At 40.7% G+C, this 144,179-nt stretch overlaps 1 protein-coding gene and 1 long non-coding RNA gene across 5 annotated transcripts; one reads left to right on the forward strand and one right to left on the reverse strand.

The window, feature by feature from the left end:
* Window positions 1-7,568: 7,568 nt before the first annotated feature.
* camk2d1 (calcium/calmodulin-dependent protein kinase (CaM kinase) II delta 1) lies at window positions 7,569-108,636 on the forward strand. Of its 4 annotated transcripts, none has more exons than XM_073474557.1 (18): window positions 7,569-7,898; window positions 9,532-9,626; window positions 51,599-51,658; window positions 61,263-61,317; window positions 65,478-65,543; window positions 69,035-69,107; window positions 77,081-77,183; window positions 77,858-77,941; window positions 80,262-80,356; window positions 81,904-82,026; window positions 82,222-82,305; window positions 82,509-82,551; window positions 84,727-84,767; window positions 91,845-91,893; window positions 104,966-105,041; window positions 105,150-105,244; window positions 106,602-106,830; window positions 107,008-108,636. In XM_073474557.1, exons 1-18 carry the CDS (start codon window positions 7,837-7,839, stop codon window positions 107,009-107,011), a joined length of 1,437 nt encoding a protein of 478 aa, XP_073330658.1. In that variant the 5' UTR covers window positions 7,569-7,836; the 3' UTR covers window positions 107,012-108,636. The 4 variants fall into 4 exon arrangements, with proteins under 4 accessions (XP_073330658.1, XP_073330659.1, XP_073330657.1 ...); XM_073474558.1 differs by having other exon boundaries at window positions 7,572-7,898; window positions 84,730-84,767; XM_073474556.1 differs by lacking the exon at window positions 69,035-69,107 and adding an exon at window positions 67,932-68,004 and having other exon boundaries at window positions 7,624-7,898.
* Window positions 67,311-68,189, reverse strand: LOC141003257 (uncharacterized). The gene is made up of 3 exons (XR_012179707.1): window positions 68,052-68,189; window positions 67,873-67,950; window positions 67,311-67,396 (listed from the first exon to the last, which is right to left on the reverse strand). It is a non-coding gene; the product is annotated as an uncharacterized lncRNA (long non-coding RNA).
* Window positions 108,637-144,179: the final 35,543 nt, after the last annotated feature.

The raw sequence follows: 144,179 nt of genomic DNA on the forward strand, positions 1-144,179 counted from the left end.
ATTTCTGTAATCCAGAGTGTGGAACCTAAACATTGTGTTTAAAGAAATCAAAAATATTTCTCATTTTATTGGCCCTCAAAAGCCCATATGTTTCAGACTATGTGTGTTACATAACTACAGTATGTGTGAGTAAGAGCTCACTCTCCTCCAGCCTCCTGGGTCTTCACATTGACCTCCTCTCCGTGCCTCTCCCACCACCAGATGGGAAGGTTGGATCGTCTACATGCTGCCTGCAGCTCACACCAGCACTGAGTGAGAGAGAATGTACAGCTGTATGTTACGATATAAATCTCTGTCTTTGCACATCTGAGTCAGTGTATTTAATGACACCGAGACCACCTGTGAGCCGGGGAGGGCTGGAGGAGAGGAGGATTATGTTTCTAATGTGTCATGTGCTGTGTATACTGTTGTGTCGGATGTATATATAATGTAGTAAATATGTACTCTGTAACTGTATTATTTGCAAATAAACATGTAAAGGATGCTAGGGTTGGGGTAAGGGCTATGAATGTATGATTTGAATGTACATTATGCTGCTGACTGTTAAAGCATCGCTGGTTTAAAGTGATTATACACTGTAATCTTGTTTCAGCTTTTATTCACTGCAAAAAATCCTAATGGCTTATTCATTCTGTCTTTACACCCATTATGTCCATCTCAAATGATGTAACAGTAACCCATACTTCCAATGCTTCCTGTACGTTGGCATGGGTGTTCTACCAATGATAGAAAATTGACAACGAATGTCATTCCAGGTACTTCCAGATGTCCACCTTTGTTTATACTTGTCATATGGTCATCTTACTTGAACTATTGGCTACACTGCCCCTACAGTGACTTTTTTTCTTTGTTTGTTTTGTTTTTCTGGCCTTTTTCATGGCTTTATTAGAGAGGACAGAAAGAGGAGAGGACAGACACATGGGATGAGAGAGGGGGGATGACATGCAGCAAAAGGCAACAGGTCAGATTCAAACCCTGGGGCTGCTGCGTCGAGGACAGCCTCTGTACATGGTCCGTATGCTCTACAACAAAGCAACGAAGCGCACCTAACCCAAGAATTTCTTGTTGTACTGCTCAGTTTTGTCCGTAAGTGTTCACAAATGTGCACAAACGTGGACAAAATGAAAGCAGAGTACAACCAGAGGGCTCTGTCTATATCTGTATCTAACAATAAGCACATGTGAGCTTTTATTGAGTTATTTTTGTATAAACTGAGTCTTAAAACCTTTTTTTCCTAAAGAAAAAGTGAAAAACTCTACCAGTCAATAAGAATATTAAAAGCTGTTTCCAGTGGAAAACTTCAGGCAGCCGCACTATAAAACCTTCCACCAGACAAAAATGATTGATAAAAATTAGATTTTTGAGAGAGAATTTTGGCTGCCTGTCAAATTCATACTCAAAACAAATAGGGGGCAGCATAACTTCAAAGTAATTGTAGCTGTTGTTAGCTAGTTAGCTCAGTTAGCCGTGCAGCTAGTGGTTCGAACAGCTTGGGGACCAGGGAAGTGTTTCCCTGTCAACATAGGATCTTTGGACCAGTACAGACCAGGACAACATACATAGACTTCATAACTTCAGAACTTCTATACTGTTAATAGTTCATTCATTAACGTTTTTGACGTTTGCTCTTCAAATTTCATTGTTTGTTTTTTTAGTTTAATTTAGTGATATATATTCCTACAGTGGTTTTGCATTTCTGGCCCATTTACTATTTACTATGTAAACCTAGAACAATAGCAAAACATTTTTACTGTATAAATAAAGCCTAAACATAAAGCATAGCAAAAGCATTTGTACATTTAATAAATGAAAGAAAAAGAGACCAAGGCCATAAGATTTGACTGGCAGATTTTCCAATGCTTATATGTTTGTTAAATATTTGACTGCTATTTCCAAGGTCAAGAATGAAAAGACATTAGTTAGATCATATAAACTGTTTGGTCCGTTAAGACCAAGTCAGTCGTAGCAGGTTTGCCTCCTACAAAAGAAGCCTTCCTTTTTCTGGAGGACACAACCTGCACATCCTCTGTTGTCTTCAGTATCCACAGATTCAGGTGACACTGTGGCCACACACATCAGGTAAGTTCAAGTGTGTAAGTCAAGTCAGTTTTATTTCTATAGCCTAAAATCACAATGTCTTAGGGGGCTTTACCCTCAATTCAAGGAAAATCTCCTCCCGATAAAAGCCCTTTCAGCAGGGAAGAAAATGGACATCCCACAGAAGAGGACTGACAGACATTACATAGATGTCACGTGTACAGAACAGACCAATAAAATAACAGACTATGCAGATAACAGTGAAAAAATATCTGATACAAGTAGATCATAAAATATACATAAAGGTTGTGGATCTGGAAGAGCACAGGCCAACACTAAGAAACAATTCTGAATGTATACAGATTTTGATGACAGGAGTGCAGATATATAATGTAGATTTTAAAACGTAAGCGAGCAATGATCCATCGTAAGACCATGATTTATACCCTCCCCTGGTGTCCTTGCCTTTTACTCCAGAGGGCAGACATATTGGATGTGTTTTTATTGTTTTTCCACCACGTTTTCTCTCCGACATCATCTGCAATGGCCAAAACTGCAGGGCTTTAGTTTCAGCTGAACTAGAACAACAGCGGCCTCTTCCAGTTATGTGCCATAAAGCAAACCAATCCAGATTTCTAGACAGATCTGTCCATTTAACATTGTAAGTGCACAGTAAAGACGTCTTCTTGGAGACAGTCTGATTTATTAACCACCTAATCTCCTTTCCTAAACCTAACCAGGTCTCCTTCTTAACTAACCCTTACCACCTGTTAAACTTAAAACCATAATTGGATCTATACATAGACACAATTTAATAGTTATTTATTGTTGATATTATACCTCTGATGGTTTATCAGTGGAAAGACCATTTTTGAATGTCAAAGCTTGATTATTAATTAGACATTCTGTGCAGAAAGTTAGTCAGTTAGGGGAACTTTGGATTGTAGTAACATTTTGTATCTTACAATACAATAGGTGCATGCTTTTCGCCCAAGGCCCACTGTGAAGTTTCAGTTTTTGCCCTTCAAGGGAAAAAGTTTGGGCATTGCTCAGGGGTCCCTGGCCTGAAAAATGTTGAAGACCCCTAACAAAAAAAATGTCAAAAATGTTTTCATATGGGAAGACTAAACCTGATCATGTGGTGGTCTTTTAATTGAATGGGCTGTTGCTCTATCAGTAAAAATCAAGGGATTTCCATGACAATGTCTTGTCACTAGAGGGCAGCAGAGGCAGGGGAATTCATGCACTGGACTCACTTCTTCTCCTATAAATAGCACATCATCATCATGGTGATGGGGCTGATGCAGATAGATATAGACAGCTTCAATTTTTTTTTTCTTGAGCAATTCGCAGCCATCCAGTCTTTCCTCACTGAATGAACTGACAAGCAGGATTATTTACATGACAGGTGATCATCTCTCAGTCTCTCACCACACACTCAAATAGGTATTAGCTAGTGATTAAATGATGGTGCAGATGGTGGACACACTTGCACACACACAGACACACCCACCTGATGACCATGTACGATTATACTGGTGGATTAGATCAGATTAGGCATATAGGCTAAATGAGGATCAATGGAGATCCAGTAAACAGTAGTTGTACAAGGTGTACCTGATCGCCTGATTGCTACATTTTGGACCTGGTTCTGTACTGGAAAGACTTCTTGACAGGTTCTTATTAAATTGTACTTTTCAAACGGTATACATTTGATCTACTTCAGTGAGGTTTTTTTGAAGGACATCAAAAATTAAAGCAGCTCTAGAAATACTACGACCTAATTACTTTGATTAGCTATTAGTGTCCTGGTAATGTTTGACCTAATATATTAGTCAGTGACTACTCGTGAATTACTGTGTTGCCTTCAAGGTCTCCATCTGAGCGTGTACAGTCCACAACTCAGGTTAAAGTAAAAGGTGTCGTGAGCTTGAAAGTTCATTCTTGACCTAGGAAACAGTATTTTGACGAATGGATGCAGAAGGAGTCAGTTCAGGTGGACCACCTAAACCCAACATCTACAAGACCAGACTAGAACCAGTGACAGCAAGAGGTCAAAGGTTGTCAACCTGGAGTCAGTGGACAGCAGCACCACTTTTCTAACAAATAGCACCTTTAAAGCAGCATTCAATGAAAAATAAATAATAAATAAATAAAACCAACACTATCAACAGAATGTAAATAAACAACACAGGTCAAGTACACCCCCTCATGGCAATGGCTCTCCACAATGGTCGTGGCCCCAGCAGCAGAACAAGGGATCTGATAGAGAGCTCAAGGTTTCAACCTGGCCTCCAACTTTCCCAGATCGCAATCGGATCGAGCATCTGTTGGACAGAGGGCTTCAAGTAGACATAACTTTTGTATAAGGGATTTTGTAAAGCATTTTGTATGTTTAACATACACTGCCCGGCAAAAAAAAAAAAAAGGTCACAAACGTGTGGGACCACCTTTAGCTATGATTACTGCACGCATTCCCTGTGGCATCGTTTTGATAAGCTTCTGTAATGTCATAACATTTATTTCTGGTGCATTCATTTTCTTTTCATTTCTTGTATCATCAATACAAGGTTGTATTGATGCTGGGAGAGTCGGGCCGCTGCATAAAGTCTTCTCTAGCACATGCCAAAGATTCTCAATGGGGTTAAGGTCTGGAATCTGTGGTGGCCAATCCATGTGTGAAAATGATGTCTCATGCTCCCTGAACACAATTTGAACCCGATGAATCATGCCATTGTCATCTTGGAATATGTCTGTGTCATCAGGGAAGAAAACATCCATTGATGGAAAAAACTGGTCATCTAGTATATTCAGGTAGTCAGCTGACCTCATTTTTTGGGCACATAATGTTGCTGAACCTAGTCCTGACCAACTGAATCAACCCCAGAAGATAACACAGGCTTGTACGGTAGGCACTAGGCATGATGGGTGCATCACTTCATCTGCCTCTCTTCTTACCCTGATGCACTCATCACTGTGGAACAGAGTAAATCTGGACTCATCAGACCACATGACCTTTTTCATTGCTCCAGAGTCCAATCTTTATGCTCCCTAGCAAACTGAGGCCTTTTCTTCAGACTAGCCTCACTGATAAGTGGTTTTCTTAAGGCCACACAGCTGTTTAGTCCCAATCCCTTGAGTTCTCTTCACATTGTGCTTGTGGTGGTTCACCACTATCCTTCCAGGTTTTAATAATGCGTTGGACAGTTCTCAGCCCAATTTTAGTACAAGTTCACAAAAAATCTATTTCATGTCTGTCCATCCTTGGAGAGGGATGCCTCCCTTGTGGCTCTTCCTGAGGTTTCTTCCCTGCTAAAAGGTTTTTTTTTATTATGGGAAGTTTTTACTTTAAATTCACGGTCTAAGGACAGAGGATGTCATTCACTGTACAGATTGTTAAGCCTCGTGGGACAATGTCATTGTGATTTCGGGCTATATAAATGAAACCGATTTTGATGATTTGAGTCTGTGAATTGTTAGCAGAGATGTTTCCCCTCTAAACTAAAAGAAGTTAATATTTCACAGAAAAGAAAAGAAAAATTAAAAAAAGGTAGAAATAAAAAAAAGTTAACACAAATTTTTGTGCATCAGAATTTTCTTTCCTTCTCTTCACCTTGTGAGCCCTCAGATCCACTCTGTGAGGCTTAGAAGGGACCCTGACCTCTAGATTGGGATAACGGCACCGCCAGAATCAACACCATGAAAGTTTCTTGTAGCTGCTTTAAGTGAGATTTTGAATGCAGGACTTTTACTTGTTATGGAGCAAGCTACTTTTACACTGCTGTCTTGGATCTGAGTACTTATTCCACCACTGTCAAACAGACAGGTAATCTTGTATTGTGTTCTGGATACTAATCAGCATAGTTTTAGCAGTTAGCATTCCAAAAATCAGCATACTAACAGAAATTATGAATCAAAATGGTGACTCAGGAATGTGTCTGCCAATGAACTTTAAAAACGCTTGCAGAAAAGATCTTTATGTCCTACTACGACCTGCAATTATTTGTCTTTCCTTCTCACAGCTTGCTGATTTCCTTTCTTTTTCTACTAGCTAAATATCAATAGCAGCTCTGAAGAGCAACCATGCTCTCATAACGTAGTGGTTCTCACACTGAAGGGCAGGCCCCACTTTCTGGGCATATAGCCAGTATAGGGGGAGATTGCCTGAGCAGGAACAAAAAATGATACCAGAACAGCATGTGAAGCCTGATATGGAAAGTCTTTGTTGTTGTTTTTTACGCTGGTGGTAAAAGCTTCAGCCAAAACCAAGATGAGAAAACATATTTTGCTCCCAGTTTTTTTTTGGTAATGACCCAGATGATACTGCACATTCCCTGTTGACTCAGGCAAAAACAATGTGTCGAAGCAAAATATGTTTGTTTTTTCCAATTTTGCTGTATGGTTTGGATCTCATCAACAAAATCTAAAATAGCATAGCTGTGACCAAGTGTTTATGGAAATGTGGTTCTGTGGGTTTTATATTCTGAGTTGCACCAATTCCCCAAAGCAGATGTAAGGCAGTAGGTCAGCCCTGTGGCTAGATGGAGCTCTTGTGTAGTATTTTCAACAAGGAAAAGCTGTGAGAAGCAAGACATGGCATACCAAGGAAAACGGATGTTTAGTTATTTACCTCCAAAATAAAATATAAAAGTTTTGGAGGAAATGTTTGGTACAACATTAGTAGTTCCCAAATAAAGGGGAAAAATGGGAATGTAACATTTAAATATACACAGTAGTGCAAAGTTTAAGGTATATTTTCATGAGACAAAACGAATAATTTAAAGGTGGGTTCCAACATATCTGCTAATCTATCATTCAGTCATCTACTTGATTATACACTTTAAAAATAAAAGTGTTTTTATTATTGCTCTTCAATATTTTTCCTTCTTAAGAGGTGCAAAATAGTTACTTCTAGATATTAGCAGTAGATTATAATTGATTCACTTACCTTCATGGTCAGCCCTTGAAGCCTTGTGATGATACAACTATGGAACAAAATTGCAAAAAAAAAATGTATGTTAGTGATAAATACATCTGTAAATTCCAGGTCCAGGTAAAACAAACAAACAAACAAACAAACAAACAAGAGATGAACTTGAGATACAACTGCAGTTAGATTATATTAAAAACATACCACTCAAAAGTTGAGTCACTGTGCCTGTCAGATGGTCCTGATACTTATCTGTTGGCAAAACATTCCTCTTTTAACTTTTGCTAAATTAATTTTAGACACATATGACTTGCGTAATTGCATAATTTAGATGACAGCATAAGATTAATTACATGGAAGAGACGCCAGGTCTAAATTGGTTTAAAATGACCTAAAACATGACTAAATATTGTGTTGCAAATATTTTCAACAATTAATGTTTTTCCTTTAAAATGATGTAGGCATACATTGCATAAGCAACTACATTAAAAGCAATAGGCCTACAATTTCAATTTATTTGGAGTTTTATTTTGAAAGTCCCCCGCCGGATGTGTGACAGTCTACATTGAGTGTGTCTTGACTGCGGTCAACTGATCCAAGTGTCAGCGTTGAGTCAAGCACAACAGCAGGTTGCGACGTCCCTGTCAACTCCAGGAGTAACCCGGGGTCTGCGAACAGTAACCAGGAGGAGCGAAGACGAGCTTCCAGAGCATCCAGAAGACTTTAATGAATAACTGAAGTCAAAGTCTGCTTTTAATTTTGTCCCCCGAAAGGCGACAAGTGGCACTTTGGGACGCAGAGGGGGGAAAGGATCTGTGGAGAGCACTAAAGCGCGAAGCTGCAAGTCGGTCTCCTCCTCTCACCTTAACATGGCTTCAACGACCTGCACTCGGTTCACCGATGAGTACCAGCTGTACGAGGAGCTGGGAAAGTAAGTTTGCCTCATTTTCGAGTTGTTTTCATCGACAGTTTCAATGAAAGCGACGCTTGACTGCCCGGTGCTTTTACTCCCGCTGTACCGGGAGACCTCCGCTTACCTGTCCCCACCTGACGCGTTCAGTCAGCGCGTGTAGGCAGGGCTGTCTCGCGAACTCAAATTCAAAATTCTGTCGATTTAATGAACTTTGGTTATTGACGAAGAAAGCGAGCGTGAGATAAAACGTGACAGACTCTGTCCCCGAGGTCGTATATTGAATACTTCCCACGCTTTCATTTTTATCTCAACTTTTTCAATCCCTGCTCGGTAACGCCCATTAGCTTGTATTTCTGGGCGACAGTACAGATCCGTACCTTTCGTATCAGTTCAAAAAGTTGGATTTTGTAAAGCACACGCCACTGAGTGCCTTGGAAAGCATGCCGAATGTTTAATTGCTACATCATAATTCGTCAGTCATCGTAAACAGTGATTTTAGGAGCTTGCTCCTCCGGCGACGTGTCAGGCAATTAAAAACTAGCAGAAATTTGAATGGAATTTGGCGACATTGGCGGAGAGGCACCTGTCTTGGAGCTTTAATTAAACGAAGACCTCCGCACACTACTACACCCGTGAGGGCAACAACATGTAGACGAGGATCTGAACATGCCTTTCCTCATTCCACAGTGGTGTACCTGAGAACCGTAACAAACGTATCATATAACTGATAAGTAGTACTATCAACATTATTCATCACATTAACTGACTAAAATACCAGCCATGGCATCAATTACTGCTCCACTCCGCCTTCAGGAATGTCGCTAAAAACAGGTTTGCAGGTCTGGTTTACATGGAAAGAGTTCTCCTGTAGGCTCCCTACAAGGTTTATTCCACATGTATCTGTTAGGAAAAATCTTGTAATGGAGCCATGCACACAGTGATTTGTATTCCTGGTAGTCCAGCTGCATATTTTTTGAATGAGCAACCTATTTTAAGGCTAAAAGGGGGATGTATACATGCACGGTGAATGAGGGACTTCTTAAAAAGTCAATCAGTATGTGGTAGTGAGTGATGAAATCTCTTCACTGTTCGCTCTTTGGAACAGTGCTTTACACAGTCTGCAACAAGACCCCTGCCTTCCTTGGATGTCATGTTACTACTTGTTGGTATCCTTACATACATTCTTGATGCACATACCGGAAATGTGAATGTGAAAGAACTTTTTTACAGTGTACTTTCTTTAGAGTGTTTTTGGAAGATCCCGCTGAGCAATATGATTATTTTATACCCCAACAATTCAAATATAGCTATCAAGCAAATTCTACTAATCCATATTAGCCAAAAAGAGATGTTAAAGCCACCGTCTGCCTGCACAGGTTTTTCCACTATTGTTCCTGATTAGACCTCTTTTAAAGCACTGTGTGGGTGTGCTCAGACTGTGCTTGGTTGACATCTCCCTCAGCCTAAAAGCTCAGGATCAACTTGGTACATCTTTCGTATGAACATTAAAGCACTTTTGTATACATGAAGCAGAGAGGTCACAAAGTGCTTTACAAGATTAAAACAAATATAGTTAGGAAACTGTAATCGATGCAGGGTTAGGGTTAGAAAGTGACCTTGCCATACAGTGACATCTCTAACTCTCCTGTAGGGGTGCTTTCTCTGTGGTGAGACGGTGCATGAAGATCTCCACAGGGCAGGAATACGCCGCCAAAATAATCAATACCAAGAAGTTGTCTGCAAGGGGTGAGTACATGTTCTGTAATGTGGCTTTAACCTAGGCCTGTGCAATATGACCAAAAAGTCTATCATGATAGCAAAATTTCATATTGGCAGATATTGATAATTACTGATCATTTTAAATGACCTGTCTTATTAAGACCAGGCGAAAAAAGGTTGAATTTAACCTCATTATTTTAAATAAAATCATTTAATCAAGGCACACAGGTTATAATTACGTTAACATAATAAAAAAACACACAAGTAAAATCACACAAATGAATAAAAATAGCTGACCTGTCCCTTTTTCATTCACAATTTCCTCTCTGGCAGTACTCATTTTCTCACTAGTGTTAATTGGTTGGTTAGTTGTTCTTTTCTCGCGGATGGTTTGTAAAACAGTCGGCCAGCAACGGAGCTGGTGCTGGCCGACTGATTGTGGGCTGTAGTTGCCCCGGTGGTCGCGCCGAACACCTTGGCTGTCACAGCTGCAGTGTCTCTGCAGGCTGGGTGGCAGAGCAGCGGTGGCCAGAGCCAGCCTGTTTGCTCTATGTAACAAGCCCAGAGACACTCCAGCAGTGAAGAGTGGCTCCATGTGACACCAAGAGGAGCAGCAGAAGACAGGGACAGTGGCCAAAGTGGTTGGTGTGCTTGCTGGCACAGCTACGGCTCATAGGCTGCCGTATCAGACCGCAAGAAAAGCAGACATTAATACTCTGTGAGTTAAGTTTTACAGGCTGGTCTGGTGAGAACTGCGACCCAAAGTAATGCCTCTGACAAGCTCTTCTGTTGTTGTCAGTCACATGGTGATGGTGCAACAGAACTACATACCTGCTAAATGATTTGCTGTTCACGTGTCACACGTAGCATACCTAATCAAGGGATATGATAGGCTGTTTATAAGCCAGGGCCTATTGGCTATGTGCTGTTAAGTTCGTTTGCATTTAATGCATACATGTGAAACAAGGTGTCATCGCAGATATTGCAGTCGTTTTATCGCTCAGGCCTACTTTAACCTCAGAAGAAGCTATTGTCACACTAGATGTTGTTATTCTGTTAACTTTGATGTGTAGAGACACAAGGCTGTGGCACAGGTCGCTCTGGGACAGCACCTCTGTGTGAAACTGTGCCATGTCACCTCTCAAACCAACTTCTTTTGTTTTGACTGTACATGTTTTCTCACACCTTCTCTCAGTCATGTCTGTGTGAGCAGGAGGTGGTCAGATTTCGAGAGCTTGAAATTCCCTTTCACTTTCATGATTTCCATTTATTGTAAGTTCACTCGGCACCAAATGGCACCAACATGAAGGAGCTCCTTTTGTGACTCATTCTCTGATATCAACCACAGCCCCTGATGTCTGATGAGCTGTACGTGACTCACTGCGCTGTCTTTCACAGTGAAACACAAGCCAGTGAAGGCAGCATGCTGGCTGAATCAAGAAAAACTCCTCCTGGTGACCTTTTGGTGTGCTCGCATCTGTAACTGAGTGTTTGTTCAGGAAGTGGAGGCATGGATTCTTTATTTTCCTCTCCTCACCTTTTCTATTCTGCAGCGTGGGCAGAAGCTCCCCCTGTCCGGATTATGCGCTGATTGATCCCTGGGCTGATGTGAAAGTGCACAACACACAAATACACAAACAAAAGGAGATATGCTTGAAAAGGCACACAGTAATGGTGAGCAACAGATGTAGGGTCTCATGAGGGAAGCAGGGGGTTTCCTAACAGCATTAACAGCATCGTGTAGAAAACAGACTGTATTTTCATAGTTTTAGCCGGTAAAACTAACATTGTATTCTGGTCATCTATTGCTCCTGTTCCTTGCCTCTAGATTAAGTCCAGATGAGTCCAAATTGGCTTGAGACTTTTGTAAACTGGATATGTGTGTGCTTTGGACTGTTGATTGGACTAAGCAAGACTTCTGAAGACCTCATCTTGGGCTCTGGGAAAGTGTGACGAGCATATTTTGCCTTTTTTGGGTATTTTTATAGTTGAAACAACAACAACAAAAATATCTGCTGATTGATTATGAAACAAATCATTAGTTGCAACCATATCGAGTTTTATATCATTTCAATCTCTCAGTACAGACCTTTGTTAAAATGTGACAGAAACGGGAAACAATGTACCTAGGCAAATGTGCCTTACAACTCTGAGAATGCAGTATAGATATGTTCAGAATAAACTAGAATGCCACTCAGTAGAGCGCATACCTCCGCCAAGGCACAACCGTCCTCCTAAATTCAATCAAGACTAATTCAATATCAAATAAAACATACTTAAATCAAACTGCATGTCTTAAATATGAATGCTTGGTTATTTAAGGACTAAGTAAGCATTACCTGTATTTTTAAGCCTCTCCAGTCTGCTCCGGGACTAAAGACTGACTTGTGCCTGTGGCCGAGACTGAGACAAGTCCGAAATGATAGCTTTAAATCTTGAGACAGAACCTGAGATGGTATTTTGTTAACTGAGTGCAAAACTTTGAAGATAAAACACAAGTTGTGATATACAAAATTCTATTGTAATTGTATTCTTGACCTGAAATTAATAACAATCCTAATACAAAAAAAAAATCTTCTTTCTTGGACAGATACCCAAACCAATTGTCATTTTGATAAGTTGTCTGACCTGAAAGTGGCCAGATCACTACTTGTATATTTTCACTACATTATTGTTGTTACTACGACCCTCCTTCTCTGTAGTTAATACGTTCAATATGATAACCACATGACCACAACCCAGATCACCATTGGTTATGATGAGAAGCCACAATATGGTTAACAGCATCTCAGAACCCCTGTCACTGAAAGACACTATTCAGGCAAACAGATGGGTTACAGATGATAAAATTTATAACTGTACCTCTGATTTATTTGGTGCTAAAAAAATTGCACATTGCAGCCTCAAATAGTGAAATTCCCCCTAATCCACCTTACAGAGGTTTCACATGACAGCAGTGGTGTTCAGAAGAGATAGAGAGAAAACATTACTGAAGGCACACTGTGCCTTCAGGCAGATAGACAGCAGTGTGCTGTTAGACCGTCTGATAGATATTGAAGCAGGCAGGCTGAAGTGAAGATCACGTTCAATGAGGGGAAACCCCAGAGTCACTGCCAGCGCTGCTGACACTGCTGCTGCGTGAGGAGAAATCTTAAACAGGAAGCTCCATCCCATCGGAGAGGCTTCATGTGGCAGTAAACCTTGGCTTCACACCAAAGGCATTGCTTTCGGAGTGCACTTCCAAGGAATAGTGACGTGATTGTACTGCAGTTGATATCATCATCATAGTGTATTTTCCCAAATGAATACATCAGCATTGAATTTTTAAAATCTATATCGAACCTTAAGCTTTGAATTGTTGTAACCTGTGAGAGCATATTCGTGCCATCAATTGAAGTATACTGACAAGAATATTTTATAGGAAAAGCACAGTGCGAGGTCACTCCTCCACTCAGGGGAATCAGGAAGTGGGTCGTTGATATGTAGGTAGGACACAGCTTGGTTTGAGAGCAGCATTAGTGTGACTCCTTAGGGTGTTGCCTCCACTTTGATTGGATCCTGAGTGTAAAACATGCCAGATCATATCAAGACATTTGAAAGATGCAGTATTCAATAGTTGTTGTGCCTTGTGTCATTTTGTTGATGTTTGAGGTGTCGTTGCCTCTTTTTTTTAAGCTTGAGTGGTCAAGTGGAGCAGCCTGTACATATAAGCCCCTTTTACACAGCCTGTTCAAGTGGGTCTGTTGCATATGAGACCATGGTTGAGGTCATGAATAGCTCTTCTGTTAAAAGTATATTTGAAAAAAATCATTGCCAACATGTGTATACTCTTCAAGTACGTCTTTCTTCCTGTTCTGAATGTTCTTTTACAAGGTCTTATCTACCTGTTTGTTTGTTTGTTTGTTTATTTATTTATTTATTTATTTATTTATTTATTTATTTTAAATTATCTACCTTATTTTTATGAATTTGATCATGGTGGAAGTTCACAAATTTGTTTGTGTATTTATTTGCCCAAACCACTTCCTTCCAAATAAAGCACTCATAGCCCTAATACTGGGACAAGCACAGAACATGTAACGAAAACATTATCCAGATGTACTGAAGTGAAAGCCTGTCTTCTCTGACAGCACTGGCTCGTATGGAGGAAAAACTAGGGCAATGGTTGAACACAGCCCTAGTGATGCTTGGACTCAGCGGAGTGAAAATGATCACTTGACAAACCCACCAGGCTGTGGAAAAGCTAGCCACGGTTCAGGAGCCAGCCATTCTGACGTTTTGCTTCTGGAAAATACCCGAGGCCCCAGCCGCTCACGGTGAACTCTTCATTCCCATGGAAACAAAAGAGATGGAGAGCTAAATATAGTCTGTGGGGTAATATAGGCGTTGGAGTATATGACAGTCTTGGTGCTGTTAATTGTCCAAGTGCATGATGGTGTTTGTTGTATGAATCGCAAAGCTCAGACTCATTCAGTTAAACAAAGAACAATAATCTAATTTACTGAATTTTTATCTAGCTTCATTTTGCAGCAATGAGCCTGTAAGTTCTATGTAAGTCATGTTAACACAGGCCCAAATACTACACAAAAAGCGTAGATTAACAAGCCTGAGCCAGCTGCTTTTTATGTTTAAGGGTGATGACCTGACCCCTCAAAGTGTCTAAATGAAGTGCTCTATCAGAGCATACACCGCTGGTCGGTGTGTGTGCAGTGCCAGAGGTTGGCTTAGCAGCTAATGTCAGAGGCTCACACGCAATTTACACAGTTCCCCCTGCAAAGACTTTTGAGTGTGTCTTGGCATTGTATCCACAGCTCATCCCTCAGGTCCTGGCTGACCCATATGGCCTGTGACTTGGATGGCCAGCGAGCTGTTGACACAAGCATAAGTGATGACTCAGAACGCCCAGAGAGAATGTTCTTGTGTCTCTGTCACTATTTAAATAGTCTGTCACTCATATCTAAAGTGTGTCCATCTCTAAATGGTATGTAAGATTAAATAATTGGCTAAGAATTCTTGTAGACTGGTTAATGTTTGCTATGAAGGATACGAAAATGATATGTTAGCACTTGTTTCCATACCTGGATAGTCGGTGGGATGCTGTTAGAGCAATAGTGCCACATTTTGACAAATTTTGTTATTTGCGTTCTTGACATCTGTTAGTTGAGAAGACCAATACTCCCTCATATCTTTCCAGTAAATCTATGGCTACAGTCAGCAGTTAGTTAGCATAGCTTGGCACAAAGTCTGGAAACTTCCTTGAGCCTTTCCATGATCCTGAGGTTGCCAGGCAACCAGTGGCGACACAAGGAAGACAATGCTCTGGGTAAAAAAAACAAAAACAGCTTTTAATATTTAAATTTAATATTTATATAGATTAAACAAATAAAATATAAAGAGTAATGTTAAGTGAGCTTAAAAGGTGTTGCTAGGCAGAATTTGTTACCTTTGGAAATAAAGTAACTGTTTCCCCATGTTTCCAGTCTTTATGCTCCGCTCAACTAGGAAGGGAATACAAGAATTTCCCAGAATATCAAACTATTCCTTATATCTGGAAAGTGTATGAAAACAGTTATCAGTAATGCTGAAGCAATTGGTAAGTAGTCAGAAAATCAGTTGACAACAGTTTGATTAATATTTTAAATAATTTCTACGGAAGAAATTTCAAACACTTGATTTTCTTGACTTTTGTCAGTTTTTTATCATAGACATTTGACACCTTTCACGCTATTTTGACTTTTTTCTGACATTGAACAGACTAGACAAAATTCAGAAGCATAGCTGATAGATTAATCAATAATGTACTGCAGCACTAAACACTATCTGAACATCAAAGTCATGCACGTCTCCTAGGCAGGTGGTTCAGTTCACCCTAGGCCTGGGCGATATGGCCAAAAGTTTCATATTTGCCAATATTGATAATTATTGATAATTTTTTTAATGACCTGTCATATTTGTATCATTTTTAAAGACCAGGCCAAAAAAGGAATGAATTCAATTGAATTTAACCTCATTATTTTGAATATAACCACTTAATCAAGGCACACGGATTATAATTACGTTAACATAATGAAAAATTAACAAAAATACTGCCATATGGGCAATCTCACCGGTCCTTTTTCAGTCACAATTTCCTCACACAGGCTCACAGGTTATTAATCAATTATTATATGCGCAACTGCAGTGTCTCTTGACTTGTAGGTAGAGCAAACAGGCCGGGAGGCAGAGCAGTTGGGGCCAGAGCTGGCCTGTCTGCTCTACCTAACAAGCCCAGAGACACTCCAACAGTGAAGAGTGGCTCTGCAGAATGTGTGACACCAAGAGGAGCAACAGAGGAGTGGTACCGAGGCCGAAATAGCCAGTGTGTTTGCCAGCACAGCTGCGGCTTGTAGGCGGCAGTATCAGACCGCAACAAAAGCAGACATTAGTACTTGTGAGTTAATAATTTCACAGGCAAAGCATGTCTGGTCTTGTGAGAACTATGGCCCATATTAATGCCTCTGAAACATTCTTCTGTTGTTGTCAGTCACTGGGCGATGGTGCAGCCTAACTACACACATGATGATAAATCATTGGCTGTTCATCAAGGGTAATGATAGGCTGTTTATATGTCAGGGCTTATTGGCTATGTGCTGTCAAGTTTGTTTGCATTTAATGCATACACATGAAACTATTGAGCATTTTATGGAACTATTTCCTTTTAGTATAAAGCCCAGAGGAAATACTCCAGTTCATCAGTATCAAAGAAATTGGATGACACCAATGATAGACAAGTCAGGAGGGGCCTCGGGCTTACCTACTGTAGTCTTGACAAATAATATGAAACGTTAATTAGACCATTTATATGGATGACCTGTCTATCTCTGATACATATTGCTAATGTTTAATCTCCCCTGAACTAGGCGTTCAGCCTCATGCTATCAATTGAGTCCATGGCTATGAAAAAATTAGAACTGGTGAAATCTTTTCACTGTCTTGTCCATTACAAAATATTATATAAAAAAAGCTTCTGGTAACTAGTGTTGGTACAAGTAACTATTCTCTTTGAGTTTTCTGCTAATTATTTTCTTGATTGAGCTCAAGTTGACAAATTGCTTGTGTTTTCTGACCATTTTCATTGACCAAACAACCCAAAATGCAAAGATATTCAATTTACTGTCATTGAAGACTAAAAATACCAGTAAAAGTTCAATTTTGAGAAGTTGGAAACAGTGATTTTTTTTTTTTTTTGGCACAGTATGTCAGAAGCCCCTGTGTCCCCTTTTGACTTTTCTTGATTGTAAACAAATGTGTTGAACATTTCTCCACAACACAGAGTACAAAAATGTGAATCTCAGCAATTCTATTTTCTGTTTTTGATGACATCACTGTGTGTTTAACCAAGTGGATAGCTGTCAACATTCATGTGACTGAAAATTCAGCTTCTGCTAAACAAAACCCCCTTGTTTTCTTTGTCTGCTCTGTGTGTGTTTCACCAGGAGAAAACGGTTAGAGTTTTGTTTTATCTCTTTGTGTTTCTTTTCTTTTTTCCACATAAATCCTCAGTGTGTTGAACCCCCTGTGTTTGATTAAGCTGAGACAAAAGGCCCTGGAGCTCCTAAACTGTCTGCTTTGAACTGGATTTTGAGTCACATATTCATTCGTGTAAAGAAGGAAAGTGTTTCTGGTGCCTTTACAGTTGAAATGCACCAGGAATCTTAACAGTAGTGCAATGACAGGATTGTGTTTGTACATCTGTAATAATTCACCCCAGACTCCCTCTTCTTGTAACTGATGCACAGTTGCTCGCAGCAGGCTAAAAATATCTCTTTAGAACAACGCAAGGGAGCGTGAAAAACAGAAATCAGACTGGCCCGTTATAGGACAACTGTCAGCGGGAGTGGAGGCCTCTCCAGTCCTTGGCATCTGGTATTTTTATCTCTGCCTGCCTAATTTACCCATCAATCAACTGGCAAGGGAAAGAATTATCATCCTAGCTTTTCTGTTTTTAAATGGTAATTAATGTTATTTCCTCCACAACTCTAGCTTACTGTGTTCAGGCTAAAGAAGGGATGAATAAGTGAGAGAATAATGAGCAGTAGAAATGAAAGAATGGAGGACACCAAGTCATTGAAAATTATCAGCATGATGTACGTTTAAGATAAACACAGTCATCCATCAAATGGCAATTTAAAAAAATTAATTAACCATTCAGCAATACAATATACCAGTTCATGACATTCAGCCACACTAACCGTCTTGTTAAGTTTTTTTTGGGATACAATTGTTCAAAATTCTTTGTAGTGCTAAGCTGGCAGGCAGCAGATTGCAGGTATTGACTGTTTGATGATGAAATACACTGGCGGATGCTAGGCTGATTTGTCCGCTATCAGCCACTCAATCAAAGCCTACAGAAGGTGCCTCATCAATACTGATAAGCTGCATTGTCTCTTCTCAAATAAAAACACTGGGGGGATTTCCGTGGATTAGTGTCTCAGTCACTCTGAAGTCGAGCCTTTGTTTGATGAATCAACCAGGGAAAAAAAAGGGCCACTTTTCTGTCTGTTGGTTTTCTTTCAGCTCATATCCGACTGAGAGCAAATAGGTTTTTGAAGGCTAATACTCATAATTTAGTAGAGAAACAATGTAACGATCAGTTTGACAGAAAATCAATGTCAATAACTCAAGTGATTTTATTTATTTAAGTTATTATAAGAAGCCAAATATTCTCTGGTTGCCGCCTTTCAAATGTGACAATTTACTGCCCGTCTCTGTTTCATTTGAATATGTTTAAGTTTTGTACTTTTGGTTGAACCAAACAACCAACTTTTTTCCCCTCTATTTTCAGCCATTTATGGTGGTACAAAGTAAATTGCTGCCCTAAGCCATGATTAACAAGCACTTGGATGTCTTCAAAGTGGTCAACACTAGGGTTGTTCCAATACAGGTACCAGAATCAGCAATGCCTCTGATATTGATTAAAATGTTGGCATCAGTATCCGTGAGTATGTCTATGCACTGATCCCATACCACATAATATATTTTTTGGAAATGGGGCCCTGTGACCCAGCAGTGTCTAATATGCGCGTATGCAACTTAGCTGATTTTTTTTTTCTTTACGCACAAATACCCAATATCCAAAAATGGCATGTGACTTCAGTTAAATCGGTACTTGGTACCAGCTGATATACAAAGTTCAGGTATCAGAATCGGTTTTGTGAAGGAAGTAACTGTATCGGTAGATCTTTGGTTAAAACAAATGTATATGTTTACAAGACAGCAAAACTTGAAATCTAGACTTTATGAGAACCTTCTTAAGGCAGGTTGAGGAGGGTTTTTAGTGGCACGGTGTCTGATTCGGAATTATTAAAACAATCTGAAAACAATAATATCAAGAGATGTAGAACATACACTGCTTAATATGATGAATTTTAGTCGCAAAATCCATCAAACAGATTGTATTCCTCCTCTTTCTCTTTATTGTCACATCGTCACATTGGGGGATGTTGCTTTCTATTTTTAATTTGTTGATTAACTCCTCTTTGTAGATTGCTAGTTTACATGATGCTCGCTAATTAGATCACTCTCATATTGCATTGTTAGCCTGTCTGTCCTTTAATAATCATAACAATCATGGAATTTACAAAGGGAGAGTTAAAATACATAAATAAAATACATGTCTGAAATAAAGCAAAAAACCTTTCATTTATGTAGGAAGATGAGTAGAGATTTAAAAAAAAAATGCAACTGTGATTGCTTTTGAAGCAAATTTGACCTTTGTCTTATCTCAGACAGAGTATTTATGAATGTGTGTTGTGTTTTTGATGCTGAATCATTGGTATTACCCTTCAAAAATGTGATTGAGTTGCCAATCCATCCATATTTCACTGGGTCCAGGTTGTGGTCACGGCAGGTCATGCAAGGCAGTCCAAATCACTTTTTCCCCAGCCTGGTCCTCCAGGTCTTCCTTGAGGATTTCGAGGAGTTCCCTTACCATATGGCATGTGTAATTCCTCCAGCATGTTCTGAGTCCGCCCAGAACACATCCCAGTTGGACATGACTAGAATACATCCACAGGGACTTGTCCATCCTATTCATATACCCCAACCACCTCAGCTGAATCGTTTTGATATGGAGTAGGGGTCAACCAATTACTGGCCTGGCCGATTACAAGAGTAATAGCCAATCAACACTGAAGGCTCAGTGCCACTGACTGGGCAGAGAAAGGTGAGAAGCTTTGGTGAGCTGACAGAGTTGCATTAGGAGGGTAAAGCAGCTGGCCGAAGTTATAAACATCACAATCCTCTACACTGTAGTTCCAAAAATACCACAATCCTATGATTTGTTTCCATTGTGACAAGCATACACAGTTTCCCTAGTTACACCGCTGAAAATGCCCCAATAATGCAATTTGTTGTAATGTAAGTGATAATGTTAGCCTGTCTATAGCCTGTCTGAAACAGTGGCTGGCCCGTATAAGATGGTGATCTGTTAGTGTAGCTGATAATAACGATGCTAATATCGAGCTAATTTGAATGCCACTTTCTTGCTGGCTGTTAGGCCTTGTCAGGGTTGCACATTGTCGCCTATTCTTTTAGTCAATTCCATGGTCAGCATCTAAAGGTGCAGCCAGAATGGGCACAGTGTCTTGCACGGTAGTCACAGGATTGGATATCTGCTTTTTGCAGATTATGTGGTTCTGTTGACTTCATCAGGGACCATTTTGTTAGGGATGAGAGTCAACATCTACAAGTTTTTGGCCAGGGCACTCGATAGAAAATTGTTGCTTGTTCTGTTTATGCTTGGGAAGAGTCAATATCGCAAGTGAAGGAGTTAAAGTATCATAAGACCTTTTACACTGGAGAGAGAAATATAATTATTGTTATATGCATTAGAACTTCTATTAACATTTTGTGTTATTTGTCAAGGCTACAGTAGGTAAGCCTGAGGCCCCTCCTGACTTGTCTTTCATTGGTGTCATCCACTCAGGTGCCGCCTCTTCCCATCTCTTTGAAACTGATAAACTGGAGTATTTCCTCTGGGCTTTATACTAAATCCTCATTTAGCCAAGTAGGGCAGCCACTTGAGGGACAGGCTGCCTGCTTTAATTAGGGCTTCTTTGTCTGTCAGACAGAGACTGGGTGCTCCAATCTAGAGACAGAATCTTCCAGCGGTGCTCTCCTCCGCCTTAATAAACCACTCTGCTGGCTTTGAGAGCACAAGGTCAGTCTCTCTCTGTCCCTCTGAAGCTTTATGGCTCTCTGGTAAAGCAACTCTTTCACTCATTCTCTGTCCTGTTCTCTGCCTTTCCTATTCTTTGTGGCATTAGCGTTTGAACTTTGGATATTTGTGTTCATCACAACAGTAACAGCATGGTGTTATAGTGGTTAGCACTGTTGCCTCAAAAACAGGTTGTACTTTTTACTAATGTCAATCCTTGTCATTTCCACAGAGGTGAAAAGAAAAGAACACGACGGAAAAGAAACATGCAATGAATACAAGGTGAAAACCTTAGTAGTCAAGCTGTGAAACAAAAATATTACTTTGACTGAAAACATCTTTGTACATACTAGGGCTGCAACTAACAACTAATTTGATAATCGATTAATCTGTTGATTATTACTGTCTTTTTATCCGATTAATCGATTATTAATCAGATAAATCTTTCAAACAACTTGCCAAATAAAACAAAGCAAATGTTACAAAAATTGTTTTTTATAAAGTGCACATAACTTACAATTACATTTACATTTTTTCTCAACACAAAAACCTTTTAAAGTCTTCCATTTAAAAAGGAGCCAAATGAATTAAACAAACAAAACATAAAATAAATAATAATAACGATAATAATAATAATTATTATTATTATATCATTATTATTATTATTATTATTATTATACATGTATAAAGTGCACTTCAGTTTGTAGCTGAACGGTTTTTAAGTTATCAACAAAAACACAATATATATAGGTTTTGACAAATTTCACATGGCAGGCCTTTCCATTTGTTCTCAAAACAAAAACCTGTTCAAGTCTTCAGTTTAAAAAGTGGAGGTGATTTAGCTGAAGAACCGTTCAAATAACAAAGAAAAACATAAAACACGAACCAAGTGTTAAACAGGCTTTGCTAAATGGCTCTTCAACAACAGGCCATGGAGGTAGAATTGGAGTATGAAAGAATGGTTCTGCAGGAACACCCTCTCTCTCACTGACTTACAAGAAACTGTGCATTGCAATGCAAAAATGTTAGCATGTCCACATGCTCTGGGCGAAGGGTGGCTCTCTTCTTGGAAGCGATGTTGCCTGCTGCAGAGAAGAGGCGCTCAGATGGTGTTGAGGTGCCAGGAATACATAAGTAGGACTTTGCTAACCTGGCCAAGGTGGGGTATCTATTCTCATTAGCTTTCCACCAATGTAATGTATTTTTTTTTCCTTGGGAAGGGGCTTCTCTCCAAAGTATGTGAGGACCTCGTTCCTCACTTGGCTATTGAGATCCTCACCTTCCCCCTCTCTATGCTCTTCTTCACTGCTGGTTTCAGAATCAAGGAGTGAGTCAAGTAAAGAAACAGGAGTTGTAGGTGCAGGAGCAGCTACAGTAATAGTGGAGGTGACACTGGTTTGCTCATGGACACTATCACACTGCTGCTAATGATCCCTTCTCACTTCGAATGCCTGTGTTTGCACCTTGGCTTGCACCTTAAAGACCTGCTCAGGTGTCAGAAACTTTAGTTTTCTGAATCTCGGGTCCAGGGCGGAGGAGAGGATCACTGTGTATGGTGCTGTGTCAGAGAAAGTAGTCTCCTTCTTCCATCGCTGTTGAAGCTGCTCTGTAGCAGTGACTTGGAAACCTTGCACTGCCGCTGACTCGAAGACAACACTCTGGGTGGACTTCAGTAGCCCCTTCACAAGTGGAGGTACTGCAGAGATAGTCGTGTATTTCTCCCCACTCATAAACACAGTGGCACATTCAAAGGGTTTAAGGGCTGTGGAAAGATCTTCAAGTAGGTTCCACTGGTCGGCTTTTAAGTCAAGGTACCGTTTGCCTCTCTGTGTAACAGTCGAGTTGGACAGCGTGGCAGTTACAGGCCACCTTTGCTCAAGCAGTCGGCTAATCATATAAAATGTGCTGTTCCATCTAGTGCTTACATCCTGAACAAGCTTGTGCTCAGGTGTTCCCATTTGTTGCTGTTTTTGTCTCAGTTTGTTGTAGGGGTGGGTATTGCCAAGGACCTCACGATACAATACGCATCACGATACTTGAGTCACGATACGATACGATATTGTGATATCCAAATTTTGCGATATATTGCGATATTCTACATAGTTCACTGAAAAATGTAAAATGCATTATGCATCTTAAAATCCGAGTTGTATGTACATCAGATGATAGTGATAATTCACAGGACAAACTGAGTCAGGTTACAACATATTTGCATGAACAACACACTGTCTGAAACACATTGAAAAGTGCAGTGTGCATTATTCTTAGTCTCCCTGAGCACAATGACACAAAGTGCATTGTGGGTCAGTGTCCACTAGGGGTGTCACGATTCTCCAAATCCTCGATTCGATTTGATTTTCGATTTTAGGGTCATGATTCGATTCGATTCTCGATTTTTTTCTTTTTCTTACAGCACAGACGCCTATGCTATTTTCAGACTAGTCTAGTCTACGATCATTGGTTTTATTCATCAAATTTTGTACAGTAAATCTTATTTCAAAAGTTGGGCTACATGTAAGTGATGCAATTTCCATAATGTATCACATTAGGCACTAATGGTCAAATTTAAATTATTTATTTGCAATATAAAGGTAACAATCTTGTTTTCAACAACAAAAACAAACAACAATGAGACGCTTCCTTTAGCACTTCTGCCAGATTATCACTTGTGTGTGCTTCATAGATGGGGCGAGTTTGAAGGACTGGACTTTCAATCTCCCAATCTTTATTGACGTAGTGCGCTGTGACGGTGATGTAACTCTCAGTTGCTCTTGAGGTCCAGCCATCTGTTGTTAAGGCAACTAACTCTGCATTGCTCAGACCCCTCACAACTTTTTCTTTAACGTCTTCATACATGGAGGGAACCACTTTTGTTGTAAGATGCGACCTGCTGGGCATACTGTAGCGTGGCTCAAGTACGCTAATTAAATGTTTAAATCCCGTGTTTTCCACCACCGAGTAAGGCTGCAGGTCTGCTGCTATAAATAGCCCTATAGCGCTAGTTATAGCTTTTGCGCGAGCTGAGGTCTGTGGAAGTTTTATTGCAAACGAGGATTGAATAGTTGGCTGGACCAGTGATGGTGCTTTCCCAGCTGTCAAATCTACATCTTTGTGATGCCGGCGAATGTGTCCTGCCATGTTCGTAGTGTTTCCCGTGGCCGGGTATGGTACACGCGCATAGCATATCTTACACACTGTGGTCTTCTTGTCAACAACGCGAACGTCGTCGACATAACTCACCGGGAACGCAAAGTATTTCCATACATGTGATTTAAGAGAAGCAGGAGCTGCTTCAAGCTCCGGTGCCGCGTCTCCTCCTTTATCTGCACTCGCCATCGTGTCATAACCTGCAGGATAGGTAACTAGCGGCGTCGGCTACAATGTGCTGCGTCATTTGCGTAACTGTGCGTAGTGTGCGTAGCTTTGTACACGGGGAGGGGGGGATCGTCGATCCTCTCTTTGACTTCGATGCTCGAGATCGTGACGTAATTTCGATCGATTTCGATAAAAAATCGAAATCGTGACACCCCTAGTGTCCACACACTGAAACTGAAATGAAACCTCAGTGCATCATGTTTCTTCTGAACTTAGATTAAATACTCAAAATAAAATGCAGTGTGTCACACACACTGAAATTAAAAATGCAAAATAAAGTGCAGCTTCTTCCCTTTGACCTTAAATGACAAAATTAAGTTCACACTTGTCCCCCTGGACAAGTACTGTGTCACTGTTTGAACACTTCACTGAATGTATGTAAAAATAAAATATGCCTGCATACATATTGCAAAAGTACTATATGTTACTGAACACACTGAGCTGAAATGTATGAGAAAAATAAAAAGTGTGCATAGTAATTGTATTTAAACAAAACAAAATTTGTAACCAAGATACTCATACATGAATGGTTCTACTTGTACTTGACTTCTTTTGTTTTTAGATTTTTGTGAAGAAAGATAATCTGATCCACATGTTCTGGGGTGAGTGCACTCCTCTGTGCAGTTATGTCACCTGCGGTTGAGAAGATTCTCTCAGCAGAGACACTCGTCCCCAGGATGCACAGATACCTCTTTGCAAGGGTTGACAAGAAAGGATAATCAGTCTCATGCTCCTTCCACCAGTTCAGTGGATTGGCACCCTTTGGCACTGTCCAGTACTGTAGTCTGCTTCGGATCGGCAGGTTTCGGCAGCTGCGGCTCTGCTAATATGTCGGGGTGGTGTTGTGCTAAATGAGTTCGCAAGTTTGTTGTGTTACCGGAATATCTAATGGGAGCGAAACAGCATTTGCAAAGCGCGTACTCTTTGTCCAGCTCATTTGTGTTAGTTTCTTCTTTCCTTTGGAATCCAAAGTACCTCCAAACATCTGCCTTAAAGTTCATGGGCGTCTCTAGTTTAACGTGACCTGCCATGCTTGCTTGTTTTTTTTTTCGGCTCCACTTACTCACTGCAACCGCCGGGGGAAAAAAAAGAGAAGAAGAAGAGTCCAAATGCCTTGCAGTGAGGTAGCAGTACAGCGACGCCTCGTGGAGCGGAGGTGCGGAAGTCGCACTGGATTTACAGTCCGTCTGAAACATGATTTATAATTTGAAAAAAATCGATATTCAAACTTTGAATATCGATATTGAATCGGAAGACAAAGTATCGCGATATATTGCCATATCGATATTTTTGCCCACCCCTAGTTTGTTGCAGGCTAGCTCAGTTTTTCTAAAGTGTTCCACAAGACATCTTGCAGCCCCAACTGCTTTTTCAATGCATGAGTGCTTCAGTGAAGAATTGATCACCAGCTGCAAGGTGTGGCCAGCACAGCAGACTGAGGACCACCCATGCTTCTCCTCTAGTACTTTTGCTGCAGCCACAATATAGGCACCATTGTCATGCACAATAGCAATAATTTTGCTTGGGGGAATTTCGAAAACCTGGCTACTACCTCTTCCAACCATTCTGCAATGTTGGATGCCGTATGTCTTTCCTCTAGTGGCATGGTCGTAAGGCAGATTGACTTCATGTTCCATTTGTCTCCAATGTAATGGCATGTAATGCCAAGGTAAGCTTCCGTGGCTACACTTGTCCACAAATCAGTGGTGAGAGCAATTTTGCTCTGGGTGGCTTTTATGTCACTCTTCACTGCTTGGAATGTCTGCTTGTACTTCCTCTCCATCAGTTTGGTAAAATGGGTCCTCGAGGGAAGAGTGTAACCAGGGTTGAGGACGTTCATTTGTTTGAATCCTTCATCCTCCACCATTGATAGCGGCCTCATGTCAGTTACCAACATATTCAGGATACCATCAGTCAATGCAGCTGCTTGCTGTGGTGTGCAGACCTTCCTTTGAACAAAGTCACTAATGTTGGGTTGTTTCTTTCTGAAATGAGAGAAACCATATAATGAACATACATAGTGATACCTAATGTTAATTGTATTCACTCTGAAATATTGTACTTTGTTTGAAAAATTTCAATAAATATATTGTTCAAAAAAAAAAAAATTTACCCAGGCTATGGATTTATAAAGTTACGTACCGTGAGTTCCCTTCATCCATTGCCCCAACATGTTTCCTCTTCAGGTGCTTCCGCAGTGATGTTGTACTAATGGTAATGGAAGCTCAGGTTGCTTTGATAGTGGCCTTCAGCTTGTCTGTATTGTTGGGTCTGGTGTCTCTCATCTTCCTCTTGACAATACCCCAAACATAGCCGAAGTTTTACCAGCAGCTGTCACTGACTGGAACAGTCCAAGAGGCTTCCTCAGTGAAGAAGGCAACTGGACTTTTCAGTTTCTTGAAGACGTATCACCTCTCATCCACAAGTCAAGTTGCCTATGATACAGCACTTAGAATTACCAGTTTAAGCAATTCCTCATTTAAAAGATTTAACGTTTAACTAGATTATGCAAACTGTGAAAATGTTTTTCCTCACTTGGAGAAAAAATGTCACAGATGTGGTGCACTGACTAATGAATATTTCAAGCAGCAAGACAGTGTGTGCGTTTGGGGTTGACTCAAAAGAAATGTTCATGGTAGTTTAGAAATGTGCTGTCAGCCAGTTCAACAGTGTGGATCATTGATGTGTTTTGAGCTCTATGGAGTGCCCCACTTGCTGAATGGTATCACCATTTTACACATGCAGTAGCTAGTCTATCTGGTTACCATTGTTCAGTCTTTATTGCGCCAATTCACAACAAAAGTCATCTCATGACAACTTTCCAAATTGAGTGTTGCACGTCATACCTGCGTCCTGTCTGCCTCTTCACTGTTGACCGTTCAGTAAAGGCAGAAATGCCATGAATTACCTGTGGGATAGAGAGGTAAACTATAGCAGGCTTTGGATAAGCAGACAATGGTTAATGGTAGGATCAATTCAAGGTTTTTGTCTTTTTAATAGAATTGGCTGGTAATAATATCACTGGAACCTGAAACAATACGCCCCTACCGCTGCAGCCCTTAAAATATGTAATGGTCTTTTTTGTCTTAGCATAATGAAAGGTACTTATAAAATATTTTAAATGCACTGTGCCAAACTCACATGATTTATTTAGCCCATTAAGACTCTTAAGACTCTTGAGGCAGTTAATAATGTCCACAGAGCATTTTTCTTATGATGACACTGTGTTGTTAAAACAGCACCATGGGGCTTCTCCTGAAATAATTAATGGTTGCTACACTAATGGAGTTTCCTCGTGTCTCAGATAAACACTATCTGGACTGTGTCAGTAATACGGCTTCCCTAATGTTTGGACAGCCCACACATATTGTGCACCAACAGCAGAGGTGAAAAGCTGCCAGAACCATGTGAAAGGCGATCCCCCATAGACACTCTTGGCCCAAATCTTGTTTTGTCTCTCTCCTTCCCTCCCTTATGTTTTCTCTCATCCTCAGTGGGTGGAATCAGGGATTACATCATACACTGGAGATGATTTTTAGTTGGTTGTGTTAAAGAAATTGTTGCCAGCTGAAACATATTATGTGGTAATTATTCAATGGAAGGCGCTTACCTTTTTGCTTAGATAAATCCAGGTGGTGACTTTTTTTTGGCCAGGCAGTTTATTTAGAGGATTAATCCAGTGATTTAGTGTTGCATGTAAAGCTGAGCCAGTTAGTTAATTATTTGATTAGTCCATTGAGTCCAACACAATGTGTATAGTGCTAAACAGTTGTCATTTTTTTAAGGCAAAAATACCAAGAACTCTATTTTTCCAGCTTCTCAAATGTGAATATTTGATGGTTCCTTTAGTCTTCGATCAAAATAAAAGCAATGTTTTTGGGTTATGAACTATTAGTTGGATCAATGAAGCAGTTTGAATACATCTACTTCGGCCCTGGAAAATTGATGATGAAAAAATCTGTAGTTTTAACTAGGGTTGCACAATTAATCGATGCATAATGGAAAGGCCAGAAAATTGTGTTGCAAAAATGATCATTCCCACACTGAAGCCAGCCCATAGTTATCAGAAGACGACTGTATAGTTTGACTTTGAAACCAGCTTACTATGAGCCATATTTACGTGTCTTGTTAGGTGGTGACCTGCATGTGTATTAACCAGTTGCAATGGTTTATCTATCCACCAGACGGAACAGTGATGATATAGACTGAAGCATTACTTCAGTGTGAAATCAGCTGTTCTTACTGTATCATAGGCATCCAGTATTTGATGTGTGTGAGTGTGATTCCCGCACAGAGCATATTTAATGATTATTAGACTACCATATCATGAGGTCATCGATATTAGGCTAATTTGCAAATTTTTTCCATATTTCTGCAAATGTGGAAGGCACATAAGAGCAATTTTTGGGGAAGTGATGATATCTAGTCCCTGTTGATTCCGCCTTGAATGCTCCAGAGATCGTGGGATTTATCAAACTGAAAACTTTCCCACACTCATCTAGCCGACATAGGGCTGTTGGATCCACAACAGAGCCGCCATGCACGCTCTCTAAACTCCGATCAAACTGTATAAACCTGGCTGTGCTGATAACACATAAAGCAAGAATCTGTTCTGAATCTACACTGCCTATTCATCCACTAATATGCTATCAGGAACATTTTTCGTGTAGTACTTAGCTAAGATAGAGAAAACTTGTGAACCGGAAGTCCCGCCATTTTGTTTATGTACAATGAAAATGGAGGCTAAAAAACACTCCCACACTGACTGTAAAACAAGTCGGTGTGGGGTGAAATATTTCCACGTCTCCTGGCGGAGAAGCTTGGGAGATGAGGGGAGGGCAAGGTGATTACACGCAGCAAGAGACCGCAGGTTTGGCTCGAACCCTGGGCCTCTGCAGGGTGTCTGTATATGGGACACACGCTCTACTAACTGAGCTACTTAGGTGCTGGGTGGCTTAGCCTACAATAATATAACCTAGATACAACTTTAGATTATTGATATAAAATATAAATAAAGTAAGTATAGTAAAGTAACCAGTAGGGCTAACGCTTACTAAACTAACTAAAACTTTAAGATAAATGTGTAAAAGTGTAATATTTGCTATTGAGATGTAATGGTGTAGAAGAATATGGTTTAGGTGTAAAGGGTAGCTATGCTGTGTATGTTTTTTGTGAGGGAAGCGCCATCTCATGATGACACTCTGCAATTGAATGAGTGGGCGTGTTTACAGCGGAATCTAGACACACCCCCAGGAGGAGGGGGGAGACCGGCTGGCAGCCGAAAGGCAGTCGGATGGGAGGGAAAAATCAAGGTGGCTGTACCTGTAAGGAGGAAATTGCAATTCTTCTTTTTTACAACACCAGATAGATTTTAATGTTGTATTTGGTTGTGAGATAAACTTGCTACTGTGGGAACAGAAATACTATCAATGGTACTAGTCTGTTGAAACCTGATGTTAGATCTGGTGTTTTGCCAGTTTGAATATGGAGCAAAAATTTCTTATCATGATTTACAGTGACTAAATGTGGGCCCTTGCATGTTAGGTTTTCAGCCTGAGCTGATCAAGAACTCTTGGATATTGACTGACCCGATCTATATTTGAGAACAGTACAGCTATTCACTTGATGTCAGTTACAATTCAGCCACATTTGTTGTGAATCTCATTCACACAACACTCACAAACTCATTAAATTTCCCTTTGTGTACTGTCATGCTGAATGTGGCATGGTTTAAAACAAAATAATCCCTCTTTCATCACACCTCATGTCTCTCTCCCTCTTTATAGTTTTGGCTGCATCACCAAACATTTGCTTCCAGCTTCCACAGTTTTTGTCAACTGTTGGCTCTAGAACGTTCTTGGCGATTAGTTTTTCTTACAGTCATGACTAGTGCAGCTAGACTGTGCTTGGAGACCAGGGGAAATCTCCCCAAACAGATGGTCACTTTGCTCGGCGGTGCTGAACTGGGCACACAAGCAGCAGGCTGATGCTGAAGTTCCACTGAAATTCAGGGATTTCGCTGGCACTTCAACTGTGGTGGCTCATGAAAACACATTCTCAACTCCTCACATTTTGGCATTAAACAAACGTAATAAATAATGTCAGTTGTATTTCAGTCTCACGTTTTCAGGCACAGATTCACAGAACAGCGCTGGAAGTGGCTGGTAAATAAAACACACAACAGCGGCTGACTGAGAGTTAAAGACACAAAGCAAAATGTTGGAGATCTTCAGCACTATTAAGACAAATGAAAAACATTTTTGGATCAGGATGAGACTATTGTGCAGCAACTTGGACAATGGCGGGCTGCCAGAGTCTTGTTAATTTATGGGAAACACTGAATGTCCTTTCAAAATAAATGTGATGTGTACAGCATTTATTAATCATATACAATTTGTTTTTGCGACACGTCTTCTGTACAGTTTTGCATAGAAGAGCGTTCTCTACTCCTATTTGTTTATATTAGGAACACATGGATTTCATTGTGGAAGGCAAACAATTCTAGCATACTAGTCTTCTGTCAGGATTTTGAGATACTTCCCAGATGCGGTGCTGGGTGTCGTCCACTATGACACACTAGATGGGATGAAATAATCCATACTCGTACCCAGCGGTGTTCACGACCCTAGCCTATGGGCTATAATTAGACTTCTATAGAGTAGTCTGAACCTGGCATTAGATTGTCCTGACAAGTGTTACGTTTTCTTCTACTAACCATTACCACAGCACTCTGTTAAATGATGTCGGCAGGATGGGCACGTCACTTGCAGCTGATTCGTTTGAGCAAAGCAAAACAAAATTAAAGCGGGCTAAAATGAAAATGATGTCAAGCTAAATTAACATTGGGAACAAATTGGCTATTGAGTTCAGTTGGCTTATTTTAGATTGAAAATAACTGGGAAAACTTTTTTTCCAAATAGAGGGAAAAAGATACACCATCATTGACTTGCAGCTGTCCTTTAAATGAGGCGGAAGACACAAGAACACTAAAAAACACCCCATGAAATTCCATCTCTGCCATATATGCAGTGTCAGTGCAATAGTACTGAGTCTTAGCAATATATACAATATATGTTGTGATGCTACGCCTCAATACACAGCTGCTGCTTTTCATGTAGCCTTTTTAGGATCACCTGAAACAGTGCTTGACTGTCATTTCATTACTGAAATTGTATACCAATAACTGTGCCTGTCAAGTTACTCCAAAGGTAAAAGCTTACTATTCAAATATACCAATGTCAGTGGTCATGTCTTCATACGGAAACACAGAAAAAATAATTTTCTTTCCATTGGATTTAAGCCCAGGAATGATCACAGCAGCTGCAGTGAAAGATAATTGAGGTTGTGTCACACCACTGTCGAGATTAAACGCCTCCACTCGAAGGTGACTCAGTTTTATAAATTGACTCAGTGAGGTACAGAAGAGAATAAAATATGTATGTCTATGTTCTCTAGTGTCTCGTCTGTCTGTGTGCATGAGTTTAACAGTTTTGTGTGTCAGAAAATGTGTTTCACTAGTCTAATTTTACTTAGTTTGAATTCAAGTTGCTGTTCATGAAATGCAAATTGGTGCCACAGGTGACACCATGTTAAACAAATGAAACAATGAAGAGCTATTACAGAGGGACTTGCAGGCTTTAGTGACTTGAATGACTCTATTAAAATACACTTGTCACTCTGACGATAATAAAGGAATAAAGAGATTTGTTCTGAAATGAAAGTTCCACCATTTGAAAAGCTGCTTTCAAATAATCTGGAAGAACAAAATCAGCAAAGCAAAAAGCCTCATTAACTAAATTTGCATTTGTATTATTTGAATGAATCTCTTGCCAAAAATGTGTGATGCACATTATCTGAGGTCTGATATCTTTTATCACTGTTAAGTAGCAGACTATCATTGTCTCATGATGGTCCATAGTTAACCCGCGATTAATTGCAAAATAATCACACATTTTGTATCTTTTCTAAACGTACCTTAAAGGGATATTTTTAAGTTATTAATACTCATCATAACGGGAGTAGACAAATATGCTTGCTTTGTGCAAATGTATGTTTATTATTATTGCAAAAATCCAAAACAATGACTGATACTGTCCAGAATATTCTCCTGAATAACCTCAAAGGTACTGCATGCTCAAAAAATATGCTTAAAGCATAACATGGCAAACTCAAGCCCAACAAGCAACAACAGATGGGCATACTGACCTGATTGTAACTGTCCTCAGTAATACTAACACAATGTAGTGTCCAACTTTACAAGGTTAACTAAACAATGTTAATCGGCCTGCAAGCTGTAGCCACCCATTAGCGATGGAGAGGAGGGCTCTCTGCATCAGTTGTGTGCTTGGCCAGCAAGTGGTATTTGAGACTCGACGTACTCCGGCGGTAGCTCAGTTCACATTGACAGTAAATGCAAATAACTTCTAATCTGGCAGGGCTTTGAAGCTGAACAATCAAAAGACGCTTTTCTTTATCCATTTCCGCTTAATGAGTTTTGTCTCTGCTGCCATCCACTACGTTACTGCTGCATCGTTTCCTGATTCCCCAAACTACAGGGTGGGCCAAGGGTCATAACATGCATGCATTAATTGCGCATCAAAATTTTTTTGTACCTATTTAGATTAAGAAGTGATCCCGCCAGACTTCTGTGATCCACCCGTCTCTTGTTGAGGCGCCTGGCTACATTAACTGCCAGTGGAATAAAACACCCAAATGTAAAGCCCAAACCAAAGGCCATTGAGGTGCATTGTGGGTAATTTAGGTGCCAAGTTGATATGGGAGAAGAATGCTTGAACTAGAATAGATATATCTGGTTCTGCTGTATCAATTTATTATGATTTATTTTTGATTAATGGAGTATATTTTTAAGTGTAAGTGTAGGGCAGAAATAAGAGACTTTTACTCTGGTAATTTTAAAATGGTCAAAAAGATAAATCCTGGACATAGATTACCAGATGTGGTATTTCATTTTATCAGTCCTAGCTGTCATCATGCTTGCCATGTTAATGATATGAAAGAATGACATGTTGAGCCTCTGCACACAGGACGTTTCAGGAGATGAGGGATGGCAGCTCCCGGGCCAAATGCAACAGTGGTTTTGCGTTTTTGTGTGCGTGTGTGTGTGTAATCCAGGGTTTATAATCCTTGTCTTGTGTTCTGTCACTGAATCACAGCCAGTGAATCACACACCTCCTCCACACACTCAACCACTTTGGATTATGTCCTCTCGTGCTTTTGTTTTGTCTTAGTCATACATCTGTCAAAAAGCCCTGCAGGGCAAGAGTGGGGACAAATGACAGCTGGGAGTTAGGCAGAAGAAGTGGTAGTCCCTTACTGAGTGTTTTGATCACAATTCAAACTGTGTGCTATCACTAAAGGTCCTCTACAGGGGCTTCAGATTTTTTCTTTTCATTAATAATGGATAAGATGGATGGGTGTCATCACTACTTTGTCGGCATGGTCCCAGTTCAGATAGGCCCACCTCCCTGACCAAATGTCCATGTTATCAATTATTCATGTCCACAGTTACAGAAAATAAAAAAAAATGTCAATTTTTCTTCACACATATGTTTGACACACATACACACTGGTAATGTGATCACTTTCCACTTTAATCCCATAGACTCAATCAGATTAGAGAGCTGCTCCAATGAAAGTTTGGCATCAGCCCATTCTCTGCTCTGTGTGTGTGTGTGTGTGTGTGTGTGTGTGTGTGTGTGTGTGTGTGTGTGTGTGTGTGTGTGTGTGTGTGTGTGTGTGTGTGTCTCCTCTGCAGCCTCTGTCGAACATGAACACAGACTTGAGGGACATTGCTATAAATTAAGCTCTTGACAGAGCTTAATTTCATTAAGCATCTTTGAAAACTTGTTCTAACTAACTGGAGGGGAGTTGCAGGCTTTGGATTATGTGTAACCCTGACCCTGACACAGGGCCACAAGGATCCTTCAGAAGGCTCAAAACTAGCTACTGAGTGAAAGAGTGCAACAGATTAATTTGACCATCGATGTACTCAATGCTAAGACTGACCAGACATTTGAGGGACTAACATCGCTGCTACCAAGCAAAGTCCTGGAAAATGTCTCCAAGTTTGTTGAGAAGGCACAAGCATCACACACGTAAGGAACAGCAGACACGAAAATTCCAAACATTACAGACACGTCAAAGCAACTCCCATAGAACAGAAGCTCTCATCTGGAGAAATAAGGACATCAACAACACAGCACATTCAGACATACAAGTGAAGTGGCTGAAAAACTTGTCCAACAGAGAGCTCACCCAACCAGAGAAGGATGTCCTTGCCAAAGGACTGAACTTTGAAGTAATTCCAGAACAGATACTGGTAGTAGTTCTCATCACAGCAGAGTCAGCCATCAGAAACAAAAAGTTGGCAGACACAGAGGCAGAACAGCTACGGTTAAAGGTCTCAGCCACTCTTGGAAATCCAAAAGCAACCCCCCCCCAACCTCACTAGCGAGGAAAGGAAGGCCCTGGCATCCCTCAAAAGAGACCAGATCATCACCATCTTGCCGGCAGACAGAGGGAGATGCACTGTAGTGTTAAACACAGCGGACTACCACACCAAAGTCACTGATCCTGACAGATCCTACCAATAGCTACAAAAAGAGGGTTATAGAATATCTGCAAAAGCTGGACTAGGACAAAGCCATTGACAGGCCATTATATTACTGACTGTACCCCAGGGGAGCCATCCCATGTATCTATGAACTCCCCAAGATACACAGTGACCAATCATCAACTCAGTTTCCTATAACATATCTAAGCACTTAGCCAGTATCCTAGATCCTTTGGTTGATAACACTCAACACCACATCAAAAAATCACAGGATTTTTGCCAACAAGGTGAGCGAAATGACACTGGACTCGAGACGAAACAATGGTTTCTTATGATGTCACCTCACTTACATGCATTCCCTCTCCAGAAGCAGTAAAGATGGTGAAGAAACACCTGCTACAGGACAGCACTCTGTCCAGCAGAACCAACTTCATGTAACAATGTTGTCATTCCTTATGTTGGTGGAATATCTGAGAAACTCAGGAGGATCTCCTAAGGACAAAACACCCAGTACTACTAATGTAGTTGATGCTGTTCAATGCAGCCAGGACGGCACAGATTTACACATTGGGGAGACAAAACCACCCCTCCATAAACAAATGGCACAACACAGGAGGGCCAACTCCTCAGGTCAAAACTCTGCTGTCCACTTACATATGAAGGAGAAAAATCATTCCTTTGAGGACAACAATGTAAACATGTTGGCCAGAGAAGATAGATAGTTTGAAAGAGGAGTAAAAGAATACATCTATGTCAAACTGGAATGACCGTCTTTGAACAGAGGAGGTGGCCTACAACATTACTTATCACCCACCTACAATGCAGTACTGAGGTCCCTCCCCAGACAGCTTAACAACCATTCACACCTGGGCTTACCTAGCCCTAGCAACCCACATGATGGTGTGGTGAATGAATCTCAAGTGATTTCTTTACATTCATATAAGAAGATTGTATAATACACATGGCTTGTGTCTTTAAATAGTCAGTAATGACTTGTAAGCCTTGGACAATTACTGCAGGTTAGACAGGAGTTATACTTACTGCAAATAAGTAACAGAGTCCCCATTGTGTGCAGCAGAGAGTTCAAGGCAACAGGTTGACTCATTAAACAAACTGTTTTCCTGGCCAGTGGTGACTCACACCTGAAGCACAACCTCAGCAGCCGATGTGAGACAGATGGTGGTAAAATATGGCCGGTCATACCCTGTTGAAGACACCCATTTTGTGGTGAGATATTGAATCTGATCCTCTGAACCTGCTGCCATCACACTATCACGGTTTGTTTGAAAAGTTCTGCATTAATCCTGCCTGTTGCAGCTACTTGATAATGCAATAAAAGGTGCATAAAACACCCCCATTGCTACATGCAGAGAGAGAGAAACAAGTAAATGTCATGGGTGGTGAGGTAGAGTTTCTGCTAAACAAAAATGTTTCAATTTGGCAATTTAACAACAGGCTTGTCTAAAGATAAAAGTGTGAGGAAGGTGAGGGATAAAGACATTGGAACTTCAACCATTTGGACTGGGAAAATGGAAAGTGTTCACAAAAGAGGAAGGGAGGGAGGCAGGCTACCACTTTAGTGTCATCCAGACAAATGGCTGCAGCTGGAAGTGAAACATCTGTAAAAGGTGTCATTGCTTATGGTGACTAAGAGCCACCAATCAGAGGGAAGCATTCAGATATTTTAATTTTAGCATTATATTATTTTAGCATTTGCATTTGAAATATTTTTCCAGAGAGGGTTTAATTTGCAGTCATGGTTCCATAAAACGAAACAATTCAGCAGAATAATTCTAATTAAATGTAAATTGCCAGTCTGTGGTGCTCTGTTATGCTGGACTGATGATGATACAATATCAGCTATGTAAAAGAATTGAATGCCACTTAAAAGAAATTCGTTCTTAAAGCTGCACTGATCAATATTTTTATATTAACTATGGATCTAATGACAGTGTAATATGCAAAGTGATGATCATATAGTGACAATATTACCAACTCTGCAGTTCCCTTCAGCTCTCTCAGAGGTTTTTAACATCTTTCAGCTCATTGATTTGGTTTTATGACCTGTAAATTTGCTGGTTTGGTTCAGTCTTACTCATGAACCTCTCCAGCAGCAGATGTAGCTGTTTTCAGCTGTGATGAATCCACTGTGCACTACCGGCTCAGCAACAAACGAATGCCCGAATGAATATTAATGTTGCTCTTCTCTTTCTAACACTTTGTTTGGCTGTCTCCTAATAGAAAAATAAAACACAAAAATAAGAATGCAGCTTTAATTTATATCATCACAAGGAAAGGCTGGAAATCAGTAGAAATGGTCAATTAGAGATGCTTGAGTCCTCTGGTTCTCATCACCACCAACACCAAAGATTCATTCTGGGTAGACTGATTAATTGGAAAGAGGTTCAGCTAATACATTTGATAATACAAACCTGCCTATATGAGATCTAATTTTTTCCAGCGATCACTCTGACTGAGACCAGAGGCTTCATTGCCCTGCTTTGGCAATAGTAACTATCATCATGTCATCTAGTCAGTGTAAAAGTGTGCACCATTCCCTGATGAATTAGAAAACTAAGGAAAGGTTCATGTGATGAAATGGAGCATGTAATTGCTACCTCATAATACTGCCCTTATGTGTTGCTGGCTCTGTGGGAAATGTATTTCTAAATCTAAATGTATCTGTCTATTTTTTTCATTCCAAGCTTATATATGGAGGCCTGTTATGGTTCTGTTGCACATATTCACAAAGACTTGGACATAAATGAACCCAATAAACCTGTCTTCTTAAAAGCTTTTAAGAAGACATGATTGGTGAATGATGCTGGAAAATACTGTACACTTCAAAAGATTAAAAAGATGCTCCCATAAAACGTTGCATTCTGTTAAATGTTAGATGATATAAGATGTAATTTGTGAGACAATGAATGCGGGGAGAGAAGGAGATGGAATAGAAAAAGATGACAAAAGCTTGACATGATGAGAGCAGTAAAAGGGAAAAGGATGAAGACGAAGTGAAAAGATGAAAGTGAGAGATGTGGAAGTGTGTGGGTGGCGATAAATAAAGGTCGCCGGCAGGGGATGTTCTCTGAGCCATATGTGCCTGGGGTTTGACTGACAGGGCATGTGCTGCCTTGTGTTTGCCCTCCATAACCAGAAAACCCAACACGGAGATCAGGCAGGATTTGTGCAAACCCTAAGACAACATAGGTAGTGTCTGCCACCATAAGGCTGAATAAGGTACATTTATCATAGCTCAAGCAAATATGAAAAGCTTTAAGAGCTCTTTTAGAGCGAGGACTCTTGTTCTCTCCAGGCTTTTGGTGGTAACCTTAATCTCTTAAACCCTGGATGATTGCAGTACTAACTACTTGCCTGCAAGCATTATCCTCTATATGTTTGTGTGCACACATGCATTAATATGTATTTCTGTTTTGTAAGACCTCCTAGAGAAAAACATTACTGTTGTCCACACCCAGATGTTTGCAAGTTTGGACCTGCATTTTCAACAGCAGTCAGACTGATTGCCCTAAAAAATGCAGACTCAAAGAAAGTCTAGGAGGGTGTATCATTGATGGGTTGGCTAGAGTTCAGGACAGATTTTAGTATAGATTGGTGCCATGGTGTAAAAACATCTTCCTTATACTGTACTGTACTATACTGTAAAAAAAAATCTCTGTAATAACAAAAAATAATTTCAGTTCTTACCAGTTAAATTGTTCACTTCTAGAGTCAATATGTCATGAGACATATTTCCAGTAACAATGCACATCACGTGTCAGTCAGTCTTTCTAAGGGCCACGTCAGTGTTCCGGTACTACAAGAAAGCGCAATATTTCTGAAAATTGAGTTTTATTTCTATCATTAACAGAATAATACTAAAATGCAAATAGCATTTTTAGACATTTCTTTTCATTTTTTAACAGTTAGTGCAAAACTTTTGTCCATATAGATAACTTATTTAAAGTAAACCTACACTGAACTAACACATGCAATCCCCCAAATTACATTTGCATTTCGGCTCATATTTTCTTCATACATAACAAAAAAAATGCAAACAGCAGTTTCCACCCCTTTTTTTTCAACTGTTGGTGCAATTTTTTTTCCCTTATATCTTAAATAACTTATTTAAACCTTGGACTGAACTAATAAATGAAATCCCTGAATAGATTGGTACTTTATTTCTTGCCAGACACTTGGCAGCGCCTCTGCTCACACAGCTGAGCCACATTTGCCCTGATGGATGTCACAGTTGAAACCCTAAGTACAGCTTCAGGATGGGGATTAGTAAGCCTGGACCTGTACTTGCATTTATTAAAGTTCATAGTAGAGAACAGTTTCTCACACAGATTTGTGCTTCCAAAAAAAGGCACATTTCCCGACTCAATACTTTGGATAGCTCTGGGAGGGATAGAGGGAGTTCTCTCAGAAATTGTACGGTCATGTCAAACTCAGTAACTCTTCTGTCACGTCAAATTTGTCATTAATACCCTTGATGAACATGGCTAGTGCATTGTCGCAAGGGCGTAGGTTTGGTCTCAGCTTTGGTAGTGACATTACCAGGGGTGGACTGGGACAAAAATTCAGCTCTGGCATTTTCTGTCCAGACCAGCCCACTATATTATCAGCGGACACCACGAAGAAGTCCACAAATCTCGTGGCGTCCTTTCTCACACATACTACAAAGGAGAGTCATATTCCTTGATAGCAGTTAACAAATAAAGCACGTAGCTATGAACTCAAGGACTAAAACTGACAGCTATAGCAATCAACCAATCAATCTTTGTTCATTATAGTGTCAAATCACAACAGAAGTTATGTTATGACCAGGGGTGGGACGAGACTAACGGGAAGAACCCAAAACCAGAGACGGGGTGGAGTTTTTCTCACATCATTACTTACATTTGCACAACAGTTGGTGCATTTCTCAAAACAATTAGTACAAACTGCAAAACCTTGTTGATAACCTGCAAAAGCATGTCACATGCTCAAAATAGAGGTCATTCCTCAAAACGAAGTATTCCTATCAATGAAAGTGTGTGTGTCATAAAAAAAAGTCCTGACACCATCATTTATGAACAAGGTAGTCAAATGGCTTTGTCGTGTTTTCATTAGGACACTTTACTAGTGTTTCCCAATGCAAAAAAGCCAGATCTTTGTGACCTGAAAATGCTCAAGACTATACACTAACACTATACACAGCCATTTGAAAACTACAGTAAAAGTAACACATTTACACACAAATTATACCTATTAGATAGTTATCACCTCAGTAAACAATAAATGAATTGAAAGATTACAATAAATTCAATGGTAAATATTGCAAATTAAATTTATTATTTGCTATAGGTTTACTTGTGTTTTGTATCTCTGTTTGCAGCTCATCAGGCCACGTGAATGTTTACTGTTGGTATGGCAACAAGAGACCGCTGACGTTAGCATCTGTTAGCTAGCTTAGCTAAATCATCTGAACAATAATAACCCATAATATCCCAATTCGGCGTATTTGAACAAAATCAACCACAACTACCAACAGTCACAGCCCTTTAACTCTGGGCTGATGTGCTGCCACATGTTAGATTGTCAAAGTTAGAAAATAACGACTTCAGTCCCTGAGGAGCTACGTTAGCATTAGCGGCAGCTACGTTAGCATTAGCGGCAGCTGCATTCATCAGTATGTTAGTGAGGTCGCATCACATTCAATGTAAAAACGTTTTTTTACTTTGTTTTGGACGTGTCTCAAACATTTAGCCGAGCCAGCCCCAGGCTGACGGTACTGACCCTGTCTGCCTCCACTCGCTCATCATCGTCAGGTCCTCCTCCCTCGTCTCCCGGCGCAGCAGCACCTGTGGCTGCTGGCGGGTCGGTGTCACTGGTCCCGGCACCAAAAAGCTCCGTCAACTTCGCACATTTAGCAGCCTCCACCTCCAGAGACTTCGACTTTTTAATCGCTGTTTCTCAGCTGTTTCTTCCTCTTATCCATTTCAAGTAGCGGACACAGTTTGGAAGATGCTCACTACTACCACTCACTAACGTTACTACTGGCTCAGCAGCAGACAAATATTGGTAGTGACTATTTTGCAATCCTCGAACATTGGTTGTGACATGTCACGACCATCTATATAGAAACCTACGCCCATGCATTGTCGGTCCGGTCTGTGCTTTCATCAAGCACCACAGATTATGCAGTGAAACTGAGGGCTTTGTTCCGTAACTGTTCATAAACGTCACTTGATAACTCCTCAATCCGTTCTGCCACTGTGTTTGCTGATAAAGAGATATTGTTGAACAAACTCTTCTTTTCTGGCCATAGAATATCAGCGACATGCAACATGCAATCCTTCAGAAATGGCCCTTTGGTGAAAAGCTTTCCCACTTTGGTGATTGATTCACTCACCACATAACTTGCTTCAACTGCAGCATCAGCGTTCTTCGCTTTATGGAAAAGACCTTGTTGAGATGATATTCCTCTATGTAGCTGCATGGCTCGTTTTTCCCTCATGCATTGTAATATCCACCCATCCTGAAACTGTCTGTGTTCAAAATCCACTTTTCTTTTCGGTATGACAGAGATATCCTTGGTTGTCACAGCCAAACAAGTACAACTCCGAGCCAGCCCTCTTCTCATCAAAAACTGCACGAACATGTGCATCACCCTTGACCTTGCCATTACGTATTTTGTGTCGCATGAAATACGTTTTTTAAAATAAAATTGTTTTTTATTTCAATTGCATATGAAGGGGTAGTTTAATTGGTGTGAAACAACTAAAAGTAGTAATTTTGCGGGCCGGATTACGTGCATTATGTACAGGGGCCGGGAGTTTGAGACCCCTGCTCTTGCATCTTACTGTATTGCATATAAATCTGGGAAATAAAATACTTTTTGAAGTAGACTGCTACATTTAGTTGTTCGTGCTCATCAACCTAGTGCTATAAGAATGAATCAATATAATAGAAAACATCAAGATGTGTATGTGCTGCCCTCTCCTGACATGCAACGTCTCCACTAGTGGTGGATGTATTCTAAACCGATTGGGAATTTTGAGTTTGCATTTTGACCCCTTGAGCTTGCTGTGTAGTGTAACAGCAGCATATTGAGCTAATACTGTGAACTCGGGAGTTATAATTCCAAAGCATGTTAAATACTGTGTATACCTGTAAATATGAGCACATATGAGAACATTGATTTATGTTAAGTGTGTGAATTAAAATGTATCGTTTGTAAATATACTTTTATCTCAGTAGCGATGCTAACCTCCGTTAATGGGAATTTCCATTATGTGTTAGCATCAAGCTGATCATCAAAATTGCTACTTAAGTTCCAAGTTCAATGCTTCTCAAACTGCCAAAAAAATAAGCCAAAATGTTCCTTCTCTGAAGCTCACAGTATCCCTACAACCTCTGTATTATTTCAGATCAGCAGTATGAAAAGGCCTGGATGATCTCCTTATAACCACTCAGACATATTACATTTTTTGTTCAGAAGAAATGCTGAAATAAAATTAAGCAAATTTGTATGTTTTTTTCATTTACCTTTTCATGGGAAGTTAAGAATATGAAAGAATAAAACCAAGGAGACATGGGGAGTGAATATTATTATTATTATTATAATAATAATAATTATTATTATTATTTTCTAACTTTACACCCATGGAATATATACAAACAAAATACACAGCACACCAGTGAGGACAGTTAGGAGGAAGAATGGAGTTTATTTTTTGTTTTATTTATTTATTGTTTTCCCATATAAACATACACTTATTTCACTTAATCTATTTATTAGTGTTACACTTTCTCTTTCAGCCGTCCCAGTCACTTCCTTTTTCTGCTTCTGAACAGACAGCGCACACACGCGCGCGCGCACACACACACACACACCACCTTTCAGCACCCTCACCATACAATGAATATACTAATTTGTTTTACTTGTATATTAATTTGTCTTATCTTGTCTTGCTTTCTCCATTGCTAATAGTACATAGTGTCATTCCTACCATATCTCTCTCATATCTCTCTTCTCACTGTGTTGCATCACTAAAAACAAACAAACAAAAAAACTACCATTGTGTGAAAGTAGTTTTAAATGGTGAGAATTGGTGATAGTGTCCATGGTATTACTATTTTCACTTTTAGGTATGTCAGGGACTTCAATAGTCTTTTTACAATACATCAGTATTACGTTTGAGACTTATTGTCAATCATCATCAAGGGTATCATTTTCCATGTTTAGTGGTGATATTTGTGTAGTAATTAATTGTTGATCACCTTCTTTTTGTAAGACCTCCATTGATAACATGCTGGTGCTGTTGCCATTGCTTGCTTGACTTGCATTGCCAGGCGTAGTTGTAAGCTTTGGTTTTAGAAGAACCTTTCAAATTCTCAGTGCTGTGGCTCTTACTTTTTCCCAGTCCCAGATTAGAGTAAGGAGGGGAGATTTAAGGGTCGGCCCTTTGCACTGGGCACTCAGCCTGAGAGGAAGGACAGAGGGATTTTCCGAGCTCCCACCATTTTTCTGACTTGCAAACAGGCTGTCAGTAATTTTGACTTTCCACTGCAAACACTGTGTGTTAATTTGGAACACAGCAAAGGTTTGATTTGTTGTGAGAGTGAAATATTTAAAATATTTTATTTAAGTTCTTTGATATTCATGAGGCAAATGTGAGAGATTTCTCCTGTGTGCCTCTGGAGAATCAGACGTGATGATGTAGGTTACTTGAGTCACATAACACGGTTTCAGTTTCCTCTGGAGTGAGTTTTGGAACAAGTAGTGCTTATATTTGTATATTTCTGAAAATATTATTTTGATACCAGATGGATGAGTACATTTAGTAATATTATATAATGTAAACTATTCTTTTGGTAGATTTCTTTTAATTTACTGAAGGATGCCCAGTAGGAGTATATTATGGGTTGTGCCACATTATAATATGGATATTTTTGTCAAAGGAGTTATTTGTAATACGCAGCCACCTGCTTCAAACGAATATTTTTATATTTTAATATTTTTTTCATTTATCTTCTATATTGTCGTTACCAGCTAGCCCTGGGCCTGAAGACCTCTTTGTCTCTTTGTTTCAAAGCTCCTTTGCTAGTGGTGTAAACACCAAGATTAACACAGTAGTCTGACTAGCTCCACGGCTGACTGAGCTAACAAGCTAACAGCAGCTACAGTTATGGATGTATAGAATACAGTGAGCAGCAGTTAGTAGATATTGACATCATATTGATATGCTGCCCCCTATTTGTTTTGAGTATAAATTCAATTCAAGGTGGCCAATTCTTACATATTGCACCTTTTTTAACACTAACTGTTGGCAGAGTTAAATTCAACACATTTTAAGCAGAGAATGATTAACTCTTCAAAGACCAGCATTAACATTTCCATTTGCTCAGATAAAGCTCTGTAAAGAGTTGACTTCAAACTAGGAAACACTGCACAACAGTCTAATTTCTTGGTTAATCTCACATTTAAAGACATGTTGAAAGCCTGTAAAGAAACTTACAAATGAACAAGAACCCAGCTGGTCTGTCCGTCCTCCCCCTCCTCCTCTCTCTGTTGAACAGCTGGGTCTGTCTTGTTCCTGTTTACACTACATCAACATCATTACATGAACAGTCTAAGCCATCAGCACCCATGTTGTAACTGCAATCTGGCTATTCGTACTGAAACTGTTTGAAAGCAAAAAATAGGCACACTACAGAAACCACTGGCTTTTTGTACTTTATTTTAGTCAATATGAATGCCTTTAAGAAATCCTAATACAAGTCTGCGCTGTTATTACCAGTGCTCTGAATATCAATGTAAAGATATTGCCCATAGGAGCTAGTCTAGGACATATCCTGCCACTGGTGTTAATCTCTGCACTTAATCATTCACTCGGTCATTACTTCACCTCTTGAGTGCCTTTTCATCAGAAGCTTTTCCTGCCACACTTCAGCTCATCACCAAATGACAGATGATAGTGAGGACAGACCGAGTGTTGCGCATGTCAGGAGGCTGTCGGTGTGATGGATGTCACACTGACTGCTTATGACAGCATCAGAATGTCTGCAGCAGTTTCCCCCTGGCGGTGCCACCTGCCTGCCCACACACTCACTTGTCATATCCACCCCCCACCACAGCTTGAATGGCCGGGTGGAAAGTGTGCCTGGGGTGCCTACAGTATAAGCCACTTGAAAACATAGAGCTTTGCATACTGTAGTCTACTGTACCTCTGGTCTGACAGGGTATTTCTTTAGCAAGGCTTTAAGTCCCCTGACAAGGCATCTTTCTGCTTGATAGCCATTGAAGGGGGTTTATTGCTGGGAAAAACGATGAAGTCATTTTTGTGACTGGCTCTGGACCTTTTAACCTATCCTAAAGATTGTCATATTAAAACACTAGTATGTTTAAAAAAAACTACAGTATAAAGTAGATATATAATAGTAGTGTGATCATGTTTTATCATTAACTTCAAACGTTTTCAAACACTATTTATATGTAATAATAGTCTAAATTGATGTGAAATTTGGGCTTAAAAAGCTTAAGCTTCTGCCACTGATCACATGTAGAGTCTTAAACACAAAAAAGGACAACGCTCAGTTTCACTCAAAACTGTTGAAGAATGAAAGTCCAATGGAGAAAAAGCCTATCTGTTAGTTTGTAACAATTCAGTACTTATGCAGAATCTGTTGCTACTAAATCATCCAAAGGTTTGTTGTACTTACATAAAATTGAGAGATTTATTTGCTGAGGCCAGCATTCAGTTATTGAAATTGTTGCACCCGGATAGATTCAGATAAGGTCAATGAATATGTAGACATTACACAAACCTAATGGCTGACTCAAAGCCTTCACTGAGGATTAACGTAGCAGTGACTCAATGTGCTTCCAGCTGCGTCCAGCCACAGTCCTGTGTCACAAAGAGCCAGCCACTCTCTGTGTTTATACAGTTGAGTCTCCTTTTGACCTCAGCTTGACACATGAACACATGAAGGCACATAAAATCCTAGATAGCTACATCTAATTGCATTTTGACAGAGCCCTCTTATTAGAGTCCCTCCAATTACACCCACACCTGAGAGTCTGCAGTTGTATTTAAAGCACCACCAGTGAATACAGCCTAATAGATTATTATTTCTAATGATGATTGTCAGCTCCAGCATCAGAATAGACCTGTAGGACAGACGTTTTACCTCTCAGTGGGGCTACACAAGGAGGATCAGCACTTTTTCTGTGAGACAGTTGTTTACTTCCCTAAAATTATTATGTTATTCATGAGCAAGTGTGCTCTGGTTTGTCTGAGGATGTGATACTGTGGGCTCCTTGCCAGTCTGAAGAGAAAACGAGGATCAGTGGACCGATCCTGGAAAGAGTTTTGTAATTGCTGTATTTGAACATACCTAGTTTTGGCATCTACGATAATCATTAGAGATGGAGTTTATAGAAAACTATGCTTCTTTGGGTCTCCACTTCCAAGATGTACTTGGATGTATTAGGCTTCCATATGAATTTAGGTCTACATCTTACCATTCCTAATCAAGATACAGCCATTTATTATCATACATGTTTTTTCAGTTAGAAACAGGTGTGGTCCTATATTTCATATACTAATCATTAGTGTTGTAGTCAAGACCACACCAACCGAGACCAAGACATTACAGAGACCAGAGAGTACCGAGACCGAGACAAGGCCAAGACATTTGGAGGTCGAGACCGAGACAAGACCAAGACTTTTAGAGGTCGAGACTGAGACAAGACCAAGACCATATATATCAAAGGAAAATCATAACAAAACATCAAAATGTGAGTTTTCTTTTTTTTTTATAGCCGGGGGAAATCTTTACACTACCAATGATTTGAAGTCATTAGCTGTTTTTGAGAGGGTCCTTTTTCACTCGTATCAGTAAGGCATGGACAAAAAGCCTATCAGTGGTGGTCTTGACCGGTCTCGTTCAAAAAACCCTGAGTCCACCCAGTCCGAGACCGAAACAAGACTGAATAAAAATGCCCTTGATACCAAGACAAGACCAAGAACCTCAAAAATGGTCTTGAGACCGGTCTCGAGACCAAGACCGATCTCGAGTACTACAACACTACTAATCATGCAGATGTGTCTTAAAAGGTTCTGAGTACAGAGAAAGGATATTAATTCATAACAGAAGACATTAAAAAAAAAAATCCCTTTGGAAGAAACTACGTGGGTTTCCTTGATAAATCAATGCTGCAGAGCATGATAGTGTAATCATCCCCAACAAGACGTGGATGATGCCACTGAAAAACTGAGTTATAAAGCATATGGATAGGATTAGCGGTCCAAAAGTTATTAAACACGAAACACAGTGGCTATTTTTAGCTGCATGTGGCTGTTTAGGACTTTGAGGGTCGAACCTCCGAGCAGAAAGTTGGATTGAGCATTAGTTTGATCAGTGCACATGAGGCATTGTTCAGATTTGGGAGGTGTTCGTGTTATTATGATCTTTATTTTTTGTGTTGTACTTTTATAAAACAATAGAATTGAAAGGTGAGAGCAGGAAATGTGCCAGGGGGGTTTTCTGTCCTCCTGTTTTTCTTTCTTTATTTTGTCTCTTGGCACGACACTCCATTACTCACCTCCTACTTTCACAGCAGGTACAAATTGTGAGAAATGAAGGACCTTTTCTTTTACATACAAGTAGTTCTTTACTCTTTCCCTAGGTTTAAATGAGGGGGGGCACCATTGAGGGATTATCTATGAAGTGACTGAACCCGCGGGCACTGCATGTTGAACCAGATGTGCTGCTTTACAGTACTGGGGAGGCAGCTCCTCTGATCGGTCGGCAGCATTGAAAATAGCTGCTGTCCTCGTTTTCATCAGCCTGATAAAAAACTCATCTGGGTTTTCTAAATGGGCCAGCTCCAGAGTGAATCGCACCCAAGATTTGGATTTCTGATAGAGAGACATCTTTGCTGTTTGGGCTCCGGTGGAGTGGAGTTGGCCGTGGATGGTCAAGCCTAGAATCTTGATGTTTGAGGACTTCATCAAATGTGGAAATGTAAATTTTGGGCTTAAACCTTAGACATGTGACCACTGAATGAAAAGGATTTTTGACCTATCAATGAATTCAATCGGGTACCATTCATCTAATACACTGCTGTTGTAGCTTTAGTTATTTGCAGTACTAGAGGAATTACAGTAAGTGAAAATGGGGAACAAGTCTGAGTCAAATAAGTTCTAAAAAACTGAAGCAAATCTGCTGTTTCAGTCTCAGACCTATTTTAAGTCGACTTCTACTTTCTCAAAGTAGGAAGTAGGCTAATACCGTTTTGCATCAACAAAGCATCCATGCTGAACACCATCAAAGAAAAAAACATGTACCAAATGCCTGAACCCCATATTCAGCACACATATCCTCCAAGCTTATTCATGACTGCTCACATCTCATCTTAATTACTTCATCATCCTTCCTGCCCTTTTCTTGAAGAAATTTGTGGAAAAAAGTACACTTTACCATGGTTCTTCCATATTTTGCTCCTATGGCACAGTTGATGGGTCTGATACCTGGATTGACCTCCTGAATAAAAATGGAAGATTTTTTTTTGTTCATGCTGCTTGAATGAAACTTCATTGAGAGATTGACTTTTTGATTAAATTATAGGACTAGATATACCTTGAATTATTTCAATACTAGTACAAATTAGCGCTCGACCGCTAGATCACCAGTGTTATTGCCTTAATATTTTATTTCAGATAAGTCATACAGTGATAAGTTGATAAGTAACAAGAAATGAAATACTAGAAATACAGATAAAGATATGGTCTTTTTTTTTTATTTGACAAAAGATGTGTCCAAATTATATGTTTAAATACAAGCCATCAAACCAAAACAGTAAAATATAAACAAATTCAGATTCGGACAGAACTTTGATTTGAATTAGAAACTTTCTGAGCAACAAAAATGCAAATACCATTTCAGCACTTGTCAATTTTTAATACTAAAATAGATATACACATTAAAGTATTGAGGTTCATTACCCAGCTCTATGCACATCTGATCACTTTGGCTCTGAAGTAATTATCACTTATAATGATATATAATAAAAAATAGAGTATACATCAAATTCTCTGTCAAGAAGCTTCAAATATTACATGAATATACAGCAGACTGACAAACAAACAAAGATCAGCTGGCTGTGGTTGCAGTGGGACTGGAGATGGTAAGTGAGCACCACTCAGGCTGTAAATCCTGTTATGTCAGAGATTAGCAGCGTGCCATCCAGCGCATGCAAGGATGATGTGGAGAAAGGGAGACAAGTTCGCATTGACCTGGTGACCATAAGGATTACAGCTCCTGTAAAAGCACATCCCATTGGTCTGATTAGGATTAGAGACTTGTAAAGCGAGGTGCGATTGGAGATGGTGTGATCACATCTGGTTGGAACCAAAATGGCATTACCAGAGCAGAAGCCTGTCCCATTGGTGCTGGTTGAGATCACACACAGTTTATTGGAGAACCAAACGTTAAATCTACAGGGCAGCAGTTTTGATTGGTCTGTCGCTAGAGGTTTGTGATTTGTAAAGTCAGTTGACCACTTCTAATTTGGTGCATGTTATGCATTAATATGAACATATAAATCTACAGTTCACTAAAAATGATGTGTTGTAGAAGTAGCCTACATTTTACAGTGGAGACTTTGCATAGGGAACAGGAGCCACACCCAGATTCATAGATACAGTTTCAAACAGGGAAACAGAGTAAACAAAACCAGTGAAGTGATGTTTAGCCACTGAAGCAGCCTATGTTCCATCCCACCCCTCCAACTTCACGTGTACATAGACACACGCTCATTCTGCCCCATTTCTTCCTTCCCCTCTTACATTTTCAGTCCGTCCTACACCCATCATTTGCACAGCTCCCCCTGGTTGATACATGACAGCACTACAGACTTAAATGAATTTAAATGGTCTCTGAAATACTATAATGAAAACCTGTTAAAGTGCAAACATACAGTATCGGTTTAGTTGTGACAACCAGTGAGTGAAGCCCCTGTTTGTTTGAAAGCAATAATGGCGGCTCCTCAAGAGGAAAGTGTACCTGTTGCTATAGCATCAATTATATCAGAACTGGACAGTATATTTAATTTAAAGAGGAGCAAAGAATGGCACTAAAAGCTTTTCTTGTTCTTCTCAACTGGGTTTGTTGAGAGTTTGGTTCATCCAATTATCTGGCAAGTATTACTAACAGTTTCTGGTGCTGTCTTCCAAGATAGTTCTGTGTACCAAACAATCTGGCACGTCAGGTTAATCAGTCCTAGCCAATCATCGCAATTGTGATATCTGCCAATATATCTGCCAATTTTTTTTTTAATCCTGGAGCCCTAAATCCAATTATACATGAACAGAAACACGAATACAATACAATGTGTATAATGAATCAAACAAAATACAAGCACACAGAATATAAACCATAAATACAATTCAAGTTTTATCCAACACTACGACATGGCCGGTAGTCTGTTGCAGTTGATAATCACTGATAGCGTGGCTACACATTTGCCATATCACAGTATTAATAGTATCATGAGATATTGATTTATTTTCATCACTCTACTCTCATTACATTAAAAAATGAACAGACGTAGGTAGTGCAGAAGTGGCTTGATTATTATTAGATACCCTGAAACACTAAAATGTGTATCATATATTGTATAAAATCTTTATGAATGTCATTAATGAAAAATGGATGCAGGATCATAACATTTTTTTAAAGCAGAATTGCCTACCCTGTTGTTGTGCATGTTATCCACACATGAGCTTCACCTTACACCTTATCTCGATCTACATCTTTACGAAATCTGTGTCAAGCCCACTTATGATCCACAGTGGTGAATAATACATACTTCAACAAGAGCTGTTGATTACATTTTCATCAGTCTTTTGGGGTACTTAGTCTCCCTTAATTGAACATTCTCAAGGCCTCTTCATTGGAATAGCATATCTGCTGAATTGGAGATGACCCTGGTGACACCTCAAGTGTTTGAACTGCTCACAGTTTTCTTCTCCATTATATTTAGTTTTTGGGGTTATTATTGCCACAGCGTTGGAGTGTTTTGTGATAAAGCTGACCTGTGTACTGCATTCATTTGTGAATAATACCTACTTACCTCTGTCAACCTTTTCACTGAGAGGTGCCACTTAAACCTGGAAGTTTTTGGAGGTAATTTCAAATGTGGAAACGCACTGAAAAGTTTTCATGCTAAATGCGTTAATCAGATTTTATCTGGGGAACAGACGAATATGTTGTAGTCTTTGTTTACATTTCCAATATGTTGTCCTCAACTGTGGTGATTTCCCTTGTGTTATCGTGGCAATCCTGGTATTATCACAATGCAATTTACCATTTACCTGTCCTCGTACCCTGCCAGTCTGAACTGATATCAGAGGAGCGGTATCAAGTACTGGACTTAGGTTGAATTTTGGGGGTCATCAAAAGGAGGAATGCATCATTGACATATGTCAAAATATGAGACCGTCATGCACAAATAACAAAAAAAATGCTAACTAGCCAGCTATGAAACATCAGGAAATTCTTTTCTTAACCATTCTTTTTCTTCTTCAGCTGTATAGTGACTTTATGTAAAGAGCATAAAATCTTTAATAGAACAGGGAAATTGCCTATTGCCACATTGCAAACTCACCACACCAGTTTGACCAGCTAACACAGAAACTGTATTAGCAGTAATACTGGAGATGTGCCAGGGGTTTCTTTCTGTTAACCTGTTGGCTACAGTATGCAGTAATGTGTTATGTGGAATCTCTGTAGCGATGTCTGAAGAATTTCATGAGGCCTCAAAAGACACATGTGACAGATGTGTTGTTTTTGTCTCTACAGATCACCAGAAGCTGGAGCGAGAGGCCAGGATCTGCCGCCTGCTTAAGCATCCCAACATCGGTAACTAGCGCTCCCATTATAGGCACTGTGTGTCTGTCTGTCCTCCGTCTGATAATGTCACAAGGAGAGTTATATTTAATATATAACTGTGTTTCAAAACATACAAAGGTTAGCCTGAAGATGGTTTTGTATAGATATAAATAGAATATCTATCAAATATCTATGCTGTGCACTGGATTCACATTTCCCTCCTAAGTGCTTCAGCTTGCTTGCAGATATAGTATGAGGTCAAGAATATATTTCCCTGTATTTTTCATAGCCATTTCTTTTTACATACAATGGTCAATTGATTATCAACCATACATAGAAATATACTTTTTCAATCTTATTTTACTCACACATAAATACACACTGTCACTTTTGCCTCAAAAAGGAACACATGACAGCTTCTTTGCTCAGGTGCTCCATCACATAGGGGAAAAAAAACATTTATCAAGGGAAAAAGGTGGGACCTCATAGACTTTTATGAATTCTGAGGAGGTGTGCCCTGTTCTCTTGGGTTTGCTATGGCAACGGCGGTATATTTAAATGCTGTGGCAGGTAGCTCCTCAAAATTATGCTAATTTTTTAGCATAATTTTTTTAGCCTTTTTTAGCCTACTGTTGTCCCCACGGAAACTTGTCTCCACCACAACATCTCAGATCAAGATGTTGCACTCAATGAGTTGACCGTGTTTTGAGCCGATGGAGTGCAGGAATACAGCGGGACGAGGCGAGGTGGACTAACATTGATGTTTGGTGCTCACACACAGTCAAAGTTGATGGACAGTGTTTCTCAGATGTCTAACTTTTGATATGAAGACACTTTCTTGTTGCTGCTGTTTGCATACACCCTGACATAGATTCAAAAGGTGCAAGGTGCGTTGATGTATATTTCTATAATGATAATAATAATAATAATAATAATAACTTGGATTTTTAAAGTGCCTTTCACAAGACCCAAGGACGAAACAGTTGTAGGCTGTAGTGAACAGGTGGTGTTTGAGGAGTTTTTTAAACATGTCAGCAGGGAGAGCATTCAAGAGGGTGAGGGCTGCTATCGTGAAGGCTCTGTCTCTGAAGATATGGAATCTGGTGTGGGGAAAGGAGAGCAGGCCAGACCAGATGTTCTGGGACGGTGTGTATGGGTGAAGGAGGTTGGAGAGGTACTGAAAGGCAAGGACATGAAGGGATTTGTAGGTGAGAAGGAGGATTGTGTAGTTGATAACGATACTTAATTGGGAGCCAGATGGAGGAGGGTTGAGGTGATGTGCTGCCAGGGCTTGGTGCAGGTGAAAACCCTGGCGGCTGAGTTTTGGTCATATTGGAGCTTGTCCAGGGCTTTGCTGAGCACCCCAGACCGGACTCCATTGCAGTATTCCAAACAGGAGGTTGTGGAGACATGGATGAGGGTTTCTGCCACAGAGTTGGAGAGCGATGGCTGGAGTCTGGTAATGTTTTTAAGATGAAAGAAGGCTGATTTGGTGGATGTCACCAAAGCTGTGGAACCTCAGAGGATGGGCAGATCGAGCACCCGTCTACATCAAGAAGGAGATCTCCAACCTTCCAGAGCAACACCTTGGGGGCCACAACCATGAGCTCTGTTCTGTTGCTGTTGAGTTTAAGTAGGTTTGTTGTCCAAACCTGGTTTCTCGAGAATAGGGGCTAACTGAGGCCATTTTGAAACAGGAGGGAACTGTGGTACCAGTAGTTGCTGATGGATAGAGTCGACTTTGGCCTGGAAGAAATCCAGGAACTTGGAGCAGCGGTCCGGGTCACCTGGAGGTTGGTTCATTGGGGCGGAGTAGGTGGTTAATGGTTGACAACAACATTCTGGGCTGGTTTTGCTGTTTGCTGATGAGAGTGAAGTAGTATTGTGTCTTGGTTTTAGAGAGAGCCTCTTTGTAGTAGCTCACATGATCTTTTTAGTCCTTCAGGTGGACAGTCTCTCCAGTAGATGACCAGAGGCCTTCATGGATCGGAGTTCAGTGGTGCACCATGGGGCTGGACAGGTGAAGGAGACAGCGTCTTTAGAGGCCAGGTGGTTGGTTAATATATTCGTGAGTCAAAGTTACAGAAACAGTCGGACATAGCCCCCCTTATTAGTTTGTAATCCTAATCTGGATTTCTGAAGATGTTCAACCATGCAACAAACAATACTGATAAAGCATACTCGCAGCTTTAGACCCCCAGCGTACAAACCCTAACCTTAACCCTAATCACTTTTTTTATGGATACATGCCCTACCCTAACCCTTACCCTAGCCTTGATCAATGATCAAGGACCTTTTTACTTTTTAACATAAATTTAAACCAACAAGTTCTGCCTATAGCCATTTTGTTGTGCTTAGTATAGTTCAATTGTGCTATAATCTATCTTGTGTAATGGCTATGTCTACAAATAGACCACATCTGCTTACATGGCTCCCTTCCCTCCTATCCAACACACACACACACACACATACACACCACCCCCTCTCCCCTCCCTCCTTGCTTTTGGAGCCACAAAGGCTAAGAAACTGTAATTACCACCTCAGCAATGACTTTGACACACAGTGAAAACTGGCATTTATTTGTTGTCTGGTCCCTTTTTCTTTTGTGAAAATGAGGTGTGGAGGGTTGGGAGCAACAAACAATTGCAGGATAGGGGATTATTTGGTTTGCTGCTTCTCCTGGAGTCAGAAATGGACCTACCGACATGCCACCGAATAGGGTTTTGAATTTTTGTTCTTTGTTTTACAGATCTTTGTTGCCATGTATACAAATACCAGAACCAAACCAAGGCTTTACTTTAGTGCAGCATGGTTGTTTTTTTTTTGACAGTTGCAGCTTTAGTAGGAGGTTAGTATAAAACCACCCCAAACAGCTGTTTAAATAAAAATTAACTCTGTTTCACATGGTTGCTTGATGTTGTTAATGAATAAGGAAAGACCCATTTAAAGCCCCACTTTGGATTTTGAGGCTGACATTGATATTTGAGAGTAATACATCATTAATGATATTGACAGTGATATATCAGCCAGTACCAAAAACATTTGATAGTAATGCTCTTTTACAGTTGAAGAATTAACTTTATTGTTAGAGTAATATTTAATTTTGCTTTTGTTGTTACCCAATACCAATACATCGGTGATAACCCAGCATTATTTGGGCCCACATATGTGTCAGTCAGGCTCTCAGACCAAAGTTTATTTTCCTGATGTCTTTTTATCTGCAATGTTTTGCACATTATGATGGCTGAAGAACTTTTTTTCTTCCAAGACTTCATCTTTTAAGGAAAACTATAAATTATATAAATTATATACCACTGATTGCTTGTCTTTATTGCCCTGTTGGGTCAATTCTTTTAAAAAAATTCTGCCACATTTCAACAGTAGATCTCAACAGCTAATGGTTTGCTGATCCCAGTCACCCTTAGTCAACATTCCTATGCCTGTCAAGTAGGGGTGTGCGATATGACGATATTAGATCGTGAAGGATCAGAATGTGTAGACGATCTGCCAAAGTGCAGAGATCGTGGGATCGTCTAGGGCACGTTCTATAAATTGCAGTTCTATGCTGATGCACCGACGCACCAAACATATGGTCGTCAACCTGACCGACCAATCATAGCGAATTACAGGCAGTGACGCGCTTTTCTTACCCGCCTCCTTGTTTATGTGTGTAGCGGTAGCCGCATGGAGAGCCATGGCTGAAAGCCAAACGGAGGAGTTAGTCGCTTTTTTTAAAAAAACAAAACAAAACAGAAAAAGAGCGTTTCACCATCTCTCATCTCTGCCAGTTAGCCCCTCCACCTGCCGCCTCTCTCTCGCGCACGCACGCACGCACGCACGCACGCACACACGCACACACACACACGAGCGCATGGATAGGTCGCGCTTGGCCACTAATAAACGGTAAATTGTACAGTGTTCAAATTCCTGCAACCCCCCCACCCCCCGTCGGATAGTCCGACCACTGACGGACTTATTTGACCCTTTTCAATAAGCTGTTTAGTGTTTGGATACTTAAATCCTGTTAAAATGACTGTGTTGAATAAAACAAACAGTAATGTCTTCATTGATATTTTACTTTCATGTTTATTGAAAGCTACCTTTTATGTTGCAAGAGTGCACTTTATCAGAGTGTTGTTTACCTTTTAGTATGTTTACGTTGTTTGCACATGTTGGCAAAACTGCAACTATTTAAATTAAAATCTGTTCAGAAAGGTTCTTTGGCCTAAGTTGTCTGTTTTTCTTTTTTTGATTTAAGATCGTGATAAAATCGAAATCGTGATTTTATTTTTTAAAAATCGTGATATGATATTTTTGCCATATCGCCCACCCCTTCTGTCAAGCCTATTCTCACATGGCATGCACTTGCAGTGCTCCCCCATTGCAGTTACATTTCTAGGGATCTATGATTTCCACGATCATGGAATCGCGGACGGAATTGCGGAATTGTTCGATTAAAACGGAATCTATTTTTTAACACGGAATGTCGCGGAATTTGACATAATTTCACTGAAATGCTGTTTTTACATTTATCAAGAAATTGCAGCTCCTGAAGTTTAGATATTGCACTTCACAATATTGCAACTTAGATAATAGTTTTGATTAACTCCTCAGCTGTAAATGAAACAGAAGACCCTTAAATAAATACAGTTTTATGAAATCCTCCGAGAACGAGTTAACAGTTATTGATACCAGCATTGAATGTGTCACTGGAGATTTTAATTTCTCACCTGCTCACACACCACAGTCCTTTGAGACTAATCTGTCTCCCCTCATTGGCAGGTAGCAGATAGCTCTGGTCTCATTACTATTCCATTCACACACCATCCAGCCCTAGGAAAGCCCTCATTCCTTAGGGGTCATCGTGGTGATAGAGCTCTTAGATGTCAATCAGGAGACAAGCCAACAGAAATGTTAGAGAATCTTTTCCAGGGAATCTTTCCCGTTTTTAATCGTATTATCTATCATCTCCCACTCTGGCCTGTTTGTCTTTCTTAAGCACTAAAATTGAATGATCTTGATATGACATGACACCCAATACTGGCATCAGTCTTTCATTGTTGGTTGAATTACCAATGGAGTCATTATTCGGGCAATATATTGAAAGTAGAGGCTGATGTGTTCCCTGCTAACCTAAAGAGAAGCTAAACACAAACCAAGTATTGTCTGTTATTTAAACATAGAGCCAAAATCAATTGTAGCTAAGCTTTCAATTCATTCTAATCTGTTAAAGCTGCAGTATGGTGGCTCTATTTAGTAATTGGTTATATTTATTAACCTGACTGGTCTTTGGCTGGGTTCCATATGAAATGAACATCAGAGATGCTTTGCTACAAGCAAACCAACTGCAGGAGCTACTTATGAATACTGTGCAGCCAGTTCTTCACAGCGCTCTTTGGTGGCAGGTGGTCTGAGCACTTGCAATGTTGAGAAAGACTAGTAAACAGAGCTTGGAGGTCTTGCTGTACAGATTGACCGAGCTGAATGCTGGAGGAACACCCAGCCATTTTCGTACAAATTTGCTGCACAGTCTCTCCATTGCTTCTACATGAGTCATGGAGAAGTCATGCAGCAGGAATGGCCATTTGAGTCTGGATATGATGCCATACTGAAAGCACCTTAAAACTCCTGAGAAGCCTGGTTGTTGTCAATTGCCTTGAGCCCGATGTTTAGTTGGGCTGTGGTTTCTATGAGGTTACCACCTTCCTTCAAGGTGCTGTCATGGTGCTTTCCTAGACATCATATTCCTTGTTCTTGAATTGTTGGAATCTCTGCTCCTTCAATACTAAGGCAGGTTCACAACGCATGCACACTGTGCTTTAATGATTAGAGAGGCTGCTTTCAGTCATTTAAAGGTTTCCTCTCCATGCACGTAATAATGTCACTATAGCAAACATCATGGCTCATTTAAGCAGTAAAACTAAAATCTGTGATCATAAACAGGACAGTACAGAGGATACTCTCCAGAGGTAATGGCAGCGATGGACCTCAGGAGTCAGGGAGTTATAAATAATGAATGAAGTTAAACTATACTCTGTCTCGTATGTAAACGCACGCATCATCACTCTTAAGGGGGAGATGCACATAATGTTTCTGCTGCTGGAGTCCATTGCAGGTTATGTTATAAGTATTTTTATCATCAAAGATGAATTATTTCACCCACCCACACCTCATCCCCTATTAATCAGAATGATAGTTCTTATGACCTGTCCTGTCCAATCAGAGGACTGAGATCTGTGCACCACATTATGCACACAGAAACACACCGCGTGCTCCTCCTCTTCCAGTTAAATAGAGCTTTTTCTCATATGAAAAATAAGTAGTTATATGCCATATACCTGCACCACTGGTTAAAGTTATACCACAAGTTAATCTGGCTGTACCGCACTCTACCATTGCCAATTAACATCAGTCTCCACACTGCCTTCGAGCTGTGCGAAAACATATATCTTAGCCTGTATGTTTCCCTTTTAGGGTTATGCAAGTACAAACAGTAACTTAACGTTACACATCTTTAGTTTACTTAACTTAGTTCACAGAAGAGCTATGAAAGTTAAATATCAGCCGAAGCAGTCATTAACATAGCGTTACACTGCATACATCCGCTTCCTATTCAACCAGCCAAAATAAGGACAGCCCTACTCTGCCATTGCTGATCACATTGTGGTCAAACAAGGTATAAAGTGAAATCCTGTGAAGAGAGGAAGGAACGAGTGTTACCAAGGAAGTGTCCTTGAGGGGGTGTACTTTGTCTGCAGTGATGTTGTGGTGTGTGTCAAGTGGCATCCATATGAATGCAAGGACCCACGGTTTCCCAGAGGAAGATTTAATTGTAGTGAAATGATCACTGATCAACTGCCTTCAACTGTTTTAATGTCAGTTCAGCTGATAAAAGCACAGATCACTGCTGGCCAGAAATTGAAAGCCTGCTACCTGAATGTTCTGTTGAACCAAGGCAATTTCTGCAACTATTGACTGATGATCCATTTTAGTCACTTTTCAGGAAAAAAAACAACATTTTGCCTGTACCAGCTTCCAGCTACCAGTATTTTCTACCTTTCTATGATTTATATCAATGTAAACTGAAAATCTTTGGGGTTTGGACTGTTGTTGGGACAAATTAGCAATACATTGAGCTATTAGAACTTTTATAGGCTAATACTTTTTTTTAGTCGGTAATGAAAACCATTTTTAGTCACACCCCCAGGTTAATATTTTCGAGGAGGGCTACTCCAGGTATTTTATAATCTTGTGTTGTCAAGTTTTTTATCCATAAAGTGTTCGCTTGCTGCTGTTAAGGATATGTTTGCTTGTGCATTTTAGTTTATCCATGACTAGTACTTAAATGTTAAGAATACATTTCCATAAGAATGTTACCTTGTTAGTCAAAGCTGCCTCTGTCAGAATAAAATGATCATTTTTCTAAGATGTCTCTAGATTGGAACAGATTCAACCCCTGAGCTAAGGCCACAGTAGGCACTCCAGTGCTTGTCATATGCATCTTTTTAGTCTCATTCTTGCACTCTTTGTCCCTTCACACCATGTCATTTCATGGTCATTAGGCAGTGTAGCTAATTAGCCCTGTGAAACCTCAGCGTTGACAGATTTCTTACCTCTCTGCTGCCTTCATCCTATTCTTGTTCAGCAAAGTGACAGTGTCAGCCTTGCCCCCTAACATTCCTGCTCATTCAGAGCCCCTGTGGGCTAAAAATTGAGCAGCAAGAGTGATGTGCAAACTTCAATAGCTGCCAATCAATTCAAATGCAGAGGCATGTTAGTGAGTTTTATGAAACCTCAACTTGAAACAATGCCGTCTTAGACTAGTACGTCTCTCATGGTGAGCTCACTGGATGTGGATCTTTAAAACATTGTAAAGGACAGATAATGTGTGCTAAACACTCAACATGCTACATGTAAAGGCTGATGCCTGTACATTATCAGAAATTAATGAAGTCCATTAATGAGTCCATTAATTCCTGATTAAGGATACCTTGTTTGGACATTATCATGCTTGGTATACCATGAAACTAAAGAACCACTATAAATTATTATTTTCAATCATTTTGTGATCAAAATCTAAAGATTTTACTGGCCATAACTGTGCTTCTCCTTAACCTATGAATTTCAGTTTTTAATGACCACATTTGAGGGATCATTACGAAAAATGTGTATGTGTCAGCCGATATATCGATGACAATTTTTACCCCTAATATTGGTATAGGCATCAGTCCCAAAAATCAAGTATTGGTCAGGCTTTAGCTGGAACAGTCATTACCATCTCAGGTTCTTATGCAAAAGAAACGTTGTTCAGTACCTAGTCAATAGGACGAGCCTTAGGTATGACTTGGCTACTGAGTTGCATGGTGGGTAATGTACTGTATATCTAACTAGAAGCATCTCCTGTTACTAAGTTGCATGGTGGGTAATGTAGGCACCAGGTTTTGAAAAGGAATGGAGAAAGGAGTGTGTGGAATAAAAAAGTGATATCTCTTGTTCTGCTGTATCAGTTTTGATCATTTGTTTTTAAACTGTTCAGATGGGTCCATAAGTGTTCTCGGAGTGCAATACAACACTAGTGGACCTCTTTTTCAAAACCTGGTGCCTACATTACCCACAATGCAATTTAGCCACTGAATGACATTAATGGAATTTATCAGTTTACATGTTGCTTCCTCTGGACCTATGAAAGGCTATTTACTACTTTGTTTCACATATGCAGTAGTGCTCCCCAAGACCTATAAACACAGTTTAATGTGTAAAATTGGTGGAGGTACCCTACCCGTCATTGGAGAAGAAAGCATGCTTTTTGTATAAGAGCAGCAGACTCTCATACCATCATAGCCCTCGGTGTCTTACGATCATCCAACCTGACTGGCTGGACCACCCCAGGGAAGTAGAGAGTCAGAATAAGAGGCATGCTAGTCCAGCTCGGTTTGCTCGGCTGCTTCTGGCTAAATGTGACAAAATGGGACCCAGGCTGGCCAAACAACGTGAAAACAGAGACTGTTTTGTCCACAGAGACCCGTCTCCACCACATCATCTCAGATCAAGCTGTTGCACTTTACGGGTGGGCAGTTCTTGTTTAGAGCTGGCAGAGCGCAGGACTCCAGTGGGACGAGGAGAGCTGGACTCTGTGTTTATAATATCGATGCTTGGTGCTTACACACAGTCGAACACAAAGTCAAAGTTATCATTACCATCATCATACTGCTGTTTACATACACCCTGATGCAAATTCAACAGATTCACTAATTCTGTGTTGCATAAATTACCTTGTATCTTCTACTGTAAGTACAAGAGTTTGAGTCAGAATGCGGTTAGCCAAGCTTAGCATAAAGTCTTTAGCAAGACACTGAACCCTAATACTCTGGCTGGGCAGGCCAGCACCTTGCTTGGCAGCTCTGTTACTGTGTGTGTGTGTGTGTGTGTGTGTGTGCGCGTGTGCGCGCGTGCGCGCGTGCGTGCTCTTGTATGCGTGACCTGTTTTTGTTACCTTCCTTTTTTTACATTGGCGTTCAGTGCTCAGTTTGTGGTTAAATGGAAGTGCTCATAATTCACACTACTGCCAAATGGCAGGTTGCCTGGTGCATTGGAGTACATAATTAGATAACTTTTTTATTTCTCTCCTTCCCAGTGCGGCTTCATGACAGCATATCAGAGGAGGGATTCCACTATCTGGTCTTCGACTTGTAAGTGCAAGACTTTTATTTTCACTTTTTTGCACCTTACAAGACACTGCAAATGGTTAAACGAGTGCTTAATACTCAGCACCACACATTCATGTCATGCTCTGCCGACAGCTGTCAATCACGTCCTGTCACCAAGGCACCATGGGAGTTCAGATGTGGCGCGTTTGCCTCCTCTTTGCTCCATCTGTCACAGCAGTGCCATGTGCTCAGTCAACACACAGCCACACTATGTTCACATTCTGCACAAAATCATCACTTTTATGCTCACATACACGCACACTGAGACAAAATACAAATGAGCTTGATTGCATCATGTAGGATCATATTCACATCTTTCAGCTCTCTAAATTATAAATAATGATTAACACAGATGACAGGTAAATACATGTATTCAGTCAAATGTTTTTATTGTATTATTTACACGTGTGCTTTTCCTACACATACATGTCAAAGTCTCTGCAGACACAAAACTGTATTCAAAGAGCTCTCAATATCAAATAAGAAGAAATCAAAGTCTAACTGAAATTAAATTGCATGTTATTTACTGCTGAAGATCTGCTCTGTAAGTTGCATACCCTGTGCTCTGTTTTGAGTAAAAAGAAAGAAAGACATTTTTTGGTTAATGATGACCAGACTGCCAGATGACTTCTACAGGAATGTATTTGTCACATTTCTCAGCACTTAAATTGGATGGAATTTTGAAACATTACATTTGTTAATTGAGATTTATGTGAATTTTGCATCAGCAATTACTGTGCACATTCATTAAGCATAAAAAGTGAGATATCGGCCTCATTACCATGAAGCATTTCACTGCATTTAACTTAAAAATGAAGGAAAGTATAAGTATCTTGGTATGACCATGAAAGTCCAAAAAAGCTACCGTAAATGTGCTTAATGTTAACAGCAATGTTCAAACCCAGAGAAATCTGTAATTTAATTCAAATTAACGGTGTGATTTATTTGGTCGGCTGTTGCTATAGTTTTTGGGAGAGAGTCAGAGTGAGGAAGGAAGTCGGCATACCTGACTACACATAACATGAATAAAATTTTATGACATCATCTCGTCTGCCTGAGTTAACTAGATAGATTTTCATCGGCAATAGGTTGTTTAACAGTGAAGACAACAACTCCCATGAGCCCACATTACTTACATCTTCTGTTTTGTTTTTCATTGTGAGACCCCTATCAGCAGAAATGACATACTATGAATTTAATGCATCAAGCTCTTTTTCTCTAGTTTGTTGTCATCCTGTATCTGTACACCTGTATACCTAATTTGTTAAAAAAGCAATCACCATTGTTTAATCATCGTAACCTAATATCCTGGGCATTTACTGTCACTTCATGTAATCATCACTCCTTCATTCCCTCTCTGTTGTGTATTGTCAGCTTGTCCAACAGAAATTATTTTAAAAGCTACAATTGATTAAGGGTATGGGCAATAATTAAAGGGGTTATAGAGTACAGAAGGTATTCCTGTCGTGGTTAAAAAACGACACAGAAATAAGTGAAGAACCTGCCTGGAATAATGATTAGACACAACAATACTGCAGTTGGCTAATGCTGATTGACCATCTACTAGCTACTATATTATTAAACTTTTTTTATTGAACAGAGTGAACTCATTGTAAGAGATTTTGAGAACTGGATTCAGAAAAAATCATACTAAACTTCATATTTTGGTCACTTCCTGACTGCTGAATGAAGGACAACAGTCTACACTCTACAGAGCAGACACAAAGTTCCATGAATCCAAAACGGAAACATTTGCTAGAAGCCATGGAAAAGATTTTACCTTAAAAGTATTTTTCCATATTTTGTGAACATTGACCCACCGTCCCACTTTTAAACGTTTTTAAAAGCAACTCCATTGATGTTATACATGAAATTTACATGGCTAGTGAAAACAGTGGTATAATGTCTTATGTCACTCTGACAGAGCTTTGTCAAGTCTAAGAAGAAAAACCCTGATTATACCATGGTCTGGGTGAATACTTGAGTCTCGTTGGCTGCAGGGTGTCAATTAATTTCTGAGTCATGGACATCTACAGTATTCATAAGAACCTTATGGGATGGTAATAATTGTTCCAACTATCAGTCAAACACTCCGGTGTTGCAGGGAAACAAGAGTTATGGCTTGTGAATAGGGGTGGGACAACATCTCGATACGGCAAAATATCATTGTGCTTCCTCGTGCATTACAATTATACACTGGTGCCAAATATCAATATTTTAATTTAAAAAATAAGGCACTCTAAACAGATTTCCCTGCTAGTTTTCCGGCCTGTGGCGTGTATCATATGAATCAGGTAAACTTGAAAAGAAGTTAATTGACCTAAGAAGACCGTTGGTTTAGAAAGTGGCTAATGCTAATGTTGTAAGTGAACATAAAGCGTTGAATGCAACATTTAAAGCAAAGCCTCCTTTCTCGTCCCCGATGGCTGCCAGTATTACAAAGTCCATCACTGGGTTTAGTTGCAAGGACCTCGCCCGTACAGTGTGGACGAAAATAAAGGAAAGTAAAAATAAATAAAACACTGGAACCAAGGTATGAAATGCAGAGCAGAAAATATTTCACCGATAAAGCTATTCCTGCTCTTTATGATGAGATGAGAGGAAAGTTGGAGGATGCACTCCAGTCTGCACAGAGAATTGCGCTCACCTGCGATGGATGGACTTCACGGGCCACAGAGTCCGTGAGTATGTGACAACCACTGCCCGTTTTATTGATAACGAGTGGGAAAAGCACTCCTACGTGCTGAAAACAAGGGGGAGGGGAAGTGCACTCACCTCTGAGCATGCTGATCAGTTGCTGTTGCTGAAGAACATGCATATTTGAGGATGAATTGAAATGTTCTCAGGTTTATATAAAACACGTTGATAAGCAGTTAAATATGTCCAGATATACACAACACAAGTTTGTCATGCTTTAAAAAGTTTAACCACTAAAATGTGTTGAGGTTTACATAAAGACAAGTTTGTTAAGCTTCTAAAACGTATAAGCATAAAATGTGTACAGGTTTACATACGTTGGTTATGCTTGCAAAGCACAAAAAATTGTATTTTTATATCTGCCTTTTATAACAAAATTTAATTTCACCATAATTTAATTTCAGTTCTATAGTTGTGTAAATTACATTTCCAGACTTGTCCTGCTGCAGAACTGTGCTGTTTTCTAACAGTTTGGACTTTTGCCAGTCTATGTGATGGCACATATGAACAATGACGAGTTACAGTCACTGTGTTTGTAAAAGAGGCACTATGCTAAGACTTAGTACACTTTGTGTTCAGTGTTTCATCTCAGTTTGTGTCAAATTCTGTGAAACTGACACCAAATTGCAGTGAATAAATAGAGAGATCCTGCACTTTACCTTTTTTATCGACATTTTGTATTCTTCAGTTAGACAGATTGTGATTTATCGTTATATGATTGTCTTGCAATATATAGATTATTGCAGAATTGCTGTATCGTGATAGTATCGGTAATGTGGGCCATGTATCATATCGTATGGTACCCTGTGGTTCCCACCCCTACTTGTGAACAGACCCCATTAACTGTGTTGAGTGGAGTTTAAAAGAGTTTGAAAGATGTAAACACTACCAGCATCATGAGAATTGTAAAATATAAAATAAAAATTGATAAGAGAAAGACCTGTGTGCTCCCGTTTCCTTTTGGGCTCAACTACTTAACTTGTGGATCGATATCTACTGTACATGAACATATCATTCTCTGAAGTCTAAAGGCTGACTCATAGCATCATTTACAGTGCTCTACTATTACTGCACCTCCATTATATTATAGATATGCTCATGTTGGAAAAGCACTTTGGCTTTTAGCTATAACCTCATGGAGAGACATGGAAAACTCTTCCAGCTGAATAAACAATGTCCATATACTGTGTGACCACATCTGCTGGAACATGTTATCGTAGTGATTTCACCATTTTGGCACAGCGTCATTCTTTTGGCCCAGCTGGTCTGAAAAAGAATCTCTTGCAGATGAAATTTACAACTGCAATATTATCAAGACTTTTTTTCTCAATAGACACAAACATGAACATCTGTGATTTTACACTTCACTTCTTTTCCACATGTGTATTTTCTTTCCAATGTTCTCATTCTGTTTCTGTTTGCCACTTCATTTGTTTCTCCTCCAGAGTTACCGGTGGTGAGTTGTTTGAGGATATTGTTGCCAGGGAGTACTACAGTGAAGCTGATGCCAGGTATGTGTAATGCTCTGTTGTGTTGATATTTCTCAATTTATTGAATAAATGTGAAGTGGAACCCATTGAGTCTACTTTGGCAAAAAAGGCACATTCAAGCAGATACACAGTATAGAACAGCTAACAAAATTATATCAATGTAAGTCATAAAATTGCATTACCTACCCATGAGCATGTATTTGACATATGCCCACAAAAATACAACCCCTGCTCATTATGCAGTGGACAGAAGTGTTTCCTGTTGTGCTGCCTTTGATATGCCTTTTATGCCTGCAATTACTCTTTTTTCATTTCCTGTTCTACCTTTGTCCTTTTGATTATAGATCTACTTTTTCCAATTTTACCTCATGACCTGTCCATTAAAAATCCATTCCAAAACGAACTCTGTCTGCTTTTGACATGGCAGTTCTTGTAAAAGAAAGCAGCTTTATACCAGAGCATTTTCATTAAAGTTTCATCTAAGGTTTATTTTTTCATATTTTTAAATTTGTTTCCATCCAGCTGGATTGAAGTGTGACTTTCAGTTGATGGAGCAGCTCCAGCAGTTGTCATCAAGAGTCATAGCTCTTTTCAATTCAGCTTAACAAGACAATTGTTCATTCACACATTTTTAGATGTGACAGATCTGGATTCTGTTTTGTTGTGGATTTTATTTATTTGTATAAATTGATTTATCATAAGTGACATCTAAAAGAACTTAATGGATGAAAAGAATAGCATGTGTCCTTTTGTATTTTTCTCTACTTGTCAAATGACTTAAAGGAACAGTTCAACAAGATGTTTTCTTTCAAAGAGTGACTTGAAGATCAATCTCATGACTGTGCGTTAAATACTGATATGGTTAGCCTAGCTTAGGCATTATGTGTGGGGAACTATTTCTTGGTGAACAACAGCTGGGGGCAGTGACTCTATGCAGAATCTTGTCACAGTGAGTTTGCCAGGTACAGTTGTGCCTGCACAGCCACCTATACTAAGACTTGTGTTTACAGACTCTGGCAATCTGCATTATAGCCAGAGATACTAGACAGAAGTGCTTGGAGGAGATTTCTGATATGGTCAGATAAAACATGCAAAATACATAATATACTATGGCAACTTTCTGCCTGCTTCCAGTCTTTATACTAAGCTAAGCCAACTGCATCCTGATTGATATCGATCTTATCATCTCACTCTTGGCAAGAAAGCAGATAATTGGGTTTCAATCAGGAGAGACTAGTGAATGAAGTTAAGAAAATGGTTATTACAGCAGTTGATATGTGATAAAGTATTTAGCTTAGACTCTACAGGGAGATTTTGTGATTGAAGGGCCTCTGCCCTGAGCAGCAGCAAGAAGAATCATTCAAAGTAAGGGGCACAAGCCTCACAAAACACAGCCCAATGTTTTCCCCAAAACAATGCTTACTTACCACGCAGGAATGAAATTAATTAAACAGTGAAGATATTATCTGTCAAGAAATGAAACATGAACATGGCACGATAGTTTTTGATATTAAAAGATATTAATAACCATGAACCATGAATGAATAGCACTGACCTGGACAGCAACTTTTTTGCCCAAATTGAAAATACTATGAATGATGCATGTGGTTGCGTAGACCATGGGTGACAGAATTTCCAAGTTAAAGCTAATCAGCAATGGCTAGGGGACAGGAATTACATACATTGACAAGATTTAGCTTAATAAACTCTCCATTACATACCTCTTACATTTTCTACATAAATTTAGAGTTTGCTGAATAACTTACCCAGCAATCGCTAGAGATGGCTTGTTGACCACAGCTGAGTGTATGAGCAGATGCAGGTGGAGAAGAGCATTTCTCCTTTAGTCTGGATAATCGGACATCAGCTTGCTACTATAACAAGAAGTGGAAAAAGGTCCATAAATATTTTATATTTGCGACAATTCAAAAAATGTTGCATGAATGCACGCAGAAAAGCAGAATGAATGAACTAGAAGCAGGAGATAATCATATTTAAAAAGACAGCAGCAAGATGATAGGCTAACAGTGAGGGTGTTTCGCTGTGCTATTGGATAAATGTGCCCGGCTGATGTAAACAGCTGATATCAACTGAAGGCCCCAGATGATGACAGACAATTATGAGTGAGCATGAGTGAGAGGACTGAATGAAAGTTTAGTATGAGATATAAGCTAAGGACTGAGCCATGCGAAAGAGTAGTTTTCTTGTCTGAACTTTAGTTAGAGCTTCATTTCCCAGGATGTTGAACTATTCCTTTAAAATCTTTCTTTTGTCAATCAAAGTGTTGTTATTTCATGTGTTTGGTGTGTTCTGTCTGCCTGTTCTTGTTCCTTTGTTTCCTGACATTTACCTGTTCTCCCTCTTCCTCTTCTTTTTGCTTCTGGCGTGGTCTCTCTCTCTCCTCCACAGTCACTGCATACAGCAGATTCTAGAAAGTGTAAATCATTGCCACATTAATGGCATAGTGCACAGGGACCTAAAGGTTAGTAAGTGACGACAGTAACAGCAAAAAGACACGGGCCTGCCCACCTGTAACACCTTGCCTTGCTCCTCCACTGCCTGATCAGTCGAACAATTAACCTTTTCACTGAGTGCCGCCTCCTCCAAAACCACGCCTTCTCCTCCACCAGTCACCCTCACGCAAAGCCACCTGACAGGAGTGTTTTCACATCCACCTGCTGGAGGGCATTGTGGGCAGGTTTACTGGAGAGGAGGTGGGAGGTCGTGTAGTAACGGGGGAGCTGGTAGATCTCATGATGGCCTGCCCCTCCTGTATGCCAGAGCACAAAGTGCATGTAGCATCTGTCCAAAACCATGCAGTGACGCGGCCACTGAGAGGCTGACAGCTGAGAGAGGAGGAGGAAGAGGAGGACGAAAAATGTTTTTTGTGGCCTTAGTGTGGCAATTTATGACAATTTGTATTCAGTGATGACTAAAACGTTGTCCTTGTGCTTACTATCATAACACAACTTGAAACATATCGTTGACATCTTATTTAACATGTTTAATGGTTGTCAGAGACACCACAATACTTCCTGCAACCTCTTGAGCACTGTTGGGTTGTAATTGAGGAGCAGTAACAGATTCAAACCACACCATCCATCAGCTCCTACCTCCCTCCTCAGTCTCTCAGGGTCCAGCCTCAACTTGGCCAGGAGCTAACACCACTTCTGTTTTGAGACTCGGGCAGAGAATTGGCCATGCTGTGTGCGTAGTAGATGATGACGAAATTGCAGCTCTGTTTTTCTAGCCAGTGCCAGTCACAGCATGTCATTTAGCGACCGTAGAAACACAAGAAAAACATTTATAACTTGGAGTAAATGGCTCAATTTTTCCAAAGTGCCCCTTATTATGGCTGCTGGCTGCTGGTTGAGGGGGTCAGTTGCCACATCTCTGTACAGTCACCGCACTAGCATGGCCAGCAGCTCCCCGAGTGTCAAAGCGAGCTCACAGCCACAGACAGTGAGTGGTAGCTTATCACTAACCCATGGCCCCCTGGTGTTTGCATGCAGTCATTGCATTCAGCAGATCCTAGAAGCTGTGCTCCACTGCCACCAGATGGGTGTGGTCCACCGCGACCTCAAGGTAAGTAGACTCACCATAAAGACCAAAGACATACAGATTCTTCCTTTTGATTTTTGGTCTGTGGCCTCACACTCCCAACATGTCTTACTTGGCCTCTGTATTTGTTTCTCCATTTTTTCCTATTTGATTTTGTCTTTTTGTATCTACACTAATGTAAATCTACTCTCTCAATTCTTCTGTAAAAGTCATATTACACCTTACTTTCACATAGAGGTGTTTGCATCTTCCAGTGTCATGTTTTGACAAAATATCAACTTCACACTTCCATCGAGCAGGCACTCCACTTGCCCCCCCAATGAAAGAAAAGTGTTAATGCTCCTGAAAATAAGACTGGCAGTCCTCCAGTTATAAACAGCAGTGTATACTGTTTATGGGCCTTTTTGAAAAAGCGCATATGTCTGGATGAACATCTACCATAGGCTGCTGTACCTCCATGAAGGATGCCCATTTAGTAGTAAAATGTCAGTTCTGGTGGAGAGTAGGGTGTACTGAAACACCATCTTGTCGTAAAACAGTTTGCTATTTAGGGTTAGAGATGCATAATAAGTTCAGGATCACTTGCTGAGATGGATTATTTCAGTACATGAAATAGTCAAATGACTTACCATTGTTCTTGTTGTTCAACTGTTATTGGAGTTTGGACCTAAATACACATTAAGACCACAGTGGTCTGTTCCCATCTGTAATGCTGCTGTTTTCTTCCTGTGGTATCCTCCAAAGCTCTGATTTGCTAATCAAATGAACCAGGTGCGTCTGAGATTTGGTTTTTACTGGCCATACCCTGCCCCCTCTCCGCGCTCTGATTGGCTGTTACCAGGCAGCTGCCGTGGCTCACTGCAGAAACGCAGGCAAAACAAATACAACCAAAACAAATAAGCGAGCTGCAGAGCAGAGGCAACACTGGGAAACACTGTGACATTGTGTGTGTATATATTAATGTGTTTGCATTTCTCAAAATAATGATTTGAGATTAGTGGTTAGTACAGCGAGACCAAAACACACACACACACACACACACACACACACACACACACGCCTGTTATAAAGTTCTTGTAATGCTTTAAGTTTATGTAAAGAGTCTAGACACATGGGTTTATTGCATGCTGTCCTCAAGTGTCTCAACTTAAGAAAACATAATACACCAATATAACATTGCTCTTCTACAACATTATGGGACTCATAGTAGGCAGTTCTTGTTTTATTTTAAAGGGTCAAAATCGATCGCAGATAAACATACATTGTCTTTTTATCCCCATACATCATGAAAGCTTGATGCCAAGATTAGGGGTGTAATGGTACACTAAAGTCATGGTTATTTACATATCTCATTTTTGGAGTCACAGTTCGGTACAATTTCAGTACAACAGGAAACATGCAACAAAAAATCTCTAATACATAATGCTAAGTTTCTTATGATTTTTTTATTTGTTTTTTACTGACAGTAGTGTAAGACAGTGGTGTCTTCTCCTGCTTTTGTTTTTTATTGGCAGTTAGCATTACTGTCACTTGCTCGATTGGAGTGTGGATCAAAACACTTTTATTCTTGCCTCTTATATTCTTCTATTATTGCATGCACTGAACTGTGACGACCATATTGTGACAGTTTGGGACTAAAACATAAAACATTACATCCCTAGCCTACAATTACCTTCAGTCAACACAACTGCTGACAGTTCAGTCAGAGATAAGATAGACTACTATATAGTACAAATTTATACTCCACCAGAGTAGAATATTGAATATTGTAGTATATCGTCCTGTTAAATAAGGAGCATGAGAACATGTAATGTGTAAAATCCTAATAGCTAATGTAGCCTACCTTCAATTCATTTTAACTGCAAAGCATGATCAGCGTAGGCGATACTAGATTGCAAGCTAAAGGTTAAGGCCAACAAAGGCTAATATTAGCATCTTGTGTTCAAAAGAATCAAAGCGTGGGAGGTAATTACCTTTCTTCTTGAACATAATCTCCTTCCATAGCAATCACGACGAGCAGCACAAATGCATTGGAACAGTCATGTTTGGATGCTAAGGTAGGCATGCAAAGCCAGGAGCAACACTTTTAAAGAGTTGAGTAGTCCATAGTTCTTCCTAGTGATTTTATAGTGGCTCTATATAGATAGATAGAGGGACAGATCGTCCAAACATCATCAAAGGGTGCAACGGGCACAACGAGCACTCAGTCCAAGCTTTTCCAAGCTAACCTAGAGCTGGTTGCGGAAATGCGCCCGGTGGGGGCCAGCCAGCACAACAAGGGGAATCCCGCAAGGAGCTCGCACCCACACAAAGTGGCCATCTCTTACGTCAAACAAAGGAGACAAGCCAAAAAAAACACTGGTTTTCCTGTCCACACATAAACACTGAAAATGGTGTTTCTGAATATCTTCACCCTGGCCGGAGTTTGTATGGAAGGCCAAAACACATAGAAAAAGCTTTGTTTTAAGAAATAACAGTGTACATTTGTACAGGGCTTTATTCTCTAAGTTCAACTCAAAGAAATCCCAGTCTTGTACTGCGTAACTTATTTGAGGCAGAGTTGTCTTTGCACATTTTGGCAGCGAGTGCAGTGTGTGTATTCATCAGTAAACGGTCCTTGACTGAAGCAGAACCACCAGCCTGGTTTAGCGGGCCAGTAATTCTATCTATTTTATGGCTTGCTGTATAAGACACAATCCAATTAGAGCTATTACACACCAGCAGCAAGGAGAGAGCGTAAATCCTGAAATCAGATAAGAACCATACATTATACTCAGATGAAAAAACCCTGTCATGTATTTGTGTGAGTTTGTTTATCCAGCCAACATTTTCAAGGTGAATTTAGAGTGCAATATGCTGATATGATAGCCTCATTAATGTGGCTTGTCGGTGAACTTGATCACATCTTGCATAATACCATCAGTGAAATGTTTTCTGGATATTTATTTGTATTCATCACCCTGTAAGTTTGACTATGTTTGCATGTGTGGGGCTGTTGCAGCCCTATCTGCAGGCCTGAGAGCCACACTGTCTGAATGCTTTACAGGTTTAGTGATCTGTAAAAGAAAAAAAGCAATGAAGTACCAATAGGTGTTAAAGCACCCTGAGCACCCATCATCCATATGGTACCATTTCTGTGATCATAACACAGATTATAAAGCGCTTTATCAAATCTTCTTGTGATGCAGCTAGTGAGAAACGTGTAGAATTTAGTTTACCATTTCCCCGCATTCTCGTCTGCCATTGCTGAGAAGGGGAATAAGAACGAGTGTTCCAGTTAAACTTCGATGTAGAAATACTTGTACATCAAGACTGCTGAGGGTAAGCCAATGTGTTTGTACTGCAATGAGTGCACGTCTGTTGCAAAGGATTACAATCTGTGGAGGCACTTCAACAAAAAACACCCCAGATTAAATTTATTAGCCAGGTTCAGAGGTTTGCCTGCAGAAAATCCAAACACGAACACAACACAGCTACGCTTGTAGTTTGCTGTTAAACGAGTGTAACAAATACACTGGCAAATTCAGTTGACCATTAACTTCTGCAATCCTTTTCGCGATCTTTGTGGTTTTCTTCATAGGAAATGCTGTGATGTAGCTAGGTAAGAGATTTCAGAATTGAACAAATTATTCCAAATGGCTGACATGATGTTTTGTCGAATACATTTGCAACAAAAGCTGTGATATAGGCCCAAAAGTAAAAACATATTTGAAACAAAGAAAAATACGTACTTGATGTAATTAAAGAAAGCCTATTTGTGTTCTGCCCCCCGGACCCTTAGCTTTCTGGAAATGTGGCCCCCTGAGCAATATAGTTGAATAGACCTGCTTTAAAGTTGTAATGTCTACAGTTTTGAATATTTAATTTTTTTACTATTACTGAACCTGAGGTTCTTATTCAGTTGGTCATGTTTTGTGCTGACAATTCAATTCAACATTGGGGAGTTTTATGCCGATCCCAGCCATAGAAATTCTCCACCTGTGGGTTAAACAACAGTATTGGGTGGTTAAAAAAAGAAAGTAATTGAAATGCTGGATTTATCGAAAAAAATGTTTGCATAAAGCATGGTAGGTCACAGTTGAACCAGTTGGACGACAGTGGTAATGGATATTAACAGCAATTGTGTAATAATATTTACATTAATTACCAAAAAGACTCAGGAGGCTACAGATGATAGGGTAGGGTTGGCAATTCTGGAGAACTGCCCCATGTCATAGTTTGGTCTTTAGGTTAAGGTTAAGATACACAATACCTAACATGAACAAACTGAAAACTTGCCTTTCCCTTTTCAAACCCTTTCCTACCCTCCAGGTTGCCTGTTTTTCCTGGGGTGAGAAGGGGTGGTTGCAGTGGGCTGGGCTAATCGGATGGTGTGAAAGTATTTGCAATGACTGCATGATGCTGATGCACTTACCCTAACTACTCTCTCCCTGCTCTTTTCCCTTTGGCCTTCTTTCCTTACCTCTGCCTCCTCAAACCTTTGCCCACAACAAAGATTTGAGGGAATGCATGACTCAGAAGTCACACATACTCTTTTGAAATATACTTTGAAATATGAACATTATTAAATGTTCAATTGACTGCAGCGAATGACATGTCTGATGTCTTCTGAAATGAATACCTCAGGCAGTAATAATGTGTAGGTGATGTGGAGGCAGTGTATGTTGAGCCATATGAGCCATAATTCATTCTGGGCCTCTGACTACAGTAGACCAGAAGCAAAAGCACTACAGCAAAGAGTAACAGTATTACAAAGGATTCCTAAATACAGCAGGTGGGTTTGCCTTAATGTCCAGTTAGGACACTACGGATGTCTGTCCTTTCAGATGACAACATTATCGTTGCAGTAAAGGTACCGCGACCAACAGAAAAGGAGGGGGGACTTCTATTTTGTCCAGCTGATTTTGCATTAGCTGCAGTGTGCACCAACAACCACCAGTTCTCATATGTGAGCAATCCAGACTACAGTGGCCCTGAGTTTCTCTCTTGACTTAGTCCATATCTGTGGAGCCCTCTTGGCCATCGAGAAGAGACCTGAGTGCCATTCTTCTCTTCTTTCAATGAAATGTAGTCTCTAAATCTGATATAACCAATGCTATAGCAACAGCTATGTTAACCTCTTTAGCAGCCACCATTGTTGTTTTCAAATGAACAGACACTTCTCTTGCTAGTCGTTGCATCTATACCATGCCCTTAGCTACCAGTAGTTCCTCGTGGGTTGCCAATTGGTCTGAATTAGGCTGGATTCAGGACAAATCTGTCGGTGCAGCCAAAGCACAGAACTCATCAGTGAGGGGTTCCCAACACATCACACACACGGACCATGGAGTGACACTCACACCACTGCACAAACCTGTGGCATTTGGCTGCACCACCTGATTTGGTCTGAATGTGCTCTTACTGTGGTCCAGACACAATTACATAGATGGAAGCCTGGTTAGATGGGTTCTCAGGATTTTACGTATACCTTTGCCTCACAAGGTAATCTTTACATGTAATTTTAGAGAATGATAAATAACTTGAAATTTCTTGAGCAACAAAGAGATGGCAATGTCAAAGCGGAAAAATATAATTTATATGATACTAATTTGTTGAGCCAAAATGCTACATGGATCACCTTCATGAGAAAAATTCTTCAAGCAAGTGCAATGTACCTGGACTCTTATTGGGAAATTGTGTCAATTGCAAAATTCACAAAACAGGAAAAGTGTTACTTATCCAGTCACGGGTGGGGCTATGAATATCAATAGCATAACCACCTCTCAGCATGAAGTATAATCTTTTTGATCGGCAGTGATGCAGTAAAACATAGCTGGAATCATAGAGCACAAGAGATCTATTAAAAAGGGCAAAATAAAACTCTCAGTAGTAGACATTTTTGAAGGCATTTTGAAAGAACTGACAGATCTTCCTGTTAATGGAAATTATAAAGTCAAAGATTTTGTTGCTGACTTTTACATGAAGTGTCGTTCAACCAAATCTAAAACCAAACCTCATTACCCAGCCACATTTAGATGCCTTAAGAGGCTGGCCATCTTAGTGTGTAGCTCTTATTGGGCTCTTCTCTTACCCTTTGTGTTAAAATGCCCTGAGGGTCCTGAGCCAAACACGTTGGTTAAGTAAAAAGTAAACTCTTCAGTAAGGCATCTAATGATGCCAAGTTCTTTTTAATGTGACAGAAAAGAAGTTGAATGAAGGTAAAGTATGTGAAAGTGAAATTGGAGTAGAATGAATACACTGTATGTTGAAAAGCTCAGAATGAATTATGGCTTTGGTGTTCACTGTTGTTAAAGGAATAGTTCACTCTAGAACGAAATTCAATCATTATCGACTCACCCTCATGCTGATGAGAAGTCCGGTGTAGTTTCTTATTCCTCAAAGCGCAGCTGGAGACCCACGGGGTACCCTCCTGCAGCAAAAATCCATGTAACGGGCGTCAATGTGCCCGAGACGAAAAGGTCCATAAAACTACGCAAAAACTTTGTAATATTCCTCCATACTGCTCGTCCGCTGCAATCCAAGTGTCCTGAAGTGGCGACATCCAGAGTTTACTCGAAATGACTGTTTAGGCTAGAAAAATGTACTAAATTACGTTACTTTACGTTTCGAGTAAACTCTGGATGTCGCCACTTCAGGACAATATTACAAAGTTTTTGTGTAGTTTTATGGACCTTTTCGTCTCGGACACCATTTACGCCCGTGACATGGATTATTGCTGCAGGAGGGTACCCCCGCGGGTCTCCAGCTGCACTTTGAGGAATAAGAAACTACACCGGACTTCTCATCAGCATGAGGGTGAGTTGATAATGACTGAATTTTGTTTTAGAGTGAACTATTCCTTTAAGATAAACTGGGATAACGGCTGCAAAATAAAATCAGCTTCCCTTTTGATCAACAGCATCCTCCCCTCTTGTTATTATTAATTTAAATAACAGTTCAGTCATTTTGAATAATTTCTTATTGGCTCCATTAAGGAAACTGTTATGATTGTCAGCAAATACATTATTCATCTTCTGAAACCTTTGGCATGAGTCATTGTCCGCCTCTCTCACCCTGTCCGTCTCCACCGGTCAGGCTCATGTGCCTGATTTGACCGCAGCCCGCCAGCATCTTGCTGAATCACATCTGCTGCTGGGCTGAGGGTAGCCGTGGCCCCTGACGAAACCTAAATGTGATCAGGCTCGATATTAGTTATGTCCTGGCTTTGTGAGTAGCTTTATGAGTGGCTTTGTGAGGCTGGACTCTGACTCTTAGAAGCCTACCTCCAGCAGACATTTATCTGTTAGACTGGACAGCTGCTACAGTTGGCAGACTGCCATTCTAGCAAGATCAACATAGCATGGACAAGCAGCCTGAATATTAGCAGGGATAGTTCTAGCAGTCACCCAAACAGAAGGACTTCTTTCGATTGACGAGCTGCAGAGTTTATTCATGGTCAGACTGTAATCTGTACTGTACATTAACTGCCACTAGACAATTTCTCTGCTAAACTTTCCTCTCTGCTCCGGTCACTAACACTGGTCTGCTCTGAACACATCCACCAGAGCTATATCTCCTTCTCTTGCTCGACCATTCATACACTTCACACTGCCCTGTTTCTTAAAGGAGCTTCGATGTTTATATAACCCCGATTGGAAGTTGACATATGACTCCAACATTCTACTATAGTTATATGTCATTATTCCATAAAGCAAATTTTGTGACTTTAAGCACAAAATTAAGTTATTTGGCAAAAAATATTTGGCAAACAGTGTGGCTCATCAACATTGCCATGAGGACTCAAAGAAATATGAAATATTATAAAAATACTAAAATACACTGGAGGGTAACTTAAACGTTATTGCTTTGTGAAGTATGGTAACCCTTCCCGCTGCTTAAAAGCTTGTGATCGGAAATCTCTAAGACTATACCTCAGTCGAGCTCTTCTCATTTTAGAATGACTTTACTGTGTTAGCGCAAGGTACTGAAAGATTTTATCTCTGTCTCTTCACTCTAAGCCAGAGAATTTGCTCCTAGCCAGCAAGTTGAAGGGGGCAGCAGTTAAACTGGCAGATTTTGGACTGGCCATTGAAGTGCAGGGAGACCAGCAGGCATGGTTTGGTGAGTATACACAACTTTCTAAATAGAGGGCTGCAGGGATGATGATTTTTTGTAGGCTAACCCCAAAGTTAGCATCACCCCAGTTCCCTTGACAAAAAGCCTATGGGATTTTTCAGTTGAATTTTGGATTATCTACTGTGCCATTTTATCATCAAAGCCTGCTCTACCTATCTAAAGGGACTAGGTGTGCCACTGCTCTCGGCTCTTACATCAAGTCAGGATTGAATATATTCCAGTCCTATTTATTCCCCCTGTTCCCTTTAGAACAGAGAAATAATTGCTCGATTCCCCCAGCTCCGGCCTCTATCTGGATCCAGTTCACTTTGTGCTCTGACTTTACTATTAGTCGTACTACGTCTCATTGCCCAAAGCGTCTGCTCTTACTTTGAGGCTTTTCTAAAAGTAGGCTGCATGTCACTGGTCACGAGCCAAACTACGTACCCACAAAGGGATGTTTTCCTTGGACCTTGTTAGTCTCGCCTCATAAACCTAATGGGACCACTGATCCTTAGCAACTGTGAAATGTTTTGCTTTTAGGAGAGGCTCCTAACAAGCTTTTGATAGACTTCCACATATAGAAGGTGGTGAATTTAGTGTCAGGCTAAATGTGTGGCATGGTCAAAGCTTTTAATAGAATATAAGGGTTGTTGTGTTTACGTGTGCGTGTGCTATAGGTTTTGCTGGGACACCAGGGTACCTGTCTCCAGAGGTGCTGAGGAAAGATCCCTACGGCAAGCCAGTGGATATGTGGGCCTGTGGTAAGACTCTGGGCTACCATAGCTGTTGATTTGTCTATTTGAGGGAAGTGCCTTGGGCAGCTACTTATCATTAGTTGCACACAAATGTCATGCCCTGAAACAACCAATCACAGGACTTGCCACTACATAAAAAGAACACTGGTTTGTTTGTTTGTTTGTTTGTTTGTTTGCCTGCCCCTGATCCTGAATAACTGCTGATGATGAATGAGATTTAGATTTTTTCAATAGGGCTGCTCGGTTTACCGATACTACAGTAACCCTACACTAAAACTAATAAACAGATTTTTTTTTCAACTTTTATTCAGGGAGGGTTTACTGAGAGCAGTCCAGTTCTGTTTTTTATTTTTTTCAATCAACTTTTTTTAAATTTGCGTTTATTTATATACATATGTATATTTTTCCCTTTCCTTTGTGTCAAACTTTTCTAGCGTATAAATGGAAATGTTTGTATATTGCTTTGTAAAGTTAGCATCTGTCAATAAAACAAATCTTTACCAAAAAAAGAGAAATGGAAGGAATATGGCACATGTGTAAATCTGCCTAGAGCAGGCCGTCTTCACAAACTGAGTCACCGCGCAAGAAGGAGACCAGTGAGGGAGGCCACCAAGACATCTGTGACTATTCTGAAGGAGTTAAAAGCTTCAGCAGCTGAGCTGGGAGAGACTCTGCATACAACAACTGCTGCCTGGGCTCCTCACCAGTCAAAGCTTTATGGGAGAGTGGCAAAGAGAAAGCCAATGTTGAAGAAAGCTCATTAAATCTCCACTAGAATTCAGCCAAAGGCATGTGGGAGATATGAGAGAGAGAAATGGAGCCTTTTGGCCATCAGACTAGACGCCATGTTTGGTAGACACCAAACACTGCGCACACCACAAACACACCATCCCCACCGTGAAGCATGGTGGTGGCAGCATCATGCTGTGGGGATGATTCTCAGCATCAGGCCCTGGAAGGCATATAAAGGGAGAGGGTAAAATTAATTGAGGTGTGGACATTTCTCGATTATAAAATGCATCGCTATGCGGACGTGGAAGATTCTGCATAATCGTGAGTCTGAAGCACCTGTTGATTGTTGATTGTCCAGCCTCAGCTGAACAATAAAGTTACATCATGACGTTGCTCCCATAATTTGAATTGTGGGTGGACATTAGGCTAACGTTACTTATGTAGGAGGTATGTCGGAGGGAGGCAGAGATCATCAGTGAGTGATTTTAAAAAAAAAAAAAAAAAAAAAAAAAAACTCTCGGGGCACATGTCAGATTTTATTAACTTGCTGGGAAGCACAAATTAGATGCGACCCATGCTGACCGTGACTTCTGCCTCACAACAATTACTAATTAGTAAGCCATTTTCACGTGAAGCTAACGTCTGCAGCCATAAATAATAACTGTAACAGTAAGCCCAGCTAATCAGTCAAGATCTGAGGAGGTGATGTCAACTTTGCATCCAATTTTGAGAGAGGTGTGTGCAGCAGAGTGAATAGATGCCTTATCTTAAAGCTGCTATGTGAAAACAATATTATTGTAGATTTGCAATGTTTATGTATTGAAAAGATGCAGCTTTTATTTTGTAGACTGCTGTAGTCTGATTGTTGGAAGGACTTTCTGAATAAAAGGGGAATTTAAATGATGAAAAAGTAAAAGATTCACACCTCTAGTCTGTAGGTTTACAAGCCATCATGGAACGTTTAAGACACCTCTTGTCAAATCATAACACCTGGCTGCAAGTTATACTTTTAGTTTAATGTTGTTTTTATTCAGTTCTTTAAGTACTTTCTGCTGTGTGTGTGTGTGCACGTGTATGTGTTACTCTATAGTTCTTGAGAGTATTACTCGATGTACCACCTCTAATCTCTTGAATTAATCATCACCGCCACTCATTCCACACCCCTCTGATGGGCAGGCCACCTAGGCCTGAGATGTCAAACACACACACATGCTCCCTTCCACACACCTGTGCTGACTCACTGAGTCCACAGAAACAATAGACGGTGTTGTGTTTGTGGTTAGAATGTCTCGTCCCCAGATAGAGGACTTTGCATCTTTTCCTGGCATCTGGCCAGCCTACAATAGCAAACACAAACATGTAGGTGTGTGTCTGTAACCGCACTGTTCTATATTTAGACATCATGTTTATACACTATGTTTCTACAGTTCTTCAATGTTCACCTTATTCAATGTTGGTGCAAAGTTATGGATTTAACAAGTGAGTCATTGACATTGCTGTATGTTCTTAGAGTGTCAGATTTGATATTCAGTTATGGGTCACAATGTGAGAGTTTTGTCATGATTAACTTTGTCCTGTGTGTGTGTGTGTGTAGGTGTGATCCTCTACATTCTCCTGGTGGGATATCCTCCATTCTGGGATGAGGACCAGCACAGACTCTACCAGCAGATTAAAGCTGGGGCTTATGATGTGGGTTATTTTTTGTAACACACAAACACTCTGACTCTCATGTTTTAATCTAATAAAAATTCAAATAAGTAAATATAAGTAAGCATTCTTCACGAGAAAGAGACTAAAGACAATGGATAAACATAATAAAACAATACACATACCTCTGCTAAGGCCTAACGGTCTCCTTTAATTCAGTCAAGCCTAATCCAATTAAAAAAATGAAAGCAAATATGTAAATCAGCTAGATCCAGATTTTTCCTAGGATCCACATCAACCAGCCGCCTAAATAAGCCTGCTTTTTCAACAGAAATGGTGAAAAATGCCCTATTTCACAATCTTTAAGAAAGTTACAAAAAAATCCTGGATCTGGCTTAGAGACCCATCCTCCATGTTTCATGGAAATCAGTTCAACCAACCAACAAATGGACAGGCATGAAAACATAACCTCCATGGTGGCGGTAAAAAGTTAAAATGTTAGGAGACTCATTAGATTCAAAAAGCAGGGAGCAGTGCAGTCGAATAAATGCACACAACAAACATAACAGCTAAAGTGTAGACGAACAAATTGCATAGTCATAAAATAGCAAAAATATTCATCAACAATCAAAACATCTACAATCAGATTTTAAATTCCAACTCTATTCTCATATCATTAAGACTTTTTCTCAAACTCTGTTGTAGTTTTATATCTGATTTTAGCAAACAGATACATTTTGCAGCTAAAAGAACTGTTATGCTGTTACCTTTCCCAAATATAAGGACATTTACCCTTATTTGTGTGATGTTTTCAATATCTCTGAGCAAACTGTACCACAGCAGACAACTCTGTAAACCGTGTCTGCTGTCTGTTCTCCACTGCATAACCAGCCAGTGGGAGAAGGGGAAGGAAGTGGAGATGGACTGAATGTTGTCTGATACACTGTTCAGTCAAAAGGTCTGCTGATGTACCGGCTTTGTCCAATCTAAAAAATGACCGCTATTGGAATGTGATGGCAGGAGGGTGGATGTGCAATTCATTTATATGCATTTTTCTGTTATTAATGAAATTTATATTGCAACTCGGCAACTAATTTTAAATGCAAAAAACAAACATGTCAGTTTAAATACACTTTCAATAGATGTGTAATTATAGCCCCAGCGGGGTGGGGATGTGATTTATAGTCATGAACACTTATTTGAAAAATGTTCAACATCAGTGCAAGTACAAGACTTACAAGAAGGCAGGTACTGACATTAAAACATTTTCTTTTAATACCTCAAAGGTACCCAGTGATGTTTTTGATGACTAGTACTACTATGGGGCAATGTTTTAATGAGTGAGTCCCCTTGTTGCTTGTATCTCATGCAGGCAACAGGATTTACATGACACACCTGAGCACCCAGGTGACATGATACGTATTCCTGCCAATATTTTCACACAGTTCGACTAAACTACAGTTGGTAGAGAAAATGTCTAGTGTTTTGTTTTGATTGAGAGACCCCTGGCAGCTTTGGGGTATTAGATGCATACATTTGCTGTAGATAGGACATTATAAATGGTTTCTGTGATGTCATTCCTGGAACAGTTCCCTTCTCCTGAGTGGGATACAGTGACTCCAGAGGCTAAAGACCTGATAAACAAGATGCTGACCATCAATCCTGCCAAGAGAGTCACCGCCACAGATGCACTCAAACACCCCTGGATCTGTGTAGGTGTCACACACACACACACACACACACACACACACACACACACACACACACACACACACACACACACACACACATAGTTTGATGTCCACTCTTACAGTCGTCAGTAAATGTAATCAATGCAGTCATTATTCTAACAAAATACTGTCTGTGAAGACATCCTACAACACCACATACTGTCTCTGTGTTTACAGCAACGCTCCACTGTGGCGTCCATGATGCACAGACAGGAGACTGTGGAGTGCCTGAAGAAATTTAACGCGAGAAGGAAACTCAAGGTGAGTGACTATAAAAGATGGGGCAAGTCCTTTACAAGACCTGTTGCTGCTTCCAACTCTGATGAGGAGGTGAAAATACTGCTCCACTTGGCTTTTAAATCAGCTAAATCCAGTCATAGTACCCAAGATCTTTAATCATTAACCTTTCAGCCTTTGTAAACATCAGAGTTTGTTCCCCTGAATGTTGTTTTCTCTCTCCCTAGGGTGCTATCCTGACTACTATGCTTGCTACTCGCAACTTCTCAGGTAGGACTGAACCAATAATAATGAAGACTGGCAGCTAATGCTTCTATTCCTGCCTGAAATATTGGTCCTTATAGACAGAACCTGCATTACTGATGGCAGTTGTTTTCTCAACGCTCCCTTAACTCTGTCTTAATTATGTATTTAGGCATTGTGTAAGCTGATGCTCTTTTCAGTGCTGCTGTTTTTCAGTTTTGCTGGCCTTTAGCGCCCAATATGCTCTATCTTGTCCTCCTATTTCAGTTGCTATCAACAGAGACTGAATGGCCATACAGATCGATGCAGTCCCTTCTTCAGGTCCCTTTTAAAGGGCAAAACACTCAACTGAGTCAAACATTGATTGTTTGTCTTCATGACAAATGACAGTCAAGCTTATATTTGTTTAACTTGAGTTAATTTTAGTTTTGTAATGTCTAAACTGTCAGTTGACAGACAGTATTCAATCAAAGTGTGATCATGCTCTGTGTTTACTTTGTCTTTCTTCCTTTCCCCTCCTGTGTGGTATCTGATGTGAAAGGTAAGAGTCCGATGTGTAGCTGGCATTTCGTCATTGTCAAACTACACTGCCAGGTTTTGTTCTGAGGCATGTCTACTAAAAGCACCAGCATAGGGCTTTCAGCTGAGACAGTGCATCTATTGGTGGCCATATTGGAGGAAATTCATATTTCAAAATCCCAGTCCTTTCTGCAGTCTAAGCTACTTATGGGACATACAGATGATGAGATGATGGTGGTACAATAAAATCATACTCAGTATAGGTAGGTCACGATTACAGTTGCCTGTCAGCAGTTCAAATGCACAACGATTCCTGATGCATCTCAATGTTTTGGACCCTCAATTTTCTCAATTACTGTACATGACTACTTTTTCATGAGTAATACAAGAATAATACTAAATCTGAATGTGATGCACCTCAGTACACATTACAACAACATTGACGAGACCTGAATAATAACGTACCAGATGAAACATTAAAAAATAATGAAACCATGAAATAAGAGATGAGATGGTGGAAAAGTTTACATGCACACAACATACAGAAAATAAATACCTGTATTGTTTGATACATTTCCTAGATTGCCTCTGGCTTTTGAGAAAACGAGAGGTTGATCTCTAGATTGTTGTACACTGTTGATAAGGTCTGGGACAGTAGATGTCATCACAGTTTTCATTCAACCCCAATCCACAAAAAGTTGGGCTGTTGGCAGACATAAAGAAACCAGAATGTAATAATTTTCTAATCCCGTTTGACATATACTGAATTCTCTCAGGGTTGTTAGTAGCAGGATATTGAACGTCTCCCTTGGTAAAGCCTCTGTCTGTGGGAGTTTAAAATGTGTTTGGTTTTAGTGACTCAGTAGTGTAATCAAAAAGAAAAGGTCATTAGAATGATATGAATCATGAATCCTAAAATTTCTATACACAGGGGTTTTGATTTTGAGTCATGGTTATGGCTAAACCCAAAATACCTATGGTATGACTGAATATTACAGCTGATAGTCTTTTTTCTTCTTTTTTTTTTCTCAAAAAAATGTTCCTCCAGTATGGCTGCTTAAAGATACTTGCTGTAACTGTAAAGCCTCTATCACTTACTAAACATGCTCATTTAAATTGTTGAAAAAAATCACTCCTCACTGCTTTAAAGGATTCACAAAACCCTGAAACTGCCCTGCTGCCCTCCCTGCCACTACCAATCAAGTGTTCGTGTCTCTGACTGTCCTTGCATGTTAACTGAAAAGCAGGTTGTTTTCATTGAACCTGAAGACACAATCAACACATACATGATTTTAGCCAAAATTTTCTTACAAGTCAAGGGTGTTTTTGTAGCGTGTGTGAGATAAAACACACAAGTGCTTGAGTGTAAGTGGGCAGAGAAGAGGAAAGAGAAACTAAGGAGCCAATTTCTGGACAGTGCTGCTGTGACTGCCCATGCTGCTGACAGTGTCTCATATAGTCTTGTCAGATGGATCTAATCGCATGTTCCAGGCTAATGATTCACTAAGTTTTAATTCATCTCCTGACTTAATTTGCATTTTCTCTTCTTCCAATTCTAGCAGGGCCCACTAGTAAATGTCCAGCCTTGAATAGACACAGTGCATGTGTGTGCGTCTGTGCGTGCGTACATATAAATTCCAGCTGCCTACTGATTTCCTTGCATTGTCATCTTTTTCTCAACAGCAGCCAAGAGCCTGCTGAACAAAAAACCAGATGGTGTCAAAGTAAGTTCAGCTTCCCTCGCACTCTCCACACTTTTGAGTCTATGTCTTGTACAGAAAGCTTGCATGTCCTTCACCATTGTTAGACATACTATGGTGCTGGCATATCGCACTGCACCTCAGCAGGTTTCAGCTCTTGTTTAAGTGTTGTTCTTCAGATACCGAAGCATTGTCAATGAACTGAAGCAACACTACCACGTTTGCTAAAAATAGCAACTCAAGTGAAATCAGTCATTCCCAAGTGACAGATATTTCACAATGATTACCAGAGTCTGCACTGTCAGTCTGTCTGAGAAAAGGAGGGGCATCTGTTGTCTGAGCTCTGGGAACTGTTGGAACTAATAACTGCTGATTAAATTATGATTCAAGAGTAGGAGATAGGCTTCAGCTCTCCACCATTCTCCAAGAATGTGTGTGTGTGTGTGTGTGTGTGTGTGTGTGTGTGTGTGTGTGTGTGTGTGTGTGTGTGTGTGTGTGTGTGTGTGTGTGTGTGCTTGTGTGCTTGTGTGTGTGTGCTTGTGTGTGTGTGTACTTGTGCGTGCAATTTTAAACTTGCTTGGATGCAACCTGGAGTTTATCCCCGGCCCCATTCCACAGCTGTACCTGCATTTTTGTACACATAATTAGCTACATCTGCACACAGCTTGTTGCCCAGCAGCTTTATGTTAATGAGATGGAATGGCCAGAGCCCGACCGCACAATTATGACAGTTGGTTTTGGTTTTGACAGTTGGTTTTGGTTTTAGATGGAGGCCTCTCTATTGTTAGGACCATGTGATGAGGTCCCAACATAGTACTAATGATACTTCTGTGAGTTAATATTTATCATCTGTTTTCTTTCATTAGGAAGGGCTCATCTGTTACACAAGATTCCTTTTTTCTACATTAGCCTGTGCTGTGAACTGGTTACATTACACCAGATATGGTCTAAAAACCTTGTCTATCCAGACAGGCATGGGTTCATTGTCTCTCTCTTGCTGTGTTGTGGCTGCTAAACACAGAAAAGGAAGACAGACGTTACAGAACATTTGAGGGTAGGCCTGAGCTCGCTGCTGCTCATTAGCCTGACTGACTCCTGCAGTGGGTAGTTACCTATAGAAAACCCCTTGCATTTAAATTCCACTACAGTGCTGCACTATGCTGCTTAAGACTGGGAATGCATTGCATGACTTAACAAACAGGGTAACCTCTGTTCAACAATATGACACTGGGCTATTTTGCTCATATATTGATTGAAATCAGTCCAAAAATTTCAAAGTGGCACTTTGAATAAACTGTTTCCCAAACAGGTTTCAAAACAGCGTCTGAATCTTTAACAGAGTCCCTTATTGGTTTGAAGATGGAGTTATTTGTGTATTGATGCTTGAGACGTACCAATATCTGACTCAATAAGAATAGGTTATTAGAATTAACCAGTGTAGGAGGACACTTCAGACCATGACTCACAAACCCATAAGTCACACTTTGCAAGGGCATCTGTCTAAAAAGGACTAACCACATATGAACAGGAAAATCAATTGTCATTAAATATTGTGTCTGAAGAGTCATGTTGTGTGTCCCCAGCAAACATAAGAATAAACCTTAGAGACCTTTTGCTTGTACCTTTAGAGTCAGAGGAACAATAGCACTGTAGTTGTCATTTAATAGTGATGCAGGTCAAATGTAACTGTAGCTTTAGACTCAGACCCATAGTACATTCTTGTCATAGCTGACTGTCAACATGCCCGACATGTTTTGAAGACACTGATTCATTTCCTTTTTCCTGCTTTGTTGAGTCTGTTTCCTTACATGTCTTTGTTGATGATTGCTTCAATGCTTACATGTTAAGAGTCGTGTCCTGTGATGTCGGTTGTCACACGATGTTTTCATGGAACAAAGAGTTAACTGATTATTCATATTCCTGTGTACACGATTCTGTAATTTCCAAGGTTTTCTGATCATCAGTTAGTTATCATGTTCCAGGTTTTAGAAGCCAGTTTGTACCCACTAAATAAATAAAACCAATGCAAATGCATCTTAGTTGGTGAGGTTAGAAGTATCAGTATCATGTCATTTCTTCAGACTTTAACAGTACACCCTGACTCACTCAGCTGTCGACAAAAACTCCAACTTATCTGGTTCACATCTTTTTTGAAAGAGCTGAAAGGAACAAAGGACCAGGAGTCCCCACAGATTACTGGCGTGTTGGGACCTGTGAAATGGCTTAGAAAACTGGCTAGTATTACTGTGTTAACTTTCCAGATAACCATATTTTGCATCTTTTAGATACATTTTAGATGAATCGTCACATACAAATAATGATGAAACAAAGGAAAGAAAGAATTAAGAATTAACTCAGAAATCACATTTAACATAACGTTAGAATATTAAGTATGAAAGTATTTATAATTCTATTTTACCATCTCAAAGAGGAGCATTAACCAGTGAATAGTCATCAGCTCTCTTAGCTCTTAGCCATGCTAACAACACAGTTCTAGGGATGGCAATCTGTCCATCACATAGATAGGTACATAGATTTGTGTAATTTGGTATAAACATCCCTTAAGGATGAATCATTATACCACTTTTCCAGTAAATAGACAAAGTCTATGAGGAATGATCTAACATTGAGCATTAGGTGTCTTCTTTTATACCTAAAAACTGGGAGTGGAAATACCCAACTCCTCCCATGGCCTCATCCAATCCTTATTCTTCCAATAGCTATACCTCAACTTTGCTGACACGGCTATTTTTCCTTGGGGTTCCCTGCCTCCTCCTTTCTCTGGAATCAATCCTGTTCCTGACACCAATATCTCCTTATGTCTTTCCTTGGTATTTTTTTAAAACAAGATATTTTCCTCAGAATACACCAGTAGCTTTCTGTAACTCTGGCCCTAGTTTTTTTTGTTGTATATTTGGTTACATGATTCCACTCTTGTGTTTGGTTACATTTCACTTTCATAGGGTTTACGACACAGTAAATTCAATTGATAAGCGCACATTCAATCAGCTGGTGTGGAATAACATACATTTCCACCACTTATCATGATCCCTTCACATTTGATATCATTTAGCAAATACAACAATCATTATCAGTAACTACTTATTTTAATTTTACTCTACACATCCACAGCCAAACACCGCTTAGGATCATCACCGTGAGCTTGTTGGCATAAGCACTTAGCTTAAATCACCACTGTACCCAAGTACAGCCACAAACAGCAGCTCCTGTGGCTATATAGTCAACTTTTTATCATGATTCTTTGTGCTATGATATTGTAAACCCATTCAATTAAATAAGAACTTTCATGTTATTTCTTGTCCAAAAATAGGACTTTGTGTTAAGCAGGATGATCTACATTAAGCATCAATGTCTTGGAGAGTACTGTGTCATCTCAGGTGTCTTATCCATGTTTCATAGGCATGAGAATGGCTTAAGATTCAAGAAAATTTATCGTCTATCGCATAGTGACAGAAAATTAGGCTCAACAACAAAACCCATCAGCTCCAACACACAACAGTTCCATTAATCAATAGAAGCACATGTGCAAAGCTACATTAAAATAGTGTCTATTTTGACTTGTTGCCTTATCAGAGTTATGGCAGTCAGGATATGGCAACCAGAAAATAGAATACCATTAACTGTGATCTGTGGAGAAGACAGCGCTCATGCATCAAGTAGAAAAGTCAGTTCAGAGTTTTACCTAGTTTATTATTCTTCTGCAGAGTAATTGGATAATTTGTTTTCCTTTGACTGTCTCTTAATATCCATTTGCTCTGTGCTCTATTTTACTAACTCCTCTCTTGATGAAATTTGTTCATTTTTTATACTGTTCAGGTGTTAATTAAAATGGCTTTATCTGCTAACCCCTTTTCTGTGATGCATGGGTCACACATATTTGATGTATACACTGATGGACTGACTCACTGACAGCAACTCTTGGGGACAGTGCATCACTTTTCCTTCCACAGCAGCTGCTTGAGGAGCTAATTGTTTGAACACTAAGCCTTGTCACTTCTGCCCTGCTCGTCTGTCTACCTGTCTGTCAACTCTGTCCCTCCAGATCAACAACAAGGCCAATGTGGTCACCAGCCCCAAAGAGCCTGTCCCCACTCCTTCTCTGGTACACTGTCTGCCTGCCTTGCTGCCTGCATGTTTGCATGTGTTCCCTATACTTTTGGTGGTGTCTGTCCTGATTATGCAGCTATGTTGAATGGCTTTCTCATGTTGTCGTTGGTGATTGTTCTCTTCCATAAAGCTTACAGTAAGAACAACAAATGTCTTTAGTAGCTGTGTAACACTAGCTGGATTGCTTTATTGCATTCGCACATTGCTGTACATGGGCTACATTTTCCGTTGTTGTTGATGATGGCTGCAATGGCAACACTGGGGCCATTGCATGTCACTGGGGCTAATATACTGTTGCAACAGTATAATTCTTTGTTTTCAACCAAATGGGACATGATACTGATTTGCTGTTGAGTTGGGTTTTAAATTTGTGCAAATGGAGGAGCCAATATCCACAGAAGTCTTTCTTACAATTGTAAATACCCATTTTAATTGCATTACAGGTACAGCATGTAAGATTCAGTGTGGATTTAGACATGCAGGAGTGCGGAGTAATTAACAAGATGTATCTTGTTTTGTTTAATCTGTATGCAAACAGAAATGTAGAAATGGCTATTGGCGGTTTTAAAGGGAGTTGCATGTTGAAACTATTTTGTCATTAATCCACAACTTGTCATTTTTACATTTCAGTTTGTTTACAGATTAAGCAAACAGGATACATGTTAACTAGTAACTTTATAACTTTAGGCTAAGTTAGGCTAACCACAACCTGACTCCAAATCTGTAAACATATGACATGAGATTGAGATCAATCTTTTCATCTCACTCTTGCTAAGAAAGCAAATCAGAATATTTCAAAAAATGTTGAACTATTCCTTTGACTGTAAATGTTTTACCTTTTTAACTTTTTATCAAGCACAATATTTTCTGACACAGTTCTTTGCTGATAATTCAAGTAGGAGCGTTCCATAGCCATCTAAACCTTAGAACTGTCACCTAAAACCATCTTTTTTAAAAATCCATTCCCTGTCACTTTTTCATCAAAGAACGGTCACAGGCACATGTACTGTAGCCATGCACACCTACACAAAGCCAGCAATGGAAATGGAAGCATTATCCTTAGGTTGAGTAGAGACTATTTACATCTGTCAGACAGCACAATCATCACTGTCACAGACTTCACCTGCAGACAGACAGCCCAACCTTGCCCTTGAGGGGTTTCAGTCAAAGTTGCATTATATAATACATGTCATACGGGACACAATGATACAGCACCACTGTACAGCAAACTTCTGCAATAGCATGTTCTTGTGAGTGATACAGGTAAATGTTTGTTTTTATCTGTAAAGCAGTGTGTGACTGGTCCAATGCCTGCCTTTGATGTAAACCCTCCTTAGATGTTTTTATTTTACAGCTGTTTGCAGAGAAATGGAGACAGAAGTTTGTTAACTAGCATTTTCCATGATGTTTGTGTTTAAGGTCATCTTGTTGGGTAAAACTTGATCATCTGTGCTGAGGGAATTTGTCACAACTTCCATCATCCAACTTTCTCTAACAGTGTCGCAGTATGCTGTGGTGATTCTGTTTTTACTGCTCACCTGCTTTCCCCCAAATAGCAATCATGTTAATCTCCCCCACTTCCTTCCTAACTTTTATAGTCATTTTTTTATTTCCTTTCCTGCAAAATACTTTTCTGTAAAACATTCTTCCTCACTCACTTTGGTTCTTCACCAACCTGTCTTCCTACTGTTGGTCCTCTCAAATCAGGAGCCTCAAACCACTGTTATCCACAACCCAGCTGATGGAAACAAGGTATACAGCTGAGCAGATGCTAGTGTTAGGCTGTAGTGCAGTGTTGCTTCTGACGATGAGATCTGTGTGCCATTGGATGTTATTGATACTTGTTATGTAGTGATAAAACAAGGGACTATGGATGTTGTAAAATATCGCATGCTGTTATCAGCTGTTGCATGTAATTCTTTAACTTAACGCTGCTCATCTATGTGTACAATTTTGTGTAACTTACCATTTTGGATATGTATGACATTGTTATCATGTAATCTCTGAGCAAAAAAGGTTTGTGTCATCTTACATGCACATGTGAGAACCATGTATGACCATTGTCATTGTAACATCACAGTCAGTTTTACAGTTGTGTGACAAAGGGATTATGCATGCTGTTGGAACAAAATGAAAGACCATGCAGTACCATGGATACCAAACCTGTTCCAAGCAAAATCCTTAACAGAATAGCCTGGAGTCTGTTTACTGTGTCGATTATCATTTGCTTGTGCAGAGGTGTGGATCTACATGATCATGTTTCAGTTCATCAGCTGACAGTTTTGGAACATGTGCATGCTTGTATCTTTTGCTTTGTGTAGTGATGTTGTTGTAGCTCATAGTGTAGCGTACAGTTTGTGTTCTTGTGCATAACAACGGTGTTGAAGAGAGCTGTTTGCTTAATTTATATGTACCAATGCAATATTCTACTTTTTTGTGTTTTAAATGTGATATTTGTTCATCCATAATTAATGGTAGCTTTGTTTTGCAAGTAATGTGTCATGAAATATACTATACTCCTTATCTAACAAAGGGACGAAAAGGAAGAAGTGGCTAGTCTAGCAATTAGGCAGTTCTTTAACAAACTGTCGGATTAGCCACACTTATTAAAGGAGAAGTTCAGCCAAAAATGTTCATTTAGTTATTATCTACTCAACCCCCTGAAAAAGTGAAAGTCAGAGGAAGTTTTATGGTCCTCAAAACATTTCTGAAGCTTCACAGCAAAACAACGTTGCAGCAATATCCTTAGCAACTGAAGTAGATGGGGAACATTCGACATTTCTAGGTAAAATAAAAATTTGTCAAAGGTATATTCCAAGTAAGGATGTAACGTGTGCTATGATGATAAAATTGCCTATTGTGAAAACACTCAGTGTGCCGATCTCAGCTGAACTCAGACTTCTGTGCTTGGCTTCATTGCACTTTCATGTCAGGCTGGTTATACTCATGTATCTTTTATTTGTCATTTCACAGGAGTCCAGTGAGAGTGCCAACACTACCATTGAGGATGAGGACGTGAGAGGTAGGAAGGTTCAGGCTAACGTATACAAACTAACCCTGTCTGTTAGCAAGACGACTCCCACACACCTCATTAAAAGGCTTTCCTCTGAACGTTTAAAACAAGTGCTGCCTTTGAAGTTTTGACATCTTTGGCTCACATCATTAGTAGGTTTGGGCTAACCATGTTTTTTTAACAATTTCTGGCAACATCCTGTTACTGGTTGTGTCTATTGCATGAATGTGTTGCATGTTGTGTTATTTAATGTCCTTCAGTGTCAACATATTGCTTCATTTTGCATTCCATGGCTTCCCCAGTAATATTTACTGTTACCAACTACAGTTGTAGGATTTAGTGGGATCTACTTGCAGAAATGAAATATAATTTTCATAACTATGTTTTCATCATCTAAAAATTAGATTTTGTGTTTTTCTTTACTTTAGAATGAGCTCTTTATGTCTACAGAGGGAGCAAAACCTCTACCTCAGACTTTGCCATGTTGCATCACCATGTTTCTCTCTACAGTAGCCCAGAACAGAGAAACTAAACAGGGACTTTGGCGTCTTTAGCATCCACTGGAGGTTCTCCTCCACCACATTGGTCATTTAACTCAAACTTAACTGGTGAATATAAACCCAATAAACAGTGTTGTGGAAGTCTTTAGACACTTAAGTTCACAGGTAGGGAAAGCTCACAAACAACAGTGAATGTATTGGGAGAATACTGTGTATGTGTCTAATTAAAGGCCTGTATTGTTGACAACCAGATCAAGCGAATATTAACGTTAGTGCTGAAAAGCTCTGTAGTGCACAAATCCACTTCCACTCCAGTGAGATGGCAAGACACACTTTATTCCAGTGTCCAATGCAGAGTTTAGGACTTTTATAGTCATAATCACAACCAAGGCACAACCATGACCACAAAATGGAAGTATTCTTTTGAGCGTGAGCAGACAGACACCTGATACCCACAGTTCAAAGGCTGTAGTTTAACAAGACGGTGAAAATTGTGGAAAAAGTGAAAACATTCATTCTAGTTTCTCTCTGAAGAGAGGAATTGATTTTGTGATTGTATGCTTGTGTGTGTTTTCCTGATTGTTCACTACAGCAGTGACCTTTGATAGAATAGATCATTGTGGCGTACTCTGATGCCACTGTGGGTTCTCGGCAGGAAAGACTCAAGGAGTGATGATTTTTACACTGTTTATTTCTATTTACTCAAGCCACACAATAGCTCCCTCGGGGTCGTTCGCAGGCGTCCTTTTGCTGCCGACCGCCGGGCGCATCCGTCCATGTGTGTCTGTCTCTTCTCCCTCCAGGTCCAGCACGCTACTGTGTTTTAAAGGAGAGAGTGATTAGCTCAACAGGAAACCGGTGTGCCAATCACTCTCACCTGGCGCTGCTCTCCTGAGCCCTCCCCACACCTCTCTCCTGCAGCCGATGCACCACGCCCCCTCCACAATCATCTTTCAAACAAATGAGATTTGAGTTGCATGCACCAGCATACAGTGCCTATAAAAAGTGTTCACCCCCTTAATTGTTTTCCCCTTTTTAATTTCTTTTATAAATGGAATCATGGTCAATATACAAAAAAATATGTATAAACAAAACATTTACCAAGAAAACCCTCAGATTTCTTTAAAGTAATTTTAATTAATTAAAAATACATTATGTAACATAAGTGATTGAATATAGGGAAATCCTGGAGGCCAACCTGATTCAGTCTGCAAGAGAACTACAAGATTTATTTTCCAGCAAGACAATGACCCAAAGCATACAGCAAAAGCTACTCAGAAATGGTTTAAAGTCGATAAGGTGAATGTTCTGGAGTGGCTGATGTCAAAGCCCAGACGTCAATCCAATAGAGAATTTTTGTACTGGACTTGAAAAGGACTGTTCGCGCCCGATCCCCGTTCAACCTGACAGAGCTTGAGCAGTTTTGCAAAGAAGAATGGAGTAAAATTGCAATGTCCAGATGTGCAGGCCTGACTGAGACCTATCCACAAAGACTTAGTGCTGTGATTGTGGCCAAAGGTGCATCTACTAAATACGGACTTGGGGTTGAATACTTATTCAATAACTTACTTGACATTATGTATATTTAATTAACTGACATTACTTTGTAGAAATCTGTCTGTTTTTTTTTGTAAATCTTTTGTTTTGTGTATTTTTTTGCATATTGACCATGATTCCATTTATAAAAACAATAAAAGAGGAAAACAATTAAGGGAGTGAATACTTTTTATAGACCACTGTATGTGCTTCTATACTTCAGAACATACACAGGCCCATTAAGGGGCCTTTTATATTGGCCTCCATTGTTATTCATGGCTGATCAGGTCGACCCTCCTAAATGCTTCAATAACCTTATTCAGCGAAGCTTTGAAATTGCTTCACAGTGCTCTACTTCTGATAGCGTTCAGAAGCATCATAAGATGAAATTTCCCCTCATTATTTCCTTCTATTCTATCCTGTGTTCTGTACTCCCAACTATTCTTTGACATTTGATTAGAATACAGCTCTTCTGGCATTAATCAGAGCCTCAGCCTACAAAGAGGCTTAGAAATCTTTTTGAAATCAGCAGAGTGTATTACCACTGCTGAAATGACATCTTTTGTCATTTCAGCAGTGGTCCCGTTGTGGAGAAGCTGTCTGTGGCAGGAAGTGGGATGATAAAAGGGCAACTAGTATTTCCCATTTCTTAACTGTGACTCATGTGCACCAATGTGAATGATGGATGGTTGATGACCTCTTGTTAATATCCAATTTCTGCTGCATTTAATGGACAAAGATAAAGATGCCAGCATTTCTTTTCTTTCTTTTTTTTTTCTGTTGGTGTCTCGGTTGAAAGATGATGACAGTGATGTACTTCAGTGAGAGAAGGTATTTTAATAGGAAGAAATATGTTTAAAGGTTTATTAATGGATTTTGCCAGCTGAACACCCATCATACTGTTTGAGATGTTAAAGCTAAAATGTTAGCAAGCAGTTGTCTATTTAAACACTTACAGGCTATAAGCGATGAATTGGGGTCGTCCACCTGATCAATGTAAGTCCAATATATACTCACTTTTTGGCTGTGGTTTGGTCTCCTCTAGCTCCTGAGAAAATATCTGGCTATTTAGCCTTTAGATGTTTGACTTTCCATCAGAGAAATTGACTTTGTCTGCTGTTTAGACCTGGGCAGGCAGTGTACAGTTAACAGAGGCTTTCTTTACTGGAAACAGGTGTCTGCTGCTATTTGAAACAAGATTGGTGAGAGTGGAGTTTTTGGGCCCTCACAAGAAGCTAAAAAGAAATATACTGTCGTGGTCAAAAGTTTACATACACTTGTAAAGAACATGTACACTGCCTGGCCACAAAAAAAAGTCACACACTCAAGTATTTTGTTGGACCGCCTTTAGCTTTGATTACGGCATGCTTTCACCGTGGCATCGTTTTGATAAGCTTATGCAGTCACAACATTTATTTCCGTCCAGAGTTGCATACATTTTTCACCAAGATCTTGTTTTGATGATGAGGGAGTCAGGCTGCTGTGTAAAGTCTTCTCAAGCACATCCCAAAGATTCTCAATGGGGTTAAGGTCTGGACTCAATCCATGTGTGAAAATGATGTCTCATGCTCCCTGAACCACACTTTCACAATTCGAGCCTGATGAATCGTGCCATTGTCATCTTGGAATATGCCCGTGCCATCAGGGAAGAAAAAATCCATTGAGGGGAAAACCTGGCCACTCAGTATATTTAGGTAGTCAGCTGACCTATTTTTTTGGGCACATATCATTGCTGAGCCTAGACCTGACCAACTGAATCAACCCCAGATCATAACACTGCCTCCACAGGCTTGTACGGTAGGCACTAGACATGATGGCTGCATCACTTCATCCGCCTCTCTCCACAACATGACCCTTTTTCATTGCTCCAGAGTCCAATCTTTATGCTCCCTAGCAAATTGAAGCCTTTTCTTCAGATTAGCCCCACTGATAAGTGGTTCTCTTGAGGCCACAGAGCTGTTTAGTCCCAATCCCTTGAGTTCTCTTCACATTGTGCATGTGGAATTGCTTTTACTATCACTATTAAACATAGCCGTGAGTTCTACTGGTGATTTTTTACCATTTGATTTCACTAAACATTCAAGTGATCACCAATCACCAATTTCTTCCTCAAAGATTATGGTTCACCTCTATCCTTTCAGGTTTTAATAATGCGTTGGACAGTCCTTAACCCAATTCCAAATCCTGTAGGAAGTAGAGCCTTCACTGTCCTTTTTAAACCAGGGTGGTGATGTGTAATGACCACGATAGGTTCTAAGTGATGATAATTGCAAGAAATCTATTACTTTTCACTTGCTCCACAGGGGTGTGTGTCTTTGCCACTTATTTTCTAAAATTTATAATCAGCTCCTTGGTTTTGTTGACATTGAGCTGTAAATTGTTCTCTGTGCACCACTGTGCAAGATTGTTTATTTCCTCCCAATATGAACTCTCATCGTTGTTTATAATGCGGCAGATGGTGGTGGTGTCTTCCACATACATCCCAATAGAGTTCTCCTGGTGTCTGTGAGTGCAGTCATTGGTGTACAGTGTGAAAAGGTGGGGGCTGAGCACACAGCCCTGGGGGGCTCTCCTGTTGAGCACAAACATAGAAGAGGTGTGACTGCCAATCTGAACTCTCTGGGGTCTCATAACATCAGCTAGCTCATCGGCATATGTTTTTTAGTACACGGCTAGGTATATTATCTGGACCAGCAGCCTTATTGATATTCACTCTCACCAGGACTTTATTCACATCTGCTGTGGTTTACAGTGGTCCCCACCTCTCCATTCATCAAGGCCTTCTGGTTGGGAAATGATCATACTGTCTTTGTGTTCACAACATCATCAATACATTTGCTGATATATGATGGATTATGTATATTTTTAAAGACTAATATGTTATCCTCAGTGGCAGCAGTGGAGTCTTGTGTCATGTCGGCTCCAAACAAGGTCCACCCATCCAGCACAATAACTTGATCCGGGATGTGAATGGGGTAGCCACGTCTCTGTGAAGATGTGCACACAGCGGTCTCTGATTTCCTATTGCTGAGTGAGCCTCAGTCACACCTCATCCACTTTAATCTCCTGCGACCAGACATTAGCCAGAGGAAGGCTTGGTAGACCACAGACCACAGTAGACCTTGGCCACCACATTTGCATGCGCTGTCTTCATGGCAACGTAAGCCCGTGATCACGGGATCTTGCGAATACAGTTGCCTCGCAAGATCAATTTGATGCTCCTATCAGTACCCACAGAAGTTTCATAAAATCTGCAGTTCCCCTCAGCTTTATGGAGCTTTTAAGCCTTTTTCAGCTCATTTGTTTTGGCAACTTTACTGTTTTGGTTTAGTCTAATGCTCTTATCAACCTTGTGAAAACCCACTTGCTTCAAAAAGAGATAGACACAGTTAGATCTAGCTGGTGGAGCTGTGGTGGTGACCAAAACAGCTAATAGGAGAGTGAATATTGGACTTGGATTCAATGGGTGGAGAGAAATATGAGTCCAAATGAATGCTAATGTTGCTCTGAGTCTGCATAACTAGGCTGTTGGCTAAAACGTGCCTTAACAGCTTTATAAGATACTAACATGTACAAACTGTGCTTACAGGTCGTTCCCAGAAACAATCATTTAGTACACCTTAGCAGTGGTGGTAGCGAATGTAGCCAAACATTACCTTGTCACCTTTATAGAATCTCAGCTTGTGAATGGATCATATTCCTACAGTTTAGACCTATATGTGTACACAGATCTTAATTAGTATTGAGCAATGTCATCTGACTCCTTCCATAGGTGTTGACAGTTTCTTAAGTTGATACCAGTGATGCTCCTGCATCACCAACTTCCAAGACTCTTCCATTATTGTTGTTATTCGTCTTTTCATGTGTCCAAACTGATTTGTTCTCAGCTTGTAAAAATGATTGAGGGCTTTGAACAAACTGTCATTTCCTGCATGCTTATCATTCATTCTTCATTTCATGTTTTTCTTTTTCTCCATTTCCTGTTTCCTGTTACCCCCGATGCGTCCACTATGCCAATTTAAATCCATCCATCGACCATCCTTTTGTCTCCCTCTGGTACTCTGTTTCATCTCAGCACGCTCTCGCTCCTCCCATTCCCAAATCTTCCACCTTCAGCACTTACATGACTCCACCTTTCAACGGCCACCCTCTCCCTCCCCAACCTCCTCCTTCTCATCTTCTTCCTCCTCATCCTTCTCCTCCTCCTGCTGGTATTCTCCTAGTGTTTGGCCCAGTGGTGAGGAGTGCTGCCACTACATCATGTGGGCACTGGTGGCTGCCTACCTGCTCCTCTTCTTCACATCTTCCTTTCTGGTCTTTTGCTCTGACCATGCCACCACATGTCACTGCAGCCCCCATCATACCCCCACGCAGGGGCCCCTGCCCAGTCTGGGCCCCACCAACTCCCAGTGTAAGTCCATTTCCCAGTGCTTGGGAGGAAACTGCAAGCTTCCCCTCCTTTTGATATCACTGAACATGTGTAAGAAGGAGGATTATGAATTCTTTGCAAGTTACCAAAGATTAGAAAAAATATAATAGAAAATATGTTAAAAAAATCTAAGAATTGAGGAAGTATAAATTAACCAATGAATGTTTTGTAACATGTACATGTACTGTGTTGCAGAGATGTCTAATGTGGTGAGCACTCTAACCAGCTAGCCCTGGATCATTCTGTCTCGTAATACCACTTTGTACCTCAAGAGATGATAGTCTGATAGCCACCATAGTTTCAGCTGGGAGTTGTATGCCAGCAGAGAGTCACTACATTTTACATAGTTTCAACTGTAATAAATTGACAAAATACATTCACAGAATGTCAAGAAAGGAAATACTTTCAAATCTATTTTCTTTCCCAAACAGAAAAATACACCTTGTGAAATCGAGTTGCTGACATTCTGTCCCTTTTATCTATTTACTTACTTAAATATTATTATTATTATTGGTTGGTCAAAAATAGTCGCATTTAAATCTATTGGTTCAGATAGATAGATAGATATATTATATATATATATATATGTATATAGAATGTAACCTTACACTGCTGAAATACCTAATTGTTTAACAGGGTGTATGTAGGCAACCACTAAACCTTTTTTCCCAGCATTCCATGGATAGCTACAATCATTAACACAGCAATGCATTTATTATTATATAATTAGATTGTATATTATTATATAGACAATGAAAAATGTATTATACAGGGGAAGCGAATAGCATTTGACAATGTCTTTAAAATGTAATGTTTTCTAGATTCAATGTTGTAGCTAATTGGATCCTGTGGGTTGTGAGGTGGGGCCAGATGCTATATCGAACATCCACATGACTACTGGGATCCAAGGTTTCCCAGTAAAACATTGCACTGATGATCAGTGTTAATGACCTTACTTGTCAGTGGTTTTAATATTTTGACTGATTAGCATATACTTATGCTGTAAGTATTTGTAAGAGTTCAGTTCTTAATTACACTTTAAATCAGTATGTTATTGAGTGCAGGTGTATTAAAAAGGTCGACCAGTTAAGTACTGATGAGTCATGCATGGAAAGGTTCCTCATACCACAGGAGTTAATAATTAGTTCTTTCAGATTAGTGGAGTTTGATAAGAAAGGATGACAGCCAGACTAGTGAGTGGACCATGGCATTCAATGCTGCCTGTCTGTCAAGCCAGTTATGCCAGCTAATGTAGTTAAACCTGAGCAGATTCAATGTAAATATACACTGATCAGCCACAAAATTAAATTCGCCTGCTTTACATTCTGCAAGTTTCTCTCGTGCTTCCAGAACAGCTCTGATCCATCCAGGCATGGACACAGACAGAGTTCTTAGGGTGTCGTGTGGTGTCCGGCACCGGTCCGTAAGCAGTCGTTCTAGAAAGTCTTGCTCTAGAAAGTCCCGCAGATGCTCGATCGGATTGCGATCTGGGGAATTTAGGGGCTAGGTCAACATATTGGGCTCTGCCACATTCCCTGGGTCATTCTTAAGCAGTTTTTGTGGCATGGCAGAGCACATTGCACTGCCGAGGGGGGCATTGCCACAGGTTCGTTCAGAGGAGGAGAATACTATCACCTATCACAGTCTGCAGGGCCTGCAGACAGCTGAACTTTGACCCATTTTACAGTGTATTGATAACTACATTAAACCATATAGATCATAATGCATAATACAAATATACAGCTTTAGGCAGTTTTTAATTACTTTGGGTCCTTTTCCAAACTTTTAAGTCTTAAACAGTTGAGATTCTAATGAATCTGTATTATCTTTGCCTGAAGTTTAAGCAGAATGACAATATTGTAGGAGTTCAGATGAGTTTTATCATTTGTACCTAATGGGTATTATGTCATAGTTACTATTTAGTAGATTTATTACAGCTTTAAAGGAATGTGACAGGTTTAACAACCTTGATTTAGCTCCAGACTTGGTGCTAATAGACAAGGTCATCAGAACTCAGATTCTGACTTTGGTGCTGAACACATTCCAAGTTCATGTGGCACTTACATATAAAAATATTGGATTCAAGGATTAAAGACTGAACCACACCTCATCCACTGTGTCACAGTGCACCACTGCTATCCTATAACACCACCCACAGGTCAGCAGCTGTCATGACAGCCTAACTTCTCTCATGCAAATTTACTGTAAGGGGTTCCAACCTTTGTGGTTTGTGATCCCTTAAAATCAGATGTCTGACTTCTTCTTACAGTTTATGGTCTTAAAAAGGAAAAAGGATAGATTTTGTCTCTCAGGATGTTTCATTTGAAGGGTTTCAAGGACTGAAGAGCCAGAAACATCTAAAATATTTCATAAAACAGCAATGGCTCTAGCACAAACTTTTTATAAACTAAGAAAAATCCTGCAACCCAGCATCTGCAAATTGATTTGTGACAAAGACTCTTGGCCATTTTGTCCTTAATTATTGCTCATTGTGATAGTAATCTTACTGTGTTCTGTGCTTTAATTGAGCAGCTTATTGGGGCTTGGACCTGTTGGGAAACTTCTGTTTGGAATCAAAGATGTTATGTTGATGTCACGATGTGTAGACTGAACTATAATATTGTGCCTACATGTTATGTATTTTAAAGTCTCCGAGCAGTCAAGTCAAAGCCTTAGCCTGTTGAAATTAACAGTTTTGGTGTTGTCCTTTCTTGGTTTTAATGGCTGCATTGCAGAACTTACCAGGCTGTTGTACTTGTTCTAATACTTGCCTTTACCCAATTTGTCATTATATCCATTACGAATCTTCTAATTGTGTTTAATATTTTGTGAAAATACCAATAGTCATCCCTATAATATTGTTGCATTTGTTTTAATTTGAAACAAACCCACATAGAAATAACATAAGATTAAAAAACCCAAACAGAAAAGTATCAAAATACAGACTAATACAAAAAGACATAGACATATTCAGCAATTTCAAAATGGTTGCGCACTCTGACGTCTAAGGAAATTAAAGGTTTTCACACCATTTCAAAGTCTCCTGCCCTTCCCTAGTTATGTAGGCCTCTCCAATACAATACCAGATGCCATCTTCTTCACCTATATATGTATCAAAGGTATCTCCAGTTTTCTCTGATATAAGGCTATTATCCTCCTGGACTGCATGAGTCCAAAGTCTATTAAACTTGGTTACTTTTGAACTTAACAAACTTTTTGGGATGTATACCTAATACTCACACCAATGACTTCAGATATAGTCTGAACAACTGTTTTCCAGTATTGCTTTAATTTGGGACAATCCCATACACAGTGAAACAAAGTGCCTCTTTCTTATAAACATTCGATGCAAGTGTCAGAGACGTCAGGTGACCATCGGTTGACTTGGACTGGCGTTACGTAAGTCCTCATTAACCATTTGTACTTCAGTAGTGTCATTCTCATATTAACTGCTTGAGCTTTTAAGCATGCTGTTTCAGTCTCTTGTATGTTCTCTTGAGCATCCAGTCTCCATGCCTCTAGCCTATCAATGGTGGACTCCTTATCATGTAACAGTAAGCCTGTATAAAATAAAGAAATCTTCACCTCCCCTTTAGATTGAACACTAACATTTTCAAGATGTGATAGTGGTGGCTCAGACATTATATGCTTATATTTTGATAATATAAAAATGCCTGGAAGCAGAAGCACTGCAGTCTTTTTCAGTGCTACTCCTTTGACAATGTTTGTGCCATGGTCGGTGATTATGCATGCTAGCGTTTTAACCTCCGTGACTCCAGCGCTTTGGCTAAAGTGCTTGCGGCCAGGTACCACATATCTTGGATCCAATGCTTGTATGTAGTCTTTCAACCCTTTTCTCTTGAAAAGGATCCATGTCCCAGTACATTGTGATGGCATTTGTTATGTCTCTCCACCGTTTTATAGAAAATGCCTCGGAAAGTGATGTCTGACCTGCAGAGAGAGCTTTTTACTTCCCACTGCTGCTAAGATGATTCACTTGACATTTGTGGAGGAAACAATCTTTTGCTTTCTTCATATTCCAGACATGTTTTGCTTTGAAAAGATTGCTAGTATTACCACGCCTTGCAACCAGCATCCTCGGACATACTTTGCAGATCACCATTTGCTGGTCACTGTCTGACTTTTTAAACCTAGAACCATGTCCATATAATGGAAGTCGCACTAGTATTTTTTTATACCTCCTCCTCTTCGCTGTGTGCAGCACCTTCAGCCATTGCTGTGATACAAAGTAAAACCACATGGGCTCTCACATTTTGAAAAAGTGAGGCACTCTACCGGTGAGCACGGTATAGTCTAAATGTATTAGTACTTTTTATGAATATTTTTTGAGAATAAGAAGTATTAGAGTATAAGAGTACACCTCTAGCAGAGTTGTTGTGTGTTGCCTGCATTGCCTGACCAGGCCATCTATGCCAAACCAAATTAATATCTGAGAATGTCTCTTATTTTAGACTTAAGTTGTTTAATCCTGTTTATAACGTGTTATAGTTCTGTCTCCCTGCAGTTATAGTACATAGCTGTGTGCTTTGTGTCTCTTGGCTCTACAGTCCTGCTACTTCCTAAGAGCAGTTCATCTTTCTTGGTATTAATCACCATCTGCTACACGTGTGTGTATGTTTCTACGTGTGTGTGTGTGTGTGCGCGCGCCAACCCACCATCTTTCACTTCATGGTTTCATAAGAGATCGAAAATATGAAGACTGTTACACAGCTGACAGGAGCTCTGAGGACATTATTTACACTCCACAGATACTGTGGAGCATCAGAGTATTCTGCTGGCAGAGGCTGAACTTCTCATTCTGCTGCCATTCATAATTCATGGTGTCAAAAATCTCAATGACAGTGACTATCATGCAAGATTGTATTTTTCTTCTCACTTATCGTCGAGTGTCTCAGAAGTGGAGCACTCTGACAGAAAGGATTTTCTGAGCGAAGTCTAAACATGTGTTAACATTGTGTTTGCTTGTATGAAGTTCTACTGTACAATACACATGTTTTTAGGTTTGAGTTTCTACTTGATATATAATATACTCCCTCTGCATTCCAAGGTTTCCTTCAGTAAAAGTTTAGAATTATACAGTCAAATGAGGACTTGGTTCTTTCACAGTTTGCCATTGCATTAGGTCAGTGTAACAAATATTACCAGGCCAGTGATTCCAGTGAAAGGCAGGTGAAGTTTCATAGTCTACGAAACCTTTCTGGAGCTTCACAGCAAAACCGTGTTGCAGCATACTCCATAACAACTGGAGTAGTTTGGGACTCGTTTTAAAATAACAACTGAATAAGAATTGGGTCCTACATCTCATCTGGTGTGATCCAAGTCTCCGGAGGCCCTGAAATCCCAAATTGATTTGAAAAGTAATTATTTTCACCAGTGGAGCTCATGCACCCACTTGAGACGGGGTGCATGCTAGTACTTTATGCTTATCTGCTACAGATAAGATTTTAGCTTTAACAGAGGTGTAAATAACATCATATCAAATCAATTTGGGATCTGGGTGCCTATGGAGACTTGAATTAACCCAGACACACTGTGTGGAGCCATTTTATGTTTATTTTCCACTGTTCTTCAATGTTGTAAAAAAGGTCTCCATCCTATTCAGTTGTTTAGGACAATGCTGCAAAACTGTTCATTCATTTTTGTGTAAACTTGGGTGATTGGTGGTTTGAACCTCAGTCCTGCCCCGATCTTTGACTATGATGATTGACTATGTTTACTCTGTAAACATAGTCAAAGCCCAAAGCTGGTGCAAAAGGACACTTGTATTTACATTATTTCAGCTGAGTCAGGCTTTTAAGTAGAGCAGCCAATCAGAGAAGGGGTGGTCTGGTTATCTCAACAATATGTGTCTAGCATCTCTTTCTGCTACTATATAAGCCTGTCTGAGGCTGGAGCTGCTAGTTTTAGTCTAAAAAAAAAAAATAGGAAAGGTGATGAGTGAGCATGTTTCCACTCTGTGCAGTTAGTCTGTTGGTTATAATGTCACTTAAGGGAATCAGTGCACAGCGCCAGCAAGTAAGTGTTCAGGTAGCATGGAACAACAGTGGAGTTGAAGCTGTTGAAGGTAAAAACAGATTTACAGTATTGCTCTCTCTCTTTCTCTGTGTGTGTGTGTGTGTGTGTGTGTGTGTGTGTGTGTGTGTGTGTGCGTGCGTGTGTGTGTGTGCATGCGTGTATGTGAGTGAAATCTTTTCACTCCTTCACGTCAACTCCACAGCTTCATCTCCAAACTGTAAATGTCAGTAGTGGCTGTACTTGTAGAGAGCCACAACAACAGCACTTATTCTCTCCATTCATTGTTTCCTAGCTTACCTACTTAGCATGAAAGGTAATTTTGATGTTGTCATAAGTTGAACCACACTAACTTCCTGCCCCTTCATTCATTTCTATGTGATGCCGTATTTCTGTGTCCGTTTGAAAACAATGTGAAGTTTATCCTTTGAACGTCATGATGTTGTAATTCTGGTTCCATGTTGTGGTCATGTTCCACTTTGGTCCATTTTAATCTCAATGCTTATGCTTCTTTTCATATTCATCAGGGGCTGTGTAGCCAATCAAATCATCCCTTTGTTTCTCTTTTGCCTTTGTGTTTCAGCTCGTAAGCAGGAGATCATTAAAGTCACTGAGCAGCTGATCGAGGCCATCAACAACGGAGACTTTGAGGCCTACACGTTAGTTCCACTAGTTCGACCTCAAATATCTGAAACACAGTGACCTGTCGAAGCAATTCCTCATATATGTCCACGACTCTGATATGGCCGTGTTGTGTTCAATTTCAGGAAAATATGTGATCCTGGCCTCACATCCTTTGAGCCTGAGGCCCTGGGCAACTTGGTGGAGGGCACTGACTTCCACCGCTTCTACTTTGAGAACGGTAGATTTCTGTTTCACGTTGTACAATGAAGCTGAAGATCAAAGCATTCAATCTAAAGTTGACCATGATAGAACTAGACAAATTTGATATTGAAAGGCTTTCTCAATTAACTCTAGTGACCCTCTGAAAAATGAAGTGCCTGGAGTTTCATTTTGTGATGCTCAAAGTGTTGAATGACATTAAACACTAAAAGTAAAACACTCTGCACAGTAAGACTCCTCAAAGTGAGTCAGATTATTTTTAAGGATGAATTGGTTCTTTTAAACAGACATATTTGACAGATACCATATCAGAAGCAGAACTTGCTTTGTGCTTCACCCAGTTCTGATCCACTTCCTCCTGTGATTAGTCAAGGAAACAAACAGGTCTGTTTTTTAATGTTCTAACAGTCTTTTTCTCTGGTCAAAATCAAAGCACTCAAAACAAAATAAAATTAACTTTACATATGTTTTAAATCTAAACTAGTTCAGCAGGTTTAGATGATAACATAACACACATTTATGTATAATAAATGATCATTTTAATTAATGAAGTACGTATGTTTTTGACCCGGCAGATTGGTCCTTTTTCCAAAAGGAGCAGCAATCCTCTCATAAGCTAACAGTGACTGTTCTTTCTTCTCTTGAATGAGAAATGTAGTGTAAGGCACCACAGCACCCTGGGGTCTGAGGTCCTGAGAGGGCAGGTCACACTTCTTTGTGAACTCTGGGCCACGTCTGAAGAGCTGGAATTGGTGCTTTATCTTTCAGTAAACCATCTTGCTATTTGGTTGTTAAGTTCTTTGAGACGGTGTCCTGGTGCGTTTGGAGTCGTTTCATGACTCTGAGGGACTGATGTCCTGAAGACACCAGGCTGACTGAGAGGTTTTCCAGTCACATCCAAATGTGCTTGTGGTGATGATGCTACATCCTACACTGATGGGCTACACCACCTATTCAACATGCTCAATTGGCCGAATAGCCATGGAAAAGGTGTGGGACACGTGGGTCCATAAACGCACTGGCAGCCAATGTCAATGCCCGTACACGAGCACTCTGACAATCAGACATTTTGTAGACAAACAAAACCATTTAACCAGTTTATTTAGAGGCCAAACTGAAAGTGAGTGCCCCTCAAATGATGGTGATAAACCCTCTTTGCACAGGAAAACTACAGTAAAAACCATTAATCAAGGTCATGTTTCTTGCCCTAACTATTTCAGTAATAATAACGTTGTACACCATGTTAATTGTGGACAGGAAAGATGACCAGGAAACACTATAAAAAATAGTTGTGATTAGGTCTCTGGTTTTATTAGTATTCAATATCATCTTCAGAGTCCTTAAATGTGCCCCCCTGTTATTCTTTTCCTCTGCAGCTCTGTCCAAGACGAAGCAGCCCATCCACACCATCCTGCTGAACCCACACGTCCACCTGATCGGGGATGAGGCCGCCTGCATCGCCTACATCCGCCTCACCCAGTATATCGACGGCAGCGGCATGCCTCGCACCATGCAGTCAGAGGAGACCCGCATCTGGCACCGCCGCGACAGCAAGTGGCAGAACATCCACTTCCACCGCTCCGGCTCGCCCACAGTGCCCACCAAGTAAGGCGCCCCCACCAACAATGTGATTACATAAAGTCCAACTTTAATTATCCCAATTGGGAAAATGAGATATCTGAGTTTCTGTAAGGAATATCAAGCAAAAAGAAAGTAGAAAATATTTGAGGACAGAATGGGGTTTTGATCTATTAATGACTCTACATGTGATCTGTGTTTCAGTTGAGAGGACCATCCTTGACTACAAACACTCTCCAGCCTACAGCAGTCAGCTGAACAGACCCTGCCTACCAAGTGTCCATCAGCTCCTTCAGCCAATCCCTGCCCATGATAGCTACAGCTCTGCCCTCTCAGTTTGTTGTTTACATATTGTTGCTGCTGGACTGAGGATTATTGTACATGATTTAAAAAAAAAACTTCCAAGTCCTGACAATATAATTTTGTAGTGAGAGTGTGGTGTTTATTCTTGGATATTACCACCTGCAGCATGTTTTTATTATTGAGGTTTTTAGATCAGTATGTTTTAAATAGAAGTGGTTTTCAGAGGAGCCAGTTGTTCCAGTTGATTTATTTTTATTGGGCTGGTAAAATATGTGAAACGTCCAGTCATTCTGTAGTGACAGTTTTTCATTTGAATATTGCAGATATTGAGGAGTCATGAGCTGTTGTGATGATGTTTTTCGCCTTTGGGCATGATGGCCAATATATCACAAATCTGCTTTTTACTCATGTATCTTTTCTGAATTGCCATCCATTAAAGCTCAGACTCAAGCTTGCTTTTGTTTTGGTGATGTATAGGTTTGGGTAATTGATGCAAATTGCTCTCTTAACTTAGTCTTTAGCAGTATCCATATGAACTGAGTTGGCTACTTTTACAGATCTGTTTTCTGGTTTGCCACTGGCGCCAAGTTTGTTTACTAGGAATTTAAAGTACATGTTTAAAAGGGAAAAATGAACTAAAACATGTGTGTTACCTTGGACCACCATCTTCACAGAGCAGCATGTGAGAAAAGTCTCTTATGATAGAATGTAAACTATAGTGATACATATAATTCTTTAAAGCCATTCTGTGACTCGCTCCAGGTAAATCATATTTTCATACAGTTAGAAGCTTATTACGTGAACTTTATCCATTCTAATTCATTGTTTACTTTTTATATTGTGATATTGTTGCTTGTACTTCGACTTAATATTATTATTACTTTCCTTTAAGCCCCTTTAACCTTCACTGGTGATTCCCACCTTTATTCTTTTTTGGCTGGTGTACGCCAATGTTTCACTGCACTATGTTTTACACTGGACAGGACCAAAGCAGAATCATGATGTTCAGCTTAAACTTCAGTTCTGAAATAAGTTTCCCATTTTAATATAATTATTATTTTTTTTATTTTTTTTCCACGGGAATTTAATCATTCGCCAGAATAACTAAGCAGTAAATCACCATTCTAGTTATTTTTGTGTCACTGTTGAATTAAAGGGAAAGGGGATTGTTAGCATCACTTACAGGTTCATGTGTAAGACACTTCAGATTAGATGTTGTGAAATGTCACCGACAAAAACCACATGGGAAATTTAATTCCAGAATCAAAGCAAGGGGAAAGACAACAGTCACATTCACAGATGGGGTATTGATGAATGATTATGTATGTGTTGAGGATATTGAGATTTTTTGTTCAGAAAAGTGCTCGCATTCTTTGGTTTGATGACATTTGTCCCTCACACACCGCCCTTTGTTTTTATCTAAGATGCGTTAAATTGCCAATGGGGCACTGGTAAATAACTTTACCATGATGGGACAAGTCTGATGTATGTTTATGAAATATCAAATAAAATGTGTGATTTATGCCATGACTTTGTACTTCTTTCCTTTTGTCTTCTTTTTTGACTGTTATAAATGCTGAGCAAGCTGTGTTTATATTGTGAAAGACTTACTGCAACCATCAGCTGAAGTTTATCAATAAAGATATCCAACAAGGATCAATATTGGGCCCTTTTTTATTTACTCGATACATCAATTATATATGTTTTCCTAATCAGCAAACCCATCCTCTATACCTTTGACTGTCCTGCAATCTGGCCTAACCTCTTCTAAACTCATTAAGACAATATGTACTTCACAAGAAACCAAACTAATGTTGTGCCATCGATAGTTTGGCTCATGCTATTTGTAACTCTAATGAATGAAATATAGCATTATTAAGATTTTGGTCAGAAAGCAGATTATCCTGCAAAGCTCATGGTGAACACCTGATTTAAAAACTGAAAAACTGTAGGCGAGTTACAGGCTTTTAAACTGTGTGGGAGTGTTGTTACAGAGTCATTAAGGTGTTAGCTCTGAGTTGTTAGGGCCACTTGTGGGTCGTTGACCCAACCGGCCTTCATGTGGCTTGCTTTGGCTAGGTGAGCCCAGGTGTGAATAGTTGTTAAGCTGTCTGGGGAGGGACCTCAGTACTGCATTGTAGGTGGGTGATAGGTAATGTCTTAGGTACTGTAAATAAATCCATTAATATGAGAGAAGCTGTTTTTATCAACATGGTAATCATCTGATACATCAAATAAAATCATGTAGTTACATTTAAACATAAAGAAAACTTCAGATCAAACTTCTTTCCATCAGGGGAAAAGTGGAGTGTTTCCCATCATGCACTCTGTTCTGTGGAGAGAAGAGAAAAATATGCAGCTGTCTTTATGATTTAATTCTGATGCTTCAAACACATATCAATATGTACGAGAGGAAACAATCCAACTGTGGTTTCATCACACAGTCAAGTATTCAGACCAGTGTGGCTGCAAAGTACCTTTTGGCTTTGGGTGGCCTTAACTTCCGCCTGCGTGTGCACTTATCTGTATATCATGATGCGGACCAATGAAGCAGATTATGATGGCAATGACAATGATTTCAATAAAAGAACTTTCTCATATTGACATACAATAATGTTCCAAAAGGCAGCTGAAAAAGCCAAATCGTCCTCGATGATGTTAATGCCTTGAAAACTTTGGGGGAAGGTACCCATGTACCAAGACCTACAAGCAACACATACTGCAAGCGTAACAGTCAAGGAGACAGTCCCTCCTTTGTCAGCTCAGGTAAACCTTCCTCTCTGACAGTGAAAACGCTCGTAGAGATTATTGTTATCTGTTCTCTCATCACAACTCTCTCTTCAAATGACAAGAAGCCCTGAGGGGCAAGGATATTTCTTTTTTTTCTGGTGCTCCTTTTTCTCAGTTCTACATTTTTTTTTTCATGCGTGAAATTTTCCACAGTATGAAGCATCATGTTGAGACACCAAGATGATTGACATGCAGTACAACATATGTCTGAACGGGGCTTGACTCTAATACACATTATGAAGAGTGAGCAGTGACATAAATATGAAGAGACTTCAAACTTAAGTAACTACAGTTACAGTTGTTCCCTCTAAATCTATGAGGAACACTGCTGACAGCTTATTGCTGGAACAAGTTTATTGATGCAGAAATTGGTCAACCACCTTTTAAATATATATATATTTTAAAAAACATGAAATATAGAGAATATCAAGCCATTTTTAAAATGACAGAGGAAAGCTTGTATGTGTAACAGGATGTGTTTTTCACATAAAATACATTAAATTTTATAAATGTTTAACTCTTTTTAATCAGAAACTACAAAAGATGCTGACTTTAATCGCCTCGTACCGAGTGTCGAGGCACATAATATTTGTTCTTTGCAACAACAAACAACAACAAAGGTGTCAGAACATACTGGACATTAACAACAAAACATTTCAATTATTATATGTGATAATCTAAACTCTTTATACCAAATACAACAGAAGATTAAAACCATATGATACATTTATTTGAAATGAGCTGCTATTAGATTAACTTTACAAAATACTGTTTGTTATTTGGACAGCACAGCTGCACACAGTGATCACATAAAAGCTGTGAAAGTACACAGATGTAGTTTTTCATGTTGTCGTCTGTTCCATTGGTTCAGTTGATACACATTTCTTTATTGACCTGAAAGAAAACGTAAAGTCAACAAAAAAGAGATCGAGGTTGATGTCAGGATTAACATGTTTGATCACATTTCACTCTGTCCCCCTCTCTCTCTCCCCCTCTTTCTCTCCCCCTTCTACCCCCCTCCCTGCCCCTCTTTCTCTCCCCTCTCTCTCCCTCTCCCCTCTCCCTTTCTCTCCCCTCCCGCTTTCTCTCCCCGTCTCTCACTCTTCTTCTAGTATTTCTAACAGCTCCATGGTGAATAAAAGGGTATAAACTGTACCACGTTCAGCTTCTTGACGGCCTCTGATTGTTTCATAGAGACAAACAGAGAAATAAATATCAAGCCAAGGTTAGTTTACAATACTTATTAAACAAACTAAGATTTTTTTAGATTACTTAAAATATGTAAAAAAAAAAAATAAAGATTAGTTTAACTGCTTACCATGGAGAAGAGTGGAGTAATTATCATTCTCGTAGTCCACACGATCTGCGTTGGCGCTCTCAGACTGGACTGGTCTACAACACGTATCAGATACAGAACATTTAAATAGGAACATAAAAATGTATTGATGTTACGTTCAAAATGAGATGAAGCAAGAAGCATGAATCTGTGGAAAAGACACTTGTTGTTAGATGGTTGTTATACTGCTATTCAATCTCATGAGATCAGAGTATGTGTGTGTATTTGAATAATTAAAAAACATGTAATAATAGAAGAAGAAGGTCTCACACTTGGACGCTCTGTAGCAAAACAAAACAGGCAGAGGAATAACAAGAACGACTTCACAAACCAGCCCAACAATCAACAGGACAGGAAATGAAGAGCGTTCAGGCCTGGACACTGCTGGAATAAATAGAAAAACAACATTCGTCTAAATTTCTTTCTCAGACAAAAAAGAAAACAGTTTACAAGAAAAAGCAGCAATTATTTTAATCCTACTCACCCTGAACCGACATCCAGCTCTGTGCTGACTCTTGTCCTGAGTGTTGACACTTGTAGAACCCTTCATCTGACTTTGACACTGCAGAGATATTTAACTCCCATCTGCTGTCACTTTGAATGAGTTTCTCATTGTGACAGAAAAACACAATGGACACGTTTTTTTCTCTTCTCAAAACATAGTGAAGAATTACAGACTCTCCTTCAGTCACAGGACAGGCAGGGCTCAGCAGGATCATATCTCCATCTGTTAAACAGTCAAAGAATACCAGGTTTCAGTCAGAGATCAGCTGGTTGAGGAACTTGACAATGAGTTGATGTAGAGTGATGAGAAAAGACACATACTGTTTTTTTTTCTTTTACATTTTTCTCATTGATTTAACAATGATGATAAAATCTGACGTTTCATCTTCATACACCTTGTGTGTCTTACTGTTCAAGAACCCTTTCAGTTGGCTGAATCTGCAAACTCACAGCTAAATGTCACTAAATCCTTCACACTGGACTTTAAATGCTGATCATGGACCTAAAAACTGAAGAACAGATCAGCCACAAATCTATATTCTATATTTACACATGGTTAAAATCACAGTGTGATTAAATACTTAACTGTGTTTATTAAGTGAAAAACATTCATTACAGGAGCGATCACGAAGCAGAGTGTTGGGCAGAACTCTTAAAATGTCAGTGTACTGTACTCCTCAACACACAACGGGATGTTTGAAGTTGGTACAGTGTAACGGGAATCTGTTCTCAGTTGATGACCTCTTCACTCTCCACTCAGCAGAGTTTCCCTCACAGCTCAGTGAGACAGAGTCAGAGGCGAAGTGTTGAGCTCTGTCAGGACTCACTGTGAGAGACGCTGATGAGTGAATATCTGAAAAACAACATGTGATAAGAGGTCAAACAGAGCACAGAGATCTTCAGATATAAAATGCCTCAAATCAAATAGTCCTTAGCTTTGTTTTTATTGCAACAAAGTTCAGTATTTTAGTAAAATTCTGATTTCTACTTTGACCTCTTGCTACAATTTTGAGTACATTTTAAAATGATAGACAGCCAAGTGACAACAGCTGCTGTAAGCAGAAGAAGAGCTTAAGTGTCCAGACTAAAAGTACTTTTTGCAAATGAGAGCAGAGTTTTGGCCAAGATATCAAAAAAGAAAAAAAAGATGAACAGAGCTGATATAACATCTGTTTCTTAAGAGATAGAAGCACACTGACCTGCAGACCAGACATACTTAGGGTTACTGAGATCAGAGTAATACACTGGATCTCCTCTCCCAGCTCTGCACCTATATCGTGCTGTGTGTGTCTGTCCATGAACAATGTAGGAATCCTGTTCAGTCCCACTGCTGCTGCCAGGTAGCAGCTCAATTGTGTAGGAGTTGTCTGATGGATCAGGAACAGTCTTATACCAGTAGAACCTCCATCCTGCAGATGGATCTTCAACACTGCAGTTCAGAGTTGATGGAGACACAGTGAGGACAGGATCAGGTTCTGTTGGAAAATGATTTTTTTAAATGAAAACATGTATTGATAGTGGATCAGATACATTCTGCACAATCAGTACATGCTGAAGATTTACTTTAAAAATATATATGAACAAAAACAGCCTTTTAATGAGCTGTATAATCCACTTTGAAAGAAATGTGATGTGGCTTACTGTGTGATACTGTCAGTTTGATGGGATCACTCCAATCTGTTGAAGAATGCTGTGTTAACTGTTACAATGCTACAATGCTAGTTAACTGGCTCTCCTCTTCCTCCTCTGCACCAGTAGACTCATTCCCCTGAGACTCTGATTGGTCCAGCTGAGAGTTGAGTGGTCAGAGGTTCAGAGGTTTTCTCTCCTCTGTACCAGAAGAATTTCCAACCAGATGATGATTGGTTCACAGAGCAGGTCAGGGTCACACTGCCCCCTACAGGAATGTCTCTGTCATCAGCCCTCAGTTCAGCCTTTGGTCTGCTTGCTGTTTGATTTAGAACAAAGGAAATTATTGTCACTGTGATTAAGTCCAGTTTATATAGTGCAGCCCACACAGGTAAGAAATAGTTGAATATTCAGACTAACCATCCAGGAGAACAATTCCCCAAATCTCAAACAAACAAGCTCCTTTTTCATCATGACATGTTTTCTTCATCAAAACTAACCTCATACTTTGGAGTACTGTTTACTCAGCCAGTTGCCCAAATGTCAATGTTAAACTGCACCATCCATCCACCCTTTAAGTTACTCTGTTCATTCTTGTACATTGTCATGTGAGTGATTATATTTCAAAAGATGCAGTAGTCTGATTACTGGCTGCTATTCAGTTACTTTGTTACAATGCTAAAACATGTGCACTGAGCTTCATATTGCATGCTCTCTGAGGGAGAAACTTTCAAGAAATAAAAAAAGATCAAATAAAAATCTGGCATGAGTTGGATGGGATTTAAAGTTTCAGAACGTAGAAATAAGATGGAGTTTATGTTCATTTCAGCACAGCAACAAACATGATGATCACGTCAACACGTACTACTGTTGACTTGGTGGTAGTGACGGTAACCTGACGGAGCTGCTGGATACAGTTAAGAGTGACTTTATTACTCATACATACATATGTACATACAGAGTAAAAGAGTTTCAAGACAAAGGCGCACTGAAGCTCGTATGGAGGTTTGTAGTGTCCCAACACTTACTAAGACACTTTATGTTGATCAATGATTTGTCACTCATCTGTATGTGAAGTATTTTACAATTTCTGATGAAGGCAGTTCTTAAAAACGTTGTTAAGTTGTATTTATTTCATTTCGCTCTCCTTAAACCGACAGCTCCGGCCAACACGCTTCAAAACGCTCAACTTTTACTTTGGAGGCTGTTTCCGACACTCGACTTCCTTTTTCAATGTTCATTGTACAAGTTGGATAAAGGAACAAGCTGCATTACGCGTCTTACGACAATGAAATAGGAAATACTCCCAAAATGGGATGTTTCATTATACAGCGTAAACAATGGAGATTCATTTATACTTCATGCACGGACCTTCTTAGAGGTATTACCAAAAACATGATGTTGATGAAAAACACGAGTCTCCGCACACACACTCTGCCTTCTCCAGTCAGCTCATCTAAATAATCCTCAACACCTGCAAGTATGGATTGTATGATTTATGAAAGACTGTAAATAAAGTCAGTGACAGCTCTCACAGAATCATTACACTTACCTCATTGTGTAATAAGTAATAATAGGTTAACTTACAGTTACAGTGGCTGTAAGACCGACGTTAGCTAACGTTAACGTTGGTTATTTAAACTTAGCCACAGCTAGAAAGACGTGAAACAGGTCATCAGCGAATTTAAATGTTGAGCTAAATGATACGTTACTTGAATCAGGATATTCGGAATATTATAACGATATAAATATATAGTTATACAGGTCCGTGGGTCCGTGCATGACGTATAATGAATCTAATAATAATAATAATAATTTAAAAAAAGTAATTGTACTAACTGTGAATCACATGCGTGAATCACAAGTTTTCGTTCACTTCGAGACGGAGACGTAAGCGGGTCAATGTCATTCAAAAAAGCAACGTGACCAGAAAGAAGCGACCTGATTGGCCCCCCTCCAATGTGATGCCGAAGCATGATTGGGCTCCGTCCAATCTGACATTGGAGAGGGAGTCTCATGATGGGCGCTGAGATTGGAACGTAGACCGACTCTAAGTATATATATAGACGGGAGACCTCATTGTTGACAGTCTGTCTCAACAGTCAGGGAGCTACCAGAGTAAAGATGCTGCCCATGTGCATGATGGGTAGTGTAGTAGTAGTGACATACCTGACATGAAATAGTGCCTAAAATGTAGTAAAAGCCCTCCAACAAGAAGTCCAACAACCAGGAGAACCAGGAGAGCTGTGGCCCAGGATGGGAATCGTGCTGTGGGAACCAGAAACATAAAGAATATGACCTCTGACCTCTGACCTGTATCTACAGTAGGTTTTAGGGTTAGTTGCTGACCTTTGACCTGCAGCTGTACGTCCGTCATTCTCCATTCTCTCTTTCTCCCCCAGCTGACCCATCTGACGGTGCAGGTGTAGGAGCCGCTGTCAGAGAGGTGAAGTTCTGTCAGATTGAGGCTGATGTCTCCAGTTTCCAGAGCGTCAGTCTTCATGGATGTTCGGCCGCTGTAAAGCTGGTTTTGGTCTTTAAGTTGGTCACCTTCCTGCTGACGCTGGTGGACGGTTGAAGGATTGAGATCGTAGCGGCTCCACACCACTGAGGGCTCGTCCAGTTCAAAAGTCTGAGACTCACAGGGCAGCAGGACAAACGGGTTCCCCTCATACAGCTCCACAGCTGAGGCATGCTGGGAAACTGTGAGGTCACACAGACAGAGAGGGTCAATGACAGCAGCCTTATTTCATGTCATGAGTGAATGTGGTCCTCTGCATTGTGTGCAGCCTGTAAACTGTGCTGCTAAAGCTCAACTCAGACTCTGTGTGAATGAAGGCCAACATTTACATCCACATGTGACGCTGCTGTCAGCAAAGCATTATTATTACGTTTGTTAAGTTCAGGCGCAGTCTAGTTTGATCATATTTTATTATTTAGGATGAAGTTAAGGGGCTGCTAACATTTGAAGGTTGCACCAGCTAAAATAAAATCATTATTATTAATAACGGTGCATACGTTGCCCACTGCTGGTAACATGCACAGTAGCCGTTTCACTTTTCATGACTCAAACTTTATTGGGTTTTAATTTTTACAACAAACAAACAAAGGCAAAATTAAGATACACAACTTTATGTGTTGATAATGAAATATCAGAGTGAGGACAATAAAATAAAATAATAAGGAAAATAATAATAATAATATAAAATTATATTTAAAAGAAGAAAATATATATACACAATATAAAAAATATTGTCCATGACAAGGAAAATTAGTCCATGCATGACATGTTAAGCAGTCTTTGCAGGAGACTACCAAAACACTGCTGCATGTCCATTCATTGTCCAATGTGAGGTTGAGGTAGTCTTCCAGTAAACAGATCCCTGCATTGCACCCAGACCACCTCCATCCTCATTTCCATGACAGCCCCCCAAGAACAGACCACAGTGATCAGAGTGTACACACATACCTTTTAGCTACCATGTTAAGAATATAATCTTAAGAACATTCCCCATTTCTCATTATATTTATCAATGTCGTTTATTATACTATAGGATATTCTTTCAAAAGCCACTACTTTGCCTAGCTCTGTAAGCCAGTCTTGAAACAGCGGGCCTTCTGCATCTTTCCACTTTCTCATTATCATCTGTTTGCCAATCATTATACTTGTCCGAATCCAATTGGTTAGGGGTTTTACAATATTGGCCATGGGCTTAGGGTTGCCTAATATGTAAAGACTGGGGCAAAACTCAAAATCCACTCTTATGACCTCTGTGATATTCTCATGAACCCTTTTCCAAAATGTCTGAATCTTTGGACATGACCATAGGGCATGTGTTAGGGTACCCAGCTCCCCTTCACACCTCCAACAGTCTGGCGTTTCCTTTATACTTAGCATGAATAGCCTACTTGGGTACCAATAGAATCGATGAAGGATTTTAAATTGAATCAATCTTATTTTGATATCCCTGGAGACTTGTTTAGTGACTCCAATAATTGTATCCCAATCGTTTTCTTCAATTGTTATGTTCAGGTTCCTCTCCCATAAGGTTTTCAGAGCTGTGTTGGGCGGGTAACCAGTATGGTTCATAAGCATAGAGTGATAATGGGAAGCCCCATGTCCAATCCCTGCGATCCACAAAATCTCTTTAATGAGGTCCATGCCCCCTTCTCACGACTGGAGCAGTGGGTGGGCATCAGGGGCATAGCACTGGAGTGGTTCAGGTCGTACTTGACTGATCGAACTTTCTGTGTCAGCCTTGGTGACTCTGTATCCTCCTCTGCTCCTCTCTTGTGTGGAGTCCCACAGGGCTCAGTTCTTGGCCCTCTCCTCTTCTCTCTCTATTTGCTCCCGCTTGGTTCCATACTTAGGAAACACGGCATTTCATTTCATTGTTATGCGGATGACAGTCAGATTTATGTGCCTATTATGTGAATGGTCTTGCCCCGCCCTACCTCTCTGAGCTTCTACACCCTTATACCCCCGCCCGCTCTCTCAGGTCAGCTGATCAGCCGCTCCTGAGTGTGCCTAACACCAAGCGGAAGCTCAGAGGGGACCGGGCCTTTGCTGTGACGGCTCCTAAACTATGGAACGATCTGCCTCAGCGTGTTAAACAGGCCTCTTCTCTGTCTGTTTTTAAATCACTTCTTAAAACCCATCTCTTCTCCTTGGCCTTCGACACCCAGTAAGACGTCGATTTTATCTCCTTGTTTTTATTGCTTTGTATTGCGTGGCTTTTATTATTTTTTACTCATGTTTTTGTTGTCTTTTAATTTATTTTTGTATTTTATATGTAATTTTATTCTTCTGTACAGCACTTTGGTCAACTTTGGTTGTGTTAAAGTGCTTAACAAATAAAGTTGGATTGGATTGGATTGAGGTGGTGTGTGTGTAGAGCCAAAAGTAGTAATAAGGAGGTGTCTCAGCTGAAGATATCTCCAAAATTGATTGTTGGCTCGCTTGAATTGTTCAACCAGATTGTCAAATGACTTAAGGACACCATCTTTATAAAGATCAACCAGAGTATGTACCCCCTTAATCACCCACTCCCTCCATATAGGTGGTGATTTACTAATAAGGAGTTTGGGGTTGTCCCACAGACCAGAGGATAAGCTTAGAGAGGGGTTGATTTTAAATATACAAGACACTTTTTTCCATAGTCCCTGAAAATGAGAGACAACAGGATGGGATCGAGCATTCGGAGGCATTCTTGCTGATATGAATAGCAACGGAGGTAAGGAAATGCACATTGACTGCTCTATTGCGTACCAAGGTGACGCTCTTTCTGGAGGTAATGCCCAGTGTACCAATTGCCTCAGGTTGAATGCATAATAATAAAACAATAGATTTGGGAGTCCCAGGCCACCTTTCGTTACCGGCTTCTGCAATTTACGCAGATGTATTCTTGGTCTTTTATCATTCCAAAATATCTTGTTACAAAGTGCATCAAACAGTTTGAAGTATTTTACAGGGATATTCAGTGGGAGAAACTGAAGTAGATAATTGACTCTGGCAGAGCAGTTCATCTTTATAACATTAACTTTTCCCCATAATGATAGATAAAGTGGAGACCATCTTTCCAAATCTGTGCTAATTTTTTCTAGGGGAGTGGTTTAAAATTACATTGCACTATTTTGTCTAATTGCCTAGGGCATAATATTCCCAGATACTTAATTCCCTTAGGGGGCCACTGGAATGATCCGGCTTGAAATAATGTTTTTGGGCAATACGTCGTCAAGGGGAGAGCCTCAGACTTCATCCAATTCACTCTATAACCTGAGAAGCTAGAGAAAGATTTTATAATTTTGAGCAATGCGGGAATAGATTTGCCTGGGTCCGTAATGAACATTAAAATATCATCAGCATATAGCATAAGTTTGTGTGTGGTCCCCGCAATAGGGACTTCAGGGATATTAGGGTCTTTACGAATTGCTGTGGTTAAAGGTTCCAATGCTAAACAAAACAGTAATGGGGAGAGAGGTGAGCCTTGTCGGGTCACACGACCTAGAGAAGAAATGATGCCATTAGTTGTACAGCTGCTTGAGGCTCATTATATAACAGTTTCACCCACTTTAAAAACGTCTTCCCAAAACCATAAATCTCCAGCACTGAAAAAGGTATTGCCACTGTACACAATCAAATGCTTTTTCAGCATCGAGTGAGATGGCTGTGGTAGGTGTATTGTTGTTCCTCACCACCAACATAACATTAATCAGACGCCAAATGTTATCTGAGGCAAATCTATTACGTATAAACCCGACCTGATCTGCATGTATTAGCGTAGTTTTAACACTACTGAGACGATTTGCAAGGATTTTGGAAAGTATTTTAGTGTCTATTGATATTAAAGAAATTGGGCGATAGCTTTTACGGTCTGTGGGCTCTTTGCCTTTGTCCGTCAGAGACGCCATCATTATGATATAATGGTATAACGTAACATTATAACGTTACATCTGCCAGAAAATAAAGTAGCATTACATCACCACATGTTGTAGAGGACACTTTGACCACCTGATGTCAATGTTGATGTTTCACACTAGCTGCAGATTTAAGTTATGTACTGGTGGTTATCACCTGATCAGAACACTTTGTCCTCCTTATGTTCCCTTGTGATGTTGTTTGGTAGCTAGCGTTAGCTAGTTTTAGCCCTCAGCCTCTTTGCTAATGTGTAGAGACAACACAGGGATTAACACTGCCTGAAGAAAAGTGCTTTCACTGATATTTGACACAACAGTATTTTGGTTCAAGTGTCGGGACTCTGTTAAACTCTAACAAATGACTTTATGGTCACAGCAGGGTTGTGTTAGACCTTCAAAACAAAAGCTCTGACGTGTTTCAGCAGTAAACCAGCCACATTATAATACTTTGGCACTGATTGGTCCCATCTTCCCTACGAGAAGCTGACAGACAGGAAGCTTCACCAACAGGAAGTGATTTGATTAACAATCTACAGACGAATGTGTCATGAAGCGCTCCTGCCCTCACAGTTTTTAATATTTTGTTCAGGTTGGACCGGAGTAGATAAACCTGACGTCTCTGTGGTGCGATCCAACATGACACACCTTCAGTACCAAACTAATGAATGAGTTTCTATGGATCATTTGTGTGGACTTTGCCCCGTACAGCTGCTGCAACAGGCCATATAACTGAGGACAGTGTGACTGCACAGTCTTCTACACTCAACACAAATATGAACACAACACTTTGGTTTTTGCTCCATTTTTCACCAGTTGAACTCAAAGATTTAAGACTTTTTTATGCACACAAGAATTATTTCTCTCAGCAGCAGTTTGTTAAAATGTGTGTTAGTGAGCTCGTCTTCTCTGCCAAGATAATCCACCCACCTGACAGGTGTGGCATATCAAGGTGCTGATCAAACAGCAGGGTTATTACACAGGCGGTCTTTGGACTGGTCACAATAAAAGGCCACTCTGACATGTGCAGTCTGATCCCCTTCAGTTCACAGGAACAGGTCTGGTGGACATTCCTGCAGCCAACATGCCACTTTCATTGTGTTGTGTGATGAAACTGCACATCTTAGAGCGACCTTTGACTGTGAGCAGTCCAAACAACACCTGTGCAACAATCCTGCATTTATATTTGTACTGAGTGTACATTCATCAGGGTTTAAAGACGAGCATCATTATTACGTCTGTTAACAGAAGCCATCAGAATGTGAGCGAGCTGCAGGGATCTAATCCTGAAGAACAGAAGTGAGGACAGTGTGACTGTTCAGTCTTCTACATTCATCAGGGTTTAAAGACATAGTGAACATCTGCTGCCTTCAATCTGTTCTTCATGTGTTTCTCTGAAGAAAACATGGCCCTGGAGCTGAAACACACTGATGAAGTGAAGATTACACAAATCCACATTAAAGACACAACGTTGGATTGAGGTGATGATCAGATCAGAGGGAGGAAGGTTATCTTACCGTGCACGAGGATCACAAACACCACAAACATCTTCATCTTCCTGTCACAACTACAACAAGCACAAAGTCCTCTTTAATGAAGTCTCACGTTAGCTACGGTACAAAACCAGACAGACTATGAAAGACTCAGCTGTCGATCTCACGGAAGTCCAGGTGTGCGTCACAGGGAGCAGCGTCCAACAGGTGATTTACCGGCTGCGGTCAAACCAGCCGACCCTTTTTTTCCCAGTGCGCAAATGATCTAACGTTTACGGTAATCGTAATGAACCTGCTCTGAAGAGCCACTGGTTCTGGACCTGGATCAGCCTGCAGTCTGACAACCAGACCCATGAAACACACGGTAATTTTACAGTAATTATTCCCGGTAATGAACTGAAGGTGTCACAAAGGTATCCTTCCGGATTTCAAAGTAAAGGATGACGTGAGATAAAAACAACAAAACATTGTTTCCATAAGTAGTTGAACTAAGTACTTTTTAGTCTACTTGTATAAGTGCCATGAAGTACTTTTACTGTGTATTTTTTGAGTAATCCTTTGTCAAGAACAAGAATGAGTCTTTTCACCCAACTTTGATGTGGAATTAAAAACATTTCTTTTATAAGTAGTTCAGATGCATAATACTGCTGAAGTCGTAGTTCATCACCTTCATGTTGGGCTGGATTAGTGGCAAGAAAGCGATGGCTGGTGTAGCTGGCGGAGCAGGAAGAGGGCGAGACAGTGCGGCTAGTGAGACTAGTTGAGAGCGAGCTGGTGGCTGGAGAGGACCAAACAATTCACACATTGTAGGATGAAGCTCTGTTGTTTCTGGCTGTTGATGCTCAACCTACCTGAGGTTGTTCTGATGTTGCAATAAACACACACATACAAGCATCTCTTAATGAGAACGATCTATTTCAAATACAAAATACTATCTACATTATTTCACATTTTTAAAATAAATAAAGAAAAAAAATATAAAAATATACTTAAAATGTGTCTTTGAAAATAAAACAGTATGAACACCTTTAATTATATACATCTATCTAGTTATTTACATTTTAAATCACAGCATTTATTCAGACATGAGACACACTGTCATTCAAAGACTGTCTGACTAAAACTGGTCTCTAAAAACACAACAGAGAAAATAACGTCAGATGTTCTGAACATCTTGAGTCCTACGTGCAGACAAAGCACTTCCTGTTTCTTGCCCTGGTGTCTTTGAGTTGGTCCTTACTCATCCCCAGGAGCTGCACGTGGAACCATCTATCACAGAGATCACACTGAATCTGTACAATGAAACAAGTGATTATAAAATCTATTCATCTTTGCATCTGAAATAATGGAGTAGATGTACAATAGAGGATCATTTCTGGTTATCGGCGAGGCAATCGGTCCGTATAATAATTTTCTCTTTAGATTTCTATGGCGTATTACGTCCACTTTATTACACGTAGTAAATAGTGTGCAGCATACTGGCCTCAAAGACTGGTGATGTACATCAAAATATACTAAGCCTCCCATATTTGAGGTGTACCTTTCTGTGAGGATCCTTCATTTTAGAACTATCAATATTTTATTAAACAATGTGACGCTTTACAATTTAAGTGAATCCTTGCAACATATTATATAATGTCTCATTTTTAAATATTAAAAAACTGTTCTAAGTATTGCTTAAGTTTCTGGGACAAACCATCCATTTTATCACTGCCATTGGACGTCTACGGTCACTATAATGTTTTGACTTTCTGGCACTATTACTTGATAAGTTATGCAGTGCATGTGACCTGCTTATCCCTGCTTCCCATATTTTGAGAGTGACCCACAGGATGTTGGTGTGACAACGTCTGAAAACACACACAAGCCTCTTCTTCAGTGATCCCTTCTCCATTATGAGCGGTGCTTCAATTTTTTTCCTGGATTCAAGGCGTAAAACCTATTTCAGCTAAGAATAGCAGGATTTCATATGATGGACTGTTTTGGTGTGTTGATTATACTAAAGCCACATATCCTGACTGTTGTGATTGTAAATCTGTAAATATCAGTGTCAGTGTCAGTTCCCAAGAACTAGAGGAGCAATTTAGTGCCATGAATTTTACCTTTAAACAATAATGTTATGTCCTTTAGATAATTATGTTCATTTTTGATTGACACTGTCAGAGAGTTATACATTAAGCTACATGTTTATTATTGAGGTTCTAGTTTGCAGTGTTGCTGGACAGAACTGCATTATATTGAGAGGTGTTTCTAATATTTTGTCCACCCCAAGAGGGACAGAATATTTGGAACACCTTTCAATATAAGGCACTCCAGTACAAAACCACCACCCACTGTGAGCTCAACAATAAACATTAAGTGTAATTCTTTCCTGTTGGACAGTGTTAACAAAAACTGAAAAATGATAAGCTTCCTAAGAGTTAAATTAATGCCAAAGCTGTTGTGTTGGACTGTATTACATTTACTGTTAGTATTACGTTGTAAAACATGCTGTTCGCTTTTCCCTTAAGCTCATCACGAGCTGATTTGAGCCTCTACACTCTGTGAAGAGGAAAATGTTAGCTTAGCTGCCGCTAAGGGTGTTAGCCCTTTGTCTTTGTCTTCCTCTCTCTCTCTCTCTAACTAACCCACATGTACATATACACACATATAACACTTTAGGTGACATATTCACATCCACCATTTTTGAATTCTAGACACATGATTCAGCAAAATCATTATCATTTTTGAATTTGTGTCCACACATCACTTCTCCAAGTCATGTTTCAGCCATTTTTGTAGTCAAACGAATGTTCCCCAATTCCTGTTCAGCCATTTTTGTAGTCCTTTAAACGGAACACTCTGGCTGTGTCCAAATTCAGGGGCTGCAGCCCACGAAGGGCGCATTTGAAGGCCAATTACGTCACAACGCTGCGCGAAGGCTGTCCAAATTCGAAGGCTGCTCCACATGCAGCCCACAAATGCAGCCTTCCCCACCCTCGTTTAGGAGGACACACCGCTACTATCCTTCGCGGCCTCACATATCCCAAGATCCTTTGCGCACCGCTGCTCAGTCCCGAAACAGAAGAGGAAGCAAGAGAAAATGGCGACATCAAGTGGCGCAGACATGACATTTAAATTTAAGTAATGGGTTTATACTCGGTTTTTACTCATTTGAACATCCAACGCCAGATATGTTAAACTTCAAGGGACTATAAAACCTCCAAAGTTTAACTTTCAGTTAAAATGCGTGACGCTGGTACTGCTGTGGTAAATATAGTTGTTAATCACCAATGGGTTAATGTTTATTTTGTAATGTTGATAATTCAATTCAGATTTGACACATTGTACACACACAAATAAATGTACACGTTTGATAGATTTGAACCAAAACAGACTTTAATGCATGAACACCTGGTGACGCAACCAGGAAATACTCCAAAGGCTAGACCGTCCCATTTAACAACGGTGGATGTGGCCTTCAAGGTCTCTCCGAAGGACCCGGCCCTCGTGGGCCGCAAAGGCCGCGTCCTTGAAGGCTGCAGCCCCTGAATTTGGACACAGCCTCTGTGATGTCACCGTCTAAGAGAGCATGACCGCCATTTTGGCTCTCCGCCATCTTGTCTCTTTGACTATGACTGCCATCTTGGCTCCTCCTTCTTTGTCTCTCCGACACACACACGCTTGTTTGTTATTTGTGTTTGAGTTTATCTTAGTTTTAGTTTAGCTGCTTCAGTGAGTAATTGATTTTTGTCTATTAAAAGTATTATTGATTTGATCAATTTGCTAACAATAATAAAGTCTATTATACTGTATGTAGCAGTTTTCTGTGATTATTTTGTGCATATGTCTTGTGGTATTTACTGGTTGTGATAGTCAGTGCTCGGACTAATTTCCTTCACTGTTCCTTTAATTGTAAATATTTTACAAATATTTACATTTAAAGTGAACCCTTCTTTTGAGACTATTTTTGGTCTGGTTATTGGTCCCTGATTCCAGGGTGGTGCCCTGTTTTAATGATTTGAAAATTAATTTTATTAACTTTTTATTTATTTATTTCATTTCAATAATTATTAATAATAATTATTACCAATAATTATTAATTTCTAATAACCACACCTGCCCTACCATCAATACCCAACAATGGTGCCCCGTGTGAGGCCATCTTAAAGCAGTTTTATTTCAATATGTATGCACAATAACCAGAATTATTCATCTTTAATTTTTGCCCCAAAAATGTATTTGGGGAAAAATTGTACATTTTTGATTAGAAATTAAGCACTCATAACTCGCCAAATATATTCAATTGTAGTTTGTAGATTGCTGTAGTGTACTAGTGGTTAGTTTTCTTTTAACCCTAAATAGCTTGCATGCTATTTAAATTCTGAGGTCACTAACACTTTCAACTTGACTATTACTTCTCCAGAGGTGGTGAAGCCACCTCATTAACATCCTAACAGGATAGGTTGCATGGGAGTAATAAGCATAACACATACTAATAGGTAGGATTGTAAGTCACAGTTAAAGCCTCTCACCTGTGCATCAGCAACCTAACAGCACTCACATAAGTTACTGAACCCACTGGCTGTCGCTGCTACTTCAGTAAAATGAGTAGACAAAACCCCAGTGTGACAGGAGCTGGAGCTCCTTACGAGCCAGACGAAGCAGCCCTGCAGGATGCGGTCGCTGGTCTCCTTGGCCTCTCTATAAAGGAGAGAGGTCACCTGAATAGCTACAACATTAGCATCTGTGATGAGAAATTACCAGAGCTAATAAGCTATGCTAATGACCCAGCTGGAAAGCTGCAGCGCACCCTACCAGAGGTGCTTGGTCAAATGGCGCTACTAAACCAGCGCAAAGCCCAGCTGAAAGCTGCAGCTAACCAAGAGCAACTTGCCCACCTGCAGAACAGCTACTACGCTGTGCAGCGTGAGAATTCCCACCTGCGACACGAAGTCCAGGCTGGGAAAGATGGTTTGGAGTTCAACAGACAGATGAACTCCAATACACACAGGCCCCAGTCAACTCAGGGATCACAACTGCTCCCAGTGGTGTCACCCCTGACCCAATGACACTTGACGGCTATCGAGCACCACTAAGGGCCCGCTTGGTGGACATAGGTGCCCCACCCCAGCGTAGGGTGCCCCAATCCATTTTCAGCCGTACCACCGTATGCTGTGACACTGTAACCCCAAAGGGAGCAGGATTACCACCGTGTCCGGAACAGCATGACTGGTTCTGGACCCCCATTCACGGCTGAGCTGTATGCACATTGCAGCTCATGCCCGATTCTTGAATGGACTTCATACACACCGCGAAGGGGGAACCACCGTTCTGATTGCTTTAGCGATATGAGGGACTCTAGCAGTTCAGTCAAACATCTTTGTTTACCTTCAGGAGCTTGAGCGTTGTCTCTTCGATCTTCCTCACGCCTCAACACGTGAGAAACTTAAGCTGGTCTGGAAGACAACAACCAGGAGCGTCCATGTCTTCATGGAGACACTCCCACCAGGAACCCGAGACCACTATTCTGCCCTTTGTCATGCTCTGTGGGATAAGTATTTCTGGTACACCGATCCTGCCTCTGCCACCCTTTCTGCCTCAGCCTTCATGCAAAAGAAGCATGAATCTCCCAAAGAATACTATAGGCGTCTGAGGGCCGCATATTTCCAGGGATATAATGCACCAGGGCTGGAGGAGGAACCCGCTTTCAAGTCGTTGTTCCTACACAACCTCCACGAAACCATACGCTATGGTGTCAGTGTGAACTGCAAACCGAGAAACCTCAACATGCAGGAAACCCGAAAGTATGCGCAGGTAGTATCGGGGATACGCGTGGGCCCAGCCAGAGAGCCTGTGGACAGCACTAGAGTTTGGTGATTGAAGCATTGGAAACTCAAACCAACCTCAGAGCCAGGTAAGACGAAGACTGCAGAACTGCTCTCGTCCAAGAAGGGGACACCTCCCCTCTTGATCCACACAGTCTTCTTCCCCTCTTGACCGCTTTCTTGAAGTCAGCACCTGACAACACACCTCAGCAGTGGTAGGGGTGTGTGTGGCACCCTTATTCTTGAATATGACCCTTATTCAGTCTGCTAGTCCCAGACTGACCAGTCACCTTGCCCAGGAGTCCAGAGGGCTCCCACCAAGGTCCTTGTCTCTTTCAGAGCCTGATTCCAGTTCTGATCTTTCTGTACTGCCTGTGAGCACACAGCCTCCACCGGCTGGCAGCCAGAACTCTTTTGACCACTCCAGGTCTGTCTTGTGCTCTTTTCTTGAGCTGAACACTCGTTCAGCCTACTTCTTAACTGTGGATGTAATCCATAGTTTTCTGGACCACAACAGTCCCCCCAGCTTGTCAGCACAAGCTGGCCTCCTCATTGGCATCGGCCAGTGACGACATGAGGATATCCGCATGCCAACTCACCACACCGGCATGTACTAACACCATTTCTCCTCCCTAGAATGATAGACTCTTTTTGCATGCCTTAGAGATCCAGTCAGCAGTTAGGAGAAGATGTAGCTTAAGTACAAGTAGCTTAGAGATCATCTGTAGGACCCCTTAGTGAATACTAGCTTCTAGGTTAACAACCTGAACAATAGGATTCAACGTGGGCCCCCTTTGCCCGATGGAGCAACCCTTAGATCTGCTACTACCACTATTTTACAATCTTCAGATACATCTGACATCAGGTCCTGGCAACGCAATTACACATTCTGAAATCCTCGGAATTAACCCATCTATCAGACAGGTAGAAGGTACACAGACTTACAAGTCTGTTAGGTGTTGTTTTGGCTTTTGCTTTGTTTTGTGTTTCTTTTGAGTTGGCACATGTGCACTTCACATTACGACCTTGCGCACATTCTGCACTCAGTCCACAACCATACCAGTGGCTAGCTCTAATCCACTTGGATGAGGAGAAGCCTACTAACCTTTCCTCTAACCACCCACCTTTCCTTCTCTCTCTTTGGCTCTTTCCATTTCATTTTGATGTTTTTGTTGTGGTGGTTTTGAAAGCAGCAAAGGAATGAACAAAGGTAAATGGTTGAAAATGACTGTATGATGGTTGTAACTAGACATAGTTAGAAATCTGCCCAGACATGCCTCAGTGTGAATGTACTAGTGCCCCGACACAAAAGCCTTTGACCATGAACTGTTGAACTGTATGGACTCTCACAAGCCTTCTTTTTCCTCAAGGACATGTGGATTATTCAACCTGCCCCGTGTTTTTAGGAACACACATGGACTGTTTGAATACCCTCCCTGTTCAGAGGATACATGGACTGTGTAACCCCACAGGTTACCACCTACATGGACTGTTTGGCCTGTTCAACCAGTCTATTATATTGTATGTAGCAAATATTTACATTTAAAGTGAACCCTTTTTTTGAGACTATTTTTGGTCTGGTTATTGGTCCCTGATTCCAGGGTGGTGCCCTGTTTTAACGATTTGAAAATTAATTTTATTCTAATTTATTTTATATAATCTATGTCATACCATACATTTACTTACATTATTATTTTATATTATTATTATTATTATTATTATTATTATTATTATTATATTAGAAGTTTGGGCAGAAGTTCACATTCCTGAATAGGACTGAAGTACTGTATTTGAGTAAAAGTACTCAGTAACATTGAGAACTGTAGTAATGGAGCCGACACATAAAACAGTCTCTCTAGCTGGTTTCATCAAACCAGCCAGCTGGACTTTGTCTGGTTCTACAGAACCTGCCTGTAGAAATGGGCTCAAGGTTGTTAGTGTGAGCATCACATGAAGGTGTGTGAGTCTGTGTACATGAAGGTGTGTGAGTCCCCTTGTAGAGAAGTGAACAAATAAAAGATGAATCAACCAAAGTTGTCTTTTGTGTTATTTAATAAAGTGTTAAATATAAAAATAGAGAATAACAGAGTCAATCTATTTCAGCTGAAAGGTCAGCGCTCTGCACACCAGGGCGTTCTGGGTGAGTCTGACAGAAAAAGTCACAGTTTATAGAAAACTATGATGACTGAGGTTTAGGATTAGGTTGCGATGGCTTTGAACAGAAAGGTAAAGATTATATGTGAGGTTAAAGCAGGGGGGGCCACAGGTCCTTAAAGTCTTACATTGTCTTCAATTAGATTCGATGGGTCTTAAATATTTTTTGCCACATTACTGTGAAAACATCTCCAGACTGACCAAAGAAGAAGAATGTTTTTCCGGCGGTATGCACTGCTTCATCAGAGAGGATTGAGGCTGTCAAACTATAGCTAGCTGGGAGCATCGCACTCTCCGGCTTGAAATATCATATATATGTGTATATATACAAACACCAATTCCAATGAAGTTGGGACGTTGTCTAAAACGTAAATGAAAACAGAATGCACTGATTTGCAAATCCTTTTCAACCCATATTCAATTCAATACACTACAAAGAGAAGATATTTAATGTTCAAACTGATAAACTTCATTGTTTTTTGCAAAAATTCATTCAATTTGAATTTGATGCCTCCAGCACGTTTCAAAAAAGCTGGGACAGGGGCAACAAAAGACTGGGAAAGGTGAGGAATGCTCAGAAAACACCTGTTTGGAACATTCCACAGGTGAACAGTTTAATTGGAAACAGGTGAGTGTCATGATTGGGTATAAAAGGAGCATCCCCCGTGGTTCACAAGCAAGGATGGGGCGAGGTTCACCACTTTGTGAACAACTGCATGAGCAAATAGTCCAACAGTTTAAGAACAACCATTCTCAATGTACAACTGCAAGGAATTTAGGGATTTCATCATCTACAGTCCATAATATCATCAAAAGATTCAGAGAATCTGGAGGAATCTCTGCATGTAAGCGGCAAGACCGAAAACCAACACTGAATACCTGTGACCTTCAATCCCTCAGGCGGCACTGCATTAAAAACCGACATCATTCTGTAAAGGATATTACAACGTGGGCTCAGGAACACTTCGGAAAACCATTGTCAGTTAACACAGTTTGTCACTTCATCTACAAGTGCAAGTTAGAACTCTACCATGCAAAGAGAAAGACATATATCAACAACACCCAGAAACGCCACCGGCTTCTCTGGGCCCTAGCTCATCTGAGATGGACTGATGCAAAGTGGAAATGTGTGCTGTGGTCTGAGTCCACATTTCAAATAGTTTTTGGAAATCATGGATGTTGTGTCCTCCAGGCCAAAGAGGAAAAGGACCATCCAGATTGTTATCAGCGCAAAGTTCAAAGGCCAGCATCTGTGATGGTATGGGGGGGTGTTAGTGCCTATGGCATGAGTAACTTGCACATCTGTGAAGACAACATTAATGCTGAAAGGTACATACAGGTCTTTGAGCAACATATGCTGCTAGCCCAGCAACGTCTTTTTCAGGGACGTCCCTGCTTATTTCAGCAAGACAATGCCAAGCCACATTGTGCATGTGTTACAACAGCATCACTTCGTAGTAAAAGAGTGCGGGTACTAGACTGGCCTGCCTGCAGTCCAGACCCATCTCCCATTGAAAATGTGTGGTGTATTAAGAAGCGCAAAATACGACAACAGAGACCCCGGACTGTTGAGCAACTGAAGTGGTACATCAAGCAAGAATGGGAAAGAATTCCACCTACAAAGCTTCAACAATTAGTGTCCTCAGTTCCCAAACGCTTATTGAGTATTGTTAAAAGGAAAGGTGATGTAACACAGTGGTAAACATGCCGCTGTTCCAGCTTTTTTGGAATGTGCTGTAGGCATCAAATTCAAAATGAGTGAATATTTGCAAAAAAAACATTAAAGTTTGTAAGTTTAAACATTGAATATTTTGTCTTTGTAGTGTGTTCAAATGAATATCAGTTGAAAAGGATTTTGAAATCATTGTATTCTGTTTATATTCACGTTTTACACAACGCCCCAACTTCATTGGAATTGGGGATTGTATATACACATATACTATATTTCACTTTTGGTGTGTATTTCCACAGTTTGGTCTTAAATTTCATATAAAGTGACATTAAAAAGGTCTTAAAAAGTCTTAAATTTGATGTGTTTATATCTGTAGACACTCTGACACTCTACACTGTAACGGTCACGATACATTTAGTTACTACAGAAACATGCTGTCTGTACATCTGAGGGTGTATTTACACTTTACTGTCAGAGTTCAAAGGATCTAAACCACATGATTCAGTCCAAACCAACATGTGACATCATTCTGACATCGCTCTGACACCACTCTGACATCACTCTGACATCACTGATCAGTAGTCATCAATAGTGAGTGTGTAGACTGTGTGAGAGCCAGTAGGAGGAGTCAGAGAGAAGAAGAAGCTGACGAAGCTTCCTCCTGTCTTCATCCGTCGTCCATCAGCTCCTTCACCTCCATTTTGTGTGTGATCGAAAGTCACATCAGATCAGTAATCAAAGACTGACCAACAGACCGATCAAACAGATTGATCAGCCATCAGAGGAGTTGGATCAGTGGAGCTGCTTCTGTTCCTGAGGTCCACTGTTTCATCTTTGATCTGAATTCTCCCTGCAGAGGAGACAGAGGACAGTTAGACAGAGACAAGCAACCAACCAGAGACAAGCAGCCAACAAGACACAAGCAACCGACCAGAGACAAGCAGCCAACCAGAGACAAGCAACCAACCAGAGAAAAGAAACAACCAGAGACAAGAAACAACCAGAGACAAGCAACCAACCAGAGACAAGCAGCCAACCAGAGACAAGCAACCAACCAGAGACAAACAACCAACCAGAGATGAGCAGCCAACCAGAGATGAGCAACCAACCAGAGACAAGCAACCAAATACAAAAAAGCGACCAACCAGAGACAAGCAACCAACCAGAGACTAGCAGCCAACCAGAGACTAGCAGCCAACCAGAGACAAGCAGGCAACCAGAGACAAGCAGGCAACCAGAGACAAGCAACCAACCAGAGACAAGCAGCCAACGAGAGACAAGCAACCAACCAGAGACAAGCAGCCAACCAGAGATGAGCAACCAAATACAGAAAAGCGACCAACCAGAGACAAGCAACCAGCCAGAAACGAGCAACCAACCAGAGACAAGCAACCAGCCAGAAACGAGCAACCAACCAGAGACGAGCAACCAACTAGTGACAAGCAACCAAACAGAGACAAACAACAAACCAGAGACAGGCAACCAGCCAGGGACAAGCAACCAACTACAGAAAAGCAACCAACCAGAGACAAGTAACCAACCAGAGACAAGAAGCCAACCAGAGACAAGCAGCCAACCAGAGACAAGCAACCAGGCAGAGACAAGAAACAACCAGAGACAAACAACCAGAGACAAGAAACAACCAGAGACAAGCAGCCAACCAGAGACAAGCAACCGACCAGAGACAAGAAACAACCAGAGACAAGCAGGCAACCAGAGACAAGCAACCAACCAGAGACAAGCAGCCAACGAGAGACAAGTAACCAACCAGAGACAAGCAGCCAACCAGAGAAGAGCAACCAACCAGAGTCGAGCAAGCAACTACAGAAAAGCGACCAACCAGAGATGAGCAACCAGCCAGAAACGAGCAACCAACCAGAGACGAGCAACCAACTAGTGACAAGCAGCCAGCCAGAGACAAGCGACCAACCAGAGACAAGCGACCAACCAGAGACAAGCATCCAACCTGAAACAAGCAAGCAGGCAGACACAAGCATCCAACCAGAGACAAGCAACCAACCAGAGACAAGAAACAACCAGAGACAAACAACCAGAGACAAGAAAAAACCAGAGACAAGCAGCCAACCAGAGATGAGCAACCAACCAGAGTCGAGCAAGCAACTACAGAAAAGCGACCAACCAGAGATGAGCAACCAGCCAGAAACGAGCAACCAACCAGAGACGAGCAACCAACTAGTGACAAGCAGCCAGCCAGAGACAAGCGACCAACCAGAGACAAGCGACCAACCAGAGACAAGCATCCAACCTGAAACAAGCAAGCAGGCAGACACAAGCATCCAACCAGAGACAAGCAACCAACCAGAGACAAGAAACAACCAGAGACAAACAACCAGAGACAAGAAAAAAACAGAGACAAGCAGCCAACCAGAGACAAGCAACCAACCAGAGACAAGCAGCCAACCAGAGACAAGCAACCAACCAGAGACAAGCAGCCAACGAGAGACAAGCAACCAACCAGAGACAAGCAGCCAACCAGAGATGAGCAACCAACCAGAGTCGAGCAACCAACTACAGAAAAGCGACCAACCAGAGACGAGCAACCAGCCAGAAACGAGCAACCAACCAGAGACGAGCAACCAACTAGTGACAAGCAACCAACCAGAGACAAGCAGCCAGCTAGAGACAAGCGACCAACCAGAGACAAGCATCCAACCTGAAACAAGCAACCAGGCAGACACAAGCATCCAACCAGAGACAAGAAACAACCAGAGACAAACAACCAGAGACAAGAAACAACCAGAGACAAGCAGCCAACTAGAGACAAGCAACCAACCAGAGACAAGCAGCAAACCAGAGACAAGCAGCCAACAAGACACAAGCAACCGACCAGAGACAAGCAGCCAACCAGAGACAAGCAACCAAACAGAGACAAGAAACAACCAGAGACAAGAAACAACCAGAGACAAGCAGCCAACCAGAGACAAGCAACCAACCAGAGACAAGCAGCAAACCAGAGACAAGCAGCCAACCAGAGACAAGCAACCAACCAGACAAGCAGCCAACCAGAGATGAGCAACAAACCAGAGACGAGCAACCAACTACAGAAAAGCAACCAACCAGAGACAAGCAGCCAACCAGAGACAAGCAACCAACCAGAGACAAACAACCAACCAGAGATGAGCAGCCAACCATAGACAAGCAACCAACCAGAGACAAGCAGCAAACCAGAGACAAGCAGCCAACCAGAGACAAGCAACCAAATACAAAAAAGCGACCAACCAGAGACGAGCAACCAAATACAAAAAAGCGACCAACCAGAGTCAAGCAACCAACCAGAGACGAGCAACCAAATACAAAAAAGCGACCAACCAGAGACAACCAACCAACCAGAGGTGAGCAGCAAACCAGAGACAAGCAACCAACCAGAGACAAGGAACCAACCAGAGACAAGCAACCAACCAGAGACAAGCAGCCAACGAGAGACAAGCAACCAACCAGAGACAAGCAGCCAACCAGAGATGAGCAACCAACCAGAGACAAGCGACCAACCAGAGACAAGCATCCAACCTGAAACAAGCAAGCAGGCAGACACAAGCATCCAACCAGAGACAAGCAACCAACCACAGACAAGAAACAACCAGAGACAAACAACCAGAGACAAGAAAAAACCAGAGACAAGCAGCCAACCAGAGACAAGCAACCAACCAGAGACAAGCAGCAAACCAGAGACAAGCAACCAACCAGAGACAAGCAGCCAACGAGAGACAAGCAACCAACCAGAGACAAGCAGCCAACCAGAGATGAGCAACCAACCAGAGATGAGCAACCAACTACAGAAAAGCGACCAACCAGAGACGAGCAACCAGCCAGAAACGAGCAACCAACCAGAGACGAGCAACCAACTAGTGACAAGCAACCAACCAGAGACAAGCAGCCAGCTAGAGACAAGCGACCAACCAGAGACAAGCATCCAACCTGAAACAAGCAACCAGGCAGACACAAGCATCCAACCAGAGACAAGAAACAACCAGAGACAAGCAGCCAACTAGAGACAAGCAACCAACCAGAGACAAGAAACAACCAGAGACAAGCAGCCAACCAGAGACAAGCAGCAAACCAGAGACAGGCAGCCAACCAGAGACAAGCATCCAACCTGAAACAAGCAACCAGGCAGACACAAGCATCCAACCAGAGACAAGAAACAACCAGAGACAAACAACCAGAGACAAGAAACAACCAGAGACAAGAAGCCAACCAGAGACAAGCAACAAACCAGAGACAAGCAGCCAACCAGAGACAAGCATCCAACCTGAAACAAGCAACCAGGCAGACACAAGCATCCAACCAGAGACAAGAAACAACCAGAGACAAACAACCAGAGACAAGAAACAACCAGAGACAAGCAGCCAACTAGAGACAAGCAACCAACCAGAGACAAGCAGCAAACCAGAGACAAGCAGCCAACAAGACACATGCAACCGACCAGAGACAAGCAGCCAACCAGAGACAAGCAACCAACCAGAGACAAGAAACAACCAGAGACAAGAACCAACCAGAGACAAGCAGCCAACCAGAGACAAGCAACCAACCAGAGACAAGCAGCAAACCAGAGACAAGCAGCCAACCAGAGACAAGCAACCAACCAGACAAGCAGCCAACCAGAGATGAGCAACAAACCAGAGACGAGCAACCAACTACAGAAAAGCAACCAACCAGAGACAAGCAGCCAACCAGAGACAAGCAACCAACCAGACAAGCAGCCAACCAGAGATGAGCAACAAACCAGAGACGAGCAACCAACTACAGACAAGCAGCCAACCAGAGACAAGCAACCAACCAGAGACAAACAACCAACCAGAGATGAGCAGCCAACCAGAGACGAGCAACCAACTACAGAAAAGCAACCAACCAGAGACAAGCAGCCAACCAGAGACAAGCAACCAACCAGAGACAAACAACCAACCAGAGATGAGCAGCCAACCATAGACAAGCAACCAACCAGAGACAAGCAGCAAACCAGAGACAAGCAGCCAACCAGAGACAAGCAACCAAATACAAAAAAGCGACCAACCAGAGACGAGCAACCAAATACAAAAAAGCGACCAACCAGAGTCAAGCAACCAACCAGAGACGAGCAACCAAATACAAAAAAGCGACCAACCAGAGACAACCAACCAACCAGAGGTGAGCAGCAAACCAGAGACAAGCAACCAACCAGAGACAAGGAACCAACCAGAGACAAGCAACCAACCAGAGACAAGCAGCCAACGAGAGACAAGCAACCAACCAGAGACAAGCAGCCAACCAGAGATGAGCAACCAACCAGAGACAAGCGACCAACCAGAGACAAGCATCCAACCTGAAACAAGCAAGCAGGCAGACACAAGCATCCAACCAGAGACAAGCAACCAACCACAGACAAGAAACAACCAGAGACAAACAACCAGAGACAAGAAAAAACCAGAGACAAGCAGCCAACCAGAGACAAGCAACCAACCAGAGACAAGCAGCAAACCAGAGACAAGCAACCAACCAGAGACAAGCAGCCAACGAGAGACAAGCAACCAACCAGAGACAAGCAGCCAACCAGAGATGAGCAACCAACCAGAGATGAGCAACCAACTACAGAAAAGCGACCAACCAGAGACGAGCAACCAGCCAGAAACGAGCAACCAACCAGAGACGAGCAACCAACTAGTGACAAGCAACCAACCAGAGACAAGCAGCCAGCTAGAGACAAGCGACCAACCAGAGACAAGCATCCAACCTGAAACAAGCAACCAGGCAGACACAAGCATCCAACCAGAGACAAGAAACAACCAGAGACAAGCAGCCAACTAGAGACAAGCAACCAACCAGAGACAAGAAACAACCAGAGACAAGCAGCCAACCAGAGACAAGCAGCAAACCAGAGACAGGCAGCCAACCAGAGACAAGCATCCAACCTGAAACAAGCAACCAGGCAGACACAAGCATCCAACCAGAGACAAGAAACAACCAGAGACAAACAACCAGAGACAAGAAACAACCAGAGACAAGAAGCCAACCAGAGACAAGCAACAAACCAGAGACAAGCAGCCAACCAGAGACAAGCATCCAACCTGAAACAAGCAACCAGGCAGACACAAGCATCCAACCAGAGACAAGAAACAACCAGAGACAAACAACCAGAGACAAGAAACAACCAGAGACAAGCAGCCAACTAGAGACAAGCAACCAACCAGAGACAAGCAGCAAACCAGAGACAAGCAGCCAACAAGACACATGCAACCGACCAGAGACAAGCAGCCAACCAGAGACAAGCAACCAACCAGAGACAAGAAACAACCAGAGACAAGAACCAACCAGAGACAAGCAGCCAACCAGAGACAAGCAACCAACCAGAGACAAGCAGCAAACCAGAGACAAGCAGCCAACCAGAGACAAGCAACCAACCAGACAAGCAGCCAACCAGAGATGAGCAACAAACCAGAGACGAGCAACCAACTACAGAAAAGCAACCAACCAGAGACAAGCAGCCAACCAGAGACAAGCAACCAACCAGACAAGCAGCCAACCAGAGATGAGCAACAAACCAGAGACGAGCAACCAACTACAGACAAGCAGCCAACCAGAGACAAGCAACCAACCAGAGACAAACAACCAACCAGAGATGAGCAGCCAACCAGAGATGAGCAGCCAACCATAGACAAGCAACCAACCAGAGACAAGCAGCAAACCAGAGACAAGCAGCCAACCAGAGACAAGCAACCAAATACAAAAAAGCGACCAACCAGAGACGAGCAACCAACCAGAGACAAGCAACCAACCAGAGACAAGCAGCCAACGAGAGACAAGCAACCAACCAGAGACAAGCAGCCAACCAGAGATGAGCAACCAACCAGAGTCGAGCAACCAACTACAGAAAAGTGACCAACCAGAGACGAGCAACCAGCCAGAAACGAGCAACCAACCAGAGACAAGCAGCCAGCTAGAGACAAGCGACCAACCAGAGACAAGCATCCAACCTGAAACAAGCAACCAGGCAGACACAAGCATCCAACCAGAGACAAGAAACAACCAGAGACAAACAACCAGAGACAAGAAACAACCAGAGACAAGCAGCCAACTAGAGACAAGCAACCAACCAGAGACAAGAAACAACCAGAGACAAGCAGCCAACCAGAGACAAGCAACCAACCAGAGACAAGCAGCAAACCAGAGACAAGCAGCCAACCAGAGACAAGCATCCAACCTGAAACAAGCAACCAGGCAGACACAAGCATCCAACCAGAGACAAGAAACAACCAGAGACAAACAACCAGAGACAAGAAACAACCAGAGACAAGAAGCCAACCAGAGACAAGCAACCAACCAGAGACAAGCAGCAAACCAGAGACAAGCAGCCAACCAGAGACAAGCATCCAACCTGAAACAAGCAACCAGGCAGACACAAGCATCCAACCAGAGACAAGAAACAACCAGAGACAAACAACCAGAGACAAGAAACAACCAGAGACAAGCAGCCAACTAGAGACAAGCAACCAACCAGAGACAAGCAGCAAACCAGAGACAAGCAGCCAACAAGACACATGCAACCGACCAGAGACAAGCAGCCAACCAGTGACAAGCAACCAACCAGAGACAAGCAGCCATCCAGAGACAAACAATAAACCAGAGACAGGCAACCAGCCAGCGACAAGCAACCAACTACAGAAAAGCAACCAAACAGAGACAAGCAACCAACCAGAGACAAGAAACAACCAGAGACAAGCAACCAGGCAGAGACAAGCATCCAACCAGACACAAGCAACCAACCAGAGACAAGAAGCCAACCAGAGACAAGCAGCCAACCAGAGACAAGCAACCAACTACAGAAAAGCAACCAACCAGAGACAAGCGGCCAACCAGAGACAAGCAACCAGGCGGACACAAGCATCCAACCAGAGACAAGCAACCAACCAGAGACAAGTAACCATCCAGAGAAAACAGCCAACCAGAGACAAGCAACCAGGCAGAGACAAGCAACCAGGCAGAGACAAGCAACCAACCAGAGACAAGTAACCAACCAGAGACGAGCAGCAAACCAGAGACAAGCAACCAGGCAGACACAAGCATCCAACCAGAGACAAGCAACCATCCAGAGACAAACAACCAACCAGAGACAAGCAGTCAACTAGAGACAAGAAACAACCAGAGACAAACAACCAACCAGAGACGAGCAACCAACTACAGAAAAGCGACCAACCAGAGACGAGCAACCAACCAGAGACGAGCAACCAACCAGAGACAAGCAGCCAACCAGAGATGAGCAACCAAATACAGAAAAGCAACCAACCAGAGACAAGCAACCAGCCAGAAACGAGCAACCAACCAGAGATGAGCAACCAACTAGTGACAAGCAACCATCCAGAGAAAAACAACAAACCAGAGACAGGCAACCAGCCAGCGACAAGCAACCAGCCAGCGACAAGCAACCAACTACAGAAAAGCAACCAACCAGAGACAAGCAACCATCCAGAGACAAACAACAAACCAGAGACAGGCAACCAGCCAGCGACAAGCAACCAGCCAGCGACAAGCAACCAACTACAGAAAAGCAACCAAACAGAGACAAGCAACCAACCAGAGACAAGAAACAACCAGAGATGAGCAACCAACCAGAGACAAGCAGCCAACCAGAGATGAGCAACCAAATACAGAAAAGCGACCAACCAGAGACAAGCATCCAACCAGAGACAAGCAACCAACCAGAGACAAGCAACCAGGCAGAGACAAGCAACCAGGCAGAGACAAGCATCCAACCAGAGACAAGCAACCAACCAGAGACAAGTAACCAACCAGAGACAAGAAGCCAACCAGAGACAAGCAGCCAACCAGAGACAAGCAACCAACTACAGAAAAGCAACCAACCAGAGACAAGCGGCCAACCAGAGACAAGCAACCAGGCAGACACAAGCATCCAACCAGAGACAAGCAACCAACCCGAGACAAGTAACCATCCAGAGAAAACAGCCAACCAGAGACAAGCAACCAGGCAGAGACAAGCAACCAAGCAGAGACAAGCAACCAACCAGAGACAAGTAACCAACCAGAGACGAGCAGCAAACCAGAGACAAGCAACCAGGCAGACACAAGCATCCAACCAGAGACAACCAACCATCCAGAGACAAACAACCAACCAGAGACAAGCAGTCAACCAGAGACAAGAAACAACCAGAGACAAACAACCAACCAGAGACGAGCAACCAACTACAGAAAAGCGACCAACCAGAGACGAGCAACCAACCAGAGACGAGCAACCAACCAGAGACAAGCAACCAACCAGAGACAAGTAACCACCCAGAAACAAGCAACCATCCAGAGACAAGCAACCAACCAGAGGTGAGCAAGCAACCAGAGACGAGCAACCAACTACAGAAAAGCAACCAACCAGAGACAAGCAAAGAGCCAGCGACAAGCAACCAACTACAGAAAAGCAACCAACCAGAGACAAGCAACCAACCAGAGACAAGTAACCATCCAGAGAAAACAGCCAACCAGAGACAAGCATCCAACCAGAGACAAGCAATCAACCAGAGACAAGTAACCATCCAGAGAAAACAGCCAACCAGAGACAAGCAGCCAACTAGAGACAAGTAACCATCCAGAAACAAGCAACCAACCAGAGACAAGCAACCATCCATAGACAGGCAACCAACCAGAGACAAGCATCCAACCAGAGACAAGAGCCAAGCAGAAACAAGCATCCAACCAGAGACAAGCAACCAACCAGAGACAAGTAACCAACCTGAGACAAGTAACCATCCAGAAACAAGCAACCAACCAGAGACAAGCAACAAACTACAGAAAAGCAACCAACCAGAGACAAGCAACCATCCAGAAACGAGCAACCAACCAGACACAAGCATCCAACCAGATACAAGCAACCAGCCAGACACAAGCATCCAACCATAGACAAGCAACCAACCAGAGACAGGCAGCCAACCAGAGACAAGCAACCGCCCAGAGACAAGCAACCAACTACAGAAAAGCAACCAACCAGAGACAAGCAACCATCCAAAGAAAACTGCCAACCAGAGACAAGCAACCAACTACAGAAAAGCGACCAACCAGAGATAAGTAACCATTCAGAAACAAGCAACCAACCAGAGACAAGCATCCAACCAGAGACCAGCAACCAGCCTGATACAAACATCCAACCAGAGACAACCAACCAACCAGAGACAAGCAGCAACAGACAGACACACAGACCTCTGTTCTGTATCTTCATACTGACCTTTGACTTTGAGCTGCACTGTTTTCACTCTCAGGATGTCTACGTCCTTGTTGTAGACTACACACCTGTATCTTCCTGTGTCTGTCTCTTTGGGGTATTTCAGGGTCAGACTGAGGTCTCCAGTCTTCAGCAGGTCTTTCTTCACCTCTGTTCGGTCTTTGTAATCCTGTTTCTGTTCTTCAGGCTGGTCAGATCTGTTCTGATACAGGTGGACTGTCCTGTATGAGGGTTCATAGCAGGCCCACTCAACTGTAGCGTCGTCGGGCAGGTAAGGTGTTGTTTTGAAGGGCAGCTGGACAGACTCCACCCCCTCCTCCACCTCCACCTGACAGTCTGAGAGGACAACAAAGCACAACATCAGCTGTACAGACAGCAGCAGCAGTTTGAATTACTTTATTGACTGATTACAAAGTAGTAGAGAAAGATGAAGGACAGAACCAGATGAGACCAGCAGGTAACAGGGGACAGAAATACAGGAAGTAAAACCAGGTTTTCAAGGTGTTGGACATGATCAGAGTCCTGATGGTTATGTAATGTTTTGTCCCTGTGGTCTTCACAGTAATGTCTCCTCTCAGTGTTGAACTGCTGTTTGTTGCTTCTCTTTGTCACATTCACATTTCTGGACGTCAAATTTAACATTTTCTTTGATCAAGTTCTTCAACAGGAAGTGAAGATTTGTTGAATCTGCTGAGAACTGATCATCAATCAATAACTGATACAAACTATTAAATGAATGAATGAATGAATGACTTTTATTATTGTGTCATGCATACTTGTATGCCCAGCCCACATGGCCTTATAAGACACCAAGAAAACAAACCGGATCCAGAGCACATCATCAGCACATCAAAGAAGTAAGAAAACAAACAGGGGTTCAAAACCATTATCTAAAAAAAAAGAAAGAAAGGGAAGACAATGCCAAGGTTCAAGAGAAATCATCAAAATTAATTAAACAAATTTACCTGTCTTCTTTTCCAGGCTTGAGAAATAAAGCTAGCAGTTTTAAACACATTGAAATTAAACAACCACTCCAGCTTCTGCTCATCAGAGCACCAAAATATTTCAGGGTTTTGTCCACAGATTTCATGAAATAATACCTCTCTCAAATCATCATACTTTGTACAATATAAAAGGAAATGAGACTCACTCTCTACTTCATCTAGCTCACACATTTCACATATTCTGTTCTCCTTGGAAATATTTTTAAATCGACCAACCTCAATGGCCAGAGGAAGAATACCAGATCTCAACTGTGCAACTAAAGATCTTTGACTTCTCTGTAAACGTGATGTAACATATAATTCAGGTCCAAAGTTAGATTTAATCTGCATATATGTCCTTAATTTTGGTTTTAATAGAACATTTTCAAACCATTTCTCTTCAAATTTCAATAGAAGCTTATTTTTAATGGAGTTAACAGTACAACACAAGTTATTCCTGTAAATATACACCATATCCACCTCCTCAAAAATGGAGTAAATTTCTTTTGACCAGGGGGAACTATGTAATTTACTCCATATAAATACTTTTTTACTTATTCTATCCTCTGCCATTTTGTTTAGTCGATTCCACAGTCGAATCATTTCACATTTCGTTGTACACATCCTGGAATCCAGCCCATATCTCCCTCTATTGCTGGAATTGGCGCAAATCTATGAACACCCAAAAAACATCTTATAGCTCTGTTCTGTATAGTATCTAAAGCTTTGGTCTCTTTAAATCCCCACACTCCTGCAGCATAATTCAGTATGGGAGAGACGCATGCATTATACAGTTGAGTATATGTAAAGTAACCCAAATCATTACAAACTTTCATTTTATTAATAACTGATCCCAAAGCTCTCCCAGCTGAATCAGCAAGGCACCCAAAACCAGTTTCAAATGTCATAAAATCATCAAAAAAGAAACCTAAATATTTATATGAGCTAACATATTCTAAGGCAACTAAATCAAAATAGAATTTTTGTTTACTTCTTTCCATGCCTTTGTTTCTAAAATGCATTATCTGTGTTTTGCTCTGATTTATCACCAATCTCCATTTATGACACCAAGAACTAACCAAATTTAGCATATTTTGTAAATCGGACTCAGATTCTGCCAGTAAAATCATATCATCTGCGTATAATAAAATACCTAAATAAGTGTCATCCAAACATATACCCAGATTATTTTTCTCAATCTGTAGAGCTAAATCATTCACAAACAATGCAAAAAGTGTTGGAGAAAGAATATCACCTTGTTTCACGCCAAAAGGGGTTTCAAACCAATCAGTCAATCACCCCTACTTCCATCAGTTTAAAGGCAAGTAAATCTCTATTAATCCAATCGAATGCCTTTTGGAAATCAACAAAACATGAGAAAGTGGTTTTACCTGTGGCGATTCTGGCTCTAATAATAGTTGACACTGAATGAATATGGTCAACACAGGCACGGTACTTTCTAAACCCATTCTGCTCATCAACAAGACACTGTTTCATTTCCAAATATCGAATAAGCCTATAATTCAGTATATTAGAATATACCTTATAAACTGTACTTAGGAGACTGATGCCTCTGTATTTAAGAGGTTTTCTGGGATCATTCTTTACTGACTTTGGGATAGGTTTTATGATAGATTCATACCATGGTGATGGAATTATACCATACTCAAAACATGTCTGAAACAGACAAAAGAGGACTTCAAGGAGATATGGAGATTTCAGGGCTTCATTTGGGATGCCTTCTATGCCAGGTGTTTTCTTCAGTTTTACTTTGTCCAAAGCTTTTTTGATTTCTTCTATAGTAATATCCTGATTCAAAAATGTATTTATACTATAGCCTGGCATATCCATAGCCATCTCCATCATACATTTTGAATCACAAACATTACTTAAAAACAGATCATCAAAACCAAGTGGAATAAGATGTCCTGAAAATGTATTTGCAAAATCTGTTTTCCATTTCTCAAGCACAAGCTCTTTTTTATACAGGACATTAAAGCTGCATTTCTTTGTTCTAAGTGATGAAAAGATTTGTTGTTTCTTTCAGGTTGTTCCTTCAACTTTCTTCTGGATCA

Source organism: Pagrus major, chromosome 10, assembly GCF_040436345.1.
Source record: "Pagrus major chromosome 10, Pma_NU_1.0".
NCBI lineage: Eukaryota > Metazoa > Chordata > Actinopteri > Spariformes > Sparidae > Pagrus > Pagrus major.

Excerpts from the sequence above, each read along its gene's own strand:
- camk2d1 (XM_073474557.1), top strand. The coding sequence starts at position 7,837 with ATGGCTTCAACGACCTGCACTCGGTTCACCGATGAGTACCAGCTGTAC. Across the intron at positions 82,027-82,221 it reads TCAAACACCCCTGGATCTGT|CAACGCTCCACTGTGGCGTC; the intron begins GTAGGTGTCACA and ends CTGTGTTTACAG. Across the intron at positions 84,768-91,844 it reads AAAAACCAGATGGTGTCAAA|GAGTCCAGTGAGAGTGCCAA; the intron begins GTAAGTTCAGCT and ends GTCATTTCACAG.